General features: G+C 44.6%; 1 protein-coding gene, 1 long non-coding RNA gene and 1 other non-coding gene across 5 annotated transcripts; 1 reads left to right on the forward strand and 2 right to left on the reverse strand.

Moving 5' to 3' along the window:
* Nucleotides 1-19,869: 19,869 nt before the first annotated feature.
* LOC123575782 lies at nt 19,870-39,314 on the forward strand. Its single transcript, XR_006700995.1, has 2 exons — nt 19,870-19,908; nt 38,195-39,314. It is a non-coding gene; the product is annotated as an uncharacterized LOC123575782 (long non-coding RNA).
* On the reverse strand, nt 24,423-24,526 carry LOC123576308. Its single transcript, XR_006701315.1, has one exon. It is a non-coding gene; the product is annotated as a small nucleolar RNA U13 (small nucleolar RNA).
* On the reverse strand, nt 28,835-78,559 carry LOC123575781 (myelin associated oligodendrocyte basic protein). 3 transcript variants are annotated; one of them, XM_045436475.1, is made up of 8 exons: nt 78,428-78,543; nt 78,247-78,333; nt 71,054-71,132; nt 52,574-52,783; nt 52,067-52,312; nt 39,969-40,176; nt 29,302-29,376; nt 28,835-29,189 (listed from the first exon to the last, which is right to left on the reverse strand). In XM_045436475.1, the coding sequence occupies exons 4-6, from the start codon at nt 52,777-52,779 to the stop codon at nt 40,137-40,139; spliced, it is 492 nt and encodes a 163-aa protein (XP_045292431.1). In that variant the 5' UTR covers nt 52,780-52,783; nt 71,054-71,132; nt 78,247-78,333; nt 78,428-78,543; the 3' UTR covers nt 28,835-29,189; nt 29,302-29,376; nt 39,969-40,136. The 3 variants fall into 3 exon arrangements, with proteins under 3 accessions (XP_045292431.1, XP_045292430.1, XP_045292432.1); XM_045436474.1 differs by lacking the exon at nt 78,247-78,333 and having other exon boundaries at nt 78,428-78,559; XM_045436476.1 differs by lacking the exon at nt 78,247-78,333 and having other exon boundaries at nt 52,061-52,312; nt 78,428-78,559.
* Nucleotides 78,560-103,243: the final 24,684 nt, after the last annotated feature.

Consider the following 103,243-nt stretch of genomic DNA (forward strand, 5'->3'; position numbering starts at 1 on the left):
GACCGAGCAGAGAGGCACTTCATCTCTGTGACACGCCCGGTGGCAATCTGGGACACAGGCAGTCCCGATTACTGCCCATCATGGTTGACAGAGTGCGGTGAGGAAGAGTCCCAAGCCCACAGGTTCCAGGCTTCCCTTCACTGACCCCTTTGCCAGGCGCCCCAGGCTGTGCGGATGAAGCGTCAGACCTCTGGCCAGCAGAGAGAGGTCCAGAAGTTTGCACCGGGCTTCCCTGGCCTTCAGTATGCCACTGCCAGAGCTGCTCTCTGAGGAGCACGAGTTCCCCTGAGCACGAGCCAAATCCGGCTAAACCGGGCCAGGCTTGGGAGGCCACGGGCCTCTGCCTGAGCCCTGCCTCTGCTCCTAACAGCCTCGGTAACCCTGGGAAAACCACTTAGCCTCTCTACCTCTGTGCAAAAGAGAGACTCAGTTTCCAAAAAGGGGCTCCCGAAGGTGTCTATCTCATCGGGGAGCGTGGGGTTCAACTGACATGAGCGGCATGCAAACGTGTTCAAAGCTGTTGGGACGGCACGTGTCAAGGAAGTTATTCCAAAAAAAAAAAAAAAAAAAAGCTAATCCAGTCCCAAGTTCAAAGAGAAGCAGCCCCCAAGTCATTTCTTGGGTCTTTGGAAGACACGGGTCTAGACAGACGAGGCTCCTCTTGACATAGCTGAGTCACACACTCGTGTGTGACTCTCATCGATGTAGAGTCACGTGTTCATTCTGCCTGCAATTAGCGAGGGCTGGCCACATGCCAGACACGGCTCTAGGTGCTGGGGGCCAATCTGAAGGTAGGGAGACTCCAAGAAATGTGACTTCTGTAACGCAGAGATGACAGATGAGAGATGATGATGCCCTGAGTGAACGAATGCAGCAGGAATGGAGAGAAGTGCATAGATCTGATTGACATTTGGGAAGCTGACGTGACAGAGTAAGAACTGGGGGACCGGGGGATGAGGGAGAGCGATGTTGGTAGGAGAAGACCTGAAATTAAGGATGCCTTCCATTTTCTGGTTTGAGCAAAGAGGCAGAAAATGGTACCACACACCGAGTAGGGGACCCTGGGAGAGGAGCAGTTTGGGTAAAAGACACGATGAGTTCAGGTTTGGTCACGGAGAGTTTAAAGTCCCTGTGGGACATCAAATGAAAAATATTCATTAAAGACTAGGTCTAGAAATTGGGAAAGAAACATACAGATCAGGATGGATGGGACTATCCACTGAGTTATCACCACACATGGACATACAGAGACGGAGGGTCTCTGCCCTCAGGAAGTTTACAGTCCAGGGGCGCCTGGGTGGCTCAGTCAGTTAAGCGTCCGACTTGGGTTCGGGTCATGATCTCATGGTTCATGAGTTCGAGCCCCGCGTCGGGCTCTGCGCTGACAGCTCGAAGCCTGGAGCCTGCTTCGGATTCTGTGTCTCCTTCTATCTCTGTTCTTCCCCTGCTTGCGCTCTATCTCTTTCCCTCTCTCAAAAATAAATAAAGATTTTAAAAAATTTCTTTAAAAGAAGTTTACGGGCTGAAGGAGGAGACAGACACAAGAGTTGATGCGTCACTTCTGCTCACAGCTTAGAGCTAGTTACATAGTGCCATCTGCATAATCCCTGTCACGCCGTGTAATTAACCATACTGTAACTAGCCACGAATAGTTGCATGACTCCATTTAACTGAAGGGAGACCAGGGGATATGGCGGAGCCACAGATATTGGATGAATACTCAACATTTCGGCCACAACTTTCGATCAGTGGTGACTTACAAACTCTCCCATTTATACCAAAAACAAACAAACCAAAAACCAAAACAAACAAACAAACAAAACCCTTGGTTGGGAGGGTTAACAGAATAACCAGAAATATTAAAAATAAACTAGGACCTTGCCTAGGGGTGTCAGCTTGGTCTTATAGATGCAAAACATTTCTTACCTCACATTCAATGTGTTAACAATCCTGACATATCCTTTCCCTTTCCATATTGTAAGTTTTGAGCTGCTCACATCGGGTTTTTGTTTTTCTTTCCTTTGGGACAAACTAATGGAATTCTGGCACTTGACCTTGATACTTACAAACTTTTCTAACAACTGGTAAAAACAGATCCAAATAAGACGGAAAAATGTTCATCTCACCCTAGAGCTGCTGAAAAAAGATAGTAGCCTGCTTCATAAAAGTGTTATGCGGGGCACGGGGGAGGCTCAGTCGGTTAAGTGCCTGACTTCGGCTCAGGTCATGATCTCGTGGTTTGTGGGTTCGAGCCCCGCGTCGGGCTCTGTGCTGACAGCTCAGAGCCTGAAGCCTGTTTCAGATTCTGTGTCTCCCTCTCTATGACCCTCCCCTGTTCATGCTCTGTGTCTTTCTTTCTCAAAAATTAATAAACATCAAAAAAAACTTTTTTTTAAAGTGTTATGCTATTTCTAACAAAGGACACTTGTAAGAAGGGTGAAGTTTGGTAATTGTTGCTATAGTCTATGAAATTTGTCCTTGACCTCTGAAAAGTCTAGAAGTATGCTTCATCAATTAATTAATTATTAATTGTTAATTAGTTAATTACTAATTCTGTATCACATTGGTAAGAATATTTAAGTCAACATTCTGGGAGAGAGAGGTTGACTAGGAAGGTGAGATTTTAGAGTATACGGTATATGGTATATGGTATCTTTTAAAATCTCCATAGTGTTCACTTTAACGCACCTGGAATTGACTCTTGTGTATGTTGTCAAGATGCATCAGATTCCTTTTTATTTTATTACATGGATAACCAGTTTATTGAACCATACGGTATTTATTGAAAAGTCTTTCTTCTGCCACTGATTTTCAATGACTTTTCCTTACAAATGAGACACTGATATAAGAACGGGTCTGCCTCCAGACTCTCTCTTCTGTTCCACTGGAATATTTTTCTCTCCTTGTTTCCGTTCCAAACTGTCTTGACTGCTAAAGCTTTATATCAATCTTGATATCTGGTAGGGCAAGTCCTATACCTCGTTTTTCTTCTTCAGAACTATCTTGGCTCTTCTTAGCCCCTTGCAATTCCTTATAAACTCGACAATCAGTTTGTCAAGTGTGGTAAAAGACATCTTCAGAATATACAAATTCATTTGGAATGTCTATATCTGGATATATCAACATAGATACAGATATTCTGTAGCAAGTAAATTGCAAGATTTATTTATTAATTCTAATTTGTCTATAGATTTCTTCAGCATTTCCTGTGCACATATCTTTAAAAACGTCCACTTTGCTTCTTTATTTCCTTTCTGGCTGAGAACTCCAAAACAATGTCAACGCACAGTGGTGATGGTGGGTATCTTTGTCCTGTTCTGGACCTCAAAGGTGACGCTTTTAACTTTTCACCACGGAAAGGGGTATTTGCTGTGGCTACCCATAGATACTCTTTATCAGATTAAGGAAGTTCTTTTTTTATTATTAATTTTTTTAATGTTTATTTATTTTTGAGAGAGACAGAGATAGAGTGTGAGTGGGGGAGGGGTGGACAGAGAGGGAGACACAGGGTCCTTTCCCAGGGTCCAGGGGTTATGATGGCAGAGAAGAGGTGACCGCTAATCCCCTGGGATGGGGGGGGTGGGGGGAAGGAACCAGAGCTGCGTCTCCGAGGCCGAGTAGCTGGGAATCTCGGAAAGGTTTTCACAAAGCAGGGGAGTCACAGGCTCAGACCCCCGGCCTGGCTCCCAGAGTGCTAGCAGTAGGGAAACAATCTGGGAGCTTCCTCCTGACAAATCGTCAAGCGCTACGGCTTCTATCATTTTTGAGCCACTTCGTCCTTGGGCAAGAAACAACAGAAGATGATACCCAAAGCCCAACTGCCCGGGTGGAAAAAACACGCTCCCATCCTTCCAGTGAGTGCCGACGGAGACATCTGCTGGAGTGCATCCCACAGAGTTCCGACCGTCTGGAAGGGCCGCGGAGTCGGATCCCACTGGTTGCACGTTCATCTGCACCCCTTTGCCACGGGTCCATGCGTTTTCCTGAACATCAAAACTGAGGTGGAGTGAATGTGTGCCTCTCCTTGAACGAGTGTCTTCTCTTGGCCTTGAGAACAGAATTGCCTTCTGAGGCAATTAGTCAACATGGGAATTTAGCTAAAACTTGAGTCATGTTTATGGGACAATGAGCTAATCTATAAACAGTCATGGCCCCCCTAGAACACGGCGACTGAGTTACACCTCACATGGGTAACCTGAGCCCGACCAGCCCCCTGGGCCGCTGTACTCACACCGTCTTGTTCACCCCAAAGATCTCATCGCTACGGATAGAGGAAGCGGTGTGGTAGCAAAGCAGAGATGCGGAGGGGGCCCCAAAGGGGGTTTATTCTGCGTAGCGTATTGAGCGTGTCCCTTCATGCAGGTTTTGAAGTTGTTGTTGGTTTTTAAAAATTGATGGAGGGCGCCTGGGTGGCTCAGTCGGTTAAGCGTCTGACTTCAGCTCAGGTCACGATCTCACCGTTCATGAGTTCAAGTCCCACATTGGGCTCTGTGCTTCGGATCCTCTGTCCCCCACCTCTCTCTGCCCCTCCCATGATTGCTCTCTCTCTCTCTCTATCTGTCTCTCTCTGTCTCTCTCTCTCAAAAATAAATAAATAAATAATTAAGTTTACGGAGAGAATTTTTATTAAGGCTTTACGGACTGGAGTTTTATTTCCCATCCACTTCTCAGTAGGCTCTGCAGAAATGATAGATGGACTTATCTATGGGGAAGCAGGGTTCAACCCAATTCAGTTTCAAAAAGTGGTCGTAGTTCACACAGAATGTACACAGCTCTGGGTTTGGTCTGTGGGAAATTAGGAAATGAACCTCATATGATTCCTGCCCGTTTTCCTGGAGCTAGGTCTAAATAGGGAGAGACACAAAGAAGGGTATTTGATGTTCTTGACCAAGGGATCTGCACCCATCTGACCGAGAGCTCTGGGAACCTATTGGCAATTATTTTAAGATACGAAGGGACAGCATCTGTCTTGGCACTCCGTCCCTTACACTGGCTCACCCCAATTTCACAAGCGATGGGGTAAACCAAAGACAGAGAATGTTGATAGGATCACACTTCATTTTCAGATTTCTCACTCCGGCCCCTGCCCCGACCTGCCAAGGAGGTCAAGGTCAAAGAAGGCAAGAGCGGAGAGGAAGGTATTTAGGAGCCCACTGATGCTGCCTTTAAAATATACAATTTTTGGGGCGCCTGGGTGGCGTAGTCGGTTAGGCGTCTGACTTCAGCCAGGTCACGATCTCGCGGTCCGTGAGTTCAAGCCCCACGTCAGGCTCTGGGCTGATGGCTCAGAGCCTGGAGCCTGTTTCCGATTCTGTGTCTCCCTCTCTCTCTGCCCCTCCCCCGTTCATGCTCTGTCTCTCTCTGTCCCAAAAATGAATAAACGTTGAAAAAAAAATAAAAAAAAAAATATACAATTTTATGGGGCATCTGGGTGGCTCAATTGGTTAAGCGCCCGACTCTTGGTTTTGGCTCAGGTCATGATCTCATACTTTCATGAGTTCAAGCCCTGCACCAGGCTCCATGCTGACAGTGTGGAGCCTGATTCTCTGTCTCTGTCTCTGTCTCTCTCTCTGTGTGTGTCTCTCTCTCTCTCTGCCCCTCCCCCACTTTCACTCTCTCAAAGTAAATAAATAAACTTTAAAAATGACTAAAATAAAATATACAATTTTATGATGGTGGAAGTCCCCCCGTCCAGATGCAAATGTTGTAAGTGAATAAAACCAGAATGCAAATTGTAGATAACTTGTGAGTAATACAAAGTTGAGCTCAAATTTTCCCTCAGTCACTTTTAAGCTACATTATCCTGGGCTAGATACCGAAACTCACTAACCTCGGTTTTCTTATCTGTAAGATGGGGAAGATAAAAATTAATCTCATAAGGTTAAGCGAGGATTAAATCACTCACTTAAATGAACGAAATGAGACCTGGTATCTGTAGTTTACTTAGTCCCCAAATCTGCTGGCAATTAGATATGGCAGACTTATTTCCATAAGTTCCATAGTTCAGGCGGCCAATTTCCATAGTTCAGGCAGGAGAGAAAGACTGACCCCTCCCTCCAAATTCCTCCTGCTGATGACCCTATTTGTTGTCTTGCCTCTCTGTGCACCTCACTTTGCCCCAGACAAGAAACAGCCACCTTCCCTTCATTCCTCAGATTAGCAGTAGCCCAAACAGGTGTGTATAATCTAGTACCTTACTGAAGGTTCTGCAATTACAGTGGGTAAGGAGTCAGAGAGAGGACATTTGCTACACTTGGCTCCCTCTTACTCTAAGATCCTGTGCTGTTGACTTCTGGTCACCCCGACCTCCTCCCAACCTTGTTGCCCTCTCCTCCCGGCTTTGTTCTGGTGTGGATAAGCCCCTCCCCGTTTCCCAGAGTGCCCACGCCAACCTAATGCGTATTACAGACTTTGAGTGGTTAGTTGGGAAAAGTGAAAGGTGACTGGAGGGACAGGAAACATCAAAAATAGAGTATTTGACATTTTACTATTCTTCCCTCATCGCCCCCACAATCCATCCGTTGATGTCTTTTCCCTGGGACACTGCTTACCAGCGCCCTCCTTGTCACGATTTTCTCCTTCTCAGAGTTTCTTCTCGTCCTCAGGAGCCCCCGGACCTCCCTGTTGGAGGGCAATTCCTAAATTTGGTGCTTTGTTTCTCAGAGCAATTAATTCTCCTTCTGTTCTACTTTCCCAAGTCCTTCCATTTCACAACCATAAAACCGAAGTTTTCCTAAACATAAGGGTTCCTTTGTTTATACTCCTTTTATTTGTTATCCCTTTACAGCCATTATACTGGGGCTTCTTGGCGAAATGGAGATAATCATGCATGTTAAGTCTGCCATATTTAATCAAAAGCCTAAAGCTTCATGTTTCTAGATCCCTTGTACATTACCAGAAATCTGAAATAACATTTGATCACTTCCTGGAAGTCCTACAGGCTTTGGAGAGACCAGCATATTCGATGTTTAGTATGAGGGCTGCTTCTTCCTGGTGATACAGAAGAATATACTGTATCCCTATGCATAAATATCTCCAAATCATATCATAGGACATAATGGCTTTCACCTGCCCAGGAGTCTCTGGCTCTTGTCAGCTCAGCCACCCACAGAGTCAGTGGGTTGCTACTTTGCCATTGTGACATGGGGTGAGCTTCACTTTTGAACCCCTGAGCCCTGGTCCCTATTTCCGGTGAGCCAGTAGAAGTGAGGGGCATCTTCTCTTCCCATCTTCTCTGGGGTGAACTCCTGGGAAGTCCTGCCCGCTAGTCAGAAGAGGATTGACCCAGAGTCTAAAGACTGGGATTCAAGTTCCAACCTTGGCACTGACCAAAGGTGGGAACTTGAGCAAGTCACATGATCTCCCTGTGCCTTGGTTTCCTTGCTTGTGAATGGAGGCTTATGGATCTCACAAGAATTTTGTGAGAAGCAAATGGATGAAATATGTGCCTGGCATATAGAAAGTGTTCAGCGGCTAGTGATCTGGATAGGGGTGCCTTGGTGGCTTAGTCGGTTAAGGCATGCGACTCTTGATTTTGGCTCAGGTCATGATCTCTTGCATGGATTGCAAGATCCATGCTGAGCACGGAGCCTGCTTAAGATTCTCTCTCTCTCTCTCTCTCTCTCTCTCTCTCTCTCTCTCTCCCTCTCTCCCCCTCTGTCCCTCTCCCCCTATTCATGCTGTCTCTAAAATAAAAAAAAAAAAATAGTGATCTGGATATTCTCCATGCAAGTCTATTAAAACTTACAACTGGCTTGTTACCTGTTACAGAAATGAATCCACTAAGTTGTATTCCTTAATTAAGACGGTGAGCTTTTAAATTGATGGTCTTTTCTCTTTTCTATTGACGATAGAGCCCTAAAATTTGCATCACCATCTAATTAGGTTACTTGAGTAGGTTTGAGCAGATTTCTCAAACCTTAATGCTCTGGCTAATCATACAGGGATCTTGCTAAAATGGAGATTCTGACTCAGTAGGCGTGGGGTGGTGTAGAACATGCTTCCACAATGTGTGGGTTATGGATCTTGGCTGCAGTTGGCATCCCCCAGTCACAGAGCTTCAGGCTGTGCCCAAAGTCTGCATCTCTTACCTGCGCCCCATTAGTCAGAAGGGCTGCAGGTAAGAGGGAGGAAAGCAGACGGAGAGTTTAGGAGAGATAGAGAATAGAGGAGAAGGGTGGTGTGGTGAGAAGGGCCCGATATGGGTGTCAGGTAGATTTGGGGTTAAAGTCTAGCCCTGTCACTGGCTAGTTTGACGACCTTTGGCAAATTCATGTAAGCTCTTTGAGGCTGACTTTTCTCAACTTTAAAACAGGCATGGAGATCATCTGGATGGCTCAGTCAGTTGGTTTCAGCTCAGATCATGATCTCGGAGTTCGTGGGTTTGAGCCCCATGTCAGGTTCGGCACTGACGGTGCAGAGCGTGCTTGGAATTCTCTCTCTCCCTCTCTCTCTGCTCCTCCCCCGTCTCTCTCTCAAAATAAATAAATAAACTTAAAAAAAAAACAATAATAATAAAATGGGTATGAAAATCCCCACCTCACAAGATTGTCATGAAACTTAAACATCATGTTCACATACCACTGTCACTGTTTCAGCAAGATGTTCCTTACTGTTCTCCTCTGGCCACATTCGATCCATCCAAAATACATCTCAGATAGGCACCTGCCTCTTCTCCCTTACTCTCCTAATTCTTTTACTGCCCACCTGCTCCCTCCACAGGGACCCAGTTCTGTCTTGCCCCGGTCCCTTGGGGAGGACTGGTAAGACCTAATCTCAACTTCTTTCTAGGAGGGGTAGAGATTCTATGAGACCAGTAAACACACTCTTGATAAAAATTGACGGCCTCTCTTAGCAAAAGTTCAATATAAAAGTTCTCAACACCAGTAAGAATGAGATCGAATATAGGCACTGAGAGTAAACACCCTTCTCCTAAAATGTAAATGACCCTAGATATGGAAAGTCCCAGTAAACTGTGACCCCCTACACTTGTCCTTTCCCTTTTAGTCCCAAGCCATTACCACAGTTAAGAATGGAATATGCAACGTTCTCTCTCTCTAATTCCAAGGTTTGCTTATTCCGAGGTTTGCTTAACACTTTCCTGCATATTCTCTTTCTTAGCATCTTTTTGTGAGTCAAGACTTTGTTGAGTTAGGGCCAAGCTAGCAAAAGGAGCTCAAAGCTATATTTGCCAGCAAAACACCATCAGCTGTTGTCTACAGAATCATGTGCTTGAGCAGAAATACCAGAATGCCGACTTAGCACGGCACAGTCCATTCCCAGTGATCTGTAAATGGATTAACCACTTTGAAGAACTTTCCTGCTGACCCCAGCATTTTCTGTTTTCCTTCCATCTAGCCAGGTTCTAGGACAGTGCAGGAGCAGGAACAAGGCTAAGACCACAGAGCAGAGACTCACGGAAGCCATGCCAAGGGCATGCATTCTTGATAAGCAGCAAGGAGACTTGGTGTGAACGCAAATACATAATTAGCACCTTCTTCTTGACATGATGTATTTTCGGGACAATAGGTCAGAAGCAAAACTACAAAACTGCCTTCATTCAAATTTAGAAGTTTAATGTTAAAATGGGTGATGCCGTTTTGCTAAACTAAAACGTGGATATTGGTTTAATAATAGAAAAATGTATTTGTGAAGTTGGTTTTTTTTCTCTACCTGTCGGCCTATTCTAATTTTCTTTTTGAGCATGCTGAGTCATTGCTTTCTTCTTTTAACAGTGATCTATTATTATAACGAAACAATCGATAAAATTGTGCAGTCTAAAATAATGAGAACTTATTGAAAATCTTCCCAGCTACTGCTACTAAGCTGCTCTGAGTTGATGGCACAAAACCAAGATCTGTACAAGGTTTTTACTTTCTATGAGTGTATTTCCGCCTGCTGTGAGCCAGGTCTGAGTTCAGCTTGTCTATCATACAGTGTTGAAGGAGGACCGAAGGCTTCTTTTCTCTTTCCAACCCACCACCAACTTTCTAAAACTCTTTGTTGTATGTGGCTTGTTCAGTACAGTCTATTGTCATGTGGCTTTTACTTGCACAATGTCTTGGTCCCATAATATTGTTCTGTTCTCTTCTCATTAGCCCGAGAAGCGAAAGACAGGAAAGTAGTCGGTGCATCATTCTTCTGCAATACCTTATATTATGTCAAATCAGAATCTCAGTTTGCAAAATGACTTATGACTCTGAAACCTTCTTGTATAACAATGCTTTCAATTGCACACAACCTCTGCTGAAGAGAAAATTTGTCTTTATAACACGAGTACAATGCTAATTATAAGCCAACTGTCGTCATTTTGATAACACCAACCTGAAGCTTCCAGAGAGGCTTAGCAACACATTAAAAGTTCACTGCTGTCACTTCAAGACAGGGATCACTCGGTACCAACATAACTGTCAACACATCTCAGGAACTGCAGGGCAGAAAGCTGGTTTTGACTGTGAGTGTATCATCCACGTGACTTTCGAGAACGTAACATTTTCAAGAAGGTTGTCTTTTGAAAAAAGAAATTTTTAAAATTCTCCTAACATTATTCCATCCACAGGTACTGATGTGTCGTAAACACTAATCTCTGTCATCTTCATTGTTCAGCAGAGGAAATAGGCCAGGGGAGGAGAGAGGTGACTGACTCAAGGGCACACATGATGTGGCTGGAACTCAGACCTAGCACCTTTCCCACCCCACCCAGCCTTGTCTCTGCGTTGTTTTGGATCTCATGCCCTGTGAAGCAAGGGGGATCTCACTAAGGTCAAATATACAAAATGATGGTGTTAGAAGATACTTATTTGGTTTTAATTCAGGGTTTATATACATACATATATATGTGTGTGTGTGTGTGTATGTATATATTTATATATATTCTGTGTCTCCTTAAAAACATGGAAACTTGGAATTCCAAGTTAACACTATCAACTCATGGAGAATAATTTTGTTTCTACGCTGCAATCAGAGCTCCCTCTAATGGCTATCTATTTGGACAGCAAATTCTTGGGAAAATGAAATACCCCTGTTCTTTTAGAACCAAGGACTTTTTCTATTATTGTTGTGTAACGAGTCCTTATTTGCCTTCGCAATTAGATTTTCTGTATCCATTTCAATCTACAAGTTCTAAAAATCTGCAATTTTCCAATCTCTGAAAACCGTATCAGTATAAGTGAAAACAAAACTTATTTGATGTAATGTTTAATTTTACATATCAGCTGGATTGGGCTACAGAATGCTGGTATTTGGCCAAACGTTATCTTGGGTGCCTATGGGTGTTTGGGGGTGAGTTTAACATTTGAATAGTAGACTGAGTAAAGTAGATTGCTCTCCCTAATGTGAATGGGCCTCAACCAATCAGTGAAGGCCTACATGGAACAAATAGGCTCTCTCGAGTAAGAGAACTCCTGCCTGGATGCAGATTTGCCTGCCTTCTGGGTTGAACTGAAACATTGGCTCTTCTTGGGTCTTGGGGCAGCATTTGGGCTGCAACTTATACCATCAGTTTTCAGGCCTTCAGACTCAGACAAGAACTACCCCATCAGCTCTCTTGAGACTCTGGCTTACAGCCACAGGTCTTGGAACTTCTCAATCCCTATAATTGTGTGAGCCATTGATATGTGTATACACACACACACACACACACACACACACACACACACAATCCCTTGGTTCTGTTTCTCTAAAACACTTGATTTCAAGGTGGTTTTGAAAAACATAAAAATTTAAAAATGTTTGGATCCTTCTCTTACAGGCAGTAACAGTGTAAAGTTGCTCTCCTTGAAGCATCTATCTTCCTGCCATCATAGATGGTTTTGACTAATTCATTGTCAAGTCTTGCGGACAAGTGAGGAGCACAAAAACAAAAAACAAAACAAAAAAAAAAAAACAAAAACACTGAGATCTGTGATCACTGCATTTTAGAAGTACCGCATAAAAAGAATATAAAATATAAAAATATATACAATAGAGGCAATATCAACTCTAGCGATACTGCATTTTATTTACATTTAGTGTCATATTTTATTAGGTCCTCACAGCAATCCTGAGAGAAAGAGCAAATATCCTGAGCTCAATATGCAGATTCGTAACTTGATCCCCCAGAGAGTAACTGACTCTAACACTGTGCCTTTTCCATTATAACCACATCACTCGGAGTCTTTCTCCGCCACAAACCATTAAGACAGCATCTCCAGTCATTCCTCTAACCACATAGGCTATTGATGATTTTTAATCCAAAATGTGCTACCCAATGGCTGTTTTCTGGCTGATTTGGTTCAACGGCCCAGAGCACAACGTAAAAAATTCCAAGCTTAGGGTTAGAATTTCTGCGTAGAACAAGTGACTTTCCTCCATTGAATGGGCATTGGATATACCTGGTCACTGTCTAAGTAAGTGATTAGGATCTCCTATAAGTGATTTGGATCCGAAGTGATTTGGAGTCTGGATAAAACAGTTAAATTGTACCTCCCCAGCAAAAATGAAACTTCCTAGAAGTCAGGAAGCATATCTTAGTCATCTCTGTCCCTCAGAGCCTTTGTGCAGAGCAGGTGCTCTATAAACACTAATTGTATAAATAAAGGAATACTTAAATAATAATTATTATTACCATCTGGTTATCATTTTGTGTGCACCTACTAGATGTCAGGGCCTTTAATAAACAGTTTACATTTATTACTTGGAATCTTTTCAACCATCCTCTCGAGAGGATAATATTTTTTTTATTATACAGATGAGGAAACAGACTCAGAGAAATGATGTTCTCAGGGTCTCACAGATGAAAGTCATGGTGCTGAAACCAATCCCTCAACTGCTTGGTTCCAAAGCCCACATAGTCTCCACACCACCCTGAAAGTTGCCCACCACTGAGGAGGGAAAAAAAGGCAACTTCCAAGCCCATAGAAAGTATATCAGTAGCATCATGTTGGTATATAATCTTCAGAAATGACCAAATAATTCATGGGCTGGGACCAGGGCCCTCCTAACGGATCTCAGTATCCTGGACAGCTCCTTCTTCTACGTCATCTGCTGCATTTGAATAAGGAGAGCATAAGGGCTGGAAGAAAAGCACACAGAGCTGGAAGAACAAGAAGAAGTTTAGGTAAGCACTCTGGAATGTAAAAACGTCACTCATGAGAGTGCCTGGCTGGCTCAGTCAGAAGACCATGTGACTTTGATCTTGGGGTTATAATTTTGAGCCCCATGTTGGGGCCAGGAACAGAAGGAGGGTCTATTCCCTTTCCCAGTTGTGTGCCCCAGGCCTGTGCTGGCTCACCTGGTCTGAGTGCTCTTAGAGATGATGGCTTTGGGCAGTTGTTCTCAGAACTACTTTATAATATAAAAAGGAAAGTCTTGGTAAGACTTACTATTTGATTTCTAGACTTTAATAACAATCTGTAGAAGTCTAGCTTTATTTAGAAACTGATATACATCTTCAATGTTTATTTTCTAAGAGCTTTTTTCTTGTTTCTAATCCTTCCCTTCTAAGTCACCTTTTAGCTACAAAGGTTATAATCATCAGCAAAGGTCAATAAATTTTCACTGCATTCCAGATGACATCAATACCTTGAGAAAGAATTTGGCAGGAAGAGGACCTTTCCTTCCTGGAGAAGGAAATTCACAAATTAGCTTTTTTAAGGTCATGTTAGACAATTAAGATAAGTTGCTACTGATACATATTAGGGGGTTGACCACTGAGTGAATACATATCGATGGTATTCTTAGAAACGATATTTTGCATCTTTCCTAATCTACTCTTATAAAATGAGCAAACTCTAAGACAGCATATCGCAACCTGTGCTCCATGGAGTATTAAGAGATGTTATGTGTAAAAAGGATTCTGTGGTCAAATCACTTTAGGAGATACTGTAGAAACTTGTTTGCTTGGAAAGGTAGAATCCTTACCAGAGTTTCCTAATATGCTACTCGGAACTATTACTCCCCATAAATGGAATGCAGTTTGTCGTGCATTAGTCAGGGCTCTCCAGGAAAAAGAACCAATGAGGTACATATATATGAGAGGAAATAAATTATGAAGAATCGGTTCACGGGATTGTGAAGGCTTAGAAGTCCCAGGATCTGTTGTCTGCAAGGTGGAGACCCAGGGAAGCCAGTGGTTTCATTCAGTCCAAGTCCAAAGGCTTGAGAACCAAGGGAGCAGATCATGTATATCACAATCTGAGGGCCTAAGATGAGATGAGATGTCCCAGCTCAACCGTGAGGTAGAAAAAAGAAGGGCAAACTCCTTCTTTCCCTGCCTCTGGTTCTTTCCGAGCCTTCAACAAAACGGATGGTGCCCACCCACACTGGGAAGGGCAATCTGCTTTCCTGAGTCACCAGTTCAAATACTAATCTCACCCAGAAACACCCTCACAAAAACGCCCAGAAATAATGTTGAAACTGGACACTCCATGATCAGTCAGCATAACACATAAAATTAGTTGTTTGCCCCAAACTATTCAATCACAGAACCAGTCTATTAAAATTGAGTGAGGTGAAAGGCTGGCACTTTTCAAATACCTTTGAGAAAGGTGTTTTGGTTCCTCGAATTTTAATGAATTTCTTCTCAGCCAACAGCCTCATTGGCATTGTATTGGTGCTCTGGCAAAGCACCGAAACAAATTCGATAAATGCTGGCTAAACATGTTCTCTTCCTAATCCATCAGGTTGCCAATTGGCAGTGAATTTCATTTGACAACATCAATTACCTTGGTATTTTTCTTCAGTTTGATGAAAGCTTGCGCCACATTTTTGGCCTGGGGCGCAATCATTATTTAAGCTCTCTGTGGACCACTCAGAAAACACTTGGTTTTCTCTTTCCCACTTGGTCAGTTTCTGCCTGTATGTTCATTGTTCCTTTCTTCTGCGTTTCTTTGGATTACCTGTTTACTTTGGAACATTTGAGTAAAGTGTTTATTTCACTTACTTTCATTCTTTGTTTTTTTCTTGAAATTAGAGTTTAAGGCTACTTAGCTGTATCCCTTATGATTTGTAGTATTTTTATTGTTTTCTCAAAACACTGAAATTTTGGTTTCTATTTCCTCTTTAACCAAAAATTGTTTGAGAGAGATATGATGGTGGTGGTATTTTTTTTTTACTTTAAAAAAAAATTTTTTTTAGTAGGCTCTACCCCCAATGTGGGGATCCAACCCATAATCCCTAAATCAAGAGTCACCTGCTTCACCAACGGAGTCAGCCAAGCACCCTCCTTTTTTAATTTTTAAATTTTATTTGAGAGAGAGAGAGCGGGGGGTGGCAGGGGAGGCAGAGAGAGAGAGAATCTTGAGCAGCCTCCATTCCCAGTGTGGAACCCTACACAGGACTCAATTCCACGACCCTGGGATCATGACCTGAGCTGAAACCAAGAGTCCAATGCTCAACCAACTGAGCCACCCAGGCTTTAAATTCTTAATTTTATCTTTAGTAGGCTGTGGTGGTATTTTTAAATTGGAGGAGTGCCTGGGTGGCTAGTTGGTTAAGTGTCAGACTTCGGCTCAGGTCATGATCTCACAGTTTGTGGGTTCACGCCCCATGTCCGGCTCTGTGCTGACAGCTCAGAGCCTGGAGCCTGCTTTGGATTCTGTGTCTCCCTCTCCCTCTGTTCCTCCCTGCTCGCTCTCTCTCTCAATCTCTCTCTCTTTCTCAAAAATAAATAAGCATTAAAATTTTTTGATAAATAAATAAATAAATAAATAAATTGGAGAAGGAAAAGGTCTTTCTGGGTTTCATCATTATTAATCTTTTTCTTTTTTTCTTTTGCTTTTTTTTGTTTCTTTTGCATTGTGGAACTTAAGGATTGTTTTCCAGCTTTAGTGAGGTATACTTGACAAATAAAATGCAAATTATCTTTAAAGCATACAGTGTGATAATTGGTATATGTATACATTGTGAAATGACTCCCACAATCAAGCTAATTAATATCTGTTACCTCACAGAGTTAATTATCCCCTCTTTTTTTTTTATGAGACTGTTTGAGATCTATTATCTTAGCAAATATCAAGTCTACAAAACAGTATTATTAATTAAAGTCATCATGTAATACATTAGATCCCCCAAATTTATTCGTCTTATAACTGGAAGTTGTATCGGCTAACATCTCCCCAGCTTCCCCACCCTCCAGACCCTGGCAACCACCATCCCCCTCTGTTTCTATGAGCTTGATTTTTTTTTTCCACATATAGGTGATCCCACAAAGTATTTATTTGTCTTTCTCTGTGTGGTTTATTTCTCTTAGCATCATGGCCTCCAGGTTCATCCATCTTGTCACAAATGGCGGGATTTCCTTCTTTTTATGGTTGAATAATATTCGTGTGTGTGTGTGTGTGTGTGTGACATTTTTATATACATCCATTCATGGACAGACACTTAGGTTGTTTCCATATCTTGGCTACTGTGAAGAATGCTGCAACAAACAGGGGAGTACACATCTCTTTGAGATGGCGATTTTGTTTCCTTTGTATATATATTCAGAAGTGGGAATGCCAGATCATATGGTAATTCTATGTTTAATTTCTTGAGGAAGCTCCATACTGTTTTCCGGAGTGGCTGTACCAGTTTACATTCCCACCAACAGTGCACAAGTTTTCCCTTTTTTCTGCAACCTCACCGATATTTGCTATCGCTTGTCTTTTTGAGAATAGACATCTAACAGGTGTGAGATAATATCTCATTGTGGTTTTGATTTGCATTTCCCTGATGATTAGTGATGGTGAGCATCGTTTCATGTACCTGTTGACCCCCTGTATGTGTTTAGGAAATGGTCAATTTTCTTGGTCTTCCATAGTCACCTGTATTTTCAGGAATAATATCTGTCAATTACATCCATACGTGACAACGACATCTATCTCACTAATTGTGTTACTAAGATTTCTATACTCTGGCTTATTTCTTCTGCCTACTTGCTCTGTTATGGACTGAGAGAAGTCAAAGCCATCTACTACACTTTGATCATTATTTGTTTTCATATCCTGTAGTTTCAGTGTAACAAATGTTAACGTTATATTGTTTTGTGGGTAGATATTCATTACTTTTGAATCAAGCCCACACTACTGTTATATAAAAAGCACTAGTCTCACTTAATACTCTTTGGCATGAACTAATATTCTTGTTTGATATTGACATCGTGACAGTGCTGGTCTTTTCTCAGTCGAGGTGGGGACCTGTTTCAGTGTAACTTTGCCCTTCCTTTTATTTTTAGTTTTTCTGAATCGCTCTATTTTCGATGTTTTGCTGGTATAGTTTGCTTTGTGGTTTAATCTGAAAATATTTTTTAATAGGTGATTTGAACCTATTCACATTTAGTAATATAAGAAGTATACCGGGCCTTTGCTCTATTTTATTACTAAACCTTCTTGAGTTTTGCAGTTTGCAGTTGTTAATTGTTGGTGTGTATTTCTTCCGCAGAAGGTTTGTGGGAAAGATGAGGTGACAGTGGTCTGAACTTGCCCCTCCCTTCTCGGGGATGCCTGAGGCCGTTTTGACCCCGGCTGGAACTTACAAACGTTCGCTGATGGAATTTACTGATTAAAAGGAAAACGAGGGTGTGTTGGAGAAGGTCATGGAGAGATTAGAACTGAGGGCTGACCCGTGAGCTGGACCTGGGCACTCAGAGTTCCTCACCCCCCACCCCCGTCCTCGGAATGCGTTTCTCTGTGCATTTCCCGCTCCCAGACGCTGCGCCAAGAAATAGCGAGGTGGTATTGAGGACACCTGCAGGGTATGTGTGACCAAACCCAACTAAGGCCTCTCTCTGTGTAAACTTTTAAGGTTTGGCAAGCGGGCGCAAAAAAATCCGTTCGTTTTGCTGCCTACCAAGACAAGCCTGATTCGTAAGTTTCCTTTCGTATTAAAGCAGCCACCTACCAGCCTGGAGTGGCTGGCCTGCCTCTTGCTTTCTCTTCTCTCCCTGCCCTCTGCATTCAGGGCCCAGTGTCACATTACACCTGAGAAGCTCCCAAGGAGTTTGCAAACCAACGGGGTGTTACAAGGTTGCTTTGTACAGAGTAATTGCTTTTTATTTTCTGCTTTTTCTTTTGGACAGCTCACATTGTATCTCCTCCCTTGGGTTTTTGTATTTCTGCTTGGGAATCTCCCTTCACAGGGGCAATTTGTTTTTTAAGAGTTTGTTTTTTTCTTGGGGTGCCTGGGTGGCTCAATCGGTTACATGTTCAACTTAAGCTCAGGTCAAGATCTCAAGGTTCGTGAGTTCCAGTTCCGTATCCGGCTCTGTGCTGACAGCTCAGAGCCTGGAGCCTGCTTGGGACTCTGTGTCTCCCTGTCTCTCTGCCCCTCCTCTCTCTCTCTCTCTCTCTCTCTCAAAAATAAGTAAACATTAGAAAAAAATGTTTAAAGAGGTTTTTTTTTCTTTTAACTCAAGACAAAATATTTGGTTAAAATGTTCATTGTATTTTAAACAAAATATTGTTAATCTGATAAATTCTGTTGATTTTTTAAATTATTTTATCTTTCCATGATTCTTGGTCAACTACTTTTTACTATCCTCAGCATTGACTAGTTGGATTTTCCTGTCTGTTTTTGGGAAGTTCCCATTTTTGTTGTTTAGGTTTTAGGGTGGTCTTTTGTTTGTTTCATTTTTTTTGTTTTGGTGTTTTCTGAGAGTTGCCTTTGCTTGCTTTCCATCATGCATTTTCTTTGTTGATGTCCTTTAGCATTAAAGATCATGTATTTTCTAATAATAAAAAATTTAGCCCTCTGCCTGATGTGTAAGTTTCTACCATGCATTGTCACTACCTTTGCTCTCCCACATAGTCTCCATTCAGTCCCCAACCCCACTTCCCAGAGCCTTCAGCCCCTGATACGTGCAAGAAATGCTCTTGTGCCAGCCCAGATCCACAGGAAGTGCATTGTTGACATCTGCTACCAGAGGGCCACCTTTCTACTCACTTCTCTCTCTCTTTTTTTTTTTTAAGTTTATCTATTTTGAAGGTGGCGGGGGGGAGGGGGGGGAGAGGGCAGAGACAGAGGGAGAGAGAGAATCCCAAGCAGCCTGATGCTGCTCAAACTCACCAACTGTGAGATCATGACCATTCGTGACCGATAATGACTGATCATGACCCATCATGACAGAGCCGGAGTCGGACGCTCAACCAACGGAGCCACCCAGGCGCCCCTCTACTCACTTCTCTCCAGCAGCCTCTGTGCTGATTTCGGTTGCCTTCGCAGCCCCAATTTCTTGAAATTTAGATCTTACTTGTCTCTTTTATTTGCTTAGGTGATATTTAACACGTTCCCCCCTCATCCTTCGTTCTCATAATACACAAGAGAAGATTACCGTCTCACGCAAACAAGTTCATATTGGAACTGCAGGTATACTTTTCTTTAAGGAGATTTATTTTGACTTTTTTTTTCTTTCTCAGAAGTTCCTGAGTAGAAACCCAGTTAGGTGGCTCTCATAGAAGACTTGGCTTTCTCTCAAAACAAAACGAACACAAAAGGGTTGGCTCTCTCTTTGGGAAGGGAGCAAAGTCTTCCCATTACCTTCCATCTGAAATTGAGCAGGCATTGCTAGGAATATCAACCAGGACTTGCTTTAACGTCCCTGGACCTCGCTTTCTTCATTCAGGTGCTGGAGATTACTCCGTAACAACAAACAAAGCTTTAATTCTTTTTTCAATGTTATACGTTAGTCCGATACATGAATTTCCATTAATTAACCTGACAAGTTTTACTAATGAAATTCAAGTCAAGAAATCTCGTTTTCTTTTTTTTTTAATTTTTGAAGTTTATTTTTCCTTGAGAGAGAGAGAGGGCGTGCACAGGCAAGTGGAGTAGGGACAGAGAGAGAAAAAGAGAGAGAATCACAATCAGTCCAGGGGCTCAGACTCCCAAACCGCAAGATCATGACCTGAGCCAAAGTCAGATGTTCAACCAACTGAGCCACCCAGGTGCCCCCAAGTCAAGAAATCTTTATTCAAGACTGAAGGTAGAATGAAGAATAACATTTCAAGGGAAATGAGAAAGACCCTGCCTTTTTTTATATGGAATGTTTATAGATACAGTGATTTTTATTGGCTCTGTCTTCATGAAAAAAAATCCGTAACTACAATTCCAGATAAGCGTGGATGTTCCCTTCCTCAGTCATCTGCATCTATGATGTGCCTGGTCTCATGAAGGGTATCAGGTTACCCGGATTACAATTATAGAAATATCAATAAAGAAGTGAGCAACGTCCAGGGTGCATCCTAACTCCTGTATGATCCAGCTCGTTACCCAAATGTAGCCCTTTCTTCAAAACCCAACAACCTACTATCTCCCCATGTTCCCTTCCACAGATGGATGAAGAATCAGGCATCCTCTTATACTTTATCGTACATTCTTTGTACTATCACTCACGTACTTAATTTCTTTCCTGCCACCTTCCACAGACCTAAAAGAACAAACATACTCGATAAAGTAGAAAACTATAAATACATAACAGTTGAGCCCTGGAAAACTCAGAAAAGCAAACTGAAGAAGAAAGTTAAAGCACGAAGGTGCAGACTGTTACTCATCAGAAGGGGAACGTGGCAGGGACAGTTTATTGTTCATCAAAATCAGATTTTCTTCTTGGGCACACATCTAACTTGCCTTCCCCAGCCTCCTCTGGGTTGCAAGAGCTGTGGTCAGTGTCTGGAGTCAGGCAAGGTGGCAAAATCAAGAACCTCAGGGGATGGCAGGTCAATACGGAAGTCAACAAAGCCAGGGTCCGGTCTGCTGGGTTCAAATCCCAGCTTCACTCCTGACTAATTATGGAACCTTGAGTGACTTATTAATGTCTCTGGGCTGATTTACTTCTTCTTCTATAAAACTTGGATAACAAAGCTATGTGTCTCAAAGGGCTGTGTGAAAATTAAATACAGCTAAAGTTCGGTATCTGGCCCATAGTAAGCCATCAATAAATGATGACTTTTTTTTTTTTTTTAATTAAGATGAACGAGACAGATGATGGAGCATACCTGGGGACAATAGGCTGTGGCCCAAATCAGGAGCAAGGCCGGAAAGTGTGAGAAGCGGGGTTTTGGCCAGTACCAATTCCCATGTGAAGCTGGGGCCTCTGATCTTTGGTCTTGCTCCAAAGAGCAGACCATGTAGGAGCAGGTCAGCCACTTCCACGGGGGAGGGGACAGCAACAGCAGGAATCGCCCGTCCCTGAGGGAAGAAACCCCAAGGCCTGGCAGCCTCGGAGGCGGACACCAGGCAGCATCAGCTCTCTGAGATTTAGCGGGAAAAGAGGGCTTGCCCATGTGTCAGAATCTCAGATCCTCTAAATGTCAGCTATGTGACTTCTGGGTGGGGCTCTGGACCTTCTTTTCTTCTCATCTAAAATATGATGTTTAAAGAACTTGAAGTATGACTAAGTAAGGTAGCCTATCAGCTTAGGAAATACCAAATAGGCCGTAGCTCAGTAAATCCTTAACACATGTCAGTGAAAGGGGAGAAATGGTGGCTATACGGTCTGTGCTGATGGGTAAGTGGCTCGGCCGGGCATGGGAACGATCGGTTTGTTCTGAAAACCACATTTGGAAGCATTGCTCATTGTGAGGAAACACTTAACAATGTCCAGTGTGTGTTGAGTTGGCTCTGACGTATAAATACATTTAAGACTCTGTGAACGAGTGTGTGCTCCATCCAGTGGGGCAGCCTCAGACCCTCCTGTTTCCTCAGCACTATTCCCCCTGTTCTCAGGACTGCTCTTGGCCATGGTCTGGGACACCCACTTCGTCCCTGCTCCGGTGTCCCCCCATGGCCACCATCATCGCCTCCTCTGCCCACCGGGCTATGGCTCCCGGTTCTCAGACAGAAGCTGTGGTCATTGTGTTTGCATTCTCTTTAGAGTATGCACTACTCTAAAGAGTAGTTCCACTCTGTGCCGGATCCTCCTCTGGAAACTTCCCAAGGGCTGAGCCCTTGGGTACAATGAACATCTGTTGCAGACTTTGCGAGGAAACTCTAATTCCACAGAGTGGATTATCTCCCCCTTTGCTCCTACATGCATCGTACATGCTACCCATACTGAACCACCTGGAGATCCCTTTCATGGTTCCGTATATACAGCATGACCTCGGCTTGGAATGGTTGATCCCTGGGAATGGTACAGATGGGGTAGATGGATCTTTGTGTCATTTGCGGGTGAGGAAATTCGAGTCCAATGAATGAATGGCTGTCCACTCCTTCAACATTAGCCTCCATTCCCTCCTCATCTCTTTCCTGGACCTTCACAACAGCCTCCTAGATGTTTTTTCTGCCTCCCTCCCTACTCAAAGTTGTCCTCACGATCTCCAGAATGATGTACCTTACTAAAGCATTCTTTTTTTTTTTCATTTTTTTTTTTACATTTATTTATTTTTGAGAGACAGAGACAGAGCACAAGTCGGGGAGGGGCAGAGAGAGAGAGGGAGACACAGAATCTGAAGCAGGCTCCAGGTTCTGAGCTGTCAGCACAGAGCCCGAGGCAGGGCTCGAACTCACAAACTGTGAGATCGTGACCTGAGCCGAAGTCACACGCTTAACCGACTGAGCCACCCAGATGCCCCCTAAAACATTCTTAATGATAGAAAGTGTCTCGAACAGTGGGCCAGGAAGTGTGGCTGCCAGTGAAGCTTTTCTGAGAGACTCATGGCAATTCATCTACCCTCTCTGGAACTCGTTTTTTTCTTTCCCCTGTTAAATTAGGTCGTTGGACTATAGACTGATGTCTATACTCCTTCTACAGGTCTGTGGTTCTAAGGAATTGTTTTAGAACATGAGCTCTCTTACAGACTCAGATGACGCCTATGCATGGGAACATTTCTTATTCCAAAACTTCACCCGCTCTTGTAAGAAACTGTAGGATCCATTCTGTGTTACACTAATATTAGTGAAGAATTAATTCAAGCAAAATTCTTTCTGCAATATAAGAGAACAGAGAAAGATTGACCCACGATGAGAGAGATGAGTAATCCGGTCCACTTGTGTCTTGGGATGGGGGCATGGAGGCCCATGGGTATTAGAATTTAGTCAGAGGAGCAAAGCCAAGCAGATGGCCCAGATCCTCAGCGCCAAGTAGAAGCCATGGCCCAGGACCTAGAGGGAAAGCCACAGCTGGGCCACAGAAAGGTCAGATGGTGATGGCAAGAACCAGGAAGCAGTGGGGCATCACCAAAAAACTACATAATATAAACCCATTCAGTATGAATAGAGAAGCAAAGAAGGGAAGTGGGAGAGTGAGGGTAGGAATGAGTGCATTTGTAAGTACAGCATTATTCGGATTATCGATTCACCAGCCTATGACTACAGAAAGGAGACAGCATTTACATATCTGTTCCAAAAACAACTTCAAGTCCCCAATCTGTGAAGCAAAGAATTTGAACTCTTCAAAATAGCCCTAAGTTTTTCTGAGTGTACATAACGGGGCTGACAACCCAGCCTTGCTCAACAATCACCAATAAGTCAGCCTTTTCTTCTCTTCGAGTTGCTGTTCACCGCCTGCAAATGTCCCTGTTTCTCCCGCTTATAGAAGGCCTAGGGAAAGAGCCTTCTGGATTTTTTTTTCACGTACATCCCTGCAGTAGGTGTTCAGTGGGGTCCAGAACAATATCCCTCAAGTTGCTACACGTTCTGTTCAGTTATTTAAAGAGTCAGTAAAGGAGGGATGTTCATATGCTGACAGCCTCCCTTTTTACCCTCTCTCCAGGAGTCCCACTTGTCCCTCAGAGATGGTGGGAGCAAGGACAGTTTATTTAGAGCAGTAGCCTTTCTCCATTACTATGAATCCCATCTGACTTGTAATCCTCACGGTGACCCCCAGGGCGGAGAAGTCTAAACAAAGAGAACCTGCCAATCCCAAGTCATTGACACTGACCATGGATGGTGCCCACAGGCTTGAAGCCCCCCTCCTTGGATCTATGTGTTCTACAAAGCCAACACCCTCTTTCCTTTGTTCCTCCCTTAATCCCACTGTGTCTTCACCGGGTGCCTCCATCACACATCCATCAGACTGTCCCACAGCGCTGCTGACTTCTTGCCCAAAGCACACCTCCATTACCACCTCCTTTGGGGAAAGTGGTTTGACCCCCTACTTGCATATGCCAGGCAACTGTGCCATCCTTTCTTGATGATAAATCTGTTGTTAGTTGGTCCTATTCCAATTTTGCAGAATAAACCACAGTATGTGTCCCAGATACAAATTTTGCTAAGAGCGGGATGTTATCAGAGGCACCAACTGGTGTTAAATGACCTTTTCTTCACTGGTTTCATCATACCTTTAATTCTTACTTACACACACATCAACCCGCATGGTGTTGACCCATTTTCCACTTGGTTTTGGTACTTTGGTTGTTTTTAATGCAAGCGTCTTTTCCCTCATATATTTATGACCAAACTTTCTCCTTATCATTCTACTTTCTGTTCCTTCACTTATTTCTTTTCCTTCTTTCTTTATTTTTTTTCCACATCAGACGGGTAATGTGCCGACATCGTAACAAGGTTTAAGGGAGGCACATGTCACACAACGGTGTGAACATCCAATCGTCACACTTACGAACTACAAAAGGATCTCTTTTCCTTCTTTAATTTTAAAATCTCCTTAGAAAGAAAAGCTCGGTTAAAATTTACATTTTTATGGCATATTTTCCCTTTAATTTATCGTTTTCCTTTTTAAATACCTTTGATACTTTTTTACCAGCGTGCTTTTTTTTGTTTGTTTGGTATTGCCCACTCAAAATTTTTTGTTCATCAGTGTCCGTTTGACATTTTGTGACATCTGTAGGATTTTCTCCCCTTCGGGTGAGGCTTAGTCAGGTAGAGAAGCTGGCTCCGATTTGCTATCCAAGGCACATAGCCACACGGTAATAAAAGTGATACAGAGATAGGATGTAGAGCCCCTGCTTGTGCACAGTGAATCCTTGTTGGATAAATGGCCAGCACAACATGACATAATTTGCAATAGTGCACATGTGCTGGCTAGTTGATAAAACTTCGTGTGAATTCCAGGGGATGCCTCTATCCACCGTGCAATCGTTGCTGGCAACGCTTAGGGAAGATCGTGATTTACTACTGGAAAGATGAGGCAAAGAACTCTTACAGGTCATTGCTGGAATATCCAGAAATCCTGGTTCTCTCCAATCTGCTGGCATCCTTGGCTAATCAAGCCAACCGCATCTCACGGAGATCTTTGGCACACTGATAATGTCCTGCGATACCCCTTCTGACACCCTCCTGCTACCGGCCCGTCTCTTCATAGAGAAAACCAGCATCTGGCATTTTCCAACTGTTGGTTTTAAGATCTTAAGCGTAGGCTTCATACAATTTGTAGTCATCAGCACACAGCTTTTTAAGTAAACAATTTCAGAGACCAGGTATGTTTCTCAGCCAGTTCTGCTTTATCTTTTTTATTTATTTATTTATTTATTTTACATCATTATGGACTACGGTTCTCTGATACCCTAAGGCAACCTTGTTTTCTTTCAACATCCAGGAGCTGCAAACTAATCCTGATTTTTTTCCCTGCCCAGAAATATGAAATCAACTATCCTCCAAGGGCATTTGTTTTTTTCACTGGAGAATAGCTTTAGAAGCCACAGGCTCTAGCCTTACAAATAAGCTTCTTCCACATTCTGACTGGAATTTGGCAGGATGATAGCAAAAATGTCCAACAGCGTGAATCACTGTAGGGACAGAACAGATAAAGCCTCCCTTAAAAAATGCTTATCATTCTTATTGAGATTTCCAGTTCACCTCTATTTTAATAAGTTCTTCTTGCCCTGCCCTTACAGAAGAGTTTGTTAATCCATTTCATTTGTTCAACAACTAATTTTCCTTGTTTGTATTACTATCAATGTAATTTAATTTTTTTTAATTTTTTAATGTTTACTTATTTTTGAGAAAGAGAGAGAGAGCGAGCCAGTGGGGGAGGGACAGAGAGAGAGAGAGAGGGAGACACAGAATCCGAAGCAGGCTCCAGGCTCCGAGCTGTCAACACACAGCCCAATGTGGGGCTTGAACTCACGAACTGCAAGATCGACTTGAACCGAAGTCAGACACTCAACCGACTGAGCCACCCAGGCACCCCTCATTAATATTAATTTTTTAAAAACCCACTACATTAGCATACCAAACCATGGGTCTAAATTGCGTTGTCTCCCCCAAATTCAGAAGGCTCCATATTTTTTCTTCTGTCTTGAACCTCAGCTCAGCCATCCCGAAACTGGCTTCACGGTACGCAAGTGCCATTGATTCTTGGGTCATATTGACTTCACACCAACATCTGGAAGGGAAGAAGCCCTAGCCTTCGTCTAGGAGAACACCAATGAAACAGAGTTCCGAACACTCCGTGTGATACATCGATACCTCGTTCGCATGATAAAAGATAATAAAATGCGGAATATACACAAATACCGCTTCTTAAAAAGAATCCACTGTCAATTATCATCATTTGAGCTCCCAACTTGAATTTATTTTATTTTCCCTTTATATATTTTTTCTTTCACTAGTCCCTTTGTCTATCTATGGGGCAGAAGTTTTAGTAAAAAACTGCAGTTTCACACACGCCCTTGGGTACGTACAGTGGCCTACGCCAACTTACAAGGGTCGGCGGTATACATGGCTCCCGATTCTGCACTCAGTGATATCACGCGCACGGCTTGCAGTCAGCCATGGTGGACATATTTCTGCCACGGAAATTGGCAAACACTGCAAATCAGGGCTTTCCACCCAAAGAGCCAGCTGTTAAACATTGACCAGCACAACTCTGGGTTCAACTTTGGGACAAGTCAGTTTTCCCCAAACCAGTCAAAACGTCAGAACATGAAATCAATTAACATACAGAATTATCAGAGTTAATATACCAAAGATTATGGTCAAAAATCCCCCACTCAGGAAGTTTACATAGAACAGCTTTTGGGGCTTTATGTAATTTTTTTTGCATATTCACTGCACAGTGCTTGCCAAAGCCAACCCTTAGAAGACAAAAAAATACAGTTGGATTATAGCACATTTTAGTTGTAACATCCATTTAGTTATCCACCGGTTTCAAGTAATTTCCAGATATTTTTCATCCATCCCCAGGGGGTTTTATTTCCACAACAGACAAACACAGAGAATTCGGTAATTTCTAGTTATTAACATTTCTGTGCTAATATCCAAAGTTTACATGAATTAATACACACCAATGTATTGGCTTCTCAATTTTGCATTCCTTTTTTTTTTAAATTTTATTTATTTTTTTTATTTATTTTGAGAGAAAGTGAGAGAACCAGCAGGGGAGGGGCAGGGAGAGAGGGGACCAGAGGATCCGAAGCAGGCTCCACACTGACAGCAGAGAGCCCAATACGGGGCTCAAACTCAAAAACCGTGAGATCATGACCTGAGCCGACGTCGGACGCTTAACTGAGCCACCCAGGCGCCCCAATTTTGCTTTCTGGAATAACTGTATCTTCTGGATGATATGGAGGATAGAGCCAAGCAAGCTCTGAGTACGAGGTCTGGCTTTGCCAAAATCTAAAATGGGCCGAAGGAATATTAGGTTTCCTTATTGGATCTGAGTGGGACTGGCCCACTAATTTGTCTGTCATGGCACCCCTTGGTGTCATTCCCAGGAATGTAATGGCCTCGCATATCTATCATTGAAAAGTGTTCATAGTAGAGGTTCTCATTTTGTTGTTCGTTTAGCACCTGAGTTTAGGCAGGAGAAACATTTGTACCTGAAGGCTCTGTGTAGTTCAATTCCCCTGCCTTGTTATTGCCACTTGCCCAGAGAAGCGGCCTCCTCTGGCCTCACCTTCCAGCTGCCTTGGGACAGCATGTGGCCTGATCCTTCTTTGTGGAGGTATGGGCTTCTGAGCTGTATCTCAGTGGAGTCCAGCATTCTTCCTCCCTAATCTCTGGTTTCCCTCACCCCCCAGCCCCACGCCTTGAGCAGACTTCCTCTGGCATTACCCCCGTATTCCCACTTGCCTTTGAAACTTGGCTGGGTCGGGCTGTGCTCGCTCAAGGACACAGAGCCACGGCCTTGTTGGAGCTACAGACATCTGCCTGTGCTTGGCCACCCAGACCCCAGCACAAGACTGTTTCGGATGCCCTCACTCTCCTGTACTCTGAGCTTCCCTCTCCTAATACTGCCCATTTTACATCCCTCCACATTCTACAACATTCCATTATCTTCTTCTATGCTTTCCTACCTATTACTATAGGAAGGTTGGGAAGGAGGTTATACTCTAACTCTACGCCTTTGTCTCTATGTCAGACACCTGCTGAAGCCACAGCACCAGCCAGGTCCAAAATGGACTCAGGGAAAAGGTTCTGTTTTCTAAGACCTGTGACCTTGGAGAGACCCGAGGCTGATCACTAGTCTCCCACTTATCCCTCCAAACACATTTGTGTCTGGCTTATAATGTTGACCGTTTCTATACAGGTTTTAATTTCTGTTTACTTAATTTTTGTTATTTCTTCAAACCAGGAATTATTTCAGATCTTCCTTTTGACTTCCAGGGGGATAGATATTTCTTGGATATTTCTTGGATAGGTTTTCATTTTGTTGTCATTTTTTAAAAGTTGATTCCATTATAGAGAGCATTTGAGAGCTCATGGTTTCTGCTTACTGTGGAAATATAGTACTCTGGGTGGTTAAAAAGTACACAGAGGGCATCAGATTGCACTTACCATCTACTATTTGCTTTTTCTATTCCTCATTTGTCTTCCAAATTTGTTTATCTGGTGTAGGTATATATGTTTCACTTTGTCTTAACTGCTGTTCAAAATTTTATTTATGAACATACCATCATTGATTTACTCATTCTCCTATTAGTGGACATTTTTATTAATTTCTTTCCCTTTCTCTCTCTCTTTTTTTTTTTTTTTTTTTTTGCCAATGGCAAACAAGGCTTTGCTGAACAGCTGTATGTGTGCCTCCTTTTCCTATAAATGCAAGTTTTCTCCAGGATCAGTACCTAAAATTATAATTGCTTTTTTAAAATAATTGCTTGGTCATAAGTTATACAATATCCTGTTTTGCTAGCATCCCCAGATTGCACCCCAGAAGTACCACGATAGTTTATAAATTTTCATCAATGGCTTATCGGAATTTTCCCCAAATCTTTGCAAACACTTGATAATTTTTAATTTTTGCCATTATGATGGTTATACAACAATCTCTCTCTTTTTTTTTTTTTCATGCATCCCTGAAGAAAGATATGTATCTTCAAATTGAAGAAACTTGAGTCCTGAGCAAAATAAATAAAAATAAATCTGTATTTAATGACATCAGAGTGAAACTTCAGAAAATGAAAGACAAAGAGAAAAATCTTAATCAAAGGGAAAATACGGTTTACTTACAATGGAAGGACAGGCAGACTGACAACGTATTTCCCATTGGCCGTCAGAAGACAGTAGGATGACATCTTCACAAGGCTGTTGGGGTAAAAGAAACCTGTCACACTAGAACTCTATATTATTCTCCCAGGATTGTATCTGCATGGCCTCGATCGGCCTCCCCCCACCTTTTTCAGAAACGGGTACTGCTCCTTGACCACGGTTGGGTAGGTGTCTGAAGCTGGGCAAATCCTAGAACCTCATGCCCTCTGGTCACATGATTGGGTCAAAGAGTATGTATATAAGCAAACATATAAGCTGCATCCTCTTTCTTTTGGTCGCTTCCATCTGAAAGGAAGCTTTCTGAGGAAGAGAGAGAGACGCACAACTTAAGAGGTTCCAGTCAGAGCTCATTTTTCACTTTAAAAAAAAATTTTTTTTAATGTGCATTTACTTTTGAGAGAGAGACACACACACACAGAGTGCAAGTGGGGGCCGGGCAGAGAGAGAGGGGACACAGAATCCGAAGCAGGTTCCAGGCTCTGAGCTGTCAGCCCCGAGCCTGATGTGGGGCTCAAACTCACGAACGGTGAGATCACAACCTGAGCTCAACCAGGGTGCCTGGCTGGCTCAATCGGTTAAGTGTCCGACTTCAGCTCAGGTCACGATCTCATGGTTCGTGGGTTCGAGCCCTGGGTCAGACTCAGTGCTGACAGCTCAGAGCCTGGAGCTTGCTTCGGATTCTGTGTCTCCCTCTCTCTCTGCCCCTCCCCCACTTTGCTTGGTCTCTCTCTCTCAAAAATAATAAACATTTTTAAAAATTCATGCTCAACACTTTAATGCATCTCAAAAAGGAAAAAAAATCCTACTCAAAAAAAAAAAAAAAATGAAGATTTCAAGAGGCACTGAAGCAAAGACTACCTCATAAGCCATTTGGTAATACTTAAATTTGGCCGTCAAGTCTATTGTATTCTCTTTCCAAAGTCTTTCTCTTCATCCATCTTATTCCTTTGGAGTTTCTTCCTGCTTCTTCTGTCCCATAATTCCTGAACTCCCCCTCCTTTGTCCAGAGCCCTTTGGCTCCACAATCCTACAATCCTACACTAACATTGTAAACCCCACTTGGCAAGATAAAGTGTTTTGCTTTGCCAAATATCTCATGTTCCTCAAGGCCGTCCCACCTCAGGGTTTGTTTAGCCTGGGGGGTTACAGGTAGTGCATGCAAGGTTCTCTGTCCAGAGTATGGAACCAACACATCCTTTTCCCAGTCCAAAGTGCCTCCAAGTATTGTCCTATACCAATCAACAGGCCACCTAGACTCTGTTTAATCACAGTACTGAGGTTCCTGGAGTTCTATGTGACTAAAAATGCGTAAGCTGACCTCTGTCAACTAGCACCCTTTATAATATTCCTTCTGAAAGCTTATTTCCATGTAAGTGTGCTAAATCTTTTAAACTCAAAATTTTATCTTCTTTAGTCCGCAAGGCAGCCCTGAGAAGGGAACGTTGGCTTAAACGACTTGTCCAAAGTCATGCAGCTAGTGAGAAACAAAGCCATGTCCCCGCTCAATTTCTTTCCTGCACACAAATGCCCTTTCCAGAATCCACTGTCCTTGCTCGTTTTCCTGAAACTTTCTTCGAGGCGCTGCTTTCAACACCAACAATTGGGAAACATACTAATTTACTCGATTTGCTCTTATCTGAAGGTATTGAAATTTTGCAAAACAGCTAAGATGTAGATGACACGATAAGAAATACCAAGAAAATGGGGCGCCTGGGTGGCGCAGTCGGTTAAGCGTCCGACTTCAGCCAGGTCGCGATCTCGCGGTCCGTGAGTTCGAGCCCCGCGTCGGGCTCTGGGCTGATGGCTCAGAGCCTGGAGCCTGTTTCCGATTCTGTGTCTCCCTCTCTCTCTGCCCCTCCCCCGTTCATGCTCTGTCTCTCTCTGTCCCAAAAATAAATAAACGTTGAAAAAAAAAAATTAAAAAAAAAAATTTAGACTTTTGCTCGGGGCAGAGGAAAAATGATTTGGCTCAGACCCATACCCATACACTTCCCACCACGACACTATCAACCAATAAAGCAAGCACTCGTCAACACAGGGCATGCTCAGTACACCTTGTGAACCCTGGGCTCCAGTCCCAGATGAATGGAAGAAACGGCAGCTTATACTTAGGTGAACTCAGTTATCCTCTGGAATAGTTGTGTGAGCTTGGGCTCTCATGCTCTGATGGTTGGAAATTTCATTTCTAAGTCTTTACTAAAATACTCAATAAAACTCTAAATGATATTTTTCTTCAATATATTTTCCTTATGTATTCAGTCAACAAATATTGGCCTTGTTGGCCAAGGACACTTGTGATGAGGACACTTGTCCCTGGACTTGAGGGCACTTTTATTTTGATCTCTTAGATACAAGCACAAAAGTGCTTACTGCTCCAGGGTCCCAAAGGAGGGCTCCTAAAAAAACACGGGTGGAGAGCAAAGTCCAAGTAGTCGCCTAAACATTTTAAATGGGGACTCAGATTTTAAGACAAAATGAGTTCTATATCTAGGAAGAAAACACACACACACACACACACACATGCCTGATGTTTCTCTTGTGTAAATAATGTCCTAGGCTAAACAGGTTTGTTGGTATAATGCATCCTTGTATGAGAAAGTCACTATATAACATTGTTCTAAAGGAGTCATATCCCAGAGAGGGTTAAAAATGTTCAGAACGCAGAGCTGCCTTAACAAGCAGCTATATGAAGCTTTCTTGGGTGATGTATGTACATGAACGCTTTTTCATCTCACAGCAACTTGCATTTCACAAGTCAGAAAAGAGAGGAAATTGGAATGACATGCCAACCAAACCTCGTTCTGCATGGGTAAGAGGCATCACTAGGTTTACCCTTGCCACGGGGCCTCTACCTTCCACCTGCATTTGATTTTGAGCGAGGGGAAGACAAGGAATGGAAGAGAAAGAAACCACCTCTCCCAAGGCACATGAAGCCACAGAAGGAAAGAAGCCACAAAAAGGGAGGAATCTCTCTCCCTCTCCTCTCCCACCCACATGCACATTTGGTGCGAAGTCCTTTGGACTCCAGAGATTCTCTTATTAGGACTCCAAGAGTTCACCGAAGTGAAACTTACACCAGAAGAAAAGGGTGGGGATCGCATGAGAACCTGGGTTCAAGTATGTGACCGAGGACTTTTGGAGACATGAGGCAATGCAAGTACCAGCAAATTAAAACCGCAGGTGATGGGGCGCCTGGGTGGCGCAGTCGGTTAAGCGTCCGACTTCAGCCAGGTCACGATCTCGCGGTCCGTGCGTTCGAGCCCCGCGTCGGGCTCTGGGCTGATGGCTCAGAGCCTGGAGCCTGTTTCCGATTCTGGGTCTCCCTCTCTCTCTGCCCCTCCCCCATTCATGCTCTGTCTCTCTCTGTCCCAAAAATAAATAAACGTAAAAAAAAAAAAAAAAAAAAAAGCCTCAGGTGAATGCAAGTTAAGGAGGTAGAGTCGGCCATGATGTAACCATCCCAACTCAGATGACTACATTTGCAAGGCCTGGTGGCACCACGCCATGTGGGAAGGTGAGGAAAACTGGAATTGGAAGGACATGGAGTGAGAATGAACCGTCTGTGGGTCACCAGCCCATCTGGATCATCCTTGGTCTCTTGACGGTGGGGATCTGGGTGACTCAGGCTTGGGCAGAATCTCAGCAGCTGGGAACAAAAGCTGGGGCGGGGGTGGGGGGGAGGGGCAGTGAAGATAGCGTGAAAACCAGAGCAATAAAAATGCACGGAGGCTGTTGGTAGCCCTGCTAGAAATCTCAAAACCCGGGGCGCCTGGGTGGATCAGTCTTTTGAGTGACCAACTCTTGATTTTCAGCTCATGTCATAATCTCGTGGTTGGTGAGTTCGAGCCCTGAGTTGGGCTCTCTGCTGTCAGAGTGGAGCCCACTTCGGATGATCTGTCCTCCTCTCTCTGCCCCTCCCCAACTCATTTTCTTTCTCTCTCTCTCTCTCAAAAATAAAATAAACACTTAAAATAAATAAATAATTGCGGCACCTGGGTGGCTCAGTTGGTTAAGCATCAGACTTCGGCTCAGGTCATGATCTCACAGTTCATGAGTGTGAGCCCCACATCTGGCTGCCTGCTCTCAGCTCAGAGCCCACTTCGGGGGCTCTGTCAGCCCTCTCTCTTTGCGCCTCCCCCCTCTCTCTCAAAAATAAATAAGCATTAAAAAAATTTTTTAATAATAAAATAAAATAATATTAAAAAAAGAAATCTAAAAACCATGGTCCTTTGGGGTGGCTGCCTGGCTCAGTCAGTAGAGCACACGACTCTTGATCTCAGGGTCGGGTTTGAGCTCCGAATTACACGTGGAGCCTACTAAAAAAACAAACAAACAAAAAAGATAACAATAAATAAAAATAAAAACCGAAGTCTTTTGTGAACTTGAGTTGTAGGAAAACAGATGAGTGACAAATGAGATGGAAACCGGAAGGAAGACATGAGCTGAAGAGGAAGGCGTAGCCGTTGGGGGAGGCGGAGTGGAGAGAAGGCTGTGGTCCCCCCCACGCCCCTGGTCTCTACCCTCCCAGCTGTACCTACTGAGATCAGCAAGCAAATCAGGAGAATCTCCAGGCTCAGAGGGAAGCTGTGGCTTAGGAAAATAATGAAGTTGAAGTTCTGAATAAATGTGCTCTGCATCTCAAACCACTCGCTGTTCATCTTTGCATCAGTGGAGAAAAATCACAGGGAAGGAGATAAACAGGGTCATTTTAAAAATAGGAGTGAATTGGCAGATTGCCACAGGAAGAAGGGAGAGAGTCGGGGATATCAGATGGCACCAAAATCCCCAGTAACAAGAGTTGAGGAAAACAGACACCATTTACATTCCGAGCCAAATAATGAGGTGTCAGCAAGACATCAACTGGAAGACAAAAGTTGGAAAATTATTCTTTTTCTTTTTCTTTTTTTTTTTACTGCTTGTAGCCAAAGCTCTAGTTGAAAATTAAATGCAAGATCTTGCAGCTGGCAGTAACGGTCCTTCATGATCTCTATCAGCAGAAGACTAAGATTCCGTCAAAGGGTCTGACTCAGAAAGCTGATAAGCCAGAAAGAACAGAGGCTGTCAGCTGCAGAAAGGGATGTTTACCGAGAATTCGAGAAACAGAGGGCGAATGCAGTGAAAATAGATTATGTCGCAATCTGTTGGCTCACCACGTGGCGGTAAAGAACGCCTAAGAGATCAAACTCTTTCCTTTTGATGCATTAAGATTTCTTCCTGGATAGGAAGAGAGTGCTGCCTTCCTGAGACAGGAATTGCAAGTAACAAACCCAGAGACTGGTGTACTTCAGAGGTCTCAGAAATAAAACCAAACCCAGGAAGATCGCCAAGGAACTCCTGTCAATAAGAGGTCCCTGAAGCCAGGCTGGCTCCCATGGGACACTCCCTGTGAGTGACTGCCCCAGTACTCACTGCCCACTGTGCCATTCACCTTTCTCCCGCTATGGAAGAGGCATGCCTAGGACTGAATTAGCTGGGAATGGGCCGCCCCCTGGGTAACCTATGAGGTGTCGGGAAAAACTCACCCTCTGATCTGCAGGCAAACATAACTTCCTTGATGGAAAGTTGCCAGAATGTCTACTGAGTCTCACACCCACTGAAAGACAGACTCCCCAGCCCTCCTCGATGGCATGGTGATGGCGGTCACAGTAAGGGTATCTTCACTTCAGCATTAATCAAACAGATTTGCCTGGAGGTCAACAGGGGGCTGTGTGTGAACCACCACCTAGGCCAAGGGCCCATGTTCAGTATCTGTTAATATATCTGCCTTCAATAGTGGCCCTAGAGGCTTCATTAACAAAGACTGGCCCAATATCTCTTACTTTCTGCAGGGAGGGGGGGTTTGGCTAGCGCTGATGCAAATAACTTCCTATCTTTATAAGGAACATCCGTCATTAATCAACACACGAAAGACTTCCAGCTGCCATCACCACCTTCTCAAGCGTGGACCCAGACACTCCCAACCTTTCCTCCTTAGAAGGAAAGGAAACCTTAGAAACCTAGACCCTCTTGCTGTAAAAGTACCTTCTTTCGAGATCCTAACTACTTGAGATTATCTGCTTTTCTCTCTACAAAATACTTACAACCTTTGGGTTCTAGAGAGAAGTGCACCAGCCTCTCAAGATTCCACCCCTGGACTTCGCAGCCCCCAGCTGTGGTTACGAATGGACTCTTGGGAAAATGAATGTACTTCAAACTCCAATGTGAATATTACTTTGGTACTTAGATTTAACACTGTTTTAGAGCTTAGTTCTATTGTGCAGAGATCTTTTTGAACCAAATGATTCAAATATAATAGATATTTGATTTACGATGAAGACCACCATTTACGCTATGGCTTCCCATTTTCTCCACTCTCCGCGAACCTATTTTATGTATTATTAATATAGTCTATTTAGTTCACGTAGTTTATGCAACAGAAATGGATTTTTAGTACCATGTTGAATAAAACACTTTCACATAAATTTGCTTAAAAATAAAATACAGGTATAATTATCAAGACTCTTTGCTAATCTAGTACTTTTGCTCATCTGTACTTTGGATAAACCTAGCCAGTTGATCAAAGGTCAAAACACTCAACTTGGTGGTGGGTGAATTGTTGCCTAAAAGGAAATAAGTTGTGACTGAAATAGCAGTCAATTAAACCCAAACCTATGATGCAATGCCAAATAGTACACTCTTTGATTTAAAAAATCATATAGAAAGTCACTAGCATAATTATTTTACCAGTATCTGCTTTCAGTCATGACGGTGAAGATTGTCAGACTCTTTTATCCCAGTGCAACCCTTTATCTATATGAAATTGGAAGCCAACAGAGACTCTAAAATCTGCCTAGTCGATGTGGGGATGCAGATTGGAGCCACGTTGGCTCCACCTCCTTCTCATCTCACAACATGGCACCCCATGCACCCCTAAGGCTCCATCAAACTCATTTTGGAAATTTCTAGATCACAGCATGATAGCAAGAAGGCCAAGGTCATGGTTTCATGGCAGCCATTTACAAACACAAAACACTATGTAGTATAGGATGGATGCATAGTTGATATTTAATAGAAAGAAGATATTTTTATCACTACCCTTAACCAACACTCCTACAAGTGTGTACCTATGTTACAAACAAGAAGAGTGAGTATGCAAAATCTCTCCAAGTTGCAACTGCACACTGTACTGTTGGGTCAATGGAATCATCTTTATCCATTAAGAGCACTTCATTTTGTTTAAGCAGAGCTAATAAGTACCTGCTAATGGTATTATTATTAATGAGACGGAGACTTGTGCTATGGAGTCAGTCCAGAAGCCTCCCTGGACCCTTCCAGGCCTGAGTTTCTACATCTTTCTGGTGTTAGAACAGAGTCCAGATGGACGTTCAGCAAATTACTGTCTCACAGCACAGCCCCATCTTGCTATGATTTGTCAGAATTTTTGCAGCTTCCCCTTGTGAAAGCTCCCTCGTGATTCTTTATTCCTTGAGAAGATTAGACTCTGCCTTTCTTTCTCCTATTCCTTCTTCTTCCATCTGAGACCATATGGGACTCAAGTTGAGGCCTAGGATTTACGTCTAAATATGAAGTTGTATGCAGTGACTTAGTGGCAAAATGTTGCTTTGAATTGTTAATTAATTGGTTAATTAGATTCCTCTGGCAAAGGGTTTTTTAAAAAAATATGTATATTTCAAAAACTTGAGATGAAGTGATCTCTTTATAATTGTCTCCACCATCCTATTTCTGACCCCTGACACCACCACTAACCCCGTTGTGAAGAGGTCACTTCACCTCCAACTTCAAGAGAAAATCAAAGCCACGGGCAGGAACTGCCCTCGAGCCCCTGCCACTGACCCTGCCAACCCACCAGAATCTACACACTCCTTTTCTCCTTCCCCTTTTCCCACTGAAAAGGGACTCCTGCTACATGCCTGATCCCCTCACCTGTGCCCCAGATTCTCCCTCCTGCCTCCTCAGTTCTTGACTCCGTATTTCCTCCTCCTTCGCACACCTGCTCTGCTGTTTCCTTCCCACCAGACTTCACCAAGCTCAGGTGTCTCCTGAGTTCATGGGACACCCCAGCTACTGCCCTATGCCCTGCTTCCCTTCATGGTCACATCGCCTCCTATTTACTCCAAGAGCGCCCTCAAATGTCACCAATGGTTCCTTGTTGCTAAGTACAGTAGACACCTTCGACTTTTCAAAAGAATCTAAACTTCTGAAAAATCATTCCTATTTTAAAAAAACAACAAGCAAACATCTATTCAGTCAACAAGTGTTTATTGAGTTCCTCCTAGCACTGGGAACTGAGGATGTGGCAGGAAACAGGTGTTGGTGGTCATGGAAGTTACATTAGGAGCAGAAGGACAGCCAAGCAGTAAACAAGCAAATAAATGAACAAGATAATTCCCGAGGGTGATGAGTGCTGTGAAGACAAACACAACTGACAAAACTAGAGTGATGAGATAGAGAGTAACTATGGAAACCACAGTGAGTTTCCAAGGGAAACATCTCCGAGATGATATTTGAGCTGAAGTCACCAGTGCAGAGATCTTGGACGAGAGCATCACAGGCAGAGTGCATAGTAGGAACAGACCCGAATGAGTATAAGCACTGAGTAGCTATGACAACATATTATTTACACATACAAAAGGAGACAAAAGAAGGAAGACAGGAAAGTGTGGTCTTGCTGGGTAGGGAAAGGGCTTCTGAATCACAAGTGGGGTGGGCCAGACCTGGAAAGGCAATGAGCCTTATGCCCTAGGGACTGGGTCATAGCTTCAGCTTCCCTCCACTGGCCTCCTAATAGAAAAGCATTGGAGGGTTTGAGGAGGGGTTGAGCTTGGATCTATTGCCTGTATTTCTCACCCTTCAGGCCCAACTTTAAAGCCAACAAACAAATTAGCCAAGCTTGGGCTTAAAACAAGCAGGGATGGCTTCTGGAATGGATCCCACTGGAGACTCAAGAGAGATGAGCCTTCTCCAACCCCTCTCCTTCCATCCCCCAGCTCTGAGGTGAGGAGGGAAAGTGATCCATGATGAAAGACTCTTTCAAAGCCACTGCCAGGCAAATGGTGGAACCCTAAGTCAAAGTCAGGTCCCTGAAGGGAATCTATTAGTGTGCAGTCTTCTCTCATAATCAGCTTCAGTGGTCAGGGTCCCCAGGGAGCATGGAACTGAAATGAGACTTGGAGGGTCTCTCTAGTATTTGTGCCTGGGAAAGAACATGAAAGCCCAAAACTATTCCCCCAAAGCCAAGTTTCCCAACATATACACAAACACACAAGCCAGTCCACAGGAAAGCAAGATGATCTGAAAGTCCTCCACTTAACCCAGGGGCAAACCCCACCAAGCGTCTGTGTGTGTGTGTGTGTGTGTGTGTGTGTGTGTGTGTAGGGAACGTGATCTAACCAAGGCAGAGTCAGGGGATTATTTCCTATGTCCCTGATGGAGATCCCATACTCAAGGTCAAAGTTCTTTCCATGAGTTTGGGGCTATAGATAGTGGGAGCAAATCAGAGACGAGAAGTCAAACCCTAACCCTACTCCATTACGATTGGTTTCAGACTTACACATATCATGGGATAACCTCCCACATAGGGAGAGAAGTCTTGGACTGCTTATCTACCCTAACTTCCTCTCCTCTCCCACACTTAATTCTCCTCTCCTATTTTGCCTGACCCCACTATAGTATGTGGAGGCACCAACCAGAGACAGCATAGAGGGATTCAGCCCTCCCCAAGACTTTGGGGCATTGTGGCCTGAAATAGCAACTCTCTGAGTACCCCTTCTGGTCCTGTGAAAGGCCCTGGGGCCACCTGCTGGTGTCCTGAGGTGGGAGGGTGGGAGAGCAGCAACTTGGCCTCACAGAGGGGCCCTCTTAGCAGCCTGGTCTCCAGGAACCTTTGGGAGAGGGGCAAGGGTAAGTCATTGAGTGAGCCCAGATAACTTTCCCAAGGTTACAACGAATTGAAGCAATTAGTTCTGAATCTGGGACTGTCCAGATGAATTGGACAAGGCTCAAAGGTAGTGCCTGAGAGTGTATGCTCTCACCCAGGCAGGGATCAGAAGAAGGCATTCACGAATCCCTGTGTGAGGTTGGAGACAGGGGCCTGGGGAGTGGGAAGGAGCTACTTGTTCACAATGTTACTCTCAGCTCTGACACAGCACGTTGGCTGCTTCCGACATGTGGACTTGGACAACCCCTACCCTCCCTGGGAATTTCTTTGCACGCCAGGTTCATCTGCTCACCTAATATCTTACTCAAAAGAACTTGGATCTTCCCCAGAGCTAACTGTGTCTCTGGCTGTGTGCCAGTGCGGGGAACTGATTAAGGAGGTCAAATGGGAACCCGAAGGCAGAGGGGAAGAGAGGAAGCAGGCAGAGGATTAATTACAAAGAAGAAGGTCAAGGATCAAAAGTCAGATTAGGCAACAGGATGCCAGAGAGGGAGGAGAACAGAGGTTGGAGGACAATACGAGGGCTGTCACTTGACCATCCTGATCTAAAGACCTTGAAAGCCTGTGCACGTTCTCAGGGAGAAAAGACCGCAGCTGAGACCATAGAAGCCATGCACTGGGCTCTGGAGCCCGAGGGCCGCTGCTGGGACCCGCCAACTGGAGCATGACGCACAGAGATGCCCCCTCTCACCTCCAGGCGGCCCCCGCACCGAGGGGCCTGTGGGCATCAGCTGTTGCCACATCAGCCGGTGTCTGTCCCTGCATCCTACTGGAAGCCAGATAACTTGCCCAAGGGCACGGGGGTCAAGAAGCAGTGAGTCCGGGTGCTGAGGTGGTCCATTCGCTTGAAACTGCCCCCTCACTTCTTCCGTGGGGTCGGCTTGCTCCTCTTTTTCAATCTGGTTTACAAAGAGAAACAAAATCCACAGTGTTGCTAAGTGATGAACAAACACTCTCTGTGCTCAGTTAACATAATTGTGAATTTGTAGACTACCTTTGGGGTTGTTATTCTCCTGGGAAATCTAACCTTAATATCCCTTTGCTTAATTTCCCAATTCTGGCAGCATCTGGCCAAAATAATGTAATTTTTTTCCCCTGGCTCAGGCCAGGAAAAAGATATTCTTTTGAAGTTCTTCTATGTTTGTGTACAATAATTCTTGCTTTACACTTTAATCATTGCAGATAATTTTAAAATACATAAAACCACAAAGGAAATCAAAATACCACTCCACTCCTAAAAAAAACAAAACAAAACAAAAAAAACAACCTAGTTTTACTGGCCATAGACATAAAGAGATGAATGTATACATATATACACTTAGGGTATATGAACTCACATTATGAAGTTGTGACCATATTGACATGTTCCTATTTTGACGGGGAACAGACTGTGTTTCAAATAACACCACTAAAAACATTATAGGTGCAACTGGGCGTTAAGCATCCGACTCTTGATTTTGGCTCAGGTCATGATCTTGGGGTTCATGGGATCAAGCCCCACGGTGGGCTCTGTGCTAACAGCATGGAATCTGCTTGGGTTCTCTCCCTCTCTCTCCCTCCCTCTCATCCCTTCCCCTGCTTATGCTCTCTCTCTCTCTCTCTCTCAAATAAATAAATAAATAAACTTACACACTTGCGTATGCATACACACATTATAAATATGTGGCTCTGGACAACAATTGCTTGAGAACTTGCTCTCCAACTGAGGGATTGCATTATATTAACCACAATTTATTTAGACAGCAGAACTCTATGTGGCCACCTTGGAAACGAGGCCATGTCAAATAATTACAGAACGTCACCAAAGTTCTTAATTAAAAAAAAACAAATGAGGAAGAAACCCCATCAAGATACGTGCATTAGGAATGTACAATACTTTCACACTGAAAACTAAGCTTATGAGAAACACAGCTTTTCCTATAATTTGGGGGGGGGAGGGTTAAAAATCAGAAATAAAGTTCGTATTCGGGTGTTAGCAATAACATTTTTCAAACCCCCTAATTACATATCAAGCTAACAAGGCTGGATACCGAGAAAAATAAACGAAGAAATACTCGGCTGGAATTCGTAGAATGAATGGTAGCCTGAGAAGGCTGGAATGCATCCCTTGAAATTTGAGAAGAAAATCACTGTACATTTGCTGGATCGCCTGCATGCCTTTCAGACGGGGGACTGCCCGCTCATATTAGACCCCCCCATAAATCATGCCGGATACAAAACCCCAGGTGCTGGCAGTCATATGGAAGCCCACAGATCCCAGGCATCACCTGTGCAGGTCGCACTGCAACCAGCCACTGTGGCATCTTAGATGGTGTGAGCACCTAATTTTTCTCATTAGCACTCCGCTAACAAATGGCAGCCACACGGATGCCGCGGGGGATGGCCAGTTTGGGCAGCAATCGCCCCTGAACTCCATTTCAACCAGAGGAAGCAACGGAATTAAGGAGGGTCTGCTAGGGGCCACGATGAAGTGACACAATGTATCTATTAAATCACAGTTCTAATAACATCAACTTACCTAATAGGATTAGATGATGAACTAAGTCCTTCACAATGATAACTCACGAGGAAGATAACATCCTCATTTTACAGATGGGAAAAATAGAGCTTTCCAAGAATAACTGACAGAAGAGCTCAGACTCAAACCTCGTATCAGAGTCCTTGCCCTTCCCGCTGTGCCAGAATGACAGCTAGGTTGTATTTCCAGGTCTTATTCAGTCAATAAGATCAGCCAAGCCCTGAGTCAGACTCTGGGGATATAAGAGTCTCAGGTCCAGACTCAGGCACACTCCAGCAAGAGGGATGCACACTATTGGGTCTGAAATGTAGCAGTGGAAGGTTCCAGATGAGCCAAGGGGGGAGGTGGCCATCTGATCAGCCAGAAGTGTGAAGGCTGTTAAATCAAAGGGCTATGCAAAGGCTCCCTAGCATAATGAAGATTCTGCAGACACAGGAGGGGACTTCTTTGCCTACATGAAATACTCTGCACATCATCCCCACTGACCAATTCACAATAGGAAAGTAACAGGTAGTTATTACACAAGAGTCAAACCCTATATAAAATGCCCTCGTCATCTTCTTGTAGCACAGCTCTGAAGAATGAAAATTATAAAGACTGTCCACATAACTGATCATCTAATTTGGGCTCTAACTCCTTTTAGTAATCCAGAAAGCCAATTTGGCAAGGACTTAATCTTGTTAAACTATTTCTCTAAGAAGAAAATGTTCTCAGTGAAATACTAGTTTAAACCATACAAAAACTAGGCATACATATTGAAAGGGGGAAAAAAAAACACCTCCCTATTCACAGACAACATGATTGTCAATGTAGAAAATACCAGAATCTACCCCAGAAAAAAGCTATAATAAGTGAATTTAGTAAGATCACAAGATACATGATCAATATACAAAAATCAATAATATTTTATATACTGGAAATGAACAATGGGAAATTGAAATAGAAAAAATATTATGTTAATAGTACCTAAAACATAAAGTGCTTCATTATAAAGCAAACAAAATATGTACAAGATCTATATGCTAAAACCACAAAACAAAAAGGATCTAAATGAATGGAGAGATATATACTATGTTCATGTAGTAAATGTGGTTGCAATTCTCACCAGGTTGATTTATAAACTCAATACAATCCCATTCACTTCTACCAGGATACATTACATAAATGGACACAGTGACCCTAAATTTTGTATGAAAAAGCAGAGGAACTAGAATAGTCACAACCAATTTCAAAAATAAAGCACAATGTTGTAGAATTCACATTAAACGGATTTCAATATTTACTATAATGCGACAGTAATCAAGTTGAAATTTGAAAGGAAAGATACATAGGTTAACAGAACAGAATAGGAAGTCCAGAAATAAACTCACACATTATAGTCAACCCATTTTTTACAAAATTGCAAAAGTCATTTAGTGGAGAATCTTCTAAAAAAAAAAATGGTCTTGGAACAATTGAATATCCATATGCAAAAAAAAATTGAACTTCAATCCGTGCTTCACATCATTTACAAAATATTAACTCAAAATGGACAACAATGTAAATGTAAACCTAAAGTTTTAGATTTCTAGAAGAAAACATCGGAGAAAATCTTTGTGACCTTGTGTTAGGCAAAGAATTCCCACATACAATACAAGAAGCGTGATCCATAAGAGGAAAAAAATGATAAATTGGACTTCATCAAAATTAAACCTTTGGTTCTTCAAAAGACGTTGTTAAGAAAATGAGAAAGCAAGCCAAGCAAACCACAGACTGGGAAAAAATATTTGCAAAACATGTATTGGATAAATATATTAAATTTGATATATTTGCATATACATTAAAATATATCCAGATATATTTTTTAAACTTCCAAAACACGATAACAAGAAAATAACCACCCACTTTCTAAAGTGGCCAAAAGATTGAACACACACCTGACCAATAAACAAATATCACCCATCTTTAGTGGATGATATATAAGTTCATTGAAAGATGCTCAACACCATTAGGCATTAAGAAAATACAATATTAAAACTACGATGAGATAGCACTGCACACCTATCGGAGTGGATAAAGTTTTTAAAGCTGACAATACCAAGTGCTGACAAGCACGCAGAGCATCCCACGTTGCTAATGGGAATACAAAATAGTACAACCACTTTGGAAAACAATTTAGCAGTTAACATGTGGTCTAGCAATACCAGTTTTAGGTATTTACTCAAGAGAAAAGAAAATTTACACTCACGTGAATGTTTACAGCAACTTTATTCATAGTCATCAAAAATTGGAAATAACCTAAATATGCTTCAACTGGTTAATGGAAAACTATGATAGGCACATGCATATAATGGAATGCTACCCAGAAATAAATATGAAAATAAAACTGCTGATTTGTGCAACAAATAGTTCAGTCTCTAATGCATTATGCTAAGTGAAAGAAGCCAGACTCAAGAGGGTACACACTGTATGATTCCATTTATATGACATTTTAGACTTATAAGACAAAACCGTAGGAACAGAAAACAGATTGGTGGTTGTCAGGGGCTTGGGGATTGACTGCAAAGACGAAGTATGAGGGAAATTTGGGGGAGAGGGTGATGAAAATACTCAACATCTTGATTGGGATGGTAGTTACATAATGGTGTGCAGAGAACTGTTTGCTGAAAAGGTCGACTTCTGCTGCATACAAATTACGTTTCAACAAACCTTCTATATGTAGGGTATGTGTTTGGGGGTGGTGTATTTCACATATATACATGACACTTTTGGGGTCCATGGCTTCCTCCTTTGTCTGCATGCAGGTAACTTAACTATGCGCAAAACTAACACTTAACAAGCTACGTGATATTATGGGCATAATTCTACTTATGCCCAACTACCACTGCCCTGCTATGTGTTATTTTCCAGTGAGACTCAGCTGCCTGGAAACCGACATGGTGAAGACAGATGGCTGGATTCATCCAAAGTTAGAGTTTTTCCAAAAATATGAGATGGATATTCAGAGGGTAGGGGGGTGTAGGGTATTTTTAAAGAGATTAAAATGTTGAGCCACAGCTTCTAATTTGGAGAGGGAGGAGAGGGAAAAAAGGAGTCTGAATGGACATTTTTTCAGAGAAGAGATAAGATGACCAACAGGTACATGAAAAGATGTTTAACATCACTAATCATCGGTGAAATGCAAGTCAAAACCACGTGAGATACCACCCACACCTATGAGAATGGCTATTATCAAAAAGACTGGAAATAACAAGTGTTGGTAAAGATGTGGAGAATAGGCAACCTTTGTGTACTGTTGGAGGGAATGTAAGTTGGCACAGCCACTATGGAAAACAGCATGGAGGTTCCTCAAGAACTCAAAAATAAAACTACAATATGATCCAACAATTTCATTTCTGGGTATTCATCCAAAGAAAATGAAAACACTAACTCAAAGAGCTATATGTAGCTCCGTGTTCATTGCCATATTATTTATAATACCCAAGATATGGAAACAGCCTAAGTGTTCATCAATGGATGAACGGATTAATAAGTGTTCGTCAATGGATGAATGGATTAATAAATTTATATATACAATGGAATGTCATTCAGCAATAAAAAAGAATGACTACCATTTGCAACAACATGGATATACCTTAAGGGTATTACACTGAGGGAAATAAGTCAGACAGAGAAAGACAGATACCAAGTTCATAGATAAAGAGAACAGATTGGTGGTTGCCAGAGGTGGAGGGTGGGGAGTAGGGGGCAGGAGAAATGAGAGAACTTGGGTTCCTTTTAGTTTCATAAATTGAATAATTTACAATACAATACAATCCTATACAATATAATAAGTATAAAAATCAAACTACCTAGAGAACAAAAGGAGAGTCTGGTGAATGGAGAAGGAAAAACAAGGGTCAGAGCACTAGGGGTTCCTGGTGAAGTTTAAGAACAGTTGCTGTGGGAATGTTTGGCAAAGAAAACTGGAAGAAAAGAAGACTTGATGTGGAGTTGGATGATGCTGCTGGAGACTGTGGAGATGGTAACTGGTTTCCCATCCTGGAGAATAATCTCCATAAGAACAAAAGATTCATATGCAGCTCCATGGATAAGAGCTCAGCTAACCCTCAGTACTTTCCCCAGCCTGGTCTCTGGTGCTCAAAACTCTAACCTTCTCACCCACCCCCTGGCTCTCTCATCCTTGAGTAGGACTTGCCTTCATCTTAATGCCCACTAATGGGTCTTTCTCATTCCTTTGCAAAACCAAATGGCTTTTCCTGCTCCCATCAAAGGCCAGTCCCTCCACACATACTACGAAGGAGCCTTACTCTATCAACAATCTCCATGGCCCCTCTTTTGTTTCCAGTCTCATTCTCATGTCCATACCCCTTCCCATTGGCCCTTAATGTACTCTAAGTTACAGGGGGAAAAAATCTAGAAGTAAAATTGGCAGTCATGTGTTAGGGGGGAAATTTGGAAGTTAAGATGGCGCTTAGCTTTTCAATGTGGATGCTGGGAGGGGCAGTAGCGTTACTTGCTGAGATAGTAAATAAGAGGAAGAACAAGTCTTCGTGGGAAAGAAGTCAAGTGGAGATGGTTGGGTTTGACAACATCCAAGTTGATCCGCTGGGCAAATGGGCCCAGAGTTTAATGTCAGGGCTCAAGTAAGGTTTGAAAGTCATCAGTGTGCCCATCATGAAAGAACAAAAAATTGCCCAGGCAGCAAGCTCAGGATAAAACCCCAGAGGATCCCAAGGTTTCACAATTAGCAGAAGAGCAAGGATTCACAACGGAGGCAGAAGAAAAGTTCACACGGTAAATTAGGAAATAGAAGGGTCATGGAAGGCAAGCGAGCAGAGAATTTAAAAGTTTTTTTTTTTAATGTTTATTTATTTTTGAGAGAGAGAGAGAGAGAGCAGGGGAGGGGCAGAGAGGGAAGGGGACACAGAATTGGAAGCAGGCTCCAGGCTCCGAGCTGTCGGCACAGAGCCCGATGTGGGGCTCGAACCCACAAATAGTGAGATCATGACCTGAGACAAAGTCGGATGCTTAACTGACTGAGCCACCCAGGCACCCCTAAAGAGAGCAGAGAATTTAATGACTGAGTGAGTGAGTAGTCAACAAATTTGACAGACAGCACCATCGATAAAAGGCTGGATTGAGCATTCATCTAGCAAAGCAACACAAAGACCACAGGGAAGCTGTTAAAGCGGGTGCTGCTAGTACCTGGCCTATGGCCCCTCGCCTTTACCACTGTGTGCACACTGGCTGAAATTCCAGATGCCTTTCTCTGCCTGTGGGCTCTTTCCTGCTACAGCAGCTCACTTTGCCATCTGCTTGGCAGGTCAGAAGTGTCAAGGAATTAACACTATCCTCAAAGCAGCATTAGTTGACCAATGACTGATGGCCTGGTGTATAAATACCCCAGCTCTTTCACCCCTTGGCTGGGAAAACTGAGTGCACGTCCTACGTTAGCAACTAGGGCTCCCTAGCAGGACTAAGCCCTGGGAGCCCACAGTGAGAACTGGTTTGATAACACACTCTCTATCAGCTGCTTCCCTTTCTGTCTCACTTCCCCTTTCCTCCAGCTTTCCCTCCTTCCGCCTCCCCCCAGATGAACTGCTTGCCCAAGCATTGTTGCTTCTGGAGGAACCTGCACAGGAGAGATTTCAGTGAGGTGCTCTGGGAAGAATCAGGGCATAGTCAGTTGAGGAGTAAATGCAATTTAGAGAAGTAAAGGTGATAAATTTACGCTACATTTTTTTTTTTTTTAATTTGCCTGAGAAAAGGAGAGACCAGACAGGGCCAGAGGTGAACTCAGTCATTATGAGACGACTGGGCATGTTTAAAAGCTAAAGCACTTTCTCTTGAGACCATAGAAAAAGGCTGAAGCTGTTGGGGAAGTGCAGCAAGACCCCGGAGGAAACACGAGTTGGGGGAGGAAGATCACGCAGATCACACATGAGTGGTGGAAGGAGGGGTTGACCTGATCAGGCAAAAATGCTTCCCCCTCTGGGACTGACAGAAAGGATTTAAAGACAGGTGCATATCCTGATAAACATGTTGGGGCTGGTGGAGGCAAACTAGTCTGGAGAGAGGCTGGTGCTCACCATTCATGGTGGCACCAACCCTTAAGGCTATGGGCTTCTCCTAGCTGTGCTCAGCAGCTGTCTGCAACCGTGGAGCCTTACTCTATCAACAATCAGCTGGAGGCTGGAGTAGTGCACGTAGGGCATCAACTTGATCTAGGTGAGGGATTCGTGGGATGAGCGTGGCCAGAGGATGGGCAACAATGGCATTAAGGTTGTTAGAGAGAGTGGTTAACCATGCGCTCTAGACGGGGGACATGGAACCAGGCAGGAGCTGTCCAAATGGAAGAGTACCCACAGCTCATGGGACCAGAGGCCTCTCTGGCTAACCCCGGCCTCCGTGAGAGACTGCTCTGCTCAGGCACCATGCTATGGGGACGGCCACGATGTGTAGAAGCCTGCTCCTGGACAGGAAGGGATCTATGCCTCAGGTAGGGCAAGACTCAAGAGTTCAGTCATCCAAACTCATAAAAGCAATGATGTAATCTGAGAGGCAGGCAGACCAGAGCCCGATCTGAGAGTTACCTTTCCCTAACTCCACTGTTACCTGGGAAATGGTAGATGCATTTCTGATTCTGTTTGGCTGATGAGCCCCAAAATAGATTGCCAGGGTGTAAACATTGGGATGTGATTAAGCATAATATATGCCTGGGTGCGATTTTTCCACAAGCACGTAAGGAATAAATTCTAAGACATGAATACAAAGTCAATGCTTTTGCTTGTGTAAACTCAGGGAGGGCTCAGAAAAGGGACCAGAAGAGTTAGTTTGGCCAGTCCTGCACAAAGAAAGAGAAAATGGTCTGCGATTTTCCAGAAGTACAGAATGGCAGAATGTACCTCTTGGCATGAGGAAGGACAAAAAGAGGACAAAGTCATGTCGTAGAAGCGTCTGGAATAAACTTGGGTCTGCACACCTGAAAAGCAGGCAGATAAGGCACACCTTATCTAACGGTCTGAACCTCAGCCCCAATATGTGGTTCTGTCAGTGCACACTCTCAGACCCTCAGAGTAATCGCTCTGGGTCAGCGCTCTTTGGAAGTAAGTCCTAGCTTGTCAAGTATGTAGGTATTTAGAATTGGATTGTTGTTTGGCAGTCGTGATAATTCCAAACAAACTCAAAACTATACTATTATAGATAGATAGATAGATAGATAGATACAGATATAGATAGCATGTAGTCATGCTATCATGTTTGTCTTAACCTTTAGAAGCAATGCCCTGTCATGCCTTGGCCAGGACAGTGCGTGGTCAATAAAATACCGAACCCTGCTTGCTTCAACTTGAGACTCAAAGCTAAAGCACCCTGTCTCCGAAAGACCAAATTCTGTGGAGAACCTGAGAGCCACTTAGAACCTTTACCCTCTAGCAACACGGTTGTCTTTCTTGGGCTTTGACTTTATCACCTGCTGAAGTGAGACAAGAGAGTGAAAAAGCAAGCTGGGGAAGGAGATGAACCAGGCAGGTGGGACCCCTGAATGTGGGCCAGGATAGAGACAGCCGAGCTCAGCGTGGTTCCTGGAGGGAAGAACAACATCATTGAGGGAGGGGCCGCTCCGAAATCCCATCTGGGCGGCCGGACCAGGGGCGAACGTCATTTCCTTTGATTGCCCAGAGCTTGGTGCATTGCTGTGCCCATGGTCTTGATGAATAAGCTAGAAAATACATGTGGGAAGAGATCGGTCCTCCAAGCTCCTGGTGTGCGGGGCCCAATCTGGTACAAGAAATTCCGTGAAAGAATGAGTCAAAGGCGCACACGGCACTGCTCGAAGATGTGCGCTTGGCCCCAGTCACTCACAGGCCACAGTGGCTTTCAGAGAACCGCAGGTCCTCCGCTCCCAAAGCAGAGCCCTGCGGGGCCAAAAAAGGCTTGGCCCAGGAAACACGTGTCAACCCTAAAGGCAAGGGTGACCTGTGAATCCTAAAATCTTGAGGAATTGAGAGTAGGCTAAATTAAGAGGGAGATGCCAGGGCTTCCTCCCATCAGATACGTGAATGTTCAGTCGGGCTGCAAGGAATTCTACCAGTCCTAAGTCTTGAATATTCTCTGGTTCTTGAGATCTACCCAAGGGGGTTACTAAGGATCCGAAAGGCCTTTGTCAATATCTTTTTTAACCTTTAAAGGTCAGAATTCAGGAGTGGCACCATTTCAGAAGGGAAGTGTGCTTCAGAAAATCTTTTTTTGAGCCTGTCTTTAAGTGCAGCTTAGTAGCTCTGCCTAAGAGTGAATTTTTTTCCCATTAACCTTCCTCCCACCCCTTTGATTTGGGATAGCCAACGAGTGTCAACAGGGGGAATAAACTCGTGGCAAAGCAATGGCTCTAGTGCATCTCCTCAGGGAATCTGAGAAGGAAAAATGAGGATCTCAGGAAGCGCTCAAATGGCGTATCCTCAGTGTCGTGGGACCCTATGAACAGAGGCTGGTGGGTCCCCCATCCCAGGGGAGCGACAATGGCTGAGGAGGCAAGGACAGCCTGATACCCACTGAGAACAGTTAACTGAGGGAAGCAAATCACACCAGCCTCTTGAGTTCCGCTGGGTAGAGACAGATGAACTTGGCGTTCACGGTCTTCCTCTCCTATCCGTGTCCTGCTTGAACTCCCAGCCACCCAAGCAGCCATCACACAACTCACTACACATGGTGTGGCTTGAAGCCACCCCCGCAGGTGACAGGCCTCGTACCCAATTGGTTTTCTCTACTTCTCACACTTCCTAACCACTTCCATATATCACAACTTACCTGGCCAGGCCCCCTGGACTCAGGCCCCTTGGGGGGCCCTCATTAAGGACTCGGTAACCCGGCACACAGCTTCCTATTCCGGAGTTAGACACTGGCGGGCTCTTACCTCCTTCACAAACTAACCTCACCCCATCTTGCACCTTTCTAATGCTCTCACCTAATGCTTTCTAATGCTCTGCACCTTTCTAATGCTGGCCGCGCGTGTGGCCCCTTCCACATGTCTTTACTGCACATCACAGACAACGTGGGTCACTTATTTATGGATGACGTAGGTCAGCGCTTCTCAAAGGGTGGTCCGCATACCAGCAGAGTCGCTATGCTGGTGTGGAGGTGTTGCTCGTTGGAAAGGCAAATCTCCAGATCTCGTGGGTCACCCAAGGAACTGGATTCTCTGGGGGGGGGGGGGGGCGTCTTTAATCCGCTCCTCCATGGATTCTTCTGCATAGTACATCGGTAAACAGCAAGTGACATGCACCCCGAGTAACGGGCTATGCAGAGTAAGGATGAGATTCTCAAACACAATTAGCGCCCGCCATTAACCTACAAAGCAGCTTCATTTCTACATATTAAAAGAACTAAACAATTGGCCTTCCATGCGTGTGGGCAGGGACTATATGGGAAATCTCTGTACCCTCCACTCCATTTTGCTGTGACCCTAAAACTGCTCTAAAAATGAAGTCTATTAAAAAAAAAAAAAAAAAAAAAAAAGCTGACCCTCCTAAGATGAGACAGACAAACACATCTCTGCCTCACCTTCTCTCTGCATAGGTTCCTTTTTATTCTCTACTTACCCTAGCCTAACCTCCTCTGTGAAGCCCAGATGGGTTGAACCCTGTTCCAGGCTCCCATAGCCCCAGTGTACTTACTGATTATGACAACGTTAAGGTACGTACACCCTACACTGTGACCAACTACTCCCTTGTTTCATCCTGGTGAATCACAACCTGACTTGTTCACTGCCGTATCCCCATCCCCCCATCATGACATATGGAACTCTGTGGAATGCTATCAAGTTTGTTGGATGAGTGCGCGAGTGAATGGATGATGTTGCCGCTGAGATTAACAGCAGCTGAAGTGTGTCAGGGGGACGGGTGGACGAACTGGCTGAACCTCTCCTTTTCTACACGTGTGCAGCTATCCCTAGAGTCACCCTTCTTGTCTCTGAGGCACAGCGATGGAGGGCCTCATTTGCGTGCTCTGTTTCTGGGGTGGCTACTCTGAGTTTATACAGTAATCGGTTGCAGTCCTCTCGGACCAAAGAAGCAACGGCTACTGTCCCCTGAAGTACTACACCCACAGCTCGATGAGGAAAACAGAAGCCACACTAGGTATTTCAAACATGGGGATTTAATGCAGGGAATTGACACGGGTTGGGTAAGGCCAAGAGAGGGCCATTGAGGTAGCCCAGACGTTAGTAAACACAGGACGCAGCTACTAACCTTAGGGCTGGGGCAACAAAAGGGAAGAGATGGTGTTACCAGAACCTAGAAGCTTTGATGGGGGACCCCCCACGGCTGGTGCCCGGCCCTCTGTGGGGGCTGCTGCGCGGCGGCTGCTTGGACTTCTGAGGGGGGCGCTGCTTGGCTGGTGGTGGTCGGACCTCTGGGCGGGGGCGCGGTTGACGCTCGGACCTCGGAGGGGACCGTGGCTTGGCCGGTGCTCTGACCACCGCGGGGGGTGCCGCTGGCTGTTGCTTGGGCCTCTGAGGGGACGTTGCCCGGCGGCTGGTGCTGAGGGGGCCAAAAGAAGCTGGAGGCTGGAGCCGTGGCTCTCCTCTGCTGCTTAAGGGATGCTGACAGGAGCTGGAAACAGGGAGGCAGGCCCTGCCCCCTCCTCCCACCTTCCAATCGCCCTCCGGTACCTTCGGAACCTAACAGGGAGCGGACCGCAGGGCACTGGGGGAGGAGCGGCCCAGACTCGCGGAGCAGAGCAGGACGGGGCGTGGAGCCAGCGCCCAGCCGGATGCCCAGTGGGCAGTGCAGCCCACTTACCTGGTCTTCTGGCAGGCACAGCAGATCCAGTCCTCTTCCTTCTTCTGGTAGAAGCAGCCACTTTTACAGATGCTGTACTTCCGATCCACGATCTCCCGTTTGGAGTTGAGGAAGGTGAATGGCGGGCAGCAATGTATGCTGAAGTGCTCCGAAAACTTCTGGTTCTTGGAGAGTCTGGGGCCCTCCTTAACCGTTTTCTGACTCATCTCACTAGAAGTCATTGATGCGAGGAGCAGGGGGAGACACGAAACAGCACGTCAGGGGGGAGCTTTCTACTCCAGGAGCCTAGGGCCGGCCATTCCCGCGGTCCAAAATTCACATTCATTCTTGTCCTACACCCTGAATCTGGAAGCTCAGTTTCTGGCCCGGCTCTACGGAAAGGGATTCAGGGCTTATTAATTTTTGATTGGCCTACTTTTCAATCATGTTTTCCGAAAACGGACACTTCTTAACTTACGTGGCAATGACCCGTTTAGGATAGGAAAAATATTACAAAACCAAACACACTTGTGGAAAAATAATATTCTAGCTTTCAGAAAGACCTCTTCTTTAAAATAATGATAATAATAACAATAATAGGTTGGTGCTAAAACCGTGGTCACTGTTCATACAAAAAAATACTACACGGTCATGAAAAAGAACAGTCGCCATGTTTCCATCTCATGAACACAATGTGGAACCAACAAAAGGCTGAACACAAAGGAATATAAGCTGTATGATTCGATTTACATGAGGCTCAAAAACAGGGAAAGCTTAGTCTACAGTGCTAGAAATCCGAACAGAGCTATATTTGGAGAAGGTGAGGTCTGGCTAGGAAGGGGCATCTAAGTGCCGGCCGGGGGCAGATGTTCTGGGTCTTGATCTAAGAGGTGATTGCTTGGGTGCGCGTGTATGTACAAATTCAGTGAGCTACACACTTAATTTTTGTGCATCTCACTATTTACTTGGGTTAAAAAGAAGGAGGAGAAGGAGGAAGATGGGGAGGAGGAGGAAATCAAAGAGAAGTTTGAGCCTTGAAAAAAACCTCCCAAACAGGGGTAAAAAATTGAATCACTACAACACCCTTTTGGACAAATGCAGTAATTGTCCCACCTAACACCACAACACTGTAGCACGCAGGGCATGTAAATGACTATTAATCAATTAAGAGTCAACAAATACACACGGTGACATGCATATATTAGACACTGAGAAAGTCCTTGCTCTCAACAAACCCAAGGTCAAGGTAGACACACGGCTGTGCCGTCCGTAATTACAAACAGTGTGATGGTGATCAATAGACGTATGTACAAAGGTCGAGGGAAGCACACTGAGAGGGGATGAATTGCTTGAAGACAGAACAGATGATCTGGGTTTTAAGGATGAATACATTAAAAACAACTGCGTTACTCTGAGGGGATATGTTCATTGTTTCAGGACGTTCATGTGCAAGGTGGGTGGGTATCCAAAACACAGCAGCTACAGCCGCCATCTTGAGAGTCCCTCACCTCTGGAAGAAGCTGAGCCTTGGGAATGGATGTGATGAGTAGGAACTGAACAAGAAGCCAGGCCAGGGAAGGCTCCCAGGAGGGGTAGTGGGGCTACCTTCACACTTCAGGGAGAGGGGCAAGGGAAGAAGGAACAGCAGAGGCAGCCAGAGAGGTGGGAGGAGTAGCAGCCTCTTAGAAGAGAAATTTCCAAATTTGCAGAGGAGATGGGCAACAGTTCTCAAAGAAACCCTTGGTGCAAACAGGCATTTTTAGAACAATGAGAAACTGAAGTTGATTTTTAGGGTCTGATTCATTGTAAAATCCTTAAAGACGTGCCAAATCCTTACCCAAACCCTACACAATGTGGCAAAAAGTTCAGCTCAGGTTTGAAAATAAAGAAACACTGCAAGACTAACCTGTAGGAGTCATTTCTTTTCACTCCTGGCACATGGAGACAATGTTATCCGGCTTTTCACAGTCAACCCAGACACCCCCCCCCCCCAATTCCTCCAGCTTTCTGGAATCCTTTTTTCCCAAAAGGGTCAGGTATTCAACACAAACAGCAGAAAATCTAGCACTTGCCCCAGATTTTTAAGAATGACTGGCATGGGGTAAAAGGGGGACTTAAAATCTCTTGTGACTCTGAGTCCCCGCTCTGACTGAACTCTCAATTCCTACCCACCTGACGTGATGCCTTGGCCCACCCCATGCCTGGTCAGACCCGCACCCAGCCATTTCTTCCCCCGCCACATCAAGGGAAATTTCTTAAGTTCTCATTCCATGACATTTCTCACCTCTGCCTTCCCCAACCATGTCCAGCAGGGGGCAGCCTCACCTCCTGCTACCCTCCGTGTGTGATTCCCTAAAGGAAAAGAGGTTCTCTTCCGTGGAACCTTGACATTCTTCCAGGGCAACCAGCTGAAAATCCACCCCCCCCCCCCCCGCCTTACCTTAGTATAATATTTATAGTCTGTGGAAAGGCTCTGGCTACTATTTCTCCTCGTAGTGGAAATGCACCGTTTAGCTGGGGTACGTGATTAATTGCATATGCGCACTGCGTCTCCAACTCTGCCCGCACCACGTTCCAGTTCAGGAATGTTGAACCCCACACGCTAAGCAACAGCAATACACACGCGAGTCATTCTTTCCCAACACTCCAGGGTTACTAGTATATTAGTTATAACCACAAATAACAGCACAGGAAAGAACTCACATTTACTGAGCACCCATTGTATGGTGGTTGCTTCCTATAACCTCCTTTTATAACATGGGTATTATCATCAACAAACTAAAGATGGAAGAAGCTAAAAATCATGACCAACTTCATAAAGCCAGAAAGAAATAGACAGGGGATATGAATCCATGTCTGTGTGACCCCAACATCCCTGTCCTTTGACGAGGTCCAACACTATCTGTGCCCTGCTGTGCTCAACCCTCCTCTCCCCCAAAAGACTGGACCTTGGGGGGCTGGAAATGGGCCAGAGAATGGGATAAGGCGGTCTAGATGCAAGGGTCTGTGTCTTGGGGTGAGAAAGACTGTAAGTTGGGAAAACAGCTCACCAGAGAAGGAAGGATAGAGACTGGGCTTGGGGACATCACACAATATGGCGGCCTAGACCTCCCTGCCAGAGCAAGAAACACATGATGGAGCCCTGGGATGTAAACCCCAGTGTGTCCCACGGCTGCTTCCTCTGCCCTTCCCCAATTGGCCCTTAATGGGTTTCAAAATCTATATTTACTGTTGAAAATTAGAAAACTTGGATGGATAAAAATAACAAAAATCCCATAGTTTACCACTTGCAAAATATTTGGACATTTTTTTATTTGGTAATATTTAGAGATAAATATATAGTTAATAAAAAGCAGGACCATACCTTACATACTCTTCAGATTTATATACTTGGAAAATCATCCATTTTAAGTTTTACAGATATACACATTATTTATAGTATTCTTATGCTTTTTTTTTTTTTTAACGTTTATTTATTTTTGAGACAGAGAGAGACTGAGCATGAACAGGGGAGGGGCAGAGAGAGAGAGGGAGACACAGAATCAGAAGCAGGCTCCAGGCTCTGAGCCATCAGCCCAGAGCCCGACGCGGGGCTCGAACTCACGGACCGCGAGATCGTGACCTGAGCTGAAGTCAGACGCCCAACCGACTGAGCCACCCAGGCACCCCTATTCTTATGCTTTTTAAATCTGTGGTAATTTTTATAGTTACAGCCCCCTTTATAGTTCATATCATTTATTTGCATCTTGTCTCATTTTTCTTAATTCATCTTGCCAGTAGTTTTCCTACTTTATTATTCTTTTCAAAAACAAGCTCTTGGTTTTCTTGCTTGTCTTTGCTCTTTTTAATTTTTTTCTAGTTCATTAATTTCTGTAGGGATATATTATTTTCTTCCATTTTTTTCTAGGTTTATGTCCTTGGGTCTTTTTTTTTCTATATATTTTTTTTAATGTTTATTTATTTTTAAGTAATCCCTACACCCATCATGGGGCTCAAACTCATGACCCTGAGATTAAGAGTCACATGCTCTTCTGACTGAGCCCACCAGGCACCCCTCTCTATTCTTGAGTCAAACATTTCTCACATAGGCTTTTACGGCTACAACTTTTCCAGTAAGTACAACTTTAGCTGAATACCACGAGTATTACCTTAAGCCATTTTCACTTCATTTTAAATATGACTGAGTTCTTTGATTCATCCATTGTTTTTAAAAATCTGTCGCAAAATTTCCAAGTGTGCATTGACTTCTAATTTTAATGCATTCTAGTCAGGGAAAGTGGTCTGTACGATAATGACTCTTTGATAATTGTTGAGATTTGCTTTATGACCTCGTTCATAGTATTTTTAAATGTCCCACATGTGCTTGAAAGGATTGTCTTTTCCAGAACAATTTGGAATTATCTATGCTTGGGCACAGCAGCCATATTGGACCATGGCTCAGCCCGACAAGGAAGCCATGTTGAGGAACACAAAGCCTGAAGGAGCCTGAGTCTGAGGACCGTGGACCTGCTGTTCTAGGCCTGACTCTCAAACACTGAACATCTTTTACATGAGAGACAGACAAAGTTGCATCTCCTTTAAACCGCTATTATTTCAGTTGCAAGCGTGTACAATTCAAATTGAAATGCTCAGTTTCCTCATCTAAAAGAGGGTGTCTTCGTCCATGTAGGCTACCATAACAAGATACTATAAACCGGGTGGTTTACAAACAACAAAAATTTATTTCTCAAAGTTCTGGAGGTTGGGGAGTCCAAGATCAAGTTGCCAGCAGATTCCGTGTCTAGCGAGAAGCCCCCTCCTGGTTCAGAAGTGGCATTTTTCTTGCTGAGTCCTCATGTAGTGGAATGAGCAAGGGAGCTCTCTGGGGTCTCTTGTATGAGGACTCTAACTCCATTCATTAGGGCTCCAACTCTCATGAAGGTCTTCCCAAAGGTCTACTCCTAACACAATCACATTGGAGATTAGATTTCAACATATGAATGTGGGGGGACACAAACATTCAGTCCGTAATGGAAGGGAAGAACAAATAATAATAATGCTTAAGAGATGCCTGGCCGGCTCAGTCAGTAGAGCCTGTGACTCTTGATCTCAGGGTGGTGAGGTTAAGCCCCACGTTGGGCATGGAGCCTACATAAAATTTTTTTTTAAATAATGCTTAAATCAGCAGCCCTTTGAAGATAATAAATAGGAAGAGAACCTAGCACTGTACCTAATGCAAATAATTTGCTTAATAAGTTCCATTTCCCTTTCATGAGAATTCCTTCGAATGGTCTAATTCTACGACTTTGTCAGACACATTCTCTAAGAATGTGTATATCTCTGATGACATTTAATTCAAACATGAATTACATCTTTACTTACATTGGTGGCTAATGGCAAATCTTTATAAACACTACACGATGTTTTCACAAAAGATATCAGCTACTTGTGGGGTGCCTGGGTGGTTCAGTCGATTAAGCATTCGACATTGCAGCTCAGGTCATGATCTCACAGACCATGAGTTTGAGCCCCGCATCAGGCTATGTGCTGACAGCTCAGAGTCTGGGTCCTGCTTCGGATCCTATGTCTCCCTCTCTCTCAGCCCCTCCCCCACTTGCACTCTGTCTCTCTGCCCCCCCCCAAAAAACATCAAAAAAATAAATTTAAAAAAAACATTTAAAAAAAGATATCATCTAATTGCACAGCAAAGATAATATGAACTATATGGCAGGATGAAGAATTTTAATTCGAAACTGTAAAATATTGTCTCAAGGCTTTCCAGATGTTTCCACATACTCTAAAACTAAAGAGGAGGGAGTGCCTGGGTGGATCAGTTGGTTGAGCATCCGTCTTTGGCTCAGGTCATGATCTCCCAGTTCATGGCTTTGCACTGGCAGTGAAAAGCCTGCTTGGGATTCTCTGTGTCCCTCTCTCCTTGCCCCTCCCCTGCTTATGCTTTCTCTCTATATATCTCTTAGAAATGAATAAACATTAAATTTTTTTTTAAAGAATAAAAGAGGAGGGAAAGTAAGGCAGGTATTTGAAGAAGAAGAAAAAGGAAAGGAAGGAGAGGAACCAAAGAGAGGGGAACAAGAACCACCCCCCCCCCGCCCCTACCACTATTTATTGACTACCTGCTATGTCCCAGATGCTTTATAGCCATCATTTCTAATTCCCAAAGTAACCCTTCTAGCTAGTCCCTACTTAACCCATGTTAGAGATGAAGAAATCAAGGCCTGAAGAAGTGCGCTCTCCAAGATCATATAATACTACTAATAATAACATAGCAAACTCATTTCTGTCCATTTGACTAGTTGACTGCCAATATCCACTCTTCCCTTCAGTAAGGAACCTGGATTTTGTTTGGCACCCTAATAATGTCGAGTTGAGTACATACAACTGTGTGATCACACTGTAGCCAATGAGATACAGACAAAAGTCCATGAAGAACGTGACCTTTCTTTAATAATAGGCTTTATTCAAGAAGGGACTGCCCCCTGGTGAATGCGTTCAGCCCAACTCAGCTGTTCCCCCGTTCCCAAGTGGTAAGATTATTTCAAGCCCTTGGACCTTGGTCCATAGGGCTCCTTCCCGCTGCTTCCTACCCACCCAACAATTACACAGCAAAACACCTCCATCATCTTTGCTCAAAAGCAAGTCACTCCTTCGAAACTTTCCAGAGCCTTCCCTTCCCCAAAGAGAAATGATAGCTTCTCCCTCTTTCCAGCGCCAACTTTGTGTGCTATACATAATTTTAAGAAAGCATCTGGAAATTTTGTTATGCCTGCTTCACCACCTCTTTAAATTTTCTGTCCTTGGAGGCTTGTTCAATGCCTGATTCAGAACAGGTGTTCAGTTGATACTTGATTAAAATGAGAGAATGAATAAGGACATTTCTCACAAGTGCTGCCTGTCCCCCGATGCTCTTTAGCAGTCCCCTCATCCCCGCAGGGACCTCTGCTCTGGCTCAGGCAACAGAATCTGTTCGATGAGAAGGGCAACACAGGAAGGGACCTTTCCACCTGACTTTGAAAGTTATAAAATTGGGCTCTTTAGAAAGAGCATTTCCAAAGACTCTGTGAACCTGCTACATCTTTTCTTAATTCATGCAAATTAATTAGCAAGCTTTAGTCAACACACACATTTAATTACACATCTTAGCGATGGCACTAGCATCTCTGTATTTAAACATGTGTTTAAACATGGCTTCACTTTTCCCTAAGGGGACTGCAGGTGGCTACTAGGACCTTAAACGTAAGATGGATTTTCTTGGATGGAGCTAGAGTGCATTATGCTAAGCAAAATAAGTCAATCGGAGAAAGACAAATACTGTATGATTTCACTCATGTGTGGAATTTAAGAAACAAAACAGATGAACACATAGGAAGGTGGGGTGGGGGGAGAGAAGAGAAGGAAACAAACCACAAGAGACTCTTAACGATAGAGAACAAACAGGGTTGCTGGAGGGAGACGGGTGGGTGATGGGCGAGATGGGTGATGGGTACAAAAGGAGGGCACTTGTGATGAGCACTGAGTGTTGTATGCAAGTGATGAATCACTGAATTCTACTCCTGAAACCAATATTGCTCTGTATGTTAACTAAAATTTAAATTTAAAACATAGATCCAAAAACTAAAATGGATTTCAGGGGCGCCTGGGTGGCTCAGTCGGTTAAGCATCTGACTTCAGCTCAGGTCATGATCTCGCAGTTCGTGAGTTCAAGCCCCGCGTCGGGGTCTGTGCTGATGGCTCGTAACCTGGAGCCCGCTTCACATTCTTTGTCTCCCTCTCTCTCTGTCCCTCCCCTGTTCGCGCTCTGTCTCTCTCTCTCTCTCTCTCTCAAAAATAAACAAACATTAAAAAAATTTTAATACTTAAAAAATTAATAAATAAATAAAATGGATTTTCTTTCTTCCATCCATCTGCCCTTCCTACCATATTTTCTTAAAAGAGAATTGTAGGTATTTAATAGAAATGGAATGTCGCCCTTGTCCCGGGCCGTCCCTCTGGCAAGGAAAGACAATGCAAGTAGTGAGCTGACGTGGCAGCACAGGAAGTCAAATGTGGAAATGGGTGCAGGCTCTGTGAAGTGAAGAGTGGACACAGATCAGCACTTGGGAAACACACTAGTCCTTCAGTTCTTAGCAGTCAGATCCTCAGAGCCATGAGTAAAGGCCTGCACTTATCTTGTTTAAGGAACTCAACGTGCGAAGCAAGCTTCACCCTGATCATCTAGGGCAGGAAGCCCATGTGAGAACAAAACTCTGGCTTCAGATATCAAGACTCCAAAAGGGAGACAATGATCCGTCCCGAGGACTTAATGTGTCATATGGATTAAGGAATGGGATGTTTAATATGCACTTAGGGAAAATTTTTCATTAAAAAATGAAGCAAGAAATTCTTAATTTATTTCAAATCAGCTCTGTTGTATCCCCCAGAAAGGACTTTTTTCATCTCACTATAATGGCATAATTGGTGTAGCTGTATTGGCTGGGAAAGGAGAGAGAAAACTAACTTCTGAATTCATTCCACCGTGATCACTTCTGGCATAAATTATCTCTTCCTAGTAAGTGGTTAGTTAAAGTTCAGCTCCCGGGCAGAACTATTCCCCACCTCCCTCTGATCCTTCTCATAGTGGATAAGGGTCCAGGGAGGCTGACGGTCCTCATGGCGGCGAGGGAAGGGGTGGCTGGTCTGGGTAGTGTCCTCGTCTGCTGGCCATGGGGTGCCATAGCATTAATGACACAAGTTACTGCTGATCCCACCAAGCCACTGCTCATCAGCGTCCCTGCTCAGTAACCCCCTATTCTGGTCGAGCTGAACAGGTGGACCTCTCAGCTTCTCCATGTCTACTCAAGGTAACTCCTGGTTCCCACACATGAGCTACAGGTGGGGAACGGAGAAACCTATCTTGGGGCCATTGGCCTAGACAGCTCCCCAGCCAAACGTGTGCACTCACTCATGGGCCACATTGGACGTGGCTGATGGCAGGCCTCTCCCAGGGACTTGAAGCCTCTCCTCACTGTTCCTGTGTGTCAGTAGGTCCTCCCCATCCCCACCCCCACACACCCCACACGCATACACACAATTTCACACCTATCTGGGCCTTTCTACGACACCCTACCATGGCTATGATTCTCAGGCTTCATCTGGAGAAAAGAGAGAACATGAATCCTTAACTTTCCCTCTCTCCCCCAACCTTGAATGAGCTTCACAAGGTGAAGAGTTCTTGCAGAAATTTGCAAAGTGGAGAAGGCTTGAGCAAATAAGGACATATTCTTCCTAGACCTTTTCTTTCCTTTACTCAACTCCTCCTGATACATGGTTATAGATTCTCATTAAATCCCCCCCGCCACCCTCTCTGCCTTCAAGCGATTAGGAAATCGGTAAGGAAGAGATGGAAAGTACCAGCAATTGAAATTCTCATAGGCTAGTTTCGAGAACAAGATGAAATGTCTGGTATTTTTTTTCTTAATTTTGTTTAACTTTTATTCATTTTTGAGAGAGCATGAATGAGGGAGGAGCAGAAAGAGACAGACAGAGAGACAGAGAGAATCTGAAGCAGGCTCCAGGCTCTGAGCTGTCAGCACAGAGCCTGACATGAGGCCCGAATCCACAAACCATGAGATCATGACCTGAGCCGAAGTCAGACGCTGAAACGACTGAGCCACCCAGGCGCCCCTGAAATGTCTGGTGTTTAAAATACTAGGGGCACCTGGGTGACTCAGTCCATTAAACGTCTGACTTCGGCTCAGGTCATGATCTCACGGTTCATGGGTTTGAGTTCCACATCACATCGTGCACTGACTACTTGAATATCTCTCTTCCTCTCTCTCTCTCTCTCTCTCTCTCTCTCTCTCTGTGTCCTTCCCTGGCTCACACACTCTCTCTCTCTCTTTCTCTCTCTCAAAAATAAGTAAAAATAAAAACGTTAAAAAAATAAATAAAAATAAAATAAAATACTAAATTAGGCACACCTGCCTGGCTCAGTCGGTGGAGTATCGTGACTCTTCAGGGTTGTGAGTTTGAGCCCCACATTGGGTGTAGAGATTAGTTAAAAATAAAATCTTAAAAATAAATAAAATAAAATAAAATACTACATTATCTTGGAGCATGGAGAATTAACTTCAAGGGCTTAAAATATTTATAAATCTTGAATGAATTTTTGTTAAACTTACCGCCACTTTACAATTTAACATTTACTCTGAAAAGCAAAGCCCTTGAGAGCAATAAACTCTTTTAACCTTTCCTTCCTTGAGAGGAGACAGACATAAAATACATTTTCAGTAATAATGTAAGAATATGGAGGGAAAAAATTGTAAATGGGTTTTTACTTACTGGGAGGGACATTCTCTGGGGACAATGGTAGGAAAACCCCCAGCTTCATTCCTGCATATTCCCCCAGAAACCGGGGACGGTCTTTCAAGAAGTTGTCAGAACAGAAAAAGGACAGCATTCATTATTCTACACATTTCTTAACATCGGGCTGGCTTTTTTTTTTTTTTTTTTTTTTTTTAATCGGGCTAGCTTATTAGAAAGAGAAGGGAGGCAAGGGGATTTCCTAGCGTTTTTGTGCAAATACAGTGGAATCGGTCACACTTTGATTTTTGTTGAATTATTAATATTTTATAATTGATTAATCATGGAATTATTCATTGGCCATTTGAAGATTGACTGAATATTAGGCAGCCCTTTCACAAGGTGAAAGAGACTGTACTGACATAGAAAACATGTCCAGGGGCGCCTGGGTGGCGCAGTCGGTTAAGCGTCCGACTTCAGCCAGGTCACGATCTCGCGGTCCGTGAGTTCGAGCCCCGCATCAGGCTCTGGGCTGATGGCTCAGAGCCTGGAGCCTGTTTCCGATTCTGTGTCTCCCTCTCTCTCTGCCCCTCCCCCGTTCATGCTCTGTCTCTCTCTCTGTCCCAAAAATAAATAAACGTTGAAAAAAAAAATTTTTTTAAAAAGAAAACATGTCCAAAATATCCAGTGAAGGCCACAGGAAGCTAGATTATTTATTGCATGGCATTGACTCGGGGCACCCAGCCAGCACAACTAAAAACCAGCTGATGATCTATATGATAGTCTCTCAAGTACCCCCGGACACCTCCAAAGCTAGCAGCCTCAGTAGGGGCTGGGACAAGAGCCAGGGGGCCCTCAGCAAGGTGGCTGCACACCCAGACCCTGCCTTTATTTATTTTTTAAGATTTTATTTTTTAGTAAACTCTACAGCCAACGTGGGGCTTGAACTCACAACCCCATGATCAAGAGTCACATGCTTTTCCAAATGAGCCAGCCAACCACCCTGCAGACCCTGTCTTGAAGAGATGAGATACTGGTCCTCTGGAGACCTCAAGCAATCTTGGGCAACTCTTCAAGCTGGCGAGCTCCCTCTGACCTGTAGGAGGGGCTTTTAGAACAGTTTGTGACCACAGTGGACTCCAATGACAGAGGGGGCCAGGTGACATCAGGCTGCCACATGTAAAAATTATACACAGCCAAAGACCCGAAGTAAATGTGGCCAAACACAACACCACCCCTCAGCCATCCATTCGAACATTTACTGAATGCTGAAGTGCTGAGGCAAACAAGACAGAGAAGGTCTGGGTGCCCATAGAGTGCAGGGGACAAGGATGAAGACTGGCCAGCCCATCTCATGAACAAGATAGCACATGTATGACTGCAGCGTAATGAGGGCTCTGAAGGAAAGGAGTGGGATACTAAAAGACAATACAGCAGCGAAACCACTTTAGACTCAGGGGCTAAGGCAGGGCTCCTGAAGGAGAGATCATCTGTCTGAGATCTGAAGGATAAGTGGGAGCCAGAGGAGGCCAGAGCTCCAGACAGAGGTCCCGAGACTTGATGTGCTGGAGAAAACAGAGAAAGGAGATGGCTGGAGCGTTGCGAGGCTTCAGGGGGAGGCACGGGGAGGCCATGAAGGGCCTTGAAGGTGAGATAAAGAATAGGAAGAACGGAAGGCATTGAAAAGATCTTGACTAGAAGAGGTAAGTCTTCCTGTTTGTGTTCCGTGAAGATCCCTCGGGCTTCCTGCAATGTAGACTGGAGGCAAGGGGGAGTGGAAGCAAGGAGACCAATGACAGAGGACCGGGACTTCAGCCAGGGCAGGGGAGCAGAGGTGGATCTTGGAGGCAAAACCAATAGGACTGGAGGATGGGTCGGATGTGGCAGTCATCCTTGCCATGACTATGACTTGAGCATGGTAGGATGCCTGTCAGACTTAGTCTCTGGTGCCAGGGCCAGCCTCGGGCGTGGGCCACTCTTCAGTTGGGCCTCAGAAAACCCCTAATGCAGCTCCCTATGGGCTTAGGAAATTTCCTGGTCATGATCCACGTTCCATGGCGAGTGGAACCATTTACTGAGGTGAGGAAAGCCATAGAGGACCGTTGCAAACACTCATTTATTCAACATATCAACTGAGCACCTGCCGTGCCCCAAACATGTTAAATCGGAGATGCTTATGAGGATCTAGGGGTGATGATGACACACAACAGACTAGAAGGATTGGCAGATGCCTCGAAATTGTTAAGGATCAGAGCCTAACTAGTTTCCTACAAGTGAACAGTCTGGTTGTTTCCCATCTGTTATTATTGCAAATGGTGCTGTAGTGAAGAAAGCGATACACCCTTCATTTCCCACGTGTGCAAATACCTGAGAGGTGAACCGCTAACAGTGGGATTACTGACTCAGGGAAGACTATGCATTTGTAATTCTGAAGACTTTGATGGATTTTTTTTCCAACTTGCGCCCCATGGGATTTGTACGAATTACTGTTCTATAAACAATGCATGATGGAGCCCATTTTCCCATCACCTCAGCAATAAAAGTAGGTTATTACACCCTCAGATTTTTGCCGATCTGATAGGTAACATGTTTCATAGTGCAAACCAAAGATGCAAATCTCAAAATGTTTTCGATTTGGAAAGGCTATATGTCTGATTTACCATATTGACAGAATAAGGGGGGATACAAACACTAAGTAACAGACGCTAAGAAAGCATTCACTAAAATTCAGTATCCACTCATAACAAAAAAAAACTCTTAACAAAGAAGGAAGGGAAGGGGATGTTCTTAATGTTATTAAAAGCTAGCTACCAAAATATCTATAAATAACGGCTTACTGTGGGTGAAATCTTAGAAACATTTTCATCTGAATCAGATACCCCAGGAAGGATGCTCTCACTACCACTATCCACACCGTGCTTGAAATCCTAACCAGTCAAACAAAACACCGTGAAACTCTACAAACTGTTAGAACTGAAAAGAAAGTTCAAGATTTCTGGACACAAGATCAATATTCCAAAATCAGAACCATTTCTAAAGATGAAAAAGATTGAATCAGAAATGTAAAATGAAAAAATCCATTCAAGCTGAACACAACACCACAGGACACCTACAAGTAGAAGGATATCTGATTAGAGAAATGCAAGAACTTTATGAAAAAACTTGCAAATCTTTTTTTGAGGGCTGCAGAAGAAACAGTTAGTATAAGCAGGCTGAATATGTGCTAATAAATATCAAAGTTTCATGTCATTGACAAGACGATTTCATACTTCTTACGGACCTATAAAAGACTGAGATGAGCCAAGACCATTTTGAATAAGCATCGGGCCTTGTTCTATAAGATGGAGACACTTATCATAAGCTATACTAATTAAGACAAGAGAGCGTTGCCGTGGAAATAGAACCAACAGATCAAGGGGACAGAACAGAGAGCTTAGAAACAGACCCACGTAGGTAGAGTAACATGGTTCATGACCAAGGGGGCATTTTTATTTTTACCGGAAAATGGAAAAAGGGAGACGAAACGAAAGCAGACCAATAACCCCAACGAGAATAATAATCGCAAACTCATGTTAGGAGATACCAGCCAGGCACTGTTCAAAGGCTTTATGTGTGTAACTCACAGAACCCTCACCCCCTCACAGTAGCTCTCACAGTAGCAAAGATACAGAGAAGTCAGAAAAACAACCCCAGGACACAGAACTAGCAACTGGATCCCCAGGATCCCAACCAAGGTAAGCTAGCCCATGTTCCTAACCTTGACACTCCGTGGCTTCTCACACAGTGGACGTGAAGGGAAAGAAGAGAAATCATAAGCACAACGATGTCATAGAACAAAAGATGCCACGAAGTTACAAGGCAAAAGACCTGTGCCATGACAGAAGAAAAATACAGGAACACAATGAAAGGGCAGCGTTTTCATAATCAGAATGTTGAAGGAAAAAAAACAACAGACGATAATTTTTTTTAAATATGAAAACAGGCACAAAACAGGAAAAAGAGGACACTTTAAAAGCCACTAGTTGTATACACACGTGGGGCTGGAGGAGTCAAGAAAATGACAGCGAGGAAACGTAATAGATGCCCATTCCAATTGACCTCCCTCTAAAAAAAAGGAGTGATAAGGGAAATCGGGGAACAGGGTCTGGGCTGGAGTTCAAGGCGCACCAGGGAGGAATGCACGGGGGCGCTTTGCGGAAGAGATGTTTCTGGAATAAAACCCGGGCGGGGGGCAGAGGCCTCACTGCAGACCAGGGCTTCGTTCAGCTACCACAGCCTTCCAAAGCTCCTCCGCTCTGGAAAACAGTTATCACTGCAGTGCTTAGCCATGGCACGCTTAGCACCTTCCTCACAGACCTTTAACGGTTCCTAAAGCCTTGCTCATTGTCTCAGGCCGAGGGTAATGCTTTCCTCTGAGTGTCGATTTGCGCGCTAAAAGGCAATGGCTTCCGAGTGGCTTAGTCCGCAGCAGCAAAAATACATGCAGAAAGTAAACTTGGGTTGTAACCACTGCGTGCTGTCTCTAAGGAGGCCTTTATCCGTTTGACCTCCTTTATCCGTGTGTCTCTCTCCTTGGCAACCAAGATGTCTACAAATCGGTAGAAGGAACGTTGAGCGGTGGATTCTTGAACTGGGAAACCGGTTCCCGGTAATGGAAAATTTCATCTAAATATTTATTTTGATTCAGGGTGCTTTTCCACAGAGAGCATCATCTTGCCAAACTCCGACACTGACTTGGGGAACGGCTGACGCTATAAAAATAACAGCATAGAAGTGCCTCCATTATCTTGGGGTTGACAACCCATCTGGGGAGACAGAGCAAAGCCCGCATTGCTTTGCTCTGTGCCAGGGGACAAGGACAAAGGACAGTGGCCCCAGGACCACCCTACTCACACACCACTATCTCGTACACTTGTGCAGAGCCCTTTCTGACAACAAACGCTACCTGACTCCAGCTGTTCTAGGAAAAGGAACAAGTGTGACCCAAGTTTGATATCCTTAGCACATAGATACTATATTTAGCAAATGTTTTGGGGGTAAAAACCTTGCTTGTTATAGCGGAGCCACAGAAACGTGTAAGAACAGTAGTTTTCTGAATGTAATTTTAATAACATGACATTCTTTCTTCTAAAAAGTATGCAACACATTGTTTTAACTTATGGGTATGTGAACTTTACACTAGAATTTTATATGGATCAATAAGTCCACAATTTTCTATAACCGGGGGGGGGGGGGGGAGGGGGGTGGTGGGCAGGAGGGTCCAGGAGAAAGAACCAAAGGCATGAGTTTGTCTCCTCATGTATCCATTTCCCTACTCAACAGAGTCTTTCCCCAGTTACAAGGCAAACGCCTTGCTTCTTAGTTAATATGGCACACAAGACTCCTCATAATTTGGTCTTTGCCCACCTTTTCCCTGTACAGAGAACCCATCTTCCAGATTTGCATTATCTTATAGAGAAACTTAAATGTTAATTTGGCCTGTGGTCATAGCAAGGGGGTAAAAGGAAGAACCTAGATTACCTGATCAGCTGATTTATTGTTCCACTGACCACTCGGGGAAGGTGAGAGCTGTGAAGCTGCCTTGGGTTCTCCAAGGGCATCAGTTTCAGGGAGACAGAGAAAAGAACCAGCCAGAAAGAAGCTGAAATAAGCACCGGCTGTTGACTACCCTTTCCCTAAATTTTGTGTCCAGGGACACAGTGTGAATCACCCAACAGCAGCTACGCTGGTAGACTCCCTCAGATGGATGAAATGCCACTTAGCTTTGTTCCATTTTGCAATTTATTTCCTTCCATCTTTATATTTACTTATTACATTGAAATCACTCATCTAACCAAAGAAGCAGGAAGGGGAGTCAAGGATGAGTCCAAGGTGTGTAGTTCAAGGAACTGGCTGAGCAGCAGAAGCATCTACCAGAAGAGAAGTTTTAGGGGAAGAGGCTGACTCATGAGTTGAGTTGTAGGTGCACTTGAGTTGGGGTGTTTGAAGGGCATCTAGGCTGAGATGTCAAGTGAGCATTTCAAAGAAGATGGAATTTAAGTTGTGGGGGTATAGGGAACAACGGAAGCCCTGGGATGGGATTGCCCTGGCATCAGACTGTGGAGTGAGGAGAGGGTGGGGTGTGCCTGGGGGCCCTCCCGTGTTTCCAGGCAGGCAGAGGAGAGGTGATCGGCAGAGGGTAAAGAGAAGAATTGGGGGCGGGGGAGGTAAACTGGGCTGTGTGGTATTGTGGGAGCCAAAGGGAAGGAGGGTTTCCAAAGAGTGAGTGGACACCTTGGTGGAATGATTCTGAGAGGTGGTGTAGTAGGAGGACCAGAAAAAGCGCATTGAATTAAGTGATACAGAGGTAACTGGTGACTTTGACAAGAACTGTTTGCATGGCGTGGTTGAGACAGAAGGTAGATTAGAGATTAGTGGATTTGTGGGGCTGAAGGCATGGAGAGACACTGTAGGCAACTCAGGCCAGAGATCTGAGAATGAAGGGCAGGAGAGCAGTGGTAGGGAGAGGAAGATGTAGTTTCCAGACTTTGGGCAAGCGGAGGGGTGACTGGTCAATTTGTTGATTTGGGGGGGGGGGTTGTTGTTATAATGAGACAGATAAGAGCAGCATGAGTGCCGATGGGAAGGGACTAAGAGACGAAGAGACTGAAATCAAACAAGAGAGAAAGTAATTAGTGTCCTTGAGGAAACCCCGAGGAGACAGGAGTGCAGAGCACACGCAGAAGGCAAGAGGGAAAGCAGTTGGCTGTATGAAGTTCCCACCGAATGGATTCCATTTTTCCAGTGAAATGGGAGGCAAAAGAAGCTGAGAATGAGACGGTTGGAGATTTGAGAAGAATAACACACGTTTAAAAGAGATTTTGTAGGGGCACCTGGGTGGCTCAGTTGGTTGAACGTCCGACTCTTGACTTCGACTCAGGTCACGATCCCAGGGTGGTGGGTTCGAGCCCCGCCGTGGGCTAGATGCTGAGCATGGAGCCTGCATGGGATTCTCTCTCTCTCCCCCTCTTTAAATAAATAAATGAGATTCTGTAGACATTTGAAGGTCAGGCTGCCAGGTAGTTTAGACGGCCTGGGTGGGGGTCACAGACTATTCATGTGTAGTGATAGAGGTAGCCTTCTGCCTCACTGTGTTTTTCCCCAGTTGTTCTCAGTAGCCAGGGTGCAGACAGGGCAAAGACACATGGTTCATCTAAGGACGGTATTTGCCAGAGAATTTGCAGGAAAATCATTGACATGATGGATTCCAGAATCTACCAGTAATAGGACGAAAATAGAAAGGGGCAACTGAGGAATCGATACATAGAGGGACGGGGAGACGGAAGGGAAAGTCAACTCAAAGCACCTGGCCGAAGAACAGTGGTCATGGGGAATGTAACAGAGCAGGTTGAAAGAAAGGAAGGCTGTAAATGAAATGCTAGATGTTGGCACCATTTGATTCAGAAATGGAGTCGTTTCGAGTATTGTTGAGTGCCGTAGCATGCGACGGACAGATGAGGCAGACTGGGTAATTGACTGGAGTAGTGAGTAGTTCATTCACAGGAACATTGAAGTCATGTGGGCTGATGGATGGAGTCAGAGCAGAGAGGGATGGGGAGGCTGACCACAGAAACATCGGTGGAGGAGGCGTGACTGGAGGCCAAGTGAAGACGGGCACAGGGAAGGGAGCACAAGCTTCCAGGTGGGGAAGACCAGCTAGGGAGTGAAGGAGTAGTGGTCTGAAAGTGGCAATGAGGAGGACACCTTCTCACTCCACTCTGGAGCCACTTGGAGCGTACATGTCCCCCATTTGACTGGCTGGCAGATGAAGCCTTGTTATCAGAGGACTGTCCCGGTTCAGTTAAGACAAAGAAATAGAAGGAATCCCCCGAGTAGGGTTTAAAGACAGGGGAAGGAAGTCTCTTTTTCACAGAATGGCTCCTCCCCCATGCATAGGACATGAGTTTGCCAAAAGTGGACAAATGGTGGCCGGGGTCATGGTCCCTTTGCTGTAGAGAAGTGTTTTTGTTCTTTTTTTTTTTTCATATTTGTATGTCCCCAAATCCAGGATACTGTGAAACACCTGCAATAGTTTCTTTTTTTTTTTTTTTAAGCATTCAACTCTTATGGAAAGTTTGATTGCTCAGTCTTTTGCTGATTCTGCTTTGACGTTTTGAATACTAGGAATCATTATACAATAATTTAGATGCAGACCCAAAAGAGTGTAAGAAATTCATTTTGTACCTGTGTTTTCATCCGTACACGTCTGGCGATTAGATCTCTGTTATGAGCTTGTCTTGGTATCATTTGCTCCTTTTTTCCCCTGAAAGTGAAGCAATAGAATGCATTCTGGTTAATTTGGGGTTTTGGTTATTGAAGTTGTCATAAATCCAAATGTGCTATACACAGAGCTTCACTCTCACTGCCCTAAGGATTATGATGTTCAATTTAGATGTGAACTGTCAGTTGGGGGCTAGGGAGAGGACAGCATTACAAAATGGCAGGCAAACTTTTTAAAGACCATCTTATCATTATAGAGGAAAAGTGCTATATGTCCAGCTAATTCACTGTCATTAAGGAAAAACTCTTCAGTCACTTCTCCTAGTAAATCTGGAGCTTTATGACAAATCTGGTGTTTTGCTTATAACACTAATGAATGAAATTCCTAAAATACATGAAATGTTGGAGTCTGGCTTTAAAAATGCAAGCCATAGCAATTAAGTGTCTCAGGAAGAGAGTTAGACTGTCCTCCTCCAGTACAGCTCCTGAGGAGAGACGTTAAAAACTCAATGAAGGAATCCAATTTGATATGACATTAAATTGAGAATTTCAGAATATCAGTTTTGTTTTCCCATGCAATATGGAGATCTGTGACCATCCATAACCATCTGTGCCCTTCTTTCTTAATATATATCAAATCCTGGAAGAGTCGTTGGAACAAAGGGGTCTTATAGTTCCAAAAAATAACCTGCAAAAGAAACCTGTAATTCCCATTAGTTGTTCTTTTAAGGTTCCTGGACCCAATCCCAATGTTGTGGAGGGAGGGGTGTCCTCCCACCACGCACACAACACCAAGCAATTCTTGGACATCAGCAGGGTGTCGGGGAATTCAAGTCAGTTCTGACGCTACTCGGAAACAGCATCAGATTCCACAGGTTAAGAGTTCTGTTCCACAAGACTGTCTCTCACCCCCCCCCCATTTCAGACTCCAGACCCGTGGCAAACCCCAGGATGTTACCTGTGCTTCTACAAAGTGGCTACAGCACTCACAGAACCCAGGGAAACAGTTATTACATTTCAACAGCCAAGTGAAGAGATACAGATGACAAGGTTTGGGGGGAAAGGGGTGGAGCTTCCCTGCCCTCTCCAGGCACTTTGCTGCCCCACATCTCCAAGCATTCACCAACTGGGAAGGTCTCCAAGCCTTTGGGGTTTTAGAGAGGTTTCGTTATACAGTCATGGTTGACTAAGTCACTGGCCATTGGTCAACTCCCTCCAGCGGCTCTCTCCCCAAGGTCGGGGAGTAGGACTGAGAGTTCCATCCCTCTAATCACCTGGTTGGTTCTCATGGCAACCAGGCAGGTCCTTAGGGTACCTAAGGGCTTTCCCAACTCACCTCATTAACATAACAAAAGACACCTTTATTGCCCTTATCCTAGGAAATTCCAAACGTTTTAGGAGCTGGGAGTCAGAAACTGTAGATAAAAACCAAATACACAACAGAAATTTATTTTGGCCATTTGAATGACCAAATGTATATTTCTTGTAAATCACAATATCACAGTTGTCTTGGTTCATAATTTGTCTTAGTTGACAGCTAATCATTGTAATAATGATGGAATTGACAATTCTGTGTCACTAACTGTAAAAATTATTGTAAGATTGCTCCGTCAAATCAGATGATCATGTTCCTTTTAAATTTAAATTAAGTTAAAAAAAAACTTTTTATTTTCACATTTATTTATTTATTTTTGAGAGACAGAGAACAAGTGGGGGATGGGCAGAGACAGAAGGAGATACAGAATCCAAAGCAGGCTCCAGGCTCTGAGCTGTCAGCACAGAGCCTGGACAGCCCCACGCAGGGATCGAACTCACAAACCGTGAGATCATACCTGAGCTGAAGTCGGACGCTCAACCGACTGAGCCACCCAGGCGCCCCAATTTCCAAAGCAGGCTCCAGGCTCTGAGCTGTCAGCACAGAGCCTGGACAGCCCCACGCAGGGATCGAACTCACAAACCGTGAGATCATACCTGAGCTGAAGTCGGACGCTCAACCGACTGAGCCACCCAGGCGCCCCAATTTAAATTAAGTTTTAAAAAGTACATTGCAAAGGGGCGCCTGGGTGGCTCAGTCCGTTGAGCGTCCGGCTTTGGCTCAGGTCGTGATCTCATGGCTCATGAATTCAAGCCCCGAGTTGGGCTCTGTGCTGATGGCTGGGAGCCTGGAGCCTGCTTCGGATTCTGTGTCTCTCTCTCTCAGTCCCTCCCATGCTTGCACTCCCTCTCTCTCTCTCTTAAAAATAAATAAATATTAAAAAAACTTTTTAAGTACATTGCAAAAATAAACTATTGAGACTACACTAAAATAAAAACCTTTTGCACAGGGAAGGAAACCATCAACAAAATGAAAAGCCAACATACCGAAAGGGAGAAGATATTTGCAAATAACATACCTAATGAAAATGAGATTTCAAGATACAGCAAGCGAGCCGAGATAAAGGATCTCTTTTAAAAAAAAAAAAAAATAGGGCAGGGATGCAGGTACCTACCTAGCTCAGTCAGTAGAGCATTCAACTATTGATCTTGGGGTTATAAATTTGAACCCCAAGTTGGCTGTAGACATTACTTAAAAATATAAACCTTTAAAATGAAATAAAATAGGGCCAGGAGGCCATAAGGGAGAAGGAATTTATGCACGTTCTCCTGAAGGAACTGTGAACTCTTCGCCAGCTACAAGCCCTAGGGCTTCCTTCCTCACCAAGACACCAGAATCTTCACCATTCTTCAACTTCCAAAGGAGCCAGTGAGATTTGACACGTCTCAATCCTTCATTTGCATATCAACCCAACCAATCCCAGCTCACCTCGTTCCAATCCCTGTTTTGCATAACAGACCTGACTGAGAACTGCACTTGTAACCTTTTGCCTTTATAACCCTGTCCCCTCTTAGTCTTTCTCTGAACATAATTCAGGTTTCTATCTGAATCTGTGTTTCCCTTATTACAATTCTACTTGCTCGGATACGTGCCTCTTAAATTTTCAGTGAATTCTTATTTGGTCAACACCCATAAGGGGTTAATATCTTAAATACAAAGAGAACTTACACAACTCAACACCCCCCCCCCAAAAAAAGAGGAATAATCCAATTTAAAAATGGGTAGAGGACCTGAATAAGCATTTTCCCAAAGAAAACATACAGGTGGCCAACAAGACGCATGAAAAGATGCTCAACATCTCTACTCACCAGGGAAATGCAAATCAAAATTGCAATGAGATACCACCTCACACCTGTCAGAATGGCGAGTATCAAAAAGACAAGAACAGGTGTCGGTGAGCGTGTGGAGAAAAGGGAACCTTCCTGCACTGTTTGGGGATTGCAAATTGGTGCAACCGCCATGGAAAACAGGACGGAGTTTCCTCAAAAAGTTAAAAATAGAAGTACCATACGACCCAGTAGTTCCACTAGGGGTTATTTGCCCAAAGAAAATGAAAACACTAATTTGAAAAAGTATATGCACCCCACATTTATTGCAGCATTATTTATAATAGCCAACATATGAAAGTAACCCCAGCGTCCCTTGATAGATGAATGAATAAGGATGTGGTACATACATATCCATGCAATGGAATATAACTCAGCTATAAAAAAGAATAAGATCTTGTCATTTGTGACAACATGGATGGACCTAGAGGGTATTATGCTGAGTGAAATGAGTCAGACAGAGGACGACAAATACTAGATGATTTTACATCTAAATGTGGAATCTAAAAAATCAAAACAAACGAAGAGGTACTCTCCCTTAAAGAATATTTCAAATGAGTACATGTAGAAGCAATGAGGGAAATAGAAAATCATCATTAGAATACCTGGGGACGCACAGGACTTCTCTATGAGTATATCTTTCATACACAAACCAACCAATCGAGAGCCTACCCTTGTCAATTACCCTCTTTATCAAGGTCCTGCAGATTAAGCCAGTGTTCCTGTCCTAAACACCCCAAGACCAGGAACCAGACAAATCAGAAGAGCCCTTCTCAACAGGCCTTCCCAGAACCCACTGAAATTATTCAAACTAGCTCATCCTGAATTTACCTAGCCTGTTTACACTGCCTTACCCAGTCCTCCCTCCAAAACACACAATAAAGCTCTTGCCCAGGCTTTCCCCTCATTCCCTCTGGCTTCTGATCACCCTGGTGCTTCCTCATGTGGCCCTGCATGGTCAGGCATATGCCCTCCTTTTGGTAACTGTGAGTAACAATCTTATCAACGGCAATCATCTTCTGATCTGCTGCCCTCCTCAAGCCTAAATAAAAACAAAATCCTGAGTACACTTTTAAACAGACTGGTCTTTTACTCACCCAGAGCACAGCTAATACCTCCAAGTTTTTACCTGTACATTAGGGGTAACAGGGTTACAGAAATCAGAGAGGCCTGCACAGCCAAAAAGAGGTCACTTTTGGAGCCTACACAATGGAACCTAATCCTAGGGTCCCAGCCCAGCCCAGCCCAGCAGACTTCTATATTGTGGAAAGAAACTCAATTCCCATCCATAAGACTCTTCTGGCCTTCCAAGGCTTCCATGTCCTGGCCCCCAATTCTTTTGGCTAAGTGAGAGAAGGAGGACCTCATTTTTCAACCCAACTCATTATGGGAACACATAATCCTCTAAGTAAAAATCATTTTTTCAAACTCCAGGGTGACTTCCAGATAAGACAATCAAAACAGCTAATGCTACATTTTCCCAAAAGCTGAGTTCCTCCATAGTAAATAGTTGTATGTCCAGAACTCTAAATTTCTTTTTTTTTAATTTTTTATTTAAAAAAAATTTTTTTAACGTTTATTTATTTTTGAGACAGAGAGAGAGAGAGCATGAACAGGGGAGGGTCAGAGAAAGAGGGAGACACAGAATCCGAAACAGGCTCCAGGCTCTGAGCTGTCAGCACAGAGCCCGATGCGGGGCTCGAACCCACGGACCGCGAGATCCTGACCTGAGCCGAAGTCGGATGCTCAACCGACTGAGCCGCCCAGGCGCCCCCAGAACTCTAAATTTCTAATCTAATTCCATATTAGGAAAGAAAATATCTATATACCTCATCCAGGGAACAGTCCGGTTAAAGCCATAATACATTTACTTGACTACAAAGATCATATAAGAAGTTAACAACTGCTTTACATTTATGTTATGATGACTTCAGCATTTTCTCTAGAGGGAAAAAATGGATGCTTTCTATTTGGAAATCTTAAGAATCTATTTAAATAACTTTCCCAAAAGAGAGGAAGTCTGTTGAGAAGTTAGTCTCCACCTTCAGAATGATAAAACTGTCAGTCACCTCCAAACAGAAGTTTTCTCACAAATAAAATGAAATTTCTTTCTTTTCTAGCACTCTGCCAAGGTGCTAAAGGTCACCAGCAGGCCTGGAGTGGCTATCCAAGACCACTCTTTGTGAACTGTATGTTTTCAGTGGATGCTTAGAAAGAAACAATCACATTCACGAAATGAACACTCATAAAGCAGTAGACATGAATCTAGCACATGCAAAGAATCTACGTTAAAAACTTCACTATATACCTACCAAGTTCATGTACATACTGTTGCAATTGTTATTTTTAACAAAAGGGCAGCACTTACACACTTTTGGTGAATACTTGAGAGTTATCTGTAAAAGCGCTAGATTTTAGATTTTGTGTGTGTGTGTTTTCTTGTAAGATTTTAGGTACTCCTTTAAATTTTTTTTAATGTTTATTTATTTTTGAGAGAGAGAAAGACAGAGGTGAGCAGGGGAGGGGCTGAGAGAGAGGGAGACACAGAATCCGAAGCAGGTTCGAGACTATGAGCTGTCAGCACAGAGCCCAAAGCGAGGCTTGAACTCATGAACTGTGAGATAATGACCTGAGCCAAAGTCAGACACTTAACTGACTGAGCCACCTAGGCGCCCCGAAGAACTCATTTAAAATTCTAGTTACCATTAGCAAACCCAGACCCCAAGTTAGAACTCTGTACAATCAGATTCAAGGATAAATTTGGAGACATACAGCCTGAAATGCAAGCATATTCCTTACAAAACTGCCTAATCTGGACCTAATCATGTGAAGACATCAGATCAAACCTATACTGAGGGACATTTAACCAAAGAAAAGGCCTATACTCTTTAAATTTCTCTATACTCTTTAAATTTCTAAATTTCTCAAGGTCATGAACGAGAATGACTGTCTCAGGTGCTCTTCCAGACTAAAGGACACTATAGACACATGGCAAGTAAAGTGACGCATGATCTGGAACTGAAACCTGGGACAATTGACAAAATCTACGTGGCTGTGGATTAGATAACAGTATTTTCTCCATGTTGGTTTTCAGTTTTGATCGTGTCTGGAAATTCATCTCAAATGGCTTAGAAAAAAATACATATATGTGTATATAGAGAAAAAGGAGAGAGAATGACAAAAAAAAAATGTGGTAAAATGTCAACATTTGGGTGATCTGAATACATCTGGAATTTTTGTACGGTTTGCAGTTTTTCTGCAAATCTGAAACAATTTCTTAAAGCAGACTGAACACTCAACATGGGGCTCGAACTCACAACCCCAAGATCAAGAGTTGCACGCTCTACCAGTTGAGCCACCCAGGCGCCCCCGAAACAATTTTTAAAATCCACTCACGAAGGCATTCTCCCGCTAATCCAAATAAACATAAAATAGCATAGCTATACATATAACAGTGATCTGTTTTTTTTCCTTCCTGTTTGATTTGACAAAGCAGAAAAAATTATTTTCCCTATTTTTCACCTAGTACTCTAGCCAAGTTAATTGTTTTATTCCCATGACACATAATCTTTTCTTTCCTTGCTCTACCCCCCACACACTGGAAAACTCTGGTTTCTAAGAGATTCTGCACAAGATTGAGCTTTAACATCTTTCCATTTAAGGTTGTTAGTCTACAGGGAGCAAAATTCTAACAAGATTTGGGCTTTCTTGTTCCATGAGTATCCCCCATACATAAACCCAGCTGCATGAAGGAAGACTTTTTCCTAGATAAGAAGAAAACAACTCATTTTCAAATCGTGACAAATAATAAACGCATACATAGAAAAAGAAGTTAATGGCTCCATTAATCTAGTTCCAGGAACATCAGTCTTTAAACCCGAAAGAATCTGAGTTAGGGTTTGGAACCTTTTCCCCAGGCTCAGACAATTCCCATTCCAGGAGGGCCCTCTGCTCACATTAGAATAACCTTGGTGTCCTCTGCTCTTGTTTTCTCCACCATCTTATGTTCTCCCGATCTTGACTGCTATTACGCCAAACTGCCCCTGGAATATAATGAAATGGCCCATACCAAAATGTGCACTTGCCACTTGAAGATGAAGTACAACCTGAAGATGAAAACCTATGGAATTCCCTTACCTTCGAGTAGCAGTTGTATGAAAGAAGCTCCACTGGATCGGGTCCCTGGGGGGGTTGAGGCTACCTCAATGCATGCAGAATATATAGGGAGAGATTATATATCCGGGTTTTTCATTACACAAGGTATTTTTGATGGGTTCTCAGCCAAGATCCACTTAAAAACAAAAGCCACACAAAGACTACAAAAAGGCCACACAAAGTTTAAACAAAAGGCTAAAGAAAGACCAAACAAAAGCCAAAGAAAGTTTAAACAAAGAGTGAAACAAAGACAAAACAAAGGCCAAACAAAGACAAAAACAAAGACAAAAACAAAGGGCAAAGGAAAATCTAAACAAAAGCTAAGCTGAGCTACAGCCATACTATACACACACACAAACCCACACATATGCGCACCCCACATCCACACTATATCTCCACATACACTTGAATATTTCAGTCCCCCACCTTCTTCATCCCACATAATCAACACTCCATGTCAAAGCCCTCACCAAGGCTCACTCCATACCCACTCCATGGCACATCAAACCACATGCCAGGTCCAACCAAACCAAACATCAGCTCCAAACCACACACCCTTTGGTGTGTGATTTGGAATCAGAGACATGCATAGAGGAGAACATGAGAAGACATGGGGAGAAGATAGTCAACTACAAGTCACAGAGAGGGATCTGGAACAGATCTTCTCTCACAGGCCTCAGAAGAAACCAACCCTGCTGACACCTTGACCTCAGACTTCAAGCCTGAGGACAGCGAGGCAATACATTTGTTACTTACGCCACCCGGTTTGTGGTACTTTGTTACAGCAGCCCTAGCAAACTAATATGCCACAGTCCCCGTAAGTACTATTTTAATTAATTTTCATATTTATCAAAATAATACACCACCTCACTCCGCTCCATAATCCCACTTACCAGAGGCAACCACATTGCCACATTTAACTTTTTTTTTTAGCTATTTTTTCTCAATTTATTTCCACATTGCTAAATAATTCCACAAACAGCCATTCATATACTTATTATTTATTGTAGGCTTTTGACTTCTTAATGAGGGTTTCATTTTCTTACTCTCTACTCTTTGCTCTCTCTTCTCCTTCACCCACTGAATGTAGTCTTGTCAGTCAGTATATCTATTCCTAGAAATATTATTTCCTACGAGGGTGTCTGGGTGGCTCAGTGGGTTAAGCGTCTGACTTTGGCTCAGGTCGTGATCTCACAGTTCTTGAGTTTAAGCTCCGTCAGGCTCTGTGATGACAACTTGGAGCCTGGAGCCTGCTTTGGATTCTGTGTCTCCCTCTTTCTGCCCCTCCCCTGCTTGTGCTCTCTCTCTCTCTCTCTCTCTCTCTCTCTCAAAAATAAATAAATATTTAAAAATAAATAGATAGATAGATATTATTTCCTACAGAACTTGTAATCAACTCTATTATTTCCTTCCTCTTTACAACTTCATTTTTTTTTTTTTTTGGAGTTAATAATTATCCTGTTTTTGCTTTCATCTATTTATTTTAATTTGCTTAGTTTTTTATTTATGTATCATTCATTTTTTTCCAAATATTCCAGCAGATCTCTCAAATATCTATCAATAATTTTCTCAAGCATTCCTATCCATCAAATAATCATTTCCATCTATTGTCTTCTGTGATTGTCTATTCTCTAACTGTTCTGTTTTTAGACTGGATGCTCTCAAAGCCAGTGCAGGGCGGGGACTCCCTTTCATTGCTTTCCTGTAATAGATCACCAGTGCCCGGATCCCATGTCATTCTCATTTTTGCTTTGCTCCCTCATTTTCCTGAAGCACAACCTCTAGTATCTTCCTTAGAAAGGATATATCTGTATATACAATAAAACCATGGTTTGCAAGCAAAATCCATTCTGGAAATATGCTTGTAATCCAAAGCACTTGTATATCAAAGTGAATTTCAGGAACCATTGGCTCAGTTGTGATCACGTGACATTCGGTGTCACCTACTACTCGTATTGCAAGACATCGCTCGTTTCTCAAGTTAAAATTTATTAGAAATGTTTGCTCATCTTGTGGAAAACTCACAGAACAAGTTACTCGCAATCCAAGGTTTTACCACATATGTAAAATGAATCTTTTCGAGTGCTCGAATGCCTGAAAACTGCTTTATTCTATTCTTACACTTGGTTGCTTGTTTGTCTGGGTATAGAATTCTGTGTTGAAAATTAGAGTTCTGGGGCACGTGGATGGGTCAGTCATTCGAATATCTGACTCTCGATTTTGGCAGTCATGATACAAGAATCATGGGATTGAGCCCCGCATCAGGCTCTGTACTGAGCCTGGAGCCTGGTTAAGATTCTCTCTCTCTCTCTCCCTCTGCCCCTCCCATGCTCTCACTCTCTCTCTCTAAAATCAAATAAAATTATTTGAAGAATAATTATTTGAAGAAAAGAATTAAAAAATTCTTTTTAATTTTAAATCAAAGGGGCGCCAGTTGATTAAAGGTCTGACTTCAGTTCAGGTTATGATCTCATGGTTTGTGGGTTCAAGCACTGACAGCTCAGAGCCTGGAGCCTGCTTTGGATTTTGTGTCTCCCTCTCTCTCTGCCCCTCCCTGCTCTTTCTCTGTCTCTGTCTCTCTTTCAAAAATAAATAAGCAGTAAAAAAAAAAACTAAAATTAAAAAACAGAAAACTAGAGTTCCTCAGAATTGTGACTGTATTGTTTTTCTGTGTTTTTTTCCTACAGGGCAACTTATTGTTGAGAAGTTCTAGGCCTTTCAGATTCCCATTCTTTTTGTGATTTTTTAAAAAATATTTTATTTACTTTTTTTTTTTTTTTTTTTTTTTTTTGAGAGAAAGAGTACGAGCAGGGGAAGGGAAGAGAGAGACAGAGACACAGAATCTGAAGCAGGCTCCGGGCTCTGAGCTGTCAGCAGCGAGCCTGATGCGGGGCTCAAACCCACAAACCGTGAGATCATGACCTGAGCCGAAGTCGAAGACGTAACTGACTGAGTCACCCAGGCGGCCCTCCTTTTGTGATTTTTAACAAATGTCTGGAAATGTTCAAGGTCTTATTTTCACCCTAATTGTCCTGAAACCTCCCCCATTCCTTCAACGTGAGTATTTTCTCACCCCCACTTGGTAGGTCATTTTCCCCTGGAAATTTGTAACACTCTATTCTTTAATTTTTATGTAGTTTTTATTCATTTATCCCTGTCCACTTTCTTTCTTCTGCCTGAAAACTTTTATTGGTTGGCTCTTGAAAAGTAATGATAGAAAACTAAATGGATCCTCCAAATTGTTCCTCATTCCTCTCTTTCCTAGCTTACAGTTCTTTGACTTTTGGTTCCACCTTTCATGAAGTTTTCTTATTTTATTCATTGTCTACCATTGTATATTTTCTTTCGGTGATCAGATTTTTCAATTCTTTCTTGTTTGCTGACGTTCCCTTTTTCAAAGCACATAGTCTTTTCTCTAAGCCCCAGGAAGATAGTAACTATACTATGTGGGATTTGTTCATTACTTTTGTTTGCTTCTTTGTTGGCTTTGTTCCTTAAATTGAATTAGCGAGCTTATTCCAGATTCCTTCATCCTTCTTTTGTTTTCATCTCTCCTCTTCCTGTTGAAAGCTCTCTCCTTTGTCTGCTGACCTTCACTGTCTCTTTCTGTCCGTTAGGCATTCAGGGGGTGACTGGACGCTCCAAGTACCAGCACGGGGCTTGTTGACGAGTGGTCCAATGGGCAGCCACTCTGGCCTTTATGTGGGCAGATTTGAAAACCTAAGTAGCTGGGAGATTTTCCCCTGGGGTCATTCAGTTTGTTCAGGAAGGAGCAATGCGTTCTCCAGCCTGGAAGGAGTAGGGATGGTAGGGGAATTTGAATATCTTGCTACTGATTCTGTGATCGGGAGAGGCTTGGGACCGCCTCTGCGGATGTGTCCCCTTTCCAAGCCCTGCCCATCACCTCTGCTCTCCACAGATCCTGAGTCTGGAAATTTCTCCATAATAAACTTCCAGTGACCGGAGCAAGTTGGTGCAGCGAACCTGGAAATCCATTCGGGATGTTGGCTTTCATGACTAGTACTTCCCATGTGGACACTCCCAGCATTCTAGCACATACATTTGTCCTGCTTTTTCTGGCATCGCCACTGAAAGCAGTTAAAATTTTTTAAGCATATTTATTTATTTTAGGGGAGCCTGGGTGGCTCAGTCGGTTCAACATCTGACCGGCTTAAGTCATGATCTCACAGCAATCTCTACACCCATTGTGGGGCTCAAACCCACAATCCCAAGATCAAGAGCTTCATGCTCCACCGACTGAGCCAGCCAGGCGCCCCTAATCTGCCATTTTTAAGCAACAAATGCAGTAATTGGCTTAATTGAGATATAATTTACATACCACGGAATTCACAATTCTGTGATGTAAGATTCAGAGATTTTTAGTATATCCACAAGGGTGTGGAGGCATCACCACTACCTAATTCTATAAAATCTTCATCACTCTAAAAACAAACCCCAACTTATTAGCACTCAGACATAATACTATTTTATATCAGCACATAGAGAGGCAAGCGTTCAATAGGTTAGAGAGTATGGTAAATATTTTGTTAGAGGGATTACTGACAATGAGTATAAAATGAGTGACTCATCTATAGGAGAAAATTACTCTAGGAAAGTCATCGGTGAGATAAAGACATCCCCATGTTTCACCTAAAAACTGAAATGTACGAAATGTACATAAAGTCATATCCTCCGTTAGATAATTCCTTCTCCCTATCAAATTATGTATCAAAATATGTGTTGTAAAAGTTGCTTTTTGATTAAAAGGATAAAAGACAAGCTAGAGATTTTCAGATTCCTAACAAGAATGCTATTTTTTTCCTGTAGAATATGGGGGGGGGGGTGGAGTTTTATAAATAACTGTAAGACCATTTAATTATTACAAGACAAATAATTCGTTGATTACATCTGAGAGAAACAAAAGTCAATGGTTTCTAGTCTGCCCTTCAATCCTTACTTTCAGAGCAAACCTGTCTCCTCCAAGACTTTGACTTTGGTCTTGTAGATCTTGGACTACACAGAGCCCAACTTTCGATGGTAAACAGAGGATTATGATACCAACTGAGCCGCCAGCCGCTCAGACAAAGCCTCTGTGTGTTCCCAGGCTCCACACCCAATCCCTCTCTCCCACTGCACTATGCCAGGGGCCAGTCACAATTGTGTTCTGGCCAGTGGGGACCTGCAATCATGTACATTGTGTTCCCTAATTGAGGGTCTGGTTTTGTCCAAGTTGCTGTGTTAAAACCCGGTCTGCGGCAGACATGCCTTTGCTACTCAGCTTCCTGGGCCCTGTGCGTGGATTTAGTCCTTGTCATATTACCGCTAGAGCGGGACAAGGTGGACACAGGGTAGCAAGATGCAAGGCTTCTAGCAAAAGGAGAGACTCAGAATATGAATGTGTCGGTGTGATGCGTTAAAGAAAACCGGAGCCTATCAGTAGGGTTAAGGATAGATTTTATTCAGGAACTATTGCAATAGGGGGAAAGAGACTTTGATATAAACCTGGGTTCAATTCCAAATACAATAGGGACAGTGGGGATTTATAGCCAAGGAGCAGGTTGGAGGAACTGGTGGGTAGAAAATTACCAAGAGGCGAAAGAAAGAAAGAAAGAAGGAAGGAAAGAGAGAAGGAAAGAAAGAAGGAAAGAAAGAAGGAAAGAAGGAAGGAGAGAAAGAAAGAAGGAAAGAAAGAAAGAAAGAAAGAGAAGGAAAGAAAGGGACGCCCCGATGTCTCAGTTGTTTAAGCATCCAACTCTTGATTTCGGCTCAGATCATGATCTCACAGTCGCAGAGATGGGTACCCAGAGATGGGGTACTTCTGGCTGAAGCAGCTTGACAGTGTCCTTGCTGCAGGTGAGCCAGGGAGATCAGGCATCCACCTGGAGGTGGTGGGGGTGAGGAATTTGGTCAGAGATGGGCTGGGGGATTCTCGATAAACTGACTTAGCCAGATTCTTGTTCAAATTGGTCAAGGCAAAGACAGACTTGGAAGTCCCAAGGTCGAGGCCTAATTGGAAAGAGACACCAAAGGAGCCTGACTGAGGTTGGTCAAGAAGGGTGTCTGTCACCTGTCAGCATGCTGCAGCGAGGGACCCCTGATTCTCGTTAGTGATGTCAGTTATCTAGAGACAGGAAATACACACAGTGAGATGCGACCCAACGTTAATGGGAATAATCTTATTAAAAAAAAAAAAAAAAAGAACTGTCTTTGTTTTTAATTTTAGGCTTGCCAAACAGCCAAGAATGTACCAGTTTGTTACCTGGTGGTTGGTTGAGAAAGTGCCTTGAGAAAATCACAGTTGCCATGTAATCTGCTTCAAAAATAAAAGTGCCTATCACACTGCCCACACTGTATTATTATACAAGAATACCTCTGGCTTCTCTAACTTATTGCCCCTTGACACACTAAAAATCTGGCTTCTGATCCTGTAGATCTAAAGTCTACATTAAGTGTAGACAGCACACACGTGACTGAGAACAGACGATCTTTAACACAGTCTTTACTGCAGTTTGCATCTAAAGTTCCAAGTGACCCTCCTCCTCTTCTCTTGACCCCAAGTTTGGCTTCTGCGCAAGTGCAGCCTCATTGGAGGAAAATCTACATCCGGTTCCACGGAGCCCGCGCTGCGCCCTCTCATGGGGCACAAGAACCGTGAGATCGTGACAGGAGCCAGAGTTGGCTCTTAACCGGCTGAGCCACCCAGGCCCCTCCTGTAAATGAATGATTTTAAATTTGGGTTGTGTTTTTGTTCAAAATCCATCATAACTCTGCTCAATAGTCGATGAATGGAGCACCAAACGACTTCAGTGTTTGAAGCTTTAGCAGATCGCAATTATCATTAAACCTGAGGAACTTGGGAATCAGTTCCCACCCTGCCCAGCACCCCTCTGTTGAGACCTGCCTCCAGAGTCCCCAGTGGATGGATCGCCCACTTGGCCACAGCACTTGCCTGCCCAGTGATGTCCCCAGTTTCCCTTCCCCACTCTGCTAACTGCCCAGGCTTCCTGAGATGGCCCCCCACCCAGTAAATTACTTGTACTAGAATCCTTGTCCCTGGGTCTACTTCAGGGGGATCCCAACCTAAGTACAGACCACAGGATGGTCTTCCCATGAGCCTTGCCCTTTATTCCTTCATAAAATATGGAGCCTCATCAAACCTGGAAAGTGTATCTGCCTTGTAAGGGAAGGCATTCCCCAGCTGGACCAACTGAGCCCTAGGTCATCCTAAACTTTTGGCACGATTCAGCCAAGTGTTTGCTTCTGTTTGCTGCTAAGGCAGATGCCACGACAGTCCTTGGTCAGTTCCTGCTCCAACAGGCACATTAGCAGCTTCTGAGACTGGGGCCTCTCCACATGAAGGTGCTACCCATCACTCAGTTTTAGTTTTTATTAGCTTCTAGATATACTCTCTTTAAAATAATACGAACACGGGGCACCTGGGTGGCTCAGTCGGTTAAGCATCTGACTCTTGATTTTGGCTCAGGCCATGATCTCATGGTTTGTGGGATTGAGTCCTGCGTTGGGCTCTGCACTGACAGTGTGGAGCCTTCTTGGGATTCTCTCACTCCCTCTCTCTCTCTGCCCCTCCCCTGCTCGCTTACTCTCTCAAAGTAAATAAACCTTAAAGAACCCTTTTTTAAAAATAAAATAATATGAACCGATTATGGATATAGTGTATGTTAAATTCTATAAGTGTGCAACACTGGTTACTAAAGGAAAACCACTTTATGCTTGAACATTCGGACATTGCAGATAGGCACATATCCAACCGTAGTGATCCGTAGCAAAGCCGTGAAGTCCACACTCGTGAGGCTATAGACTTGGTCTCGTGGAACCAGTGACTGGAAGAAATAAATACTGAAGGGCAGGGCACCCAAGCATGCAAATAAGGAACGTGTAGTGTCTCTCAACATCTGCAGTGTCTTTGTTAGTCGCACAAAGTGTGATTTTACACTCTAAGGACAAATGCCCTCAGTCTTTGTACAGATTTGACCATAGTGGGTCACAATCAGGGTTATTTTATAACACGAGATTCTAATCTCTCTGCAAATAATTAACATTTTGAATATGACTTACTTGCAGCGACTGGTTTAGAAGAAAAGAAAAACAACAAGGCCCCAAACCAAGATTCCATGAAAACGTTGGTTGAACACAATCTTTATTTCAGGAAACATGCTGAGGAGATGGTATTTTACGGTCAGTGTTTTCATTTATTCATTTAAATATTTAATATTGATTTGGTTTTCTTCTCAGTAGATTTCAGTGAATCACAGCGTTCGGCATGATAACTTGGTAACTTGTTTTTAATATGAAGAATTTTTTTAAATATACACCAAATTCAGGGGGAATTCTGTATTTGTTTTTACCTACTTCCAGTAATAGTATTTTCCTTTCTTGTTTCATTTACCCCCCATTTTCACTCCCCCCCCCCAGACCCACACACACTATTTTGGTGGGGAAAGAGGGAAAGGATCAGAAGTTTAAACATCAAATTCTAGGGTCGCCAAGTGGCTCAGTCTGTTAAGCGTCCTCAGGTCATGATCTCGCGGTTTGTGAGTTCGAGCCCTGCATCAGGCTCTGTGCTGACAGCTCAGAGCCTGGAGCCTGCTTCGAATTCTGTCTCCTCCTCTCTCTGCCCCTCCCATGCTCATGCTGCCTCTCAATAATAAACGTTAAAAAAAAATTTTTTTTTTAAGTCAAATTCTAGGGGCACCTGGGTGGTTCAGTCGGTTAAGCAGCCGACTCTTGGCTTCCGCTCAGATCATGAGCTTATGGTCTGTGAGATCGAGCCCCAGGTCAGACTGTGTTAACAGTGGGGAGCCTGCTTGGGATTCTCTCTCTCTCCCTCTCACTCTGCCCCTCCCTCCCTCATGCTGTCTCTGTCTCTCCCAAAATAAACAAACACACAAAAAAGATATGGTTAAAGAGAGAGCACATAAAAACAAAGTTTCTCCTATCTTTTTTAAGTTTTTCTTTTGAAGTTTATTTTTTTTTTTAATAACCTCCACACGCATCGTGAGGCTCAAACTCACACAGCAGATCAAGAGTCACATGCTTTTCTGAGACAACCGGGCACCCCTCTTATCTCCAATCTATTTTTTTAATGTTCATTTATTTTTGAGAGAGAGAGTGCACAAGCTGGGGAGGGGCAGAGAGAGAGAGAGAGAGAGAGGGAGACAGAGAATCCCAAGCGGGCTCCTAACTGTCAGCACTGAGCCAGATGTGGGGCTTGATTTCACAAACCACAAGATCTTGAGCTGAAATCGAGTCAGACGCATAAGTGACCGAGCCACCCAGGCACCCCTCTAATCTTTTTTAAAAATTTTATTTATTTACTCTCTCTCTCAAAATTAGACACTAAAAAACTTTTTTAAGGCTGGGGGGAGGTAAAAATTGGGTAAAAATAGGGATATTATAAAATAGACTATCCTACTTATGTGTTTCTCACATCAGACACGATGGTTGGAAGCAAAAATAACACCATTTGGTGTTCTCAATGTATACAGTGGGAATACTTAAGACAATTACATTTTAAAAGTGGGAAGCAAAGGGTCGTAAATGGAAGTAAGGTTTCTGCACTTGGCTGATTGAGAAGTTATGTATGTATATTGTCACATCTAGAGCAACTACCAAACAAATTTTGACAAAATGATATACTAAAGCACGATATAAATCAGGGTGGAATTCTGCAAATGTTACGAGGAGCCCGAGAGAAGGTCAGAAAAGAGCAACAGAAGAACAAGGGGGCCGGAGATACACTGAAAACAAACAAAAAATCCTCAGTCTCACATTAATCAAGTGGCTCTCAAGAGGCTAGATCGTGACTCTATCTCAAGGTTTTGTGTTTTCGTTTTTCATTTTTGGATAAGAGTAATAATAATTGTGAGGAAAACACACTGCTGTAATAAGCCAGTCACAAAAAAGACAAATAGTGCATGGTACCATTGCAAGGTCCCAAGACCCCCTGTCCAGTAACAGGAAGGTGATTTTTATATTTCTGGAACTTTGATCACTGGAAGGCAGGACAAAGCAAGCTTTCTAAAATTGCCTTAAAAATTTTTTTTTTAATGTTTATTTATTTTGGAAGGAGAGACAGAGTGGGCGGGGCAGGGGAGACAGAATTTAAAGCAGGCTCCAGGCTCCGAGCTGTCAGCACAGAGCCCAACGTAGGGCTCCAACCCACGAACCGTGAGATCGTGAGCTGAGCCGAAGTCCCACGCTTAACTCACTGAGCCACCCAGGCGCCCCTAAAAGTGCCTTTTTTTTTTGACAATAAGTGTGGGATTGGAATTTGTCTTCTGTGGAGGGCTTTTCTAATTCTGAGAGGAATCTCCTTATGTGACATGCAGCAGTGACTCACTCGATAAATTATACATAAAAATAAATGGCCCCCTAGCTTTACTTATATTGCTAGTTTATTATAAAGGACCTACCAACTCAGGGGGCACCTGGGTGGCTCGGTGGGTTGAGCGTCTGACTCTCGATTTCGGCTCAGGTCCTAACGTCACAGTTGGTGGGATTGAGCCCAGCATCAGGCTCTGTGCTGACAGTGCAGAGCCTGCTTGGGATTCTCTCTCTCCCTCTCTCTCCCTGCCCCTCCCCCACTCTCTCTCTCTCTCTCCAAATAAATAAACTTTAAGGGAAAAAAAAAAAAAAAGGACCTAACTCAGGAATCGTCAAATGGAAGAAAAATGGGTAAGAGATATTTCAGTGCAGGGGGTGGGGGGTGGTCTGTACAGATGTCATGTGTCCTCTCTGAGACAGACACATTCCGATGAGTCCTTCAACCCAGAAGCACTCTACGTTTTTATTTTATTTGTATTTGTATTTTTTTTTAATATTTTTTTTCAACGTTTATTTATTTTTGGGACAGAGAGAGACAGAGCATGAACGGGGGAGGGGCAGAGAGAGAGGGAGACACAGAATCGGAAACAGGCTCCAGGCTCTGAGCCATCAGCCCAGAGCATGACGCAGGGCTCGAACCCACGGACCGCGAGATCGTGACCCGGCTGAAGTCGGACGCTTAACCGACTGCGCCACCCAGGCGCCCCTGTATTTGTATTTTTAAGTAATCTCTATACCCAATGTGGGCTCCAACTTGAGACCCAAGATTGAGTCACATGCTCTCCCAACTGAGCCAGCCAGGCACCCCCACCCACCCAGAAGCTCTTTAAAGGATACTTTCTTTATTTTCCTTTTATCTTTTTTTTTTTTCTTAAATTTATTTCTTTATTTTGAGAGAGACAGAGACAGTGTGAACGGGGGAGGGGCAGAGAGTGAGGGAGAGAGAGAATCCCAAGCAGGCTCTGCACAGAGCCTGATGTGAGCTCGAACTCACAAACCGTGAGATCATGACCTGAGCTGAAACCAAGAGTGGGATGCTTAACCGATGGAGATACTGCGGTGCCCCTCTTTTTCTCTTTATTTAAATCAAGGCTTCATCACTTAAGCACGATTGATTAAATCGTCCATCATTGCTGATTGAACACAATCTCTGGTCCCTCTTGCCTCCCTGGAGGTCACAGGGTTAGGGCTATGCTGAAAGTTCTGGCCTTCTGATCACCTGGCTGCTTTCTGGGTGAGCAGCTGCCATCCTGAAGTGATCTAGGGGACCCCACTTTGAGTCATCTCAGCATACAGGGCACTCTTCTCCCTCAGGAATTGCCAAGGATCTTAGGAGCTCTGTGCCAGGAACTGGGGACAAAGACCAAATATATACATATCTATTTTTTATTAGACCAAACAAGAAGGGTAGGAAAATTCTGTTAAACTCATTTATCTGCATACAAGTAGGTAGATACCTCTTCCTGGCCCACTTCTAGACCTATCTAATACGACTTCTATTGACTTTCTATCTAATGGAAAGAAGAGAAAGCCAAAGTAACCCCACAGGGGAGACATACCTCTTACAGTGGGTTCCAAGGGCCAAAGCATCCGCCCAGGGCTCCCCGGGGACAGAATTCTACACAGACCGTTCAGAAGTTTCTCCAGCTCAAGCTGACACCTAGATCTGTTGTCAGAATTCTGTATTTAACAATCTATCTTTGACAAGACCTACATGAAGAATGCATTTGGCATCTTGAATTTGTTCACTCATGCTATAAATAACTGAAACGCAATTTCACCGAACTCTGCTCAATCACATTAGGAGTGATTTTCTGGTGTTTTCTATTTTATTACATCGCTCATAATGCCATTCCCTTTCTTTATAAAGATGCTAGGTGGACTATTTCATTTGAAGAAGGATTAAGAGTTTATTCTGTGTGGTTTGGACAGCGCTTTCTTATATTCATAGGAAAGTGGAGAAATCCATAGCTGTTTCTATAATCAGAATCAGGGAACTTTGCTCTGAGTTTTTAAGTTCCTTTTCTCTGTGATGTACAAAGTGATAATCCTCCTTGGTGAAATCGGAAAGCATTTTCCTATTTTTTTCTCCTTTTGAGAGAGAGAGGGTGCAAGTGAGCAAGAGACAGAGAGACAGAGAGAGAGAGAGACAGAGAGAGAGAGAGACAGAGAGAGAGAGAAGAGGGGCTTGTGTTCTCCCGAAGCGGGGCTCAAACTCACAAACTAGGAGATCATGACCTGAGTCGAAGTCAGATGCTTAACTGACTGAGCCACCCAGACATCCTCCTTCTCTTTTAATGATTATTTTCCAAGATGTAAGTCATCTTTCAGCGCTCTGACGCGGGGATACAGAAGACAGGACTGATCAAGGAACAGTGGAAAGTATTCGGAACAATCTTGTGACCTCCCTTTAGGGGGAAAGCCCACAAGAAGGAAAAACAAAGGATCATGGAGAGTCCTGTTTTCACCCCAAGACTTTACTCCTTTTGTTCTGTACCACGAGCCCTCTGGCCAATCCTGTATTAAGTGTTCTTTCCAATCACAGCTGTCGCTTTACCTGGCGACAATGGATCTCCCCATTTATTCTGATCCATGCCTTTGGTATATACCCTGACCCCCACCATGCAAAATATGATCTTCCTCTAACCAAAATCCAGAGGTAAAAAAAATCTGCCCTACCTTATGTCATGATAAAGCATAGAGCTTTAGTAATGAGGAGAATGTAGCATTGGCCCAGGGACAGACTCATAGAGCGAGCTGGGGGAAGGACAGAGAAACCAGGATCAGACCTTGCATGGATGGACCCTGGACTTCTGAGAGGTAACAGTTCTACATAATGAAGAAAGGATGGGCTTTTCAACAGAATGTGCTGAGGGTTGTGGCTATTCATAGGATTTTATATACGGTCACGAAACCATTTGACGTAAGTTAGAGTTTAAGACCCATAGTGGAGGGGCGCCTGGATGGCTTGGTTGGTTAAGCATCCGACTTCGGCTCAGGTCATGATCTCACGGTCCGTGAGTTCGAGCCCTGCATCGGGCTCTGTGCTGACAGCTAAGAGCCTGGAGCCTGTTTCAGATTCTGTGTCTCCCTCTCTCTCTGCCCCTCCCCTGTTCATGCTCTGTCTCTCTCTGTCTCAAAAATAAATAAACGTTAAAAAAAAATTAAAAAAAAAAAAAAAAGACCCACAGTGGAGAAATTCTAGCACACCAGGCCCTATCCAAAATGTTCAAACACCCTTATTGGTAATGGCCAGAACCTAGAAATAGTTCAAATGACCATTGCAGTTGCTACGGTCTGAATGTTTGTGCCCTCCGAAATTTGTATGTTGAAATCCTACCCTTAAATGTGATGGTATTAGGACATGGGGCCTTGGGAGGTGATTAGGCCATGGGGTGGAGCCCTCAGAAATGGAATCAGTGCTCTTAACAGATAGATGTCACAGAGCTCCCTAGCCCTTCTACCCTGACCCAGAAGAGGACCCTCATTTGACCGTGCTGCCATCCTGATCTGTAACTTCCAGTCTCCAGAGCTGTGAGCAATACATTTCTGTTGACCATAAACTACCCAGTCCGTGGTGTTTTGTTACAGCAGGACGTGTCGTGAATGACTCGACAGGAGCATGGCGACTGTTGACGGAAGCACAAAAATAACACCGAGGAAAGGAAACAGATCACACGAAGCATAGTAAACGTGCTATGCTTCCATTACAGGAAACTCAAAAACAAACGGACCCAATTCGAAAGCGGGCAAAGGATCCGAATAGATAGCTCTCTAAAAGAAGGAAAACAGATGGCCAATAGGCATGTAGTCATCAGGGAGATGCACATCAACACCGCAACGTAAAAGGCAGATAATACCAGTACTGGTGGGGACATAAAGAGAAATCATCACCCACTGCCGATGGGAATGTAAAATGGCCCAGCCACCTTGGAAAACCGTCTAGTAGTTTCCACTCCTAGGGATATGAGCAAAAGAAATGAAACCAAATACCCACACAAACACTTGTACACAAACGTTCGTAATAGCATGATTTATAACAGCTCAAAAGTGGAAACAACCCAAATGTCCATCAACTGGGAAACAGATTTTTTCAGTGTGGCATATCCATACGACGGTAGGTCATTCCGCAATAAAAAGAAATAACGCACTGGGGTGCCTGGGTGGCTCAGTTGGTTAAGCGTCTGACTTGTGATTTGGGCTCAGGTCATGATCTCATGGCTCATGAATCCGAGCCCCTGACGGTGTAGAGCCTGCTTGGGATTCTCTGTCTCTCCCTCTCTCTCTATCCCTCCCCTGCTCTTGTTTGAGGGCACTTTATCTCCCAAAATAAATAAACTTAAAGAAAAAAGTCCTGCCACATGCTACAATATGGATGAATCTTGAGAACATTATGCTCAAGTAAGAAACCAGTCACAAAGGGCTAAGGACCATATGTTGTATGATTCCATTTATATGAAACGTCCAGAACAGAAGGTATCTATAGAGACAGTCAGCACATTAGCAGTTGCCTAGGGTTGGAGAAAGAGAAGGGAGGTGGGAAAGGGAAATAGGGGATAACTGCTAATGGGCATGGTTTCTTTTCGGGATAAGGAAAATGTTCTAAAATTGAGTATGAAAAAGGTTGCACAACCGCTTGAGTATATTAAAAAAACACAGAAATCGCACCCTCTTAATAGCTACATTGTATCGTACATGAATTATATCTTAATAACGTTGGTTTAAACACACACACACACACACACACACACACACACACGAAAACTGAACAACGTATGAATCAAAGGGGCATGTTTAGGGGTAAAACAAAGTCAAGTCAACCAAGCTATCCCCAGAGTAGGAGCTCTGGGACCATGGGAGAAAGGAAAGATCGGAAAACAATTCACACGGTATGTTTTGAGGAAAGCATCTCTATATATGTAGTGAGAGGAAAGCAAGAAAAAAATAGTTAAAGAAATCACTCCAGCCCTCCTGGGAAGATAAAGCCACCTGCTCGCCCTCCCGCTTCCTTCTGCTGTGAATCACAGAGCAGGAGCAGGCCCAGAGCCCAGTGCGGAATACGGCCAGCCCCTCGCCCCGGGCATCTGCACACCGGTCACGCACCTGCACGGGCGGGCACTGTCCCCTCCCTTCCACACAGACAGAGGGCCTGGCCAGAGCTGGAGCCGAGCCCCGCGTGGTTCTCAGAATCCCCCGCCACCACTAACTACTCAGTGCCATTGGGCCAGCTCCTCAGCCTCCGGCCTCTACACCCGGCTTTCCCCTCACCATGTTAAAATTAACACCCTTCCTAAAAATGACAGCGTCCTTCGGGTCCCTCTGCGCGGGCACCTGCCTCTCCCCTCCGACCCCTGGGTTTCCCACCTGCCTCTCACAGCCACCCGCTGGCCTCTGTGCATGGTTCAATATGTTCTTAGAAGAATGCTTCGAGGGGATGGTTATGACATTTCACGTTTTCCAGAACTTCCTTTACGTCATGCGCTGCCCTGGTAGAATTGTCCTTCGCAACAAACGTTCTGACATCTGGGGCAAAAGCACACAGGTTTACTTCCCAGCCAAGGCCAGAAGGGGGCGTCCTTAGTTGGGATGGGAAGAAGCTAGGATGTCACAGGGGAAACAAGGGCTGGGGGAAGGGGCTTAAAGAAGTGAGGGGGGAGGGGTCACGGGGGAACACATGGCAGATACAGGAAGTGGGGGGAAACCACAAGCCCCTGGCCTGCTGTGATTACCCCAAGAGTGACCCTCCCATTCCTGGGCACACAGTTGAGTTGGAAAGGCTTCAACTTGACCCTCTCCCTACCAAGACTCAGGGCTCCAGCTCCCCTCCAAAGGCACTTTTAAAAACCTACCCCGGGGGGGCGCCTGGGTGGCTCAGTCGGTTGAGCGTCCGACTTCAGCTCAGGTCACGATCTCACTCTCCGGGAGTTCGAGCCCCGCGTCGGGCTCTGGGCTGATGGCCCAGAGCCTGGAGCCTGCTTCCGATTCTGTGTCTCCCTCTCTCTCTGTTCCTCCCCCGTCTGGAGCCTGCTTCCGATTCTGTGTCTCCCTCTCTCTCTGTTCCTCCCCCGTTCATGCTCTGTCTCTCTCTGTCTCAAAAATAAATAAACGTTAAAAAAAACAAAAAAAAACTACCCGGGCGCAGCACGGCGGGTGGTAGGAAAGGGCTCTCTTCCCTGGGAAAACGTTTCTGAGGCCTCAGTAAGCATCCTGGGGCCTGTTGGCCAATGTGCCCTCTCCCGGAGCCCTCTGGGCAGCCCCGTGAGCTTGGTCCGAGGGAAGGCGAAAGCATCTCTTTCTCCTCCACTCCCTTCAGAGGTCTCCACCTGGGGTCCCCCCATGCCCACATCTGGGATACTCAGTCCCCTCAGCTAAATTGAGGACCTCTCCCCTTCCTTCCGCTAAACACACCGGCTTCTCCAGGACGGCCACGCCAACAACACACATCCACACACTTAAGACACTCACACAGACACGCACTGTCCCTCCAAGGCCTGTAGATGAGCAGGTGGCCGCCAGAGGACAGAAGAGGCCTCTTCCAGAGTGGAGGCATCCTGTCCCGAGGCTGGGCTTTCAGCTGCCTTGATCTTGCGTGCAGCTGGAGAACTGGGCAAAGGACAGAATGATCGGGGACGCCAGCCAGGCTGGGGAAGGGCAGGAGGGGGCTCCAAGTCAGCTCATAATCAAGAAGACGCCCCCCTCTTATCTTTTCCTTTCTTGGGCATAGACTACAAAGGTTCTCGGCCTTTTGCAGAGGTCGGTGGGGACGCCAGTGTAGACAGAGGAGCGGTCATCAAGGGGACCCAAATCCCCCTGCAGAGACTGGCATTGTTGCCAACTTTTAAGAAAGCTGACCTATATTGCTAGCAAATCCTCATCAGAAAGAAAACTTCGATAAATTTGAAAGCACAATATTTGTGGAAGCCAAGTAACTCCAAACAGAGCAGATGGGCCCCAAAGCTCCCACCTCCCTGGGAACCCTGCCTCGGCCTGCTTGAAAGCCTGCCAATCTGGGAGTAAAGAGGCTTATGCCTTTTTCCATGATAGGATAGGTACTTTTATTTTTATTTTTTTTAATGTTTATTTTTGACAGAGACAGAGAGTGGGGGCAGGGGGCGGGCAGAGAGAGAAGGAGACACAGAATCCAAAGCAGGCTCCAGGCTCCGAGCTGTCAGCACAGGGCCCGATGCGGGGCTCGAACCCACCAACCATGAGATCATGACCTGAGCCAAAATCGGATGCTCAACCGACTGAGCCACCCAGGTGCCCCATCATCATAGGTACTTTTTAAAAAAATACTTGCTTGGGCGCCTGGGTGGCTCAGTGGGTTAAGCCCCGACTTCGGCTCAGTCATCATCTCCCCATGTGTGAGTTCGAGCCCCGCATCTGGCTGTCTGCTGTCCGCAAAGAGCCTGCTTCAGATCCTCTGTTCCCCTCTCTCTCCACCCTCCCCTGCTTGTGCTCTCTCTCTCTCTCAGAAATAAATAAAACATTTTTCAAAAACTAAAAAAATACTTGTTTACTTCCAGTTGTGTCATTTTTAGTTATACCAGTAACTTGGCATCTGCCTATTTTCTTTGTTGGAAATCGAAGTTCAAATCCTCTTTGGTATCGCTGTAAACCCTGTGCCCTCAAGTCCTGCTCAGTATAACCGCTTCTGGGGTGTCTCTCTCCAGGCCCATCCTTACGCTTTATATTCATATACATATACCCCTTACTACATAGGAGTTTTGTTGTCTTTGTTTTAAGTTTATCTGAGAGAGAGAGAGAAGGCGCAAGCAGGGAGAGTGGGGAGAGACAGAATCCCAAGCGGGGCTCGATCTCACGAACCTAAGATCATGACCTGAGCCGAAACCAAGAGTCGGAGGCTTAACTGCTTAACTGACTGAACCACCCAGGCGCCGCAGGAGGTATTTTTTCATTAAAAAAAAAAAAAAAAAAAAAATGTCCACGTGACTATATTCGTATACTTTTGCTTGTTCAGCAGTGTTTTTAGAATCTCTTCAGATACATAGGTATGTGGATTCCTGGTTAACCGGCGTACGTCCTGTTTTTATCACATGCACGGACCATCTCTGGTTTTGCCTCTCCCCTGTGGATGGACATATAGGATGTTCCCAGAGTTCCTGTTATAAACAACGCAGAGGTAAGGTTAGTACTAGCCCCGTGCCCAGCCGGAGGGGCTTAAGGCAGCGGGGGGCTAGAGTGGGGAGGACTCTACCAAGGCCTTTTGGTCAGAACTCCTATTGAATAATGATAATTAGAAGCAGACACGCTTTTGGTCCGTTAGCTCCTTTTAAATTCTGCCCAACACACCCCTTATTATTGCCCGCGGGGATAGACTCCCTCCCTCTGTCTTCCTGGCAAGTACCAAGAGTAGAATGACATTTCGATTTTCACGAGTGCGGCCGAATATCTACTCCAAACTCCATTCCAAAGCAGATTTTTTTCCATCAGCCTTTAAGACACCTTTACTTTGGATTTTCTCCTCTCGCCTGGCCCCCTCAGCCTCCGGGGAACTTTCTCTCCCTCTCCCTGGCCCTGGGACGGGGCTGAGCCCAGCTCTCTGATTCCATCCAGTGGCTCCAGTACATGTTGGTGAATCCAGCCCATATCAGATCCCCATGTCCACAGCCTGGACCCCTCTCCCTGTGAATCCTGGATGGGCTCAGGGTATCTCTGCTTACAAACAAAACGTTCCCAAATTGAACTCGGCCTCCCCCCGCCCCTCCCCACCACAGCCCTACCTTCTTTTACTGCTGCTTCCCCATCTCAGGTAGGGGCAGGGGCAACTCAGCCACCTTCACCCTTGGCCCACTGTCTTCAAAGCCCTGTCCCCACTGTCCCGACTGGTCTGTGATGTATGTTCCTCTTACTTATAGTTTTAAAAGCAAGTCTACAATTCTCCACCCGAAAGGACCGTCTTCTAACCTAGGCCGCCTCCTCTCCTTGGTCGCTCAGCCACACAATCTTCTGGCCAGCTTCCCACCCTGGACTTGCCAAGAACTTCATCCATTGCCCACCCCACCCCCCTCCGCCGTCCCCAGAGCTTCCTTCCACACCACACATCTGACTGCACCACTCGACCCTCTCCATTCGAGCATAGAGGCCTCCTGACCCGCTTCCACTCTCCTACCCAGTGCTGTCCACGCCCCTCTCCCCCAGCTCTAAGCTGCACACTAGCTAACCAGAGGCTCCCCCAAGTTATGACTTCTCCAGGCACCTTCCTCCCCTCAGCCTGCAACACCCTGCAGACCTTCCTCGTCGGCAACTCCTCAGCCTTCCTGTCCCCACTTAAATACAGCGTCCCCTAGGGCCCTCCCAGCGCCAGCCCCACCCCACCAGTGATGGAGATTAAATTCTGAATGCTGGGTCATTGAGGGCTATTGGAGGCTGATCTGGGTTGGCCGGGGACCGTTGGAGATTGGTTGGAGGCCTTTGGAGGCTGGCAGGGGACCGTTGGGGATTGGCTGGATTCACCTGGGTGCTGGCAGGGTGCCATTAAGGATTGGCTGAGTGTCGTTGGGGATTGGCTGGAGGCCTCTGAGTGCTGGCTGGAGACTTTTGGAGGACCCTTGGGGACCCTTGGAGGTTGACTGGGGACCCTTGGGGATTGACCAGATTCACTTGGGGGCTGACTGGGTGCCATTGGAGACTGGCTGGAGGTCTTTAAGGGCTGACTGGGGGCCTTTGGAGGCTGACCTGGAACCCTTGGGGATGGGCTGGCTTTACTTGGGGGCTGACTGGGTGTCGTTGGGGATTGGCTGGGTGCCCTTGTGAACTGAGTGGGGGCCTTTGGGGATCGGCCGGCTATTGTAGACAGTTGCTGAGAGCACTGAGGGAGGGAGGCCTGCGCTCAGTGCGGGTGGCCTGAGTCAAACAGGGCTGGAAGGTGGGGTCCAAAGGGTAGGCGCCAGGGGGGCCCGCTGGTGCCCTGGACCTGGAGTGAGGAGGAATCCGACGGGAGCCCCCAGTCGCCGAGGCCCTGGCAGAGGAGGGAGCACCGTGGTGCCCTGGAGCAGGCCCCCCCCCCCTCGGCGCCCCTGTGGTCTGCCGGGCGAGGGTGCCCCCGGGGCAAGGAGCAGGTGTGGTGGCGGAGGCCGAGCCCCCTGGCATGTCCTGGGGGGGGATGGGGGGGAGGGAATGGGGGAGGGGGGATGTCGGGTCGCTGTAAGTCCAGGGCCGCCCCTGCCGGGAGCCCCGAGATGCCGCGTGGTGCCGCGAGGGATAGGGGACTGCACTCAGTTCCCCATATTCCTGTGCGCCCTTCCCGACCTGTTTGAGCACAGGCTCCAGTGTTAGAGGCTGTGGGGGACTGGGGCAGGGAACTTCTCTGACCTCAGCTTCTGACAGCTCTGCTTTCTGAAACCCTCCCCCCAGGGCAGCTGCGTCCCAGTGGCCTTTGTCACCCTGCTTGCTTCCTGAGGTCAGGGCCCGGATCACCTGTGCCGCCCAATCTCAGGAACTTCCCTAGTTTTTTATCTTACGGTTAGTTGCCTTTTGTCTCCTCTCATCCCTCCACGGGGTCACCGCGGCCCCTGCATTTGCTCATGCCTTCCTGTACCCAGACTTGGGGAACCTTCACATCTTGAGACTGGGCTTGGACAGGGGACTTGCTTTGGCCAATAAGACAATAGCAAAGGTGATGCAAAAGGAAACTCAGAACTTGCCTGCTCCTCCTGAAAACCTGCCTCCCTCCATTCGAGCAAACCCTGACTCTTCTGATACATGGCATGGTGCCCATAAAGACCCGGCTGAGAGAGAATGATCCAGTAATGATCCAGCTCCCAGCCCTCCTGCCACCTGACCCCAGACATGTGAGGAAGCCCAGCCCAGGTCTGCTGAGCCTGGCCCGGACCAGAGGAAGCACCCGGCGGAAATATGGAGTCCCGGGAATTGCCAGGAATCTCTGGGAGTGCAGGATGAGAATCTTCAAGTTGACAAGTTCCTCTGTGCCTTAATACAGGGTTGGTTTTTTTAGTTTTTGTTTTAGTTTTTAAAAAAGTTTATCATAAGACATGTTAAAATTTTTTTTTAATATTTACTTACTATTGAGAGAGCGCAAGCCAGAGAGGGGCAGAGGGGGTGGGGGAGAGAAATCCCAGGCAGGCTCTGTGCTGACGGTGCTGGGTTTGAACTCGCAAACTGGGAGATCGTGACCTGAGCCAAAATCAAGAGTCAGACGTTTAATGGACTGAGCCACCCAGGCGCCCCTCACGAGACATGTTTGGACAGGTCCCCTTCCTCATCCACAGTCGCTGCAGGGGTCCGATTGCCCCATCCAGATGTTGACCTCAGAAGATAACCCTGGAGAGTCTGGAAGACGTCAGCAGTACAGTGTGCGACCCTGAGAGCTGGGGGCGCCCAGCTTCCCCTTCTCCTCTCCGTGGCTCCGTGCTCTGCTCTGGCCACTCGCAGGGCTGACGCACCGGGCCAGCCTTCTCTCAGGCTGATCTCTCAGCCCAGGCACTTCTGAAGACTGAAAATGAAGCGGGAGGAGGAATCAGGGCGAGGTCTCGGAAAATGGTCCTCCCATTCGATTGACTTCGCGTTCAGGAGTTCACTGAGGACGTCAGTTTTACAATAATTCTCTCCTCTGCGGTGCTCCTGAGCTTGCTTTTCTAAGGAAAGGGGCCCCGGATCCGGGCCCTAAAGAGAAGAGAGTCAACCTTCTCTCCACCCTCTGCTTTACCATCTCACTCCTCCAGAAGGTGAGTCCCTAGGAGCGCGCCTAGCCCAGGCCCACCACCACGTCTTTTCCCTCCTGCGGGCTCTTCCCGGACTGGCTGAGGGCGAGTGCTCAGAAGGTCTCGCCGGCTGCCCGGCCAAGTGCTCGCTCACGGGCTACCCGCTTGTGGCTGGAACACTGAAGACCGAGGGCTGACCTCAGTGACTTAGAACAAAGGGATCGTGTGAGCCGTGAAAACCCTGAGGTGTCCTGATCCCGAACACGCAGCTCCTGAGTAAAGGGTTCTCCACGTCCAGGCTTAGACCAGACTTGACTGCTTTTACCAAGAGCTTGTCTGACAAAGACCTTGACAGACGAGGTTGGATTTAGCCCTTCACCAGTGGATTTAGCCACCACGGAGGCGGGACAGGTGAGTTTCCTAAGCCCACGCCGTGGAAACAGACAAATGCATGAATGTCAACACAGATGATAGAGTTATGAAGGCCCGGTTGTGACGGTAGCCAGGACAGGGACGACCCTTTAATCCTCCGTAGGTGGCCCAAGGTTCGATGCCTTTATCCTACCACTGCCTGTTTCTGGACGAAAGAAGAAGCCTTAGCTGTTTGTCGGTCACTGGGTCCTTTTTCCTTCAAATATTAAGTGTCCCCCCAAAGCTACTTTTCCCACCAAACTCCTTCGTGCTGTTCTTTCTCCCCAGCACTCACTTGGACTTGGGACTTACACTTGAGATCCAGCATCCGTAGACAGACGCCCTTCTTTTTTTTAGACAATAACCAAGCCCAGAGAAGGGACCAAAAGAGGAATTTGGGGAGGTGACATCTGAACTCTAAGAATGTTATTACTCTTTCTTTTTATATATATATATATATTTTTTTTTTTTTTTCAACGTTTATTTATTTTTGGGACAGAGAGAGACAGAGCGTGAACGGGGGAGGGGCAGAGAGAGAGGGAGACACAGAATCGGAAACAGGCTCCAGGCTCTGAGCCATCAGCCCAGAGCCCGACGCGGGGCTCGAACTCACGGACCGCGAGATCGTGACCTGGCTGAAGTCGGACGCTTAACCGACTGCGCCACCCAGGCGCCCCCATTACTCTCTCTTGAGAAGGAAGGAAACAGTCGCTGGATGCCTGCCACGTGCTGTACCTCCTGTGGCTGGTCATTTCACAAAGATGTCCTTTGTCCTTGAACGGCCTCAGGTACACAGTGCCATCCTTGCATGTGTGAGAACAGAGACAGAAAATGCATTCCTTTCTTTGCAGGAGATGATGGCCAGTAGGTGCCAGTGGGGTTACAGGTACTTTGGCTAAATTGCCTCCAACTAGTTCTCATGACTCCTGCTGGAAGACCGCCGGATTCGATTCCAGCTTTAGCTGTCCTGCTCCGGTGGGCTGAGGTTAACAAAAGATAACGGCTACAAAAAATGGAAAACTCATCCAGTGGCCTCATTCTTGTAGGGGTCAACTCCCTTCCAGGATCCACTTTCCACTTACTTTTTTTTTTTTTTTTTTTTTTGTATCTTACAGCAACAGTTTTTGACATTTCCCCCACAGAGATTTTAATAGTTATCCGTGCGAGATCGTCTGATAGGAGCAGCTTGGCCATTCCAAAAGCGGGTCCAGTGTGTTAGCAAAGTTCTGTGAAATATGGGTCGAGTTTCATGACTGACCCTTAAACTACAGATGGCACTTGCACAGGAAGGTTGCCCTTTAGGTGCCACGTTTAGGGGGGTGCCTGGGGGGCTCAGTCAGTTAAGCGTCCGACTTCTGCTCAGGTCATGATCTCACAGTTCGTGGGTTCGAGCCCCGCGTCGGGCTCTGTGCCGATGGCTCAGAGCCTGGAGCCTGCTTTGGAATCTGTGTCTCCCTCTCTCTTTCTCTGACCCTTCCCCGCTCAGGCTTTATCTCTCTCTCAAAAATAAATTAACATTTAAAGAAACAAATAAATGATTAAAAAAAAAAAAAACGCAAAACATGTTTAGGACTCCTCACTGGAAATAGCTTTTGGAACCAGATTAGAAGTCATAGAACCTGGTCTCGTTCATAAGAGCCAATTTCTATTTTCCATCCCAAGTGGTAATATGCAGTTTAACTGCCCTTTTATTTGCCTCATCGATTCCAAACTTCTTTCAGTTTTTATGAGAAATTTAGTTCATTCTCTTATAAGGATTTCTCACCTTGGAAAATATTTCAAAGCCCCTTGAGCTAAGGACTTTGAGAGGGGGGCACCCCAGAGGAGTTCCAGGGTGGTAATAAGCCGTCACCTCCCAAGTGGAGTGGCTAAGCTGCTGCCCAAGGGGATTCTTTAGAAGGCAAGAACAAGAACTCAATTAGATTTATCTGGGTTGTTCCACAAAAGCAGACCTCAATTTGGGATGTGTATAATATGCACCAGGTTCTTTGTGCAGAGTTAAACTGGATATTCTTTACTGAAAATTTTCAGTCTCATATTTAAGGTGCTGGTCTCCTGAACAATGGTAGATGGCATTTTAACAACTGGTTGGGGTCTGTGCTATGGTAAGTAATGTACTAGCATGGGTCCTGGAAGGTTCGAACGAAATGAAATCGTCTAAGACAAAAGACAAGAAAAAGCAACCCAAGATAGGGTCATTCTGGGCCTGCTCAGACTGGGATGGCAACTGGGATGGGACATCATGTCCTTCTCAGCCTCAAGAAGGTGTGGTGAGAAAGACGCCCGTTCCCAACCACGCCTTCTCATTGTGAATGTCCCGCTCATCTGAGTTGGAGGAAGTCCTCTGGTGATACTGAGC

Source organism: Leopardus geoffroyi, chromosome C2 (assembly GCF_018350155.1).
Source record: "Leopardus geoffroyi isolate Oge1 chromosome C2, O.geoffroyi_Oge1_pat1.0, whole genome shotgun sequence".
NCBI classification, from domain to species: domain Eukaryota; kingdom Metazoa; phylum Chordata; class Mammalia; order Carnivora; family Felidae; genus Leopardus; species Leopardus geoffroyi.

Excerpts from the sequence above, each read along its gene's own strand:
- LOC123575781 (XM_045436474.1), bottom strand. The coding sequence starts at position 52,779 with ATGAGTCAGAAAACGGTTAAGGAGGGCCCCAGACTCTCCAAGAACCAG. Across the intron at positions 52,313-52,573 it reads TGTGCCTGCCAGAAGACCAG|CACCAGCCGCCGGGCAACGT; the intron begins GTAAGTGGGCTG and ends TGGCCCCCTCAG. Across the intron at positions 40,177-52,066 it reads TCCCCCATCAAAGCTTCTAG|ATTGAAAAAGAGGAGCAAGC; the intron begins GTTCTGGTAACA and ends TTTGTAAACCAG.